A 141,481-nucleotide genomic window follows, 5' to 3' on the forward strand; every position below is an offset into this window, starting at 1 on the left:
CAAGAAGCAAGGTCCCCACCATTTCCTTTCTCTCACTAATCCCCTTGGTTCGCTTCAATTCCCTCCCTTCCTGGGGGCCCAGGAACATCTAGGCGCTGCCGGGACACAAGAAGCAGGCCTACTTTCACACTGCTGCTGACCCCACAAAACTCTCCCCACCATGTTTTAGTCTGCCATCCTTTGTTTCCTCTCCCCGTTGCTGGACCACGTTCTTCAGTCACTTGGAGGTGGCACCTCGAGACGGCTGTTGTCTCCCGGACCCCCCCTTCCGTACACTTTATTCCCTGCTAGGCCCTCTTGGTTCTCCCCGCGCAGGCTTCTACCTGGATCCCTCTTCCCAGCCTCCAAGCTGCCACCTCTGTGGCCCTCGAGCTTTGTCACCTGGACTGTTGTAGCTGTCTCTTTCTGGCGCCCCTGCCTCTAGGAGCCCCTGATCTTACCAGGGATCCTGAGGCCTGTTTTTCATCACCCCTGAAGCACAGCACTCCCAGCTCATTGCAAGTCTGCTCCAAAACTTTCCTCGTCTCTGTTGGCCTTGACCCTGAATTGTCGATGATTTTCTGATGGAATCAGAGGCGTCCTTTGTTCCAAAGTTTTCTCATTGTTTTCTTTCCATGGGATTGTAGAAAACATCTCCCGCCAGGCACACCCTACTGTTTTTGTGAAAATTATAGGCTGCAAATAACTGCTTAAGTCAACTGCCAGACGAGGTACTCTCTTCAGAGGGAAAATTCCAGCTGTTGAACAAGTTTATGGGCTTTATTTTTGGCGCAAAGAGTTCATCAAGTGAAGAACAGTATTTTCCAGGTGCCCCAACTCTTATTGTAAAGCATATGTGTCTGAGTGGGCGACTGCTCCCAAGGTCAGATTTATGACCCCAGTACTTATTCACCCCCTTTCTTTCTGTTGACTTCCTTGGGCCCCTTCTGCAGCCCTATGGTAGACACCTTGGGGAACACAGACAGGAACAAAGATGAGAGAGAGAGGGCCTGAGCAGGAGGTCAGCCCCCAACCCTCTTCCTGAAGCCTGACAGCATTCCCTGCTGCAGACTCCCTGAGCTGATGCTCTGCCCTTAGGATATTTTCTGGCTTTAGTCAGACTGATCTCAGAATCCAGTCTCGACTGAGACCCACCAAAAGACCAGCCTCCTCCCCTTGAACACGTGTAAGGAGAAGCGGATGCCCCCAGAAGAAGCTGCCCAAGACCCATGCCCAAACTGTGCCAACCCCTGGCAACCTGGGGCAAGCTGTCTTTTTGCAGAGCATGCTGGGCCCTCCTGAGGAGCCCGTGAAGTGGGCTCGTCTGTCTCTTCCTCCAGACCTCACGACCTTCAAACGTCCCTGCGTCTCACTCTGCCCTATAGGTGCATAGACCACCCTCACTGGCCACCACTCAGGGAGGTCCTGTATTCTCTTTTTACTAGGTTTTTGTTGTTTTTTTTTTTTTACGTTTCATTTATTTTTGAGAAGGAAAAAACAGAAAGAGACAGAGAGTGAGCAGGGGAGGGGCAGAGCGAGAGGGAGACACAGAATCCGAAGCAGGCTCCAGGCTCTGAGCTGTCAGCACTGAGCCCGACACGGGGCTCGAACTCACAAACCGTGAGATCATGACCTGAGTGGAAGTCGGACACTTAACCGACTGAGCCGCCCAGGCGCCCCGGGAGGTCCTGTATTCTAAAACTTGCCCAGTGTCAGTCACTCCCATCAAAACTTATCCATTCTATGTTCCCCTCCCAGCAAATCCTGCAATCAGCTGATCTGATAAACCAAGTTGTATTTTATGTTTAATGAACGGTAATCACTCAGCGTTAACCTGATACCTCACTGTTCACAATATGGCCCACAGCCCAGGAGCTGCAGTGTCACTTGAGAGCTTATTAGAAATGCTGAGTCTCAGGTACACCCCAGCCCGTTGAATCAGAATATCCGTCTTAACAAAATCCTCAGGTGATTCTAGTGCCCGTTAAAGTCTGAAAAGCACTCACCTAATATACGTTTTGCCCTTTTTGGCAGATAATTACCTTTTCTAAAAAAAAGTTTATTTAATTTATTTTTTAAAATTTACATCTAACTTAGTTAGCATATAGTGCAACAATGATTTCAGGAGTAGATTCCTTAGTGCCCCTTACCCATTTAGCCCATCTCCCCCTGACAACCCCTCCAGTAACCCTCTGTTTGTTCTCCATATTTAAGAGTCTCTTATGGTTTGTCCCCCTCCCTGTTTTTATACTATTTTTGCTTCCCTTCCCTTATGTTCATCTTTTTTGTCTCTTAAAGTCCTCATATGAGTGAAGTCATATGATTTTTGTCTTTCTCTGACTGACTAATTTCACTTAGCATAAAACCTTCCAGTTCCATCCACGTAGCTGCAAATGGCAATATTTCATTCCTTTTGCTTGCCAAGTAATACTCCATTGTATAGATATACCATATCTTCTTTATCCATTCACCCATCGATGGACATGTGGGCTCTTTCCATACTTTGGCTATTGTGGATAGTGCTGCTATAAATATGGGGGTGCATGTGTCCCTTCGAAACAGGACACCTGTATGCCTTGGATAAATGCCTAGTAGTGCGATTGCTGGGTCGTAGGGTAGTTCCATATTTATTTTATTTTATTCTATTTATTTTATTTTTTTTTCAACGTTTATTTATTTTTGGGACAGAGAGAGACAGAGCATGAACGGGGGAGGGGCAGAGAGAGAGGGAGACACAGAATCGGAAACAGGCTCCAGGCTCTGAGCCATCAGCCCAGAGCCCGACGCGGGGCTCAAACTCACCGACCGCGAGATCGTGACCTGGCTGAAGTCGGACGCTTAACCGACTGTGCCACCCAGGCGCCCCCATATTTAATTTTTTGAGGAACCTCCATACTGTTCTCAAGAGTGGCTGCACCAGTTTGCATTCCCACCAGCAGTGCAAAAGAGATCCTCTTTCTCTGCATCCTCACCAACATCGGGAGGTAATTACCTTTAACGTGAGTTATTCCGTGTTAATGATGTCGGTGTGGCATTTCACACTTTAATGAAGATTTTTCACAACTATGGACTTGAATGGTTATCCAAGCAGCTAGATTGGGAGCTCTTGGAGGCACCAGGGACCCGCAGCCCCTGACAGCCCCAGCTCAAGCCTGGCATTTGACTGCAATTTAATTAGCTGCACAAATGAATAAATGTTGAGGCCCCTGCGGGAGACAGGACAGAGGGCATTATTTCCATTTTGCATGTGAGGAAACTAGGACTCAAATCAGCCAAGATCAGAACTGAAATTCCACCAGCCTCCCATCTCGGGGCCACTGCAGGCTGTTTTTCATGTTCTGGTGCAGGGGATTTGCGCGGTCCCCCTGTCATGGTTGTGGAGTCTGCTTGCAAGTTCTAAAAGGAACCTCTGTGTGTAATAACCTGCTCTGGGTGGGGACATCCTTTACAGCCTGCCTGAGTCTCTATCCTGGCACCTGGCACAGTGTCACAGGCCTCTGGCCACGGGAGGGCCCCTTGCAGGCTCTGTGGCTGGCGGTGGGAAACCATGCAGGCAGGTGTTCCAGAGGATGGGAACACCTGCTTGCCCACTGCCTCCCCCGCCCCCCCCAACCCTTCCGCAGGACTGATGGGAATGGGGGAGAGTAGGGCAGGAATGCTGATGAAGCTTATTGAGAATAATTTCCGGTTGTGAAGCTTGTTAACGTGTAATGATTCGATCAGGAGCCCCTTCCCCGAGGGCACTGGGTTCTGCCACCCACCTGAGTGTGGAGAGGCATGTATTCGCAGAAGAGCTCACAGGACCCTGCCATGAGACCTGTGGCAGAGTGAGTAATCAGGGGGTCAGGGGGATCTGAGTGCTGAACCCCAGACCACAGGAATGTGGCAAGCTTCCCTCGGAGATCCCTGCAAATGACAGAAGCCGACGAGGCCTTTGGTGTTCCACAGATTCATCCAGGCCCTGTCCTAGGCCTTACACGAGGGGTACCTGAGCCAAGAAGGAGCCAGGAGGGCAGATGTCTCTCTCTGCCATCTTCCACAGTTGGAGGCCCATCATCTCATTCTTTTGTTTTGTTTTTTGTTATTGTTTTTTTGTTGTTGTTTTGTTTTTTGGTTTTTTGCAATTGCTCAGCTTGTCAGCAGCCTGGAAGTCTGCCCACCATCTCTGGCTGGTGGTGGAGGCCGAGCCCAGTGGGGTTGGTATAGCATCTTCTCCCACATGCTTTGGCTTCGGTGCCCTGGCTGAGGAAAGCCCCCAAGTAGAGGTGATACCGCCAGTGATGGCTGGCACTCTGTGAGCACTTCCCACACTAAACACTTGACCCGCATTAGATCCTTCGACCCCCTACCCCAAACTAGGCAGTAGGGCCTGTTCTTATCCCCATTCTACAGATGAAGCACAGGGAACACAGAATGACCACATGATTGCTCCTAGTCACACAGGGCTGACTCGAAGAACCCTTCTAGCCACCTCTCCAGGTTAATTAGCTAGGGGAAGGCAGAGGGCCCCCGTGGTCCTGCACAGTGCAGCGGGAGTCAGTACAGAGGACACACGCAAACCGCGCGGTGCTCTGCGCCCAGACCTGGAGCGGTGCGGAGCCGCGATGCTGAGGGGCAGGGTAAGGAGTCTGAGCTTCACCCCGCAGACGAAGGGAGTCCCTGAAGGGGAGTTCACATCTGACGTGTGGTTCAGGAAGGTAGGAGGTGGCATCCTGGGCCAGAGACAGATGCCAGGTGGCATCCTGGGCCAGAGCAGCCTGGAGGCTGCTTCAGCAAGGCAGATCGATAGGAGGTGAGGGCTGAGCACCCAGGCCACATCTGCAAGAAGTTGCGGAGGTGTGGCCCCAATGGTTCCTCTTCCGGGTTGGGGTTTCCAGCCCCAAATGGGCACTTTTCTGTCTCTCTTTGCTATGTGAACCATATGAGTCACTACGGCAGAGAAGAGGAGGGTTGGGGTTGTGTTCAAGTTTCTGAAGTTTGGCCTCAGGGCCCCCACCCTGGCCAGGGTAGCACACCTCTTCCTGAGGGTCCAGAGGTGGTGGATGTGCCTGAGGGTGTCTCCATCCATAGCCTTTTCATATCCTTCCTTGTCACCCAGCATGGCCTGAGCCATTGTCCCTCCATGGGCTGTTAACAGATACTATAGTTACTGGGTGGGCCGCTGCTTAGGTGGGTGCTGAGAGGCTGTGGCTGGCCAGGGGTGACTTCACCTCTCAGGACTCTCTCCAAAACCCCAGGGGGTGGATGAAAGGCTTGGACATAAGAGTGTTGGCCTAAAGCTGCCAGCTCGCAGTAGGAAAAAAACAAATTTCTTCAATTACTAATCCATCCATTCTGTGCTAATGCCTCCTGAAAGAAAACTTTCAACTTGGATAGCAGTCTCTTCTCTCTTGGAACCACTTGTACCTATAGTTAGGAAGCTGTGTCTCGTTAAAGCTATGGTCCTAGATTACAAAGCTGGAAGCCCAGCTTGAGCAGGGCATGCATGGCTTTCTGCGGCTAAAATCACATTTCATTTTTGCCATGGTATAGTCCTGTTTCCCTGGGCCACCAGGCTCCCGTTTTGTGTTTCCTGTTTTTTACTTGGAACAAGTGATTCTTATGGAGATTTCCTCTTTAATTCCCAGCACTGATAATAACTAATGCCCAGATACACAGTTTCTGAGTCTGTTCCAAGGCTTTTTGGTGCAAGTAGCTTGGACCCCTTGTTGCCTGGTGATGTATTTCCAGCTTGAAAAAAGAACGTTCACCTACAGGGGAAAGTGAGCCTCAATCTTACCTGGTCTCCAGCTACAGGACAACCGTCAGGATCTTCCTCAGGAAGAGAAGCAGAACTGACCACATCACCGAGAAAACTGGATGAGAGTTCCTCACACCCACAACCCTTACCCCACACACATTGTTGGTGTATTGGCTTAGACAGCTGGGGTTTTGATGAACACCTTTACATGGGCCAGCAAGAAGGTAGTGGGTTTGAAAAAGGCGAGCCTCTTGCTCACCTGACGTCCCCCAGAATCTTCTGACAGAATTTTCTGTCCCCCAGAATCTCCCACCGAGGGGAGATAAAATGCCTCAGAGTGACCATGCTCTGATATCATTGATTTTTGTTTCTTCACACTGTAGTGTGTATGAATCGGCTACTTCCTGGGGAGTATTTGCATAGTAAACCTCTCTCATGGTAGATAATTGACTTTATTTCTTCTTCAAGAGCTCTCAGGCATCTGTGAGAGGAATCCTGTCCTTGTTCGAGGAGTCTTTCCTGAGATTGTGATAGGAAGGCATTCCCTGATTCTGTCCATGTAAAAAGTTAATAAGAGACAGTTCATGGGGCTGAAACCTTAAATCACAAACATGGGATTTGGGCTGTCGAAAGCTGTGGACTAGGAAGAATGACCTTTGAGACTGTTCACCCCAAGAGCCTGCCAGCATAGAATTCCCTCAATAGCGTTGTGTTTCAGCCTGTTCACTTTCCACCTATGAAATTTCAATACCTCAGAAATACCATATATCTGTTTATGTGCTATGGCCGTTTGTAGGGCCACAGCCATTGTAAGGACTCTCGAGAACTGAGTTTTGTCCAGCTAGGTGTATATCACTCTCACTGAGATAGGTGGCTGGATACCATATCCCTGAGGAGTAGCTAGCCAGCTTCTGCTTGGATGTTATAAGTATCAGGGAGCTCAACTACCTGCCTCTTTCTCGCGGTAGCCTTGGAATATTACTTAGCAACAAAAAAGGAGCAAACTATTGATATACACACAACTTGAATGAGTCTCCAGAGAATGATGCCACATGAAAAAAAAAAAAAAGCCAGTCCCAAAAGGTTACATATTGTATGATTCCATGAATGTAACCTTTTGAAATAATAGAATGTTAGAAATGGACAACAGATTGGTAGTTGCCAGGGATGGGGGGGCTCGAGGGAAGTGGACGTCGAGAGAGATTCTGTGGCTTTGGAACATTTCTGTATCTTGACTGTGGTGGCGGATCCACAAACCTTCACGTGTGATAAAACTGCATTGAACTAAGCACACACCTGAGTACAAACAAGACGAGGGACATCTGACAGTGCTCTGCGGGTTATATCAATGTCAGTATCCGTATCCTGGCTATGATATTGTACTATTTACTGTTTCACAGATGTTACCATTGAGGGAAGCTGGGTAAAGGCTCTCTCTGTGTTACTTAAAACTGCATGTGAATCTATAGTTATCTCAAAACACAACATTTAATTTAAAAAATAACTAACTTAGGGGGTGCCTGGGTGGCTCAATCGGTTAAGTGTCCGAATTCAGCTCAGGTCATGATCTCGCCGTTTGTCAGTTTGATCCCCTCGTCGGGCTCTTTGCTGACAGCTCAGAGCCTGGAGCCAGCTTCAGACTGTGTATGTGTGTCTCTCTGTGCCCCTCCCCGCTTCTTGTGCTCTGTCTCTGTCTCTCTGTCTCTGTCTTTCAAAAATAAATAAAACATTAAAAAACAGTTTAAAAAAATAGCCAACTTAAAAAAAAAAATAGCGAACTTGAAACTAGAAATGTAAACAAAATAAAAGCCCATGTTTTCATTTTACAGGTCTAGGATTTATTATGCCCTTTGGGATTTTCTTAAGACCCACTGTCTCTTTGTCAAATTCAGTCAAATTGACTGACAAGAGAGGTAAGTGAGCCCGCTGTGTACCAGAGGCAGCAAGTATCTGCGTGTCCCAGTGTCCTGGAGGTTGGGCTGGAGGCAGGGGTGCCGAGCAGGCTTGCAGCAGAGGCGGGAAGAATGGAAACCTGGATTCCGTCCCTCCCTGTGGAGCCCCAAGGGTAAGGATGGGGACGGGCAATGGGGGACAGGAGAGGATGCTCCCTGCATTCCCCTGGGGGTGCTCCTTCAAAGGAGCAGCAGGAAGGGAAGGTACTCAGATTGCTACATGAGGACGGATCTGGAAGCATAAAGAAGCTTCAGTGAGGGAAATGCCTAGGCCTGCTCAGGAATGTGGTGGGGGTACTGGGGGGGCAGGACTGGGGAGGCACAAGGGAGAGCCCAGTGGTCTCCAGTGCTGGGCCTGACCAGAGGCTGAAGGGCATCACCTGTCACTGAGGAGGGCCGAGAAGAGGCTCTGGATTCTCATCGTAGCAGCTGAGCTCCCTGGTACGGGGTGGGGGCACTTTCCCCCCGGGGACCCTCCCCCATCTGGAGCTGATTCACTTGACCCGGACCAGACCCATCCCTGGGGCCTTACAGACAGACTCCACATTTTGGGTCCCAGTGGGCTGAGGTGCCTGGACCCGGGGAAAGGATCTCCATTGCTTGCTCAGCCTTCTGTTGCCAGGGCCCAACTGGCAGGCTTTTAAAGCAAGCCTGAAAGTCTCGGGGGCCCTGAAAGTGCTGTCTGGGCCTGGCCCTTTGTGAGTGGGTTTGGTGGATTGGGTGCTGAGGGCCAGGCCCTGTACTGAGGGATTCAAAGGACACACGCAGAGCTCACACACTCTCGCCCCGGGCCTCGATGTGGTCCTCCAGTCTCCTGCTCCAGGACAGGCCCGCTGAGTGCCCGAGGTCCCACAGCCGGCTGTGTTCACACTCAAACCCAGGGCAGTCTGGACCCCCGAGCTGCGCTCCTCACGAGATGGCTGTTTGCTTTCCAATCGCGTGTCCCGCTCTGCAGGGCCTCTCACAGCAGATTGTGTACCAACCAGGCGAGGGAGGTGGGATGGGTGCTCAGATCCCGGAGACGGTGACATGTGCGGAGGTACCCAAAGCTGACAGCAGGGTCAGCTTCTGACACCCACTTCTGTGTGCTTCACCTGAACTGCATGACCCGTCCTGTGACCTGGGAGCCTCGTGTGGCTGAGAACACATTTACCAAAGAGTAAGGCCGCTTTTCACGGGAATCAGTGGTCCTTGTGAGCCCCGTATTTGCTGGAACTCAATTTTTTGCTGGTACTGAATGACACTGGGTTCCTCAGAATGGTTTGATGCCCAGGGACGGTTCCAGAAGCCCCAAAGCCCCTGCCCAGCCCAGCCCGGGCACAATTCTGGCAGATCCTAGTCACCTGATTTTCTCCCACAGTCCACTGCACAGAGATGCCAGGGTGGAAAAAGGAGAATAACATTTGGGGCCTAGACACCGCTGGGCTCACACCAACAAATGTGGGGACTGAAGCAGGATGGTGTGGGGAAGGGGGACTATTTTGGGGGGGGTTCCTCTGGGTGGTGGATTTGGTAGAAGCTTCTGGCTGCTGTCGGGAAGCCCAGGTTCTGGCCCTCCCTCTGACACTGACCTGCCGGATTATCTGCACATTCTCGGACATATGCATGTGCAGAGGCTGCTGGGAGGAAGGGGCATCCCGAGGGGCCGGGAGCACAGGGGAAACTGGCGAGGGGGCTCTGCACGGCCATCCCCACTTTAACCACTGCTGTTCCACTCGCATGTGATTGCACGGTGGAGGCCACCTCGTGTGGCGTGTCAAAAGGATTCCCCAGCTGAAGCTGGTTGCAAGGCAAACTACAGGGTTCCACTCTCCAGAACCAAGTGTAAGAGGCGAGAGAGAGAAGGGAAGAAAGGGAACAGTTCCTGCAGGAGGAAGGGACTTCAAAAGCAGGTGTGGGTTAGGGAAAGGGAGGGAAGGATGCAAAGAACTGGGTGTCGACTGCAGGCCGCTGACAGCCTTGGTCACTGACAGAGATGACTCCAGAGCTCTGGGAACATTAACCTGGACGCAGCCCAAGAAAGATGCGGTTGTGATGCCCCGGGATTACTCTTCGATTATTATTAGACGTGCTCTGGCGACAACGCGTTGCTGAAAACCAGCAGTGACGGCATCCAGCCCATGCACGCGGGGCTTCCGCCAGCCAGCCGCAAAGCGTCCCCGAGCAGGGTTCAGGCCACACGGCTCGAGACCCCAGGCTCGTGGGAAGTGGTGCATTGTGGTTTTGCCTCTGCTGTCAACAATTTCAGAAGGCCCAGGGCAGAGCAAAAGTTTAAGTCGAATATCTCCTTCTGAGTCTGTGTGCCGACTGCTGATTGAACAGCCAGGGATCCGGATTCTGGTTTCTTTGTTTTGTTTTGTTGTTTCTCTTCTATCTTCTGCATCTCTGACATGGCTCACTGTGTTTGCTCTCCACGAAAACAGCACTGGGTCAGGCCCTCGGGCTCTGTCTGCTGCTCCGTCCACCACAAGCTCCGTGCTTCTGTCCCCAAGCTTCTCATGCTGTTAGCAGCAGTTGGTACCTCCTGGGAAGTTTGACCATGTAAACCTGCTGTCTGAGGACTCTGTGGGGAGCGGGGTGTGAGCGCAGAGGGAATTTTGCCCGCAATTTCCCTTTTCTTCCTCTTGTCAGGCACGCGGCTGCCCTTTCCTGTATTTTCATTATGGGAAACAGGCAGGAACGGGATGTGGGCTTGAATCTCACCCGGTCACTTACAGGGACACGTGGCTTTGACCTTGAGTAAGTTATTTGTTTCTTTGAAGACTTACTTTCCTCACCTGAAGAGATGCACTATTCCTGTTTACGGACTCTCCCTGGGAGAGACCAAAGACATGGGGAGCCTTACTGCATCACAGCTGAGCTGACGTATTGCCTGGCTGGGCCCCAGTGAAGTGGGGGGACAAGACCCGCCCCCCCGACTGTCGGGACATTGATGGGGGTCATTGCTGTTGTTTCCATCGTGAGTGATTATCTACAGTACTGCATCTCCCCACCCTGGCTGCCACGAGGCCCAGAACACAGGTCCCCAAGTGACTGCTTTGCTCACGACACAACCTCTGCCCCTCTCCAGAGAGGGCTTCCTGGCTAGGTGTCCCGTGGCTAATGAAGTAGCTGGGCCCAGTGGACTCTACCTGAGGGGTCAAGGCTTTCTCTCATTCATCAGGCTCCTTGCAAATACATGTTTTCATGGCTTGCTCCCCCTGCCCTTAAACTCTTCAAACTCCCTGTTGTGCCGCAAGCCTTGATAACAAAGCCCAACAATGTTTTTCTCATTGGCTACTCAATTTGCTCTTTTCTGAGCTACTGTAAATTTGCAAAAATCCCTCTTGGACAGGTCCTGTTGGCTAGAGCCATTTTGAACGGTAGCAAGTGGGAGAGATTGAGCACCAGAGAGGGAGAATGAATGAAGGAGGCAATGCCAAGCACCCCTACATACATACACGCCAGAGCAATCCTAACTCGCTCCTTTTTACTGTAAAAAAAAAATGACAGAGACCACAGTGTAACAACCGGAGCAAAAACGTTCTTTTAATCACCCTCAATGCCGTCACTCAGGCAAATCGGCTGTTTTTAATCTTTGCTTCTCTAGCCTGTGTGCAAGCAAACGTGTTTCTAAGCAGCCATAATTGGAACACAGTTTTGTATTCCCTGTTTCTCCCTATTTCCTAAGCCTCGCCTCGCATTGCTACACAGTCTTTATAGGTATCATTTTTAGTGGCTCACACTCAGTTGTGGCTTCTGGAATGTACTTCCTGTCCCCCTGCATGGCCATCACATCATTACCCGTAGGGGCCCACATCTGCGGGGAAACAAGCGTGGAGGTCACTTGTGCAATCCGTCCCTGTTATTGAATTCTAGAAGTATCTGGCGTGAAAATGCTTCCTTGGGGCAGGCGCATGACTGGTCCAGGAAGGGAGCCCTTCCGTGTGCTTCGTGTATAAACAAATGCTTTCGTTTTCGAAGAAGACTCAGGCCCAGACCCCTTGCACGCATACTTTAGTCTCTCCAGGGTATAACCAGAGTTCATTGCTTTTGCTGCTTTGTTAGGGTGCGAATTCGTCTTCCTCCTCAACTTCTCCATCATCCTCGTCCTCGCTGTCGTACTCAGGGCTGCTGTTTATTGAGTGCTTACCCTGTGCCCGGCCCTGTATGTCATCTTCAATCCTGGTTGTATCTAACACCATCAGTTGCCACTGTTGTTATTCTCAGTTACAGATGAGGAAACTGAGGCCCAGGATGCTGAAGTGACTGTCAAAAATCTCCTAGCTCTCAAGGGTCAGAGGCTGCCTGCCTCCAGATGGGGGAGCCTTGACACTATCTGGCTCCTCACGTGAGGGCCTTTCCTCCCAGGCAGAGTTTGGTCTGAAGCCCCTAGGTTGGGCCACGGGGTCTAAGAAGCCTTACTATCTTAGTCCCTCTGGGCTGCTATTACACAATATCACAGACTGAGTGGCTTATAAACAACGGAGATTTATTTCTCACCGTTCTGGAGGCTGGCAGAGTTGGTGTCTAGAGAGGGCCCGCTTTGCTGTATCCTCACAAGGTAGAAGGGACAAGGGAGCTCTCTGGGGTCTCTTTTATAAAGGCACTGATCCCACTCGTGAGGGCTCTACTCACATGATCTAGTCACCTCTCCAAGGCTTCACTTCCTTTTACCATCACCTTAGGGATTAGGTTTCAGCATATGAGTTGGGGGGATGCAAATGTTCAGTCCGAAGCATTTACCACGATGGACCTGTCTCTTCAGGGGAGAAAGAAGGCCTCTCCCCAATCCCATAAGAACCCTGGGCAGGATAGGGTGTGCCTGGCTAATAAGATGGCAGCTGAGGGGCCATGTGCCCTGGTCAGAGGCTCCAGGCATGGGACACACTTCCCCCAAGGTCACATGGAGAGGTGTTGACGCAGCCGGGCTAGAATCTGGGTCTCCTGACTTGTGAGCAGGGCTATGTCCTTCTTGCGGAGAAGTGATTTCACATCTGAAATTGAGGGAGAGGCTTTAGAATTACCCAGCTCCTCTGTTCTTAGAAACTGCTGATGCCGTCGCGTAGGTATCACAGGGCAAGAGAGAAGACCGGGGAGGAGACAGCGACTGAGCCCAGCACGGGTGGGTGAGGCAAGAGAAAACAGTGTGACTTAGAAATGTCAGAGATACCGCTCCGGGGCCCCGAGCCTGGCCTCAGTCTGCTGACTGGACTTGTCAGACTTAGCAAAGCTCCTGCCAAAGGGATTTCTTAAAAGGTAAAGGCTCTTTGCTCTTCTGAGTCTCCCATGGGCAGCAAAACCCCCTGAGAGGAGCCTTTATTGTGACCACAACCTTTCCTGAGCAGAATTAACCCAGAATTAAAGCTGCTACAGGAAAGGAGATATTTTACTTATGATTCTTTCAATGGGTATTCATTGACACTTTCTGTGTCAGGTAATGGGAATGCGAGACACATTTCCTATCTTTATGGTGGGGATAATACATTAGTAAAGATAAGCTCTGTATAGGACACCAGTGAGAAGACGTGGTAGGGACTGTGGGTAGAAGTGGAGGCAGGAAGCCAACTTGGAGGGAATTGTCAGGGAAGGCCCTTCCCAGGAAGAGGCATGAGTGTTGAGACCCAGCAGATACCTGGGCATCTTCCCAGATCTGGGGGCAGAGCATTCGGGCAGGGGGAAACAGCAAGTGCAAAGGCCCTGAGGTGGACTGTTGAGTGAATTGCAGGAACAGAAAGAAGACTGATGGGAGCAGTTCTCTTCAGGTTCAGGATTGGTACTGTTTCAAGCAACGAGAGAGCCGGCCCAGTGGGATTGTTGGCCTTCTCAATACAGAGCATCCACTTGGACTGTATTCTGCCTTTGCCTCTGTCAGTCACTACTGTTTTCCCCTCCTGCCTGTGTTTGCATGCTGCAGGGAGTGGCGTGTGGCTGGTGCTCTCATGCAAACAGTAGCTCCTCTAAAAGGCAGCGCTCCCTCCCATCTCTCAGTACCCTCGATCTGATGGTTTGTTTACATCTGATAGCTGTGTCCTCATTAGAGCCAATTAACGTGGCATTTCTTGGACCTCGTAAAAGTAATAAATCATGTTGTGTTTACCTTTTGGTTACTAGGCAGAGTGCTAGGGTTTGCAAAACAAAACGAAACAAAACAAAACAAAACCCAAAAAACCCCTGCCTGTGGTTATTTAATTGGAGAAAGCTGCTCTTGTTGCGGACTCAGCTAAACGGGCCATTTGCTCTGGAAGGGACAGCCCTGAGCCAGCCGCACCTACTCATTTGCTGGCTGCTGATGGACACTGACTCCAGACCTCACCTGGGAAGAGACAGTGCCACGGTTTTATCCTGCCCGTGGGCTGGGTTGGTCCAGGTGCGTGTTACAGTGAGGTCTGCTGCTGGGATCTGGCCGTGCCAGGACAGGGGTGCTGGGCTGGCTCCGCCCACCGGCCCAGACTGACTAGGGAGAACCCCTGCCACCCTGGCTCGTTTCCTCCCCTTCCCCTAAGGACCGCCAACAGGACAGGGGGAGGCTGTGCCTTCAGAAGCTCAGAGGAGCCTGACAGGCTGTTGGGGACCCCGCCATTGCCCTCATTCTTGCCACCCTGCTGTCACTTGGATGCTGGGGCACTCCTGGGCACACACAGTCTGCCCCATCTGGGCTCCCTGCTGGATGCGAGGCCTTCGATGAAGCCCCAAGCAGCACAGCACACAGGCCCATTTCTGCCAGTTTTCTGGGGACAGTCTCATCTCTGTCCTTTTTATTCTCATGACACTTTAATTTTTTTTAATTATTGTTTTAATGGTTTCAGGAGTGGAATTTAGTGATTCATCACTTACAGATGACACCCAGTGCTCATCCCAGCAAGTGCTCTCATCAGTGCCCATCACCCATGTAACCCATCCCCCTACCCACCTCCCCTCCAGCAACCCTCAGTTTGTTCTCTGTATTCAAGAGTCTCTTCTGGTTTGCCTCCCTCTCTGTTTTTATCTTATTTTTCCCTCCCTTCCCCATGTTCATCCGTTTTGTTTCTTAAAGTCTACATAGGAATGAAATTATATGATATTTGTCTTTCTCTGCCTGACTTATTTTGGTTAGCATAATACATTCTGGTTCCATCCACGCTGTTGCAAATGGCAAGATTTCATTCTTTTTGGTTGCCGAGGAATACTCCATTGTGTGTGTGTGTGTGTGTGTGTGTGTGTGTGTAGCATAATACATTCTGGTTCCATCCACGCTGTTGCAAATGGCAAGATTTCATTCTTTTTGGTTGCCGAGGAGTACTCCATTGTGTGTGTGTGTGTGTGTGTGTGTGTGTGTGTGTGTGTGTGTGTGTATACACCACATCTTCTTTATCCATTCATCTGTCGATGGACATTTGGGCTCTTTCCATACTGTGGCTATTGTTGATAGCGCTGCTATTAAACATTGGGGTGCATGTGCCCAATTTTTGTATCCTTTGGGTACAAAGTCAGCATTTTTGTATCCTTTGGATAAATACCTAGTAGTACCTTTGCTGGGTTGTAGGGCAGCTCTGGTTTTAATTTTTTGAGGAACTTCCATACTGTTCTCCGGAGTGGCTGTACCAGTTTACATTCCCCCTAATGAAACTTTTAATTTTGAGATCGCTATAGATTCACATGCAGTTTTAAGGCATAATACAGAGAGACCCTGCATACCCTTTACCCAGCTTCTTCCAGTGGTAACATCTTGGAAAACTATTGTGCAAGACCACAAGGGTCTTGACCTTGATAGTCAAAATACAGACATTTCTATCACCACACAGGATCCCCCATGTGTCCCCTTTATAGTCATACCCGCCTCCCTCTTGCTTCTAACCCTCCTTAACTATTTGCAACCACTAAATGTCTCCATTTCTGTAAGTTTGTCATTTCAAGAATGTTACAGAGAAGGAAGCACACAGGACATAACCTTTTAGGATTGGCTTTTTCCACTTAGCATAATTCCCTGAGCATCATCCAGATGGTTGTGCATATCAGTGGTTCTTTCCTTTGTACTGTTGAGTAGTTTTCCGAGGTATGGACATACCACAGTCTAACCTTTTACCCATTGAAGAAAATCCATGTTGTTTCCAGTTTTTGGCTCCTATGAATGTGACTGCTACATACACCCTTCTATAGATTTTGGTTTCATTTCTCTGGGATAAATGCACAGGAGTGCCATTGCTGGGTTCTCTGGTAGTTGCATGTTTCGTTTTTCAAGAGACCATTTTTGTGAGTGAATGTCCTATTTTACTTTCTCACCAGCAATGTATGAGTGAGTGATCCAGTTTCCGAACATCTTCACCAGCCTTTCGTGTTGTCACTATTCTTTATTTTCCCTATTCTGACGGATGTTTAGCGGTATCTCATCGTGATGCAGCTTACATTTTCATAATGGCTAATAATGTTGAACATCTTTTCCTATGCTTATTGGTCATATGAATGAGGTGTCCTTTTCCTAGTTGGACTCTCTGGGCTTTTTTACTGCTTGGTTTTACAAGTTATTTACATGGTCTAGATACTGGTCCTGTGTCCCATATGTGCTTTGCAGCTATTTTCTCCCACTCTGTAACTTGTTTTTTAGCCTCTTGCAGAGTCTTTTTCTGAACACAAGTTCTTAATGAAGTCTAGTTTATCAATTTTTCCTTTTATGTATTGTGCTTTTGATGTTATATCTGAGAAATATTTCCTGGCCCTAAAGATTTTCTCCTAGTTTTTCTTTTCCTAAAAATTTTATAGTTTTACATTTTACATCTAAGTTTGTGATCTGTTCTGAGTTAATTTTCACATAAAGTATAAGACAGGTTGAGGATATTTTTTCCCCCACAGATGTCCAATTGCTCTGGCACCATTTGTTGAAAATACGATCTTCTCTCCGTTGATTTGCTTTTTTACACTTTTATCAAAAGTCAGGCATACTTGTGTGGATCTTTTTCTGGGTATCTCTGCGTCTCCACCTATGCCACATAATCTTGACTGCTGTAGGTACACGTTAAATCTTGAAATCAGGTAGAATGATTCTTTCCATTTTATTCTTTTTCAAAAATTATGCTAACCATTCTAGTTCCTTTGTCTTTCCGTATATATTTTAGAATCATCTTACCTATATCTACAAAATATCTTGCTGGTATTTTGATAGGAATTTGGGGTTCTGTCTTTTTTTTAAATGTAACTTTTCTATAGCTAGCATGTATTTTGTATAGTATTTTTTATAAGTTGAAAATAAAAAACTAGCAAAAAGAGAACTGAGAATATACATACATATATATGTATAGACTGTTTCTTAACAAGCTGTCTTGGGGCTCCTGGGTGGCTCAGTCAGTTAAGCATCCAACTTTAGCTCAGATCATGATCTCGAGGTCCATGGGTTCGAGGAATGGGTCGAGCTGTATGACAGCTCAGAGCCTGAAGACTGCTTCAGATGGTGTCTCCCTCTATCTCTGCCCCTCCCCAGCTGGCACTCTGTCTCTCTTTCTCTCAAAATTAAATAAACATTAAAAAAAATTTTTTTTAAACAAGCTGTCTTTTACTTTATATATTAAGACTCATTTTTGTATGGCAACAAATGCATTTCTATGTTATAATTTTTAATTGTTTCATAATATTTACTCGTGTGGATACAGTATCATTTATCTGACCAATCCCTCGCTCCTGGATATTTGGGCGTTTTCTTAAAAATTATTTTTTATTTACTTTTCCCTGTTGTAAACAACACTGTGCTAAATATGTTAAAAAGCCATATCTCTGTAAGTATCCTCAGTCATTTCCTTGGAAAAAAAATTCTGTGAATAAAATAGCTGGCATCTTCTTGATTCTTATGTGTTTTTTGAGTTTTTCAAGAGAGAGAGCTTGAGAATGAGCAGGTCAGAAGGAGGGAGGGAGAGAGAGAGAAAGAGAGAGAGAGAGAGAGAGAGAGAGAATCTCAAGCAGACTCCACACTCAGTGCAGAGCCTGGATGCAGGCTGAATCCCACAACCCTGGGATGGTGACCTGAGCAGAAATCAAGAGTCAACACTCAGCCGACTGAGCCACCCAGTTCTTCGCTTTTTCTGATCACAGATGGAGATCCAGTTCCTTGAACTGAGTCTGATGTTTGGTTATTAGCTCAAAAAAGGCAAACCACTTTCTGCCTCTGGCTTGCCTACCACCTGGGCTTGCCCTCACCCTCACCTGGACCAAAACTTGGGTGCAGGCATCCTACAGATGGGAGATCCAAGTTCTTGGAGGCTCTCCCTGTGGTTGAGAGCTCTAAGGCCTGTTTCTAACCCCAGATGTAAAACAGATGGGAAATGGACCCTGTGCCTTGCTCTTAGGAGATTTCCCCCACACCCCTACATTTGCCTAGTGATTCTCTGAAAGCTGTTCTCCCTTTCTGGAAAAAGGTACATGGGGACTCATGGGGCCTTCCACCTCCACCGTCGCTTAAAAAAGCCTCTCTCCTCCACCCTGAGTAGCGTGTGACTATTTTAAGAAAAATTCTTTAAGGGCTTCAAAGAGTAATAAGATAGTCTTCCGGGATGACTATTAAAATTCTTGAATACATTTAAGGGATTTACATTTTCAAAGAGAGAATGTTTTCTGTTTGATGTTGAAAAAAGATTTTTTTTTCCATCCCTGTGAATTTAAATTATTTGCTTGACTTTCTGGTGGAATAACCACAGTGTTCTTACATTCTGGATGGAGCATTTGTTAGGATTCTCCATGATTGACTGCAGGGAGATTGTGTGTATAAATGATTTTGAAATATGTTTTCAAACCAACAGCCATCTGTAAGTTGTCAGCTTAAAAAAAATGGCATCTTCCTCGCATAGGGAAATCTCATTTGAGAGAAATAGTCACGCACACACACACACCCCAGAAATACCAGTTTGAAATGATCTTTAATGATGAGCCAATGGAGACCTTTCAGAAGAAATGGAATCAGTCTTCCCCCTTGTGGATAACTAGGAAAATGCCTATTTTCCCTGCTAAAAGTTACATGTAAGAGTCTTGAGGGAACCATAGGGTATATGATGTTTTTCTATCTCATTTAAAAGTAATTTTAAGTGTATTTTATCTAAAATTTGTGTTAAAGTGACAAAATATCTCTGTAATAGGTAATTGGCTTTATGACTGGAATTTAATTTTTTTAATTTTAAAAAATGTTTATTTCTTTATTTTGACAGAGAGAGAGAGAGAGAGTAGGCAGGGGAGGGGCAGAGAGAGAAGGAGACAGAGAATCCTAAGCAACCTCCACACTGTCAGCACAGAGCCAACCCAGGGCTCGAACTCACGAACTTTGAGATCATGACCTGAGCCAAAAATCAAGAGTCAGATGCTTAGCTGACTGAGCCACCCAGGCATCCCATGACTAGCATTTTAAAATGAAACACAGAAAATATAAGTACAAGGGGTAGTGTGAGACATATGTATTTTTATATATAATAGAATGTTTATATTATATATATTCATATATACATACACACACGTATATACATATGTATATATGTATACATATATACATATAAATGGAGCTCTAAAATTTTATATATAAATATAAAATTTTATATATGTATACATATATGTGTATATGTATATATATATGTGTGTGTATATATATATATATGTGTGTGTATATATATATGTATGTATATATATATATAAAATTTTAGAGTTCCCTGTTTCACATGCCCAGAGAATTGGCAACAGGTAAGTCAGTCTTTTTTTATTTAAAAATTTTTTTTTTTAACGTTTTTTATTTATTTTTGAGACAGAGAGAGACAGAGCATGAACGGGGGAGGGTCAGAGAGAGAGGGAGACACAGAATCGGAAGCAGGCTCCAGGCTCTGAGCCATCAGCCCAGAGCCTGACGCGGGGCTCAAACTCACGGACCGCGAGATCGTGACCTGGCTGAAGTCGGACGCTTAACCGACTGCGCCACCCAGGCGCCCCTAGTCAGTCTTTTTTTAAAGTTTTTATTATTTTTTTTTATTTTTTATTTATTTATTTATTTTTTAATTTTTTACATTTATTTATTTTTGAGAGAGAGAGAGAGAGAGAGAGAGAGACAGTGGGGTAGGAGCGGTGGGGGAGAGGGGTACAGAGGATCCAAAGCAGGCTCTGTGCTGAGAGCAGAGAGCACGATGTGGGGCTTGAACCCACGAACTGTGAGATCATGACCTGAGCTAGAGTCTGACGCTTAACCAACTGAGCCACCCAGGTGCCCCTATTATTATTTTTTAATTTTTTTTTTCAACGTTTATTTATTTTTTTGGGACAGAGAGAGACAGAGCATGAACGGGGGGAGGGGCAGAGAGAGAGGGAGACACAGAATCGGAAACAGGCTCCAGGCTCTGAGCCATCAGCCCAGAGCCTGACGCGGGGCTCGAACTCACGGACCGCGAGATCGTGACCTGGCTGAAGTCGGACGCTTAACCGACTGCGCCACCCAGGCGCCCCTATTATTATTTTTTAAATATTTTTTAAAGTGTATTTAATTTTGAGAAATTCGAGAGACAGAGTGCAAGCAACAGAGGGGCAGACAGAGGGAGACACAGAATCTGAAGCAGGCTCCAGGTTCTGAGCTGTCATCCCAGAGCCGGACGCAGGGCTCGAACTCATGAACCGTGAGATCATGACCTGAGCCAAAGTCAGACACTAAACCGACTGAGCCACTCAGGCGCCCCTAGTTGTTGTTTTTTTTTTTTTTCTTAATGTTTATTTATTTTTGAGACAGAGTGTGTAAGTGGGGGAGAGGTGGAGAGAAAGGGAGACACAGTATCGGATGCAGGCTCCAGGCTCTGAGCTGTCAGCACAGAGCCCGACGCAGGGCTGGATTTCATCAACTGTGAGATCATGGCCTGAGCCGAAGTCGGACACTTAACCGACTGAGCCACCCAGGCATCCCATCAGGTAAGTCAGTCTTCATGTCTCTGTCTGGATCTTGGAAGCTGGGAAGTTTGGGAAGAGCTTTGGGGACTCACAGGTAATGATCACCATCATTTGGGAGCAGGCTACTATATGTCAGGCACTATTCTTACCCTTACTGTCTAAATTAAGAAGCATATGCTGTTCTTGTCCCCAAATGACAGCTGAGGGATTGGAGACTCTGGTTTTCTTCCCCAAAGTGACACTGTCACGTCATAGAGCTGGGATATAAACACCCACCTTTGGGTGCATCCAGAGGGTGCAAGGCAAACTCCCTGCTGGGTACCAGGAGACACCAGAACATCCCCGGCTGGTAGCTGAAGCAGGTGGCCTGGCTCCTGCCCCTGAGAGATCATGGCCCTTCTGTCTGTGACACAGCCTGAGGGGCGGGGGCAGAAGAGGGCTGAGCGCCTCACAACCCAAACAAACAGAAAGCAAAGCAAGGTGAGAACCCCTCCGACCCTTGGCTGAGAGGAAGCCAAAGATTAAGTCTGAGGATGGAGAAGAAGATCTAGAATTTCTAGAGTCCACCTCAGAGGACTTTATAGGCTAAATTGTGTCCCCTAAAACCCGTGTGTTAAAGCCCTAAGCCCTCGCACCTCGGAATGTAACCCTATTTGGAGATAAGATTTCTTTACAGAGGTAACTAAGGTAAAATGAGGCCATTAGGATGGGCCCTATTCTAAGATGCTGGTGTGTTTATAAGAGAGAAGGACATACACACAGAGGGAAGACCACGCACAGACCAGGGGGAGGCTCAGCCTCCAGAACTGTGAGAAGATAAAATTTCAGTGTTGAAGCCCCTCAGTCTGGGGTCTTGTGTTAGTTGGGCCTAGGAAGTGAATATAGCACCCGTGGCCACCTGGGCCGTGTCTTGGGAGAAGGCTGCGGGCTTGCTCAGGCGGGAGCGTTGCCCCACGTCAAGAAAAGCACAATAGGGCAACGTGCCAGCTTTTAGGGGCTTTGCCAAATCCAGGGTGGCTGAGGGGAAATTTGCTTTGCATAGTAGAGAGGCAGCTAGATTGTAAAAGCCCTGGGGCACCAGACTGTATGGTTTGGATTTGCTTTCTTAAACCAGAGGGACCCACCAAAGGTTTCTGAGCAATGAAGCGATAGGAAAAAATCAGAATTTTAGGAGGAGATGTCTGGCAACATGTGTGGTTGGCAGGGGAACATCTGAAGGTCGGAACCAGCTGGAAGGGACTGCAATTGTCCAGGATCAGAGTTTTCAGTGTCAGAATGAGCGTGGCTGGAGGTCAGGGTCACATGTAGATCCTGGAAAAGAAATAGCGAATAGGTGACATAGAGGCCCTGGGGCGGGGGCGGGAGGGACAGGCGGTGCGATGCAGATGATGCTGATAGGCAAAGAGGTGTGGAGACCAGAGTGGGCAGGGAGGTGAGGGTGGGGGAGAGCCAGGCTCTCCAGTAAGAGCTACAACACTCTCAGGGGGCCCTGGTACCATTCCTGGGACTGCTGTCTGTAAACGCGTGTCTTTGGTTTGTCAGTGTTGTAAAGCAGACAGCCCTTGTTAAGTGAAGGTCTGTGCTGACAACTGCAGACTTATCTGGATTGCACAGAGGGTGGGTGACCTGCTCACCTGGTGGCCTGGCCGAAAGGGGAAAGTAAGCACATCATCAATCCTTGTGGGAAGAGATAAACGACATAAAAAGTACTGGGTTATTATTACATCTTGAAAAGGCCCTAGGAAACTTGGCATGCTCCTGCCCTGAGGTGGCTTAGAATATCAACTTTACTGGAGCTTTTCCCTGGAAGACAAAAGAAGATGAGAACATCTTGAGAGAGGTCAGAAGACACTAGAAGCTCGGGGGAGGGCTTCCCAGAGGCAGGAGGCGAGTTCCACCCCTGGAGGGGCCCTCAGGGCATCTATCCCCCCCCCTCCCACAGAGCAGCAAACCCTGGGGGCAGCCTCCAGGTGATAAAGGTGTCACTCCTGGCCTGGCCGGAGGAGGAAAACGCAAAGAGCCATTTTGGCAGCAGGAGCACCTAGGGAGCGGACGTTGTTTTTTCCCAGCGAAGAAAACCAGGTTGGCAATTGACACAGAATCCGCCTAGTGGTTGAGCTCCAGATTTTAGTCTGACTTCTCGTCAAGCGTGAGGTCCCCATGTGGCCTCTGCGCCCTGGGCCTTGTCCATGCTTTGTGTCCTCAGCAGGGCCATTGCAAGGGCATTTGTTCCTCACGTACATTCCCTGGTGGGACAGAGGCACTCTGCCTGCAGCCTGGGCCCTTGTGCCTCCTGCGGGTGGCTTCGCTGGTCACCCCGCCTTCTCAAATCTCTGCTTCCTCATCTGGATTGCGCGGGCAGCGAACGTACTCCTCCTGGACGACAGGGGCTAAAAGCTCAGGCTGAAGGGCCAAAGGGACCTGGAACAAGACACTCAGCCACACTGGCCTCACGTGCCACATCTCCAGAACAGAGATTTGAATCCCTGCCCCCGGGATTGTGAGGGTTACAGGGGAGGGTATGTTCCAGGTGCTTCCTAGGCGCAGTGCTCGGTACCCGGTCCTCGCTCCACGTTCTGTGACTCCAGAAAAGTCAGTCCGCATCTCTGGGCCCCATCGTTCCAGCTGGTCCACGAGTGTGGGGATCGAGAGGGGATATGCAGTGAAGCCACAGAAGGCCCATGCCTCGTGAACTGGCGGCAGCCCCCAGGGGATGGGTCCCCAGTGGTAGAGGCTCTGCTGAGCCAGATGCTTGAGCTACAGTTAGAGTAAGTGGCACAGCAGCTGTGAGGAGGGGGCCCTCTAGAAGTCGCCTGAGACTTCTTGCACGTGGGGAGGAGCACCAACCCCACGGAAAGGCCAGAGGGGCTGGCTTTAAACTATATGGAGGGGCGCCTGGGCGGCTCAGTTGGTTGAGCGTCTGACTTTAGCTCAAATCATGATCTCAAAGCTTCGTGAGTTCGAGCCCCGCATCGGGCCCACTGCTCTGAGTGCAGAGCCCGCTTCGGATCCTCTGTCCCTCTGTCTCTCTACCCCACCCTCACTAGTGCTCTCTCTCGCACGCAAAAATAAAACTTTAAAAAAAAGAAGACTATACTGAAGGGGACGGGCTAAGTCCAGCACATATGGAATGAAGAAAGCACATTGTGACGCCTGAGTCCTTTTGTGTAAAATGAGTTACAGTCATCCACGTCTACAGAGGCACGTGGACCAGGGGCCAAACTGGAAGGGGTGAAGTGTAGTACGTGTGGCCTGGAGCGCAGGTGTTCTCACGTCACCTGTGTGTTTTTGCCGTATCTGATGACAGCTTATGATCAGTATGCAAGGAGACTCAGCATTTTATTGAAAAACAGTCTACCTTAGTCTTGTCCCAGGCAGAAATACCTGAAAAATCATGGCTTTGATGGAACAATTATATTTTTTCTAATATACAGTAAATCAAATGTATTTGCTCTTAAAATAAAAACTGAACACATGGTCACCTAAAATAATTTTCTTTTTTTTCTTTTTTTTTAATATGAAATTTATTGTCAAATTGGTTTCCATACAACACCCAGTTCTCATCCCAGAAGGTGCCCTCCTCAATATAAAATAATTTTCAATGGCAAAGTGATTAAATACTTTGGCCTCAGAATCCGGCTGCCTAAATTTGAATTCCAGCCCTGCCATTTACTGGTGCCCTTTTATTGCCCTCTTTAAGCCTCCTTTCCTTATCTTTACAAAGGGGTAATAATGGTACCTCGCTGATAGGATTCTTAAGAGGACATAAAGTAATCAACAAAAAATGACTAGCATGGATCCCGGCCTAGAGTGAGCACTGAAATAAATGTGACTATTAAAAACTGGTTACAGCGATTTCTGCTTCTAATCACATCAATAGTGCTGGTATTAGTTGTTCTCCCACTGTGAACAACTAGAAAACTGGATAAAATAGGAAGCCACTATTTGAAGACAGTGGAAAACAGAAAGTTCTGGACAGTGATCTAGGAGGGAAAGGGAACAAATGAAATGGGCCCTAACCCCCCCCACCCCCCCTGCCCTGGCTTTCTGCCTGATTTAGAATGCAGCGAGAAGGGACACTGGTGCAGACTCCGTGGCCTCTGGTAGTCCAGAAGGCAGAGATCTATGTTCTAGAGGATGGGAGCCTGGAACTTGCATCTGATTCTACTTATGTGACTTTGGGGAAAGGCAAAACCACAGGGACAGAAAACAGATTGGAGGTTAAATAGAGGCGAGAAGGGTTTTCAACTGAAGGACACAGTGAGTGGTGCCCTAAGAAGCAGCTTACAGGTGCCCAGTCCGCACCTCTCTTCCCAACTGCACATTTAGTGATGCCGTGTCAGCAGTTTGAAACTGGCCAGGGTGGGAGTGTTGACACCAGGGAAATGAGCCAACAGTCAAGGCTTAGTTGTGTTGTCTTCTTTGTTTGTTTTTGAGAACCGGTTTACCAGCACACCACTGGGCAAAAGGGAATTTGGCGAGTAATTGGACTGGTCTTTATCTCGATTAAGGTGGTGGTTACTTGGTGGGATGATTGGTTAAAATTCATAGTTCTGCAAACTATCGAAGGGGTAGATTTTACTAGCTAAAAAAGAAAGTGCAAAAAGCTTGAAATTTAGAGATACATTCAACATAAATTTCTATGAAAGTGTGGACATAGGCTTTTTAAAAGTATTTAATATTAATAATGTGTTAACATTAAATATTTAATATTATGTAATATTTATTTAAAAATTTTAATGTATTTTTTTTGAAATTTTTTAATCTTTATTTTTGAGAGAGAGAGCGCACGCGCACACACAGAAGTGGGGAGGGGCAGAGAGCGAGGGAGACACAGAATCTGAAGCTGGCTCCGGGCTCCGAGCTGTCAGCACAGAGTCCAACGCAGGGCTCAAACCCAGGAACCGTGAGATCATGACCTGAGCTAAAGTCGGACAGACACTTAACTGACTGAGCCACCCAGGCACCAGTGAACTATTTAATGTATTTTTTAAATGTTAAAGTATGTTTTGAAAAAAAAAAAAAAACAAAATTGGCAAACTACCCCAGCTGATTTCAAGGCATAGAGTAAATTTGCAGCTGTCCACAGGACAGCTCCCACATCAAAGAGTAATCTGGCTCAAACAGTCAATAGTGCCAAGATTGAGAAACACTGATCACAGTAATCAAGAAAATGCCACAGTATTGGTCCATTGGACAGAGCAGAGGGGCCAGGATGAATGGACTTTTGCATATAGTACTGATTATGAGAAACAGGAAAAGTCTTCATCCAATGACATTGACATAGTGGAGATCTAAATGGAAAAATAGATCCTGATGCCTACCTCAAACCGTATCAATTAACTCAAAAACAATTATAGGAGACCTAAACATAAAAGGTAAGGGTATAAAACATCTAGAAGAAAACATAGGAAGAAATCATCACAGTCTTAGGATAAGCACGTGTTTCTTCGGATACCAAAAGCCCAAATGAGAAATGCAAATTGGATTTCCTCAAAATGAAAAAATTTTCCTAGAAAGACATTGTTAACAAGATTGAAGTCAAGGCACAGCCCGGTAGAAAATATTCACAATACATATTTCTGACAAAGGACTTGTATCCAGTATATATAAAGAGCTCTTACAACATAACAATAAGAAGACAAAAAACTTTATTAAAAGTGGGGGAAAGGAGCTTCCAGTGTTGGCATGGTAGCGTAAGCTCACTTAGTCAACTCCTCCCACTAATTATAACAAAAACTTTGAGCCATATTAAAAATCTAACTACCGGAGAACTCTAAAAAGTAAACAAGAACAGATTGTGGAGATGACACTTCTAGACAAGTGATCCATGCAGGGGGAACTTTCCCATCTTCTCTCTCTCGGTCTCTCTCTGTCTCTGTCTTTGTCACTGTCTCTCGCAGTCTCTTGGCTTTACCCAGAGGGCAGGCTCCACTTGCACAGCAACAATGCAGCAGTGGCAGAAGGGGGGCCCTGGGAGGATGCAGAGTGTGGAAGGAATCCAGGAGGAGAGAGAGCCAGGAAAGTGGTCTCTTAATTCTGTGAATCAGTGCACACGGATGGCCTAACCTCTGAGCTCTGCCTGAATGGGACAGACCCAAACCAGCACAGCCAAGCTTTGAAAACCAAACTGAGCTTTAAACCACGTGCACGTATCTTTTTAGCCTAATCACTGAATAATTCATGCTCAAGAACAGAGCCAAGCCAATACAGCACAGGCTTAGAGCACTGAACTGAGATTTGAGTCGTTACGTACGGAAGGCAAGACAGAACATGCAGCTTGAACCTAACCCAGTTGATTGTCTGCTAGAACAAAAATATAGACTTCTCTGGAGGATTATTTACAGGACCCAAAGTCTACACAACATAACATTCACAATGTCTGGGACAATTCAAAATTAGCCAACATACAAAGAACCAGGAAAATGTGGCCACTTCTCCAAGGAAGAGACAATAAATGCCAATGCCAAGGTGGCCCATGCATTGCAATTATCAAACCAAGAGTTCAAAGAAGCTATTATAACTGTGCTCCATTAGGTCAAGAAAAACACATTTGGAATGAATAAAAGGATAGAAGTTCTCAGCATAGACACAGGACCTATAAAAAGGAACCAGATGGAAATGTTAGGACTGAAAAATACAAAATCGGAATTTAAAAATTTACTGATTTCAATAGCAGCTTGGTGATGATGAGAGGGCAAAAAAAAACCCTATAAACTTCAAGATAGATGAATAGAAATTATGCAATCTGAAGAACAGAGAGAAAAGAAAATTAGAAAAAAATGAGCAGAGCACCAGGGACCTGTGGGAAAATATATTTAAATTTTTAAAGGTTAGTTAAATTTAATTTTTTTCTTTTTTAATTTGATAGAGAAGGCATCAAGGATGTGTCACGGAGAAGAAAGGGGCAATGCTGAGGGACTGGGCACAGACGGGTCAGGAAGGGTAGGCAGATCTAGGTCTGACCCCACCATGGGAGGTCCTGGAGCCACTCCAGGGAGGGGAGAGCCCAAGGATCTCGTACCCAGTCTGCCCTGTGACTTCAGGTGGGACACTGGCTTGGAGAGGGGCAGATGGTTCTTAGGGTCACAAACATCAGGAAGAGGCAAGAGCCATAAAAGGGATAGTTAGAAGGCCCAGGAAGAACTCCCAGCTCAAGAGATTCTCCAACAACCCCCACTGCCATTGCAGCTTGGTTCCTGTGCCCAGCCCCCACCCCATCCAAACAACAAGGTTCTAGACCAGCCCCCACATGAGTCCATGCTCCTCAGGGTGGAAGCCCAGAAACAGGGGCTAGGTGGTCCCTCAGAGGTGTCACTGGAGTCCCAGCAGGAGAGGAAAAATCAACTGCAAAAAAATATTGGAAGAAATAAGCCTTCCAAGATTTGGTGAAAGATGTAAACTGATATATTCTGGAGGCTCTGCAAACCCCCAAAGGATAAGGCCATTGGAAACCATGTCTAGACACATTATAAATGGCTGAAAATGAAAGCTAAATACCATCAAAATAGCTGGAAAAAACATGACACGCTACATATTGTGGAATAAGGATTGTGATACATCCATACAATGAAACAGCACTCTGTAAGAAAAAAGGAACAAACTATTCGTACATGCAAAAACATAAAGGAATCTCGCAAATATTATGCTGTGTAAGACAAGTCAAAGTAGGGGCATCTGGGTGGTTCATTCATTCGAGCGTCCAGCTCTCAGTTTTGGCTCAGGTGATGATCCCAGGATCGTGGGATCGAGCCCCACATCAGGTTCTGTGCTGAGTGTGGAGCCTGCTTAAAATTCTCTCTCTCTCCTCCCCTGTCCCCCTCTCCCCCATGTCCTCTCTCTGTTTCTCTCAAATTAAGAAAAAAGTTAAAGTATCTGGTGTATGATTCCATTTATGTAAATTTCTAGAAAATACAGAATAATCTATAGTGACAGAGAGCAGATCAAGTGGTTGCCTGGACATGGGAGGGACAGATTACAAAAGTGCATCAGGAAATTTGGGGGACTGATAAAAATACTTGGTATCCTGATTGTGGTGATGGTTTCCCAGGTGCGTACATATGTGAAAACTGGGCAAATTGCATACTTTGCATATATGCAGTTTGGTGTACTTTATAACAATAAAGTTGTTAAAATATGCAAAAGATTCAAACACTTAACAGATGAAGGTATATGAACTGACGATATGCACATGAAAAGATGCTCAACATCACGAGTCGTTATCGTAAACTAAAACCATAATGCTGTCCTCGTACATACCCGCCAGAATGGCAGAACTTTTAAAGTGATGGAGAGAAACTCCATCTTTCACACACTGCCCCTGGGAACGTAAAAGGGCACAACCTGGCTTGGAAATCAGAGCGTCAGCTTCGTAAACACATGCTTACCGTGTGATCAAGCTATTCACATCGTGAGTGCTTACCGAAGAGAAACGAAAACTTTGCCCCCACCGTCTCGTACACCACCATTCCCAGCAGCCTAATTGCTAATGGGAACAACCCAACGGCCCACCAATGAATCGACAAACACACTGTGGTGTAGAAAGGTGCAAACAGAATGCCGCCAACGTGGGTGAATCTTAAAAACAAAATGCTGAAAACAAGGAAGCTGCGCACAAAACTACGTACTGTGTGATTCCATTTATTCTAGAACACACAAAATGAATCTCTGGCATCAAAACGCAAATCAGTTGTTGCTTGGGGCTGGAAGGCTGGGGCAGGGGGTACTACGTGAAGAGAGGCATTTCTGTATATTAATTTTGGGGTTGCTACATGGATTTTTAGGTTGGGAATGATATGCTTTATAATGTATATAAACTAGACCTCAATAAAGCTGATTTTTTTAAATATGGCTGTATAAGGGGGCGCCTGGGCAGCTCAGTGGGTAGAGCATGTGACTCTTGATCTCAGAGTCATGAGTTCAAGCCCCGCATCGGGCACGGAGCCTACTTATTTTTTTTTTTTTAATGTTTATTTTTGAGAGAGGCAGAGACAGAGAGACAGAGACAGAGCGCGAACAGGGGAGGGGCAGAGAGACAGGGAGACACAGAATCAGAAGCAGGCTCCAGGCTCCAAGCACAGAGCCTGACGTGGGGCTCGAACTCACAACCTGCAAGATAGTGACCTGGGCTGAAGTCGGATGCTCAACTGACTGAGCCACCCAGGCACCCCGGAGCCTACTTATTAATAAATAAGTAAATAGGGGTGCCTGGGTGGCTCAGTCGGTTAAGCATCTGACTTCAGCTTAGGTCATGATCTTGCAGTTCATGGGTTTGAGCCCTGCGTTGGGCTCTGTGCTGACAGCTCAGAGCCTGGAGCCTGCTTCGGGTTCTGTGTCTCCCTTTCTTGTGTCTGTCCCTCCGGTTACACCCTGTCTCTCTCTCTCTCAAAAACAAACAAACAAACATAAATAAATAAATAAATAAATGTATAATGTATGGAATTGGTACAAAAAGAGACAAAGAAGGACAGAGCAATAAAGAAATTAGAGAAACTGACTGGAGTTTAAAATAGTTATGAATTTCAAATGTGGTTACTCTGGCTTTTCAAATCAGGTTGGTGGAGAAATCCATTATTCATCAATGCACATATAACTCATAAAATAAAATTAGAGCCTTATCTGTTACCACTTACAAAACATACATTCCACGTGGATTAAAGAGTTAATTCCATAAAACAAGAAAAGCAAGCTTTAATGGCCCCCGGGGTAGGGGTGGGGGGTCCGGGGCCTGGCCCCAAGGAGCCCTGCTGGGTCACACTGTGCTTGGAATCCAGCAATGGAGAAGCTTGAGGTCCTGGAGATACCAGGGCCTTGTGGCCCTCGGCTGGGGTTCTCCAGCCTCCAGCCCTAAGGCTAAAGACTACCTCTGAAGGCCGTCCTAGCGGAGGCTCAGCTCCCCAGTCTGTAACACGGCACAACAGTGGTATTATTTCCAACTTGAAGGTCTGTAGAGAGGGCTGCATGTGGGGAAACGCCCAGTGCAGCAGCTGATTCTTGGGAGGTGACAACAAAGGCTGGTCTCTTCCCTCTGTGCGGGACCATCAGGCCTGGGACAGAGCTGGGAAGGGTGGCTCTGTGGGGGAAAGTGGGCATTAGGCTTTGTGTCTCACTCTGTGCTCTCAAGTGACTGGGAAAGACCCACAGAGGAGAGGGGGCTAAAATCAAGTGGTAAGAGTAGATACCTAAGGGGTCTGAAGCACTCAGGTACGGAGCGGTCTAGACAGCCTGAGACAACAGCATGAATCCTTGGGGTGCCCCCTCACCTTCCTGGGGAGGCTGCTGAGGCACTAAGGCACTGAATCTCTGGGCACAAGTCCTTGAGTGAGCTCACTGGATCTGTCATGGAGAGCTGTTCTTATTCCAGAAGATGCCTGCCCTCCCTTTGTATCCCACAAGTCCCAGGGGGGAGATCTGGATTAAGCTGAATTAAGAGGCAGGTGATGATCACAGGTGTTGGGTGCTTGGGCAGGGGTCTCCATGGTAACGGTGCCATCTGGCTTTCTTGTCTGGCAGCAGGCCTTGTGACTTCATGGTGGAACCTTCTCTGACAGGCAGAGGGGGATTTGCCAGGGGGAAAAGCAGGCCAGGAGGAATGGATCTGCCAAGGGAAGCTTTGTCTTTTCCATCAGAGTCTGAAGATTAACCTTGATCATGGCACGATGTGGGGCTACCACTGACTCTAGAACGGATGCCGAGACGGTGGCTGAGGGACAGCATAAGCCCCTCTGGAGAGTAGGTGGGGACATACCTGGCCTCCTTGAATCCAGAACCCACTGGTGAAGTGGAGCCAGGGCCCAGGTGGGCAAGACTCAGACATGGGAGAGCCTCTGGGCCAACACCTCTGGATGGCAGTTAGGGTAAGGTCTAGGGAGACCCAGCCCCGGCAGGGAGACTCTCCCCATAAACTGCTCATGAGGCTCTGCAAGCCTTCATTCTTGTGTTGACTCCCTTCACCCACACAATCAGCCATCCAACCCACCTGTATGTGTGAGTGTCCTGGGGCTGCTGAAACAAGTCACCATAAACTGGGTGGCTTAACACAACACCAGTGTATTCTGTCACAGTTCTGAAGGCAGGCTCCTTCTTGGGGGCTCAAGGAGAAGGTGCTCCTTGCCTCTCCTAGTTCCTGGTGGCTCCTGGCGATCCGTGGCATCTCTTGGCTTGGGCAGCATCCCTCCCGTCTCTGCCACCACTGTTGTATGATGCTCCCCTTGTGTCTGTGTCCAAATTTCCCTTATAAAGGACACCAGTCATTGGATATAGGACCATCCTAATTTTACCTTGACTGCATCTACAAAGACTCTCTTTCCAAATAAGATCTCTTTCCCAGGTACCAGGTGTTAGGACCTCAACATATCTTATGGGGGACACAGTTGAGACCACAATACCATGTAGGTCATTGTGAAAAGAGCACAGGCTTCAGAGCAGGGTAGGCTTGGCCTCCAACCCTGACAGGGCCTCCACACCATCTTGTTCCCTAGGCCCAGCAAAGTTGGGAGGGGGCTCCCGTGGTCTACCTGCAGAGGGGCCGTGGTGTGTCTGGGGAGGAGGAGGAGGTCTGGTCCCTGCTCTTCAGGAGCTCACAGTCTGTGGGGCCATGGGCCGTCACCAAGGGTTAGGACTCTCAAAAGGGACAGTGGTGGTCAAGCTGCACACAAGGAGTTAGGACAGGCATGACTATACATGTGGCTGGGTTGGGGAACTCAAGGCCCAGAGACCCCAGCAAGGATCAAGAAGGCCAGGGCCAGACCATAAGTCCTTCCTATGGGACTCAGAATCCACGGGGTACCCCTGCATGCCACATGTACCCATGGGATCTGGTTCTGACCCTGATGGGCAAAGGTGGAGAATGGGTTGTTTTTTCACTGACGGGTGCTCTGGGCTTCTGTGTCCCACTCTGGGCCTGGGAAGTATTTCCTTATTGCCCTTCCCAGCCTCCCTGCCTTCCCCTTCCTATTGACAGGGAGTCTGGCAAGGACTTTGCTCCTGGACAAGCCCAGTTTAATATTCTCTTTCTTCCTCCTTCTCTCCCACCTTTCTTTCCTTTATTCCAATATTTGGTATCTGCCATATGCCAAGGCTGTTCTAGGCCTTGAGGATACAGAAGACAGATGGGCCTAGCCGCAGTGGAATTTATAACTGGTGAAATGAGAGATATTAATCAAGTCACCATGCAGATGAATGTTTCACAGCAGAGGTGTGGGTGCTCCGAATGAGGGACATCAGGGTGGTGGAAGTCAGCAACAGAGTGAAGCAGCTAAACTGGAGAAGGATGGGAGCCTGGAGCCACAAGCTGAAGTTGTCAACCAGGAAAAAGGAGAAGGAAGAGATTCCAGGCAGGAGCATTAGCATGAGTGAAGGGCCTGTGGCAGGAGGCTGCTTGGCGACTTGAGAAGGACTGAGAGGTCTGTGTGGATGGACTGGACAGTGCAGGGAATATGAGATGGCCTGAGAGTCAGCAAATTAGCCCCGTCATTTGTTGGAAAAGTATCAATATTGCATGCCCACAATGAGACGAGACCACCACACCCCAGAATAGGCAGACTCAGACTAAGAACGTTCCAGCGTGGGAGATGTGAGGCTGGAGTGATTGGGAGTCAGTGCAGGGATTGGGGGAGGCAGGGGCTGGGAAAGCTCCTTTGAACTGAGAGGGGAAGGGCAGGTCTGGGCATAGGTTCTAAAGCAGGGCCAAGCTTTGTGTGACCAAGGAAGGGCAAGGAGGCCTGTGTATACAGAGTGGAACCAGCTGTGCGTGGGGGAAGGCTGCAGGTGCTGGCAGGGCCAGGCCCTCCAAGGCTCTTGGGTAACCTGACTGTGGCTGGCAGCTGCCGCTGGGTTCTCCTGGAGGGGAGCACACTCAGGTTTATGCTTTGGAAAGACCCCTCTGGCCTCCAGTGTCAGCAGGAATGGGAGAGGGGGCTAGGGGGCGGGGACTTTGGGCTGCAGTAACAGGTGGAACACCATTCTCTTTCCAGTCATCCCAGAAGAGCTGTGAGCCTGAGCCCAGCGTCTCGGCTTCCCAGAGCCTCCTGGAGGCAGCCGGCCCAGAGCCCCTGTCCCAGCACCCACAGGCCAGCCATTCAAGGGGCAGTGAGCCCCTCAGCAGCCTTGACCTCTCCCATGGGTCTCCAGTGGCCTTAGAGTACCTGCCCTTCTTTCGCACCTATGGGACTCTTCTGGCTGTGGGGGAGCTGGTCCCACAGCCTGAGGCTTGCAGGGACCAAGAAGGAGACCAGACTGTCAGAGATCCAGCATTCCATGAGGACTCAGAACCGCCCAGCGGCTTCTTCCCTTTCTACCGCTCCAAGGAGGAGTGTTTTCCCAGGCTGGCCCTTCCTGGCAGGTCGTGCTGGGGCTCCCGAGACCCATGCACCAGGAAGGAGGCGCTGGCCGGCTGCGTCTGCAGGATGACCGTCAGCTGCGCGTGCTCTGTGAGTGGGCGTGGCCCCGGGGAATGTGTTTAAGCCCCTTGAGCTTCAAAGTCCTTACAAAGGGAGGCAATAGTGGAGCTACTGGGGGAGCCGTTGTGAGAATTACGTACAGTAATGCGGTCATTACACCAGGCTTAGCCGGTGTTCCCCGACAGAAGCACCTGTGTAGTCCTTATGACTCGCTCGGCACCCCAGCCGATGCTCCAAGTACATCATCTCACTTGTCCTAATAATAGTCCGATGAGAGACGGCTGATTGCTGCTCCCACATGACAGAGGGGAGAAAAATGAGTCTCAGGGCAGTTAAGCGACTTGGTAGCAAGAGCAAACCTGGGCTCTGACCCCAAGCTGGTGCCCCGTCATGTCACTACCAGTCACAGAGCTGGGGGCCATGCCGTGACCACAGAGACGGAGCAGGCGGGATGAGTGGATTGTGATCCCAGATGCACTCCTTCTGGCCGGGAGGCCTGGGGGGCTGAATGATATTGCTCACTGTTCTCCAGTCTGCAGAGTAGTCATGCACCCTGCCTCCTTCCCTACCGCTGCTGGGGTGTTGCAGGCACAAGGCCAGCGCTGGATTTCTAGCCAAACTTGGGAGCCTGGCTGACCATCTTGTCTCCTTCCCACACAGGCTGCCTCGGCAAGCCCAGACCACCTCCCTGGGTCCTCTCGCTCGCCACCCTGCTGCCCCATCCTGCTGGTCCCAGAGGGGCACTGCCATGACAGCGGCCTGACTGCCCCTTCTTCCAGTGATGCTGCCTTCAGGGACCATGTCCTTGGTGCCTCGGGATTCGTGCCTTACTACAGAACCCTCGAGGAGGAGCTGCACACCAGCCCTGGGCCTCCAGTCTCTCCGCTGGGGAGCCGGGAGCCCACAAGGATGCTGCCCAGGCCTGGTGCAGCAACCTTGTGAAGGAGTGTGAGTTACTAGCAGCAGGAGCCGCTGAAGATTGGGCCCCAGCACCTGCTCATCCGCAAGAGGTGAACATGGCTGGGGGTGAGGGTTCCAGAACTGGCCTGGGACCACAACTCTGCCTTACCTCCCCCTCTGCCTGGGTGCCTAGGAACCACGGAGCTGGCAGGAGGAGCCCAAACGCTGGCAGGCCTGTCCATCCACTCTCAGCCTACTTGGGTGGGCCAACAAGAAGATCCTGTGCCCTGCCAGGGTGCACTTCCACACCAGTGTCCGACTGAGCAGGCCTGGGGCAGGAGCAGTCCTTCTCCTCGAGGACTGGAGCGGAGATGCTCAGCCTGTGCCCCCCGCAGCCACAGCCTCAGCCTCAGGAAGTGACCCCACAGCCCTGGGTGCTCCCTCGGCCCTCCTAGCTGGAAAAACTGCCCGAGGCCAAGGGGACAGCAGCAGCTCCGAAAGGCACTCCACCAAGGAGATGTCTGCCCGGCCCAGCACTCAGACCATCCCATGGTCGTCCTCTGCGGTAGTCTGTTCCAAGCTCAGAGGAAGGGAGCAGGACCAGGGTCCTCTGAACAACTGAGGGATGCAGACCAGAGACTAAATAAATCACTTCACTACAAGGATTGGAGTTGGTGCGCTAACGTGGTGCTTTGGAGTAATGCGTGCAGCTTGCATTAAGTGAGCATTTGCTATGTGCTAGGCACCTTACAGAGACCGTCTCTGTATCCTCATGGGGTAGACCCTTGCATCAGCTCCATTCTCCAGATGAAGAAACAGGCTCAGAGAGGTAAGTTGCCTGCCTGGGCTCACACAGCTCAGACAGCAGAGCTGGGGTTCATAGCCAGGGCTGTGTGGGCTCAGGGCCCGAGTACTTAAAACCCTTCCCTACACACCCCTCCTCAGTGGGTCTTGATGCAGAAAGGAAAGAGCCAGCTGCCAGCCATCGAGCACCGTGGAGGCCACCCCACATCACCTTTCCTCCTTCCCCCTTTCCTTCCTTGGCTCCCCATGCTTTGCAGCCACAGGTAGGGGAGAGCAGCATATGGACACATCTGCTGAGGCCCTGCCCTCCCTGGCCTCTCTGGATACCATTTCCTGGTGCCCCAGCCTGACCCCAGACTCCAGGCTCACCCCACACCATGGCAGATGGCTCTGAGGCTGCAGCACATGGTTATGACGACAGCATGCACTCACCCACCCCACCCGCTCCTGGGACTGTGCACTGTGGTACCCACGTTCACAGCCACTCTGTCCCGGTGCACTGGTTCCATGGCCCCCCTCCTCACTCCCCTGCCCGGTGACCTGATGTCTGCCCCTCACCTGCTCCCTAGTCCTCTTGAGGACAGTGAAGTTGAGAGGCCATGGGAGAGAAATCATTGGTCATGTTTCAGTTATGTCCAAGAATTTCTTTTTTAAAATGCACTTTTAAGTATTTCTTGAGGCACTCCTATGACTTCCCTTTCGGCTGGGTTGGCACTATGGTGAAGAAATACATGTGCCCTCACTGCAGGACTCCTTGGCTTTGTTCTTGGAGGGGGTGACTGGTCTTTCCCCTCTTAGATTCCCCATGGCTGGGTCCAACCAGCTGGCATCCCTGGGCTGTCACCGCCCTCAGAGACACAGATTGGGTGGGGAGGCGTCTGGCTGCGTGTTAGAAACTGGGGCCACTCTCTCCCCGTACAGCCCAAGCTGGGTCAGCCATATGGCTCCCTCTTCCCATACAAGTGGCCTTCCAAGCATCAGCAGGGCCCAGAGCCCTGCAGGTTCTAATCCCAACCCTCCTGGGGGGAGATGCACAAACCTGACTGGCTAGCAGGCTGAAGAGAACCTCCAGTGTTCAAGACTGAGAGTTTTCTTGAGGGAGCTATTTGCAGGAAGGATCTGGGGCAGGAGAGGTCCTGGGTGAGGGAATGAGCTTATCTGGAAAAGCAGTCTGCTTCTGGTCGGTCCAGCTGATGTCAGCGAGTTGTTCTGTGCTGGCACAGACCAGGCATGAGCACACGTCAGGATGCAGAGGCCTAACAACGGTAAGAGCTAACTTTCATTGTTGGCCCTGTGCTGGCCACGGGGCTGAGCACTTCACGTGCATTGATTTTCAGTTAAGAATGATTTCATGTAGGGGGGCCTGGGTGGCTCGGTCAGTTAAGCATCTCTTGATGGCGACTCAGGTCATGATCTCACGGTTCCTGAGTTCACGCCTCCCACTGGGCTCTACACTGACAGTTCGGAGTCGGCTCGGGATTCTGTCTCTCTCTGCCCCTCCTCCACTTGCACTCTCTCTCTCTCTCAAAATAAATACACTTAAAACAAAAAAAAGAATGATTTCATTTAGGTACAAGTAGCACCCCCATTTCACAGATGAGAATGTCTAGGCACAGGTTGCTTAAACGGCTGACTGAAGACTACAGAGCCAAAAAGCAGTAGAGGCAGGCTTTGAACATATCTAATGTAGACCCCATGGTCTTGACCATTACGCTTAGATGTAATACACGTTAATAAATGGTGGGCTTACATTAGCTTATAGTAGACGTCTAGTTCTGTGTAATAATAAGTCATCTCAAAATGTAGTGGTTTAAAATAACGACATACATGCATTTTCTGACTGTTGTGAGGGTCGGGAATCGGGGAGCAGCTTGACTGGGCCGTTGTGGCCTGGGGTTTCTCGTGAAGTTGTGGTCAGGGTCTTGGGCAGGGCTTGGTCATCTGAGGGCTTGATGGGCTGAAGGCTCTGCCTGCTCACTGCCTCGGCTGCCAGGTTGGTGCTGGTTGTTTGGGGAGAGCCTCACAGCATGGTGACTGGCTTCCCCAGTGACCCTAGGGACTGAGACAAAAGCTGTCATGACAGTTACAACTTAGCCTCAAGAGTCGCATCTTCTCACTGTTGTCTTACTCTGTTGGTCACGCAGATTAGCTGTAATTCAGCGTGGAAAGAGACCTCACAAAGGCATGGATGGTAAGTCTGGGGGGCCCTGTTGGAGACTGGCTGCCATAATGGTCTAAAACAAGATAGCCAAATTCTGGTGATTCACGGGGAGAGAGAGCTCATTCACCGCGGCTGGTGCACAGGAGGAGAAGGGGCGGCTTGGCAGGCAGGAGCCCTGCGGTGGAGAGGTAGCCGGCTGACGTCACAGGATGCTGGCTACAGCAGAACCACGCAGGCTTGGGGGCAGTGGGTGACTTCCCTTCTGCCCCCGCCCCAAGTGGGCTTGTACCTCGTTTAAGTCTGGTTCTCCTGAGCCTTCTCCCTGGCCAGAGGTTTTGTCACTTTGCAAATCTCTATTTTGGAGAAAATCTAATCCATATGGTTTGGGGGGGATTTTGCTCTTTTAAATTTTTCCTTTGTACTTTGCACAAAGTTGAGAGTTCTTTGGAGTCCTTTAAAATCTGTCCTCCCTCAACAACAGGAAGTGTGCTCTTTGCCATGTACACAGGGACCCTGGAGCACAGAACAGTGGGATTTGGGTAGGTTCAGAGCTGGGGGGTTTGTCATACCCTGTGTCTTTCCTGAAGGTGACTCACAGCAAGTGGGAAGACCTGTACCGTCCCTGGAGGTGGAAAGTAGCTCTAATTCCTGCCTGCCCTCCCCCCAGTCCCCGGTCCTGGCCCCCGTTCTCACACAGAGGGCGTTCAGGTCACACGTGCTGGGGTAACAGTGAACTGCCCAGGCAGCTGCGGGGAAGGAGACCACAGCTCCAGCTGGTTTGCAAGGAGCCAAAGCCTGCCTCGGCGTGGGCCTGGGGAGTTTGTCTCAGTGAGATGCAGGCAGATGGCTGCAGGATGGGTCCTATGTCCACTTGCAGGGCAGCATGAAGACTGAAGACTGCCCACAGTCACTTTGCTGGCCAAGGTCCTCTGCCATCAGACTCCCGGCCTCAGCCTCCCCTCCCACAGCAAGGAGCATCTTCCAGGCATCCTGCTTTCCCCGCTTGACATTGTCCAGCCTCTTCCTTCTGGCCACCTGTCCTTCTCTACTACCTTCATGGGTCAAAACCCAGCTCATCTCTTTAGGACCGACCCAAATGTCACCACCTTCCCGAGGTTTCTGAGTCTGCCCTCAAGACTTTCCCCTGTCCCTACTGGCCTGTTTTCTTTTCAGGTGAGGCAGGGTATGGGGTTTTCTGGCCTCCCCTCAGGGTCCTGCAGCTGATGCTTGAAGAACACATTATGGGGGAGACCTGCCCATGGCGGAGCAGGTAGACATCTTCAACACAAAATTGTCTCTGCTATCAGCGTCTCACGCCCTCTGCACCCCCAGCAGGCTGGCCCACGGTAGGTGCTCCGCAGGGGCTTTGGGATGTGATCTCAACTGCTGTACTGGATCCTTCCCCCCCTCCCTGTCCCATGTCCCTTTCCTCCTACAGAAACTCCTCCAGTCTAGATCTACTGGTCCCTTGACCTGCCTGGCCTCCACTTCTCAGCACCAGCCCACGTGTGTCCATCAGTTGAGAAGAAAAGGTCAAGGAGAGCCAGGCTTTCCTTCCTCTCAGATGAGCACAGAGCCAGCAAGGCCCATGGGAGTCTGTCAGGAAGGAATGGATGGAGGGTACCCCAGGGTACTCCCCTTGATGACCATGGCATCTGCTCCAGAAGCCCTGAGAATATGAGTGTCATTGGTAAATGTTACTACCAGCTTATTGATGGTGGGGAAAGTGAAGCACAGAGGTTAGGACATTTATACAGAGGGGTCAGGGCAGGGATGGGAGCAAGGGCTTTGGGGAAAGTCACCTCCACTTTCTGAGTCTTGGCCAAGAGGCCAAGAGTCCTGGAGTCCTACAGCAAGTGCATAATCCTCCATTCACTGCCTGTGTGTCTTTGGGGAAATTGCTTAACCTCTCTGAGCCGTACTCTTCTCACCTATAAAGTGGGGAATTTCTTCACAGAATACAATGAGATGGTATAGGTGGAGCATATAGTATTGGGCCAGCTTAGAGCCCTGGTTAAAAAAAAAAAAAAAAAGACCGTGGTATAGTTGAGGTCTTGATGAATCAAGGCAGGTGAAGAGACTGGGGCTGTCCCCCTCTTTACTGAGGCATTCTCCCTCCAAGTACAGTCAACTCCAAAAATCCTCTGCTGGGTCCTCACCAGTCCCCTCTGACACCCTCAGACTCCTCTGAGTCTCCCAGGTCTGCACCTCTTTCAGTGCCCAAGTGCATACTCCGCCAGCCCAGGGCAGAGGAAACCGGACCAGAAAACTCTCCTCACTGGGGCAGCCAAGCGGTTCCCCCCCCCCCCCAACCTCCTGGGAGTCCCAAGTGCTGTACAGCAGCGCCCTCTGCTGGCACATCTTGACAAGACACGCATAGCTGGTGGTGCTGTGGCCCACAAATTTCAGACCTGTTGGACACCACCTAAGAGGGAACTCATCTGCACTCTCTCTCCAAAAGACAGAGGGAGAAATTGAGGCCTGGACTTGCCCAAGGGCAGCGGCAGCACCAGAAGCAGAGCTCAGGCCGCCCAGCCTCCCAGTGGCTGCTTGGCCCCACTTCACAGCCCTACACCTCTTTTCTTGACTGGGAGTCACATTGAATAGACGCTGGGCCAAATACAGTCTGAACATGCTCTGAATAGACTTTCTCAAAGAACTGTCAATGAGAAGCTCAAATAGCAGCTAGAAAATCACCGTATGCTCCTTCCCTTCCGGTCAGAATCAGGGAAGGGACCCGAGAGCTCCCATTATCTGAGGCCAATGCAGGACTGCTGCAGCAGGTGCAGCTGGAGGGTAGACGGGCAGCAACTGGAGGGTAGACGGGATGGGGCAGAGGGCCTCTGTCACCATGATCCAGGCAGTGACGTCAGAAAGGGCTGCACGTCAGAGCCACGGAGGAGATGACTGTTGGGATGGGGCCCAGGGAGAGAAAGGAATCGCAGATGGCATCCAGGATCCGGCCTGGGTGACTGGCTGGGTGGGGACACAGAGTAAGGCATGCTTGGGGAGTTAAAGAGGTCATTGGGGACGTGTCACATGGGAAATGCTGTGGGGTCACCCAAGTGGAGCTGTTGAGTAAAGATAGGGAGGCTCAGAAATGAGGTCGGAGTGGGAGATGAGTGCGGGTTTCCTGGCCTCCCCCCTCTCCCCTCCCCCGCCATGGAAGCACCGGGGAGGAAGCACCAAGGAGTGAGAGCAGGGCAGCAGAGAAGGGGAGAACAGCTGAGGGGTGGGGGGATGGGCTTCCAGGAGGCGAGAGAGCAGGAGACAGGGCCACGGCCACAGGTCATCAGACTGACTGGAGCAGCCGGCTCAGGACTGTGCTGCTATGCTCGGCTCAGCAGGTGGGGAGCGAGGGCTTGGCGGAGGGAGAGTTGAGGAGCTGGAGCCGTGGGGCTGGATGGACTCAAGTGCAGCTGGGAGACTCGAGGCCTGGGGGCCTTCCCTGAGCCCTGCCTGCCACACAGGTCCCTCCCCAGTGCTCCCACAGCCACCTCCGTGTGGCAGCTCAGACAAAGTGTCTCCTCTCTGACAGCTCCCAAGAACAGAGGCTGGCACATAGTGGGTCCTCAGCCAAGTCCTTACCTGAAAGGGCAGATGAGAGGTGGGAAGTGGTGGCTGTCAAATGTTAGCAGCCCATCCCGTGTGGGTTCCCACTGCAGTGGGAAATGCTCCTGGGGGCTACCTTCCAGGAAGGAGTTGAGGGAGCAAGGAAGTGAGGGGTGTTTTTCTTGCCCTGGCAACCCAGGAAGCTGATCTGTCTGTGCCTTAGTTTCTGTGCCTGCTCTCTCCCGAGGGCAGAAGACACGTGTGCGTGGCGACATGGCAAATGCTCCAAAGCAGGGAAGCCAGGTGTAAGTGGCAGGCCGGATCCCACAGCTTGGTGGTCTGGGATTCTCCAGGCCTGGCCCTTGACTGCTGCTGGACCTGGGTCCTCCCCCTGCCTGGCGGTCGGTGTGCCTCATGGGCAGACCTGTGACATACATTTGGGAATGGAACATGGACTGTGGTTCCTTCTGGAAAGGAGTCTACTCCTTCCCTCCTGCTGCATTCATGAACAGTGCAAAGCAGCGGATTTCGGGACTCAGGCGGCTGTCCCAGAGCTGCCAGAGCCACTGCCTGCCAGTTCGTGCTGACACGGGACCGAGGAATGACAGTCCGCCTTAGCACCCTGTAGGTGGTCCTCCAAGAGAGTGGGTCTTTCGACCTGTTGACTTGCTCAATAGTGATGGTAAAAAAAGGGCCATTCTTTGGAGACCTTTCATTTATTCTAATGTCCCGGCACACATCACAGGCCCGGTAGGTAGGCCAGTGCTGATGGTGAGCCCCGACTCCTCAGCAGCCTCTTGGCCCTTAGGATCAAGCCTCAGTGGTCAGACTTTGTCTTGCTTGAGAAGAAGGAGGCCTGGGTGACGTGATGTGGATGTGCTGGTGGGAGAAGAGCAGGCCCAGCAGAGCCCCCTTCGTCTAGACCATCCCCTCACCATTTTGGGTGCCAAGGTTGGGTTCCTGCCGGACATTAGCATCGAATCATCTTCCTTCTTGGAAGGGGATCAGGAACTCCCAGTGCACCAAAAGAGGCCTCTCCACACAGCCAGGCCAAGCTGGGTCCCTGCTGGGTTCAGGGCCTCACTGCAGAGAGGATACCTGACGAAGAGAGGACTACCCCTCTGCCTTCCCGGGAGCCCAGGGTGGAAAGTGTAGGCTGAACCCGGGGCTGGAGGGAGCTGGGCCCCTGGAGAGCTGGAAATTAGACATGACCCTGAATCCCCAGGTCTTGCTTGGGCCCAGGATGCTGAGTGGGACCTGGCTGTGTGACAATAAGCATCACCCCCTGGGGCTGGGAAGGGGAAGAGAAAGCCCTCAGCTGATTGGAATCTGTACTCTCAAGATTGTGTCAGGTGAACAGAGGGGTCTACCAGAGAAACAATCAGCAGGAGACATATATATTAGGTAAGCGTGGGGTCTAGCTGGGAAAATCTGAAATCTGGAGCACAGGCTGGAAGGCTGGGAATGCTTAGGAGACGACATTGCATTCTACAGGTGAAATTTCCTTTTCCTCACGGATGCCTCCATTTTGTTCTTTAAAAACAAAACGAAACAAAACAAAAAGCAAACAAAAACATTGGGGGCACCTGGGTGGCTCAGTCGGTTAAAAGTCTGACTCTGGCTCTGGTCAGGATCTCATGGTTCGTCAGTTCGAGCCCTGCATCAGGCTCTCTATCCCCTCTGTATCCCTCCCCCACCAGGATTCTCTCTCTCTCTCAAAAATAAATAAACATTTTTAAAAAAGATTGTATTTGTAAGTAATCTCTACACCCAACTCACAACCCTGAGATCAAGAGTTGTATGCTGTTCCAACTGAGCCAGCCAGGCACCCCTCCATTTGGCTTGTAAGGGTTTTCAACAGTTTGGGTGGAAGCCACCCAGATGATCAAGGATAAACTCCCTTACTTAAAATCAGCTGGTTTTAGGTGTTAACCATACCTACAAAAATACCTTCGCCGTCCATTAATGTTTGACTGAATCACGGGGTGCTGTTGCCCACCCAGCCAAGTTGATACAAAGCTGACCCTCACTGGGGGGGATAGTAATGCCTGGTCACAGCTGCTATGAGGGGGAAGCAGGACCACGCATAAAGCACCCCCCTCCTTCCACGCACAGACCCTGGCCTGAAGACATCCTCATAGCTAATGTTTATTTAGAGCTGACTTGGAGCCTAGCCTGGGGCTAAGTGCTTTCCACACACTATTTGTTACTCATGGATAGATAGGGTTCTGCAACCTGGAGCTAGCCAGAGAGGTGTGGAGGGTGTGTCGAGAAAGAGTCCCTAACCTCTAAAACAGGCAAAATCGTGTGTCCTGTGTCTAGTGAAACTGTCTCTGGCTTCCAATCAGATCATCACAACTAAGAACTTGTGGCCGAGCTGAAAGCCGCTCATTCCGTTAGAATTCTTTCGGTGCTCTTTTGGAAAGAGGATGTGTCCTCACAGGTAAACAATCCTATCATAGGTCTTGGTGTTTGTAATCAAATACTTCCCGACCTTGGATAAGGCCTTTCTACCTCTTGTAATGAGTCCGGCCAAACTGTCCCGGACACCGCTTGCAGTGTCTCGGAGGAGGAGTGAGCGAGGCGGGGGCGGGCATCTGGGCCTCGAGGCGCCGAGGACGTGTGGTGGCAAGGAGTAGGCGCGGGAGAAGGGCGGGCTACGGGAACGCCCCGCGCGGGCCCCAGCGTCCCGGACGGGCGAGGTGCGGCGCCTTTAAGGTCCGCTGGGGGCGTGCTAGCAGCGGCCACGGGCCCTTGGAGAGGTGAGCGCTGGCGCCCCGCGGGTCCTGTGCTCGGAGACGGGACTCGAAGTAGGACCTACGGCGCGCCCGAGTCTCCCACCTCCTCCCCCGAGCGCGGGCCGCCGGGTGGTACGCCCCGCGGACTCTCACTGGGCACCCACCCGGCTGCGGGAGCGCGAGGCGCCGCTACTGTGGCCATGGGCAGCTTCCAGCTGGAGGACTTCGCGGCGGGCTGGATCGGAGGTGAGCTCGGCCCTGGATGGGAGGGGGAGGGGGAGGGAGCCCCCCCACCCTCCACCCCCCACCCCGGAGGTGAGTGTGCTTGTGGAAGACGCCCGGGCCAGGGAGAAGGAGAGAGAGCCGGCCGAGCTCACACACGGTGCTGGGGTCTGGGGGCTCCGCACCGGTGCGCCTCCGCTTGGCGCGCAGCGTGCGCGCCGCCTGCTGCCCAAGCGCCCCTCCGCCGCTGGCCTCGCTGTGCTCGCGGTGCCTCTCCTGTTGCCGGGGCTGACCCCCGCCAGCCTCGCAGCTACTCTCTGAGCTGCGGCTTTGCCTCAAAGTGAGGACCCGCCCAAGCGGCTCTGGTAACGATTAAACCGGCCGTCGAAGCCGACAGCCAATGGAGAGTCCGGGCGCGCACACACCCTTCGGAGACTCGGTGTGTGCCTGAGGTTGGGGTCCCGACTGCAAGAGCTTGTGGGTGAGGGTGGCGATTGCTCCCGGTGCGGGAGGGCGCCTGGCTTCGCGATCCGGCGGCTCCCAGGAGGAGCGCTGGCTGAAGCGTGCCGGCGGTCTGGGAGCCCAGCCCCTGGCGGCAGGTGCCCGTTGCCAGATATCCCGTTTTCAGCCTTTGTCGGCTGTCCGGTCTCTCCTCCCAGCACTCTTGGACGAGGTCGTCCCTTTGAGCGGCTGCTGGAGCCGCTGTTTGCTGGACCTGGGATGGGCTTGCGTGGGCGAGAGTTGCATTGATTTCCTTACTTCTCTGATCTTGTCTTTCCCGTAGATTTAGTTCTCCTCTTTTCTCAGCTACTGACCAGGTTTGGGGAGGGTTTGAGAAGGACTTCCCTTTTTGTTAAGTATTAGCTTTCTTTTGGCCCCATCTAAGAGGATCATCAGAAAAGGGGTGCTGGCAAATGCAGCCGCTGCCCAAAGACAGAATCCAAAACAAAACTAAAAACCTGAGGGACTGAAGCAGAGGCTATAATTAGCATGTTTGTGCCCCACCAAGAGTTTTGGAAATGGAGAAGACCAGGAGATTTGTAGGAAAATGAAAATGAAACGAGAGCCACAGACCAGATAGTATTCCCGCCCCCCCCCCCTTCTGTCCTTTTCTGGTGGCCCCTCCCACCTCTGTCCACCCACAGGTGGCTGCAGGGCCCCTGCTTCTCCCTGTCATGAGCAGAGGTCTTTCCTTCTACCAAAAGCAGGTTTTTTGTACAGGCTGTCTTGAGTCAGACTGAGACCACCGTGTCCTAACTTTACCATGGGGGGGGGTGAGGGGAGGTCGGGAGGCTGTACCCAGAGGCTCATTGGCCATATCCAGGCCCTCTTCTTCTTCTTCTTTTTTTTTTTTTTAATGTTTTTAAAGTTTATTTCAAAAGAGACAGAGCGAGTGAGGGGCAGAGTGAGAGGGAGACAGAATCCCAAGCAGGCTCTGCAAGCCAGATGCCCAGCTAGAACTCCTGAACCTCTCAGACCATGAGCCAAAACTGAGTCAGATGCTTAACCTACTGTGCCACCCCTTTGGCCAACCATCACCCACCCTGAGGGAGAGCCTTCCCTGCTTAAGGCTGTCCACTTAAGTAGCCAGACCAACTTCAGGAGGGCTGCCCCTGGCTGGGTTTGAGAAATGCCCTAGAGGGTGAGGCTGTCAGAGTAGCTCCAGGTCTGTGATGACTCAGGGGCCTTCCCCATGTCACGCAGTAAGCAGTGGATGGTCCTTTATTCTGCGATGGTCCTTACTTTCTTGATGTTAACATTTCTTGTGTTTTGCTCTCGGGGCTTTCTCGCTTCTGTGAAGTGAGGAGAGTGTAATAACTGAATACTTAGTAGGTAGCAGAGGCTGTTTAAGTGCTACATGTATTTTTTAATATTTATTTATTGTGAGAGAGACAGAGAGTGTGTGAGCTGGGGAGGGGCGGAGAGAGAAGGAGAGGGAGAATGCAACCACACTCCATACCCAGTGTGGAGCCCAACGTCGGGCTCAGTCTCATGATTGCAAGATCATGTCCTGACTGAGCTAAAATCAAGAGTCGGTTGCTCAGTGCAGGGGCCCTCACATGTGTTTTTTAAAGTTGTTATTTATTTATTTATTTATTTATTTATTTATTTATTTAGGGGGAGAGAGAGCAATTGCTAGTGGGGGAGGGGCAGAAAGAGGCAAGAGAGAGAATCCCAAGCAGGCTCTGCGCTGTCAGCTCTGAGCCGCATGAGGGGCTCGAACTCACAAACTGTGAGATCATGACCGAAGTGAAATCAAGAGTCGCTCAACCAACTGAGCCACCCAGGTACTCCCCACACACGTGTATTTTTAAAACAACTTCACTGTGGGGCACCTGGGTGACTCAGTCAGTTAAGTGTCTGACTCTTGATTTCGGCTCAGGTCACGATCCCAGGGTCATGAGGGTGAGCCCCTCATGGAGCCCATGTCAAGCCCCACGTCCAGCTCCATGCTGAGTATGGAGCCTGTTTGAGATATTCTTTGTTTCCTTCTCTCACTCTCTCTCTCTCTCTATCTCTCTCTCCCTCCCTCCCTCCGCTTCCCTCCCTCCCTCCCTCCCTCCCTCCCTCTCTCCCTCTCTCCCTCCCTCTCCCTCCCTCTCCCTCCCTCTCCCTCCCCCTCTCCCTCTGCCCTTCACCCACATGCATGCTATCAACATAAATAAATAAATAGTAAATACTAAAACAACTTTCTTGAGGTTATTTTACATATCCTAATATATACTCATTTCAAGTATGTAATTCAGTAATTTTTAGCGACTTTACCAGTGGTGCAGCCATTTACCATAAATTTGTTTTAGCCCATTTTCTTCCCTGTGAGACCCTTCATGCCCGTTTACAGTTAAATTCCATCCCCTCCCTCTGGGCAACCGTGAATTTCCTTTCTGGCTGTGTAAGTTAGCCTTTTCTTGGCATTTTATATAAATTGAATCATACAATGTGCGGTCTTCTGGCTATTTATATATTTCTTTATAACCCCAGTGAGGTTTTACATCCTCATTGTACAGATCCTCATTTCACAGACGAGGAAATGGGAACAAAGGGGCATCCAGTGACTTGTCCAAGGCCATGTGTCTGGCATGAGCAGAGAGTCTGATGCCAGGCCGTCTTAACCCCTGTACTCATCTGTACCTATTTTCTTTCTTAATGAACTTGCGTAATAAAATCTCACCATCGTATCCTTTACATTTTGTTTGAAGTTTCACTGGTCTGTGAGGTCCTCGGGTCTGGAAACCACTGGCCTGATTGTCTTGTTTCTTATCTTGCATTTCCTGCTTTCAGGTGGGTGGGCTAATGAATGAGCAGGGAGACACAGGTCCAAGATGGGCTCTGGGTCTGCTTCCCTGGGCCAAGAGACACCTGCAGTGAAGGCTGCACTCACTAGGGAGGAAACAACTGGAGTCTGGGACCAGAGGTCCTTTCTTCCCCTGCTGGGAGGGGTTCCTGTAGGGTGAACTTCCCGCTGTCACCTTTCTGCCTCCGCCCACTTCTGTGGGAAGGAGGGGCTGAGAGGGATCTGGAGGTTCTAGACCAAGGGTACACCTGTTCTGGTGTTAGCTGCTTCCTCTGCCCCTCTACCCATCTAGTATTCCAGCACTGTTTTACCTGATGAAATCACGGCTGCTAGCAGAGAAACTTCCTCATCTGGGTGATGGGGAATTTGTCATAGAAGATTGGTTCCCATTTCAACCTCGCAGTCACCAGCTTCTATAAGGGCGTCTTCATCTGTGTGGCCTCGGAGCAGCATTGCTTCCCTCTGAAACTGCAAGCCTTGTGATTATGTGTGTCAATTGGCATTTTTCTGTGAGAAGAGAAATCCAGAGTATCCTTTAAAGGAGAGGCCTTCTTTAAAACAAAACAAAACTGGATAGTGGCAGCATCTCTTTTTTTTTTAATTTTTTAATGTTTATTTTTGAGAGAGAGAGAGAGAGAGAGACAGACAGAGCATGAGCGGGGGGAGGGGCAGAGAGAGAAGGAGACACAGGATCTGCAGCAGGCTCCAGGCTCCAAGCTGTCAGCACAGAGCCCAACGCGGGGCTCGAACTCAAGAACTGTGAGATCATGACCTGGGCCAAAATCAGACGTTTAACCGATTGAGCCACCCAGGTGCCCCCGCATCTCTCTTTCAACAGCCTGTAAGAGCCAGGACTCTGCTGGTACTTTACAATCATTACCTCTCTTCATTCTTACAATGGAACTGTGAGGCAGGTGCTGATGCTACTCCCACCTACATGTGCTAAAAGCGAGGTATCGAAAAGACGAAGTAACCTTTCAGGTAACCGAGAAGTTTCTGGGTTTTCTCCTCACACCCTCCCCTTTTTATTTGAGGTGACATTCACATAACGTAGAATTAACCATTTAAAGGTGCCCGATTCACTGGCATTTTGTATGGTCACAGTGTTGTACAACAGCCCCCTCTGGTCTAGTTCCAGATGTTCCTCATGCCCAAGGAAGTCTCTGCACCCAACAAGTCATTCCTATTTCCCCTCTCTCCGGGCCCTGACAACCACTTGTCCGCTTTCTGTCTCTCTGGATTTGCCTACTCGGGTAAACGGAGTCAGATGATACGTGACCTTCTGTGTCTGGCCTCCACTCAGCATCACATCTTCAGCATTCACCCACGTGATGGCGAGCATCGGCCCTACATTCCTATTTATGTCTAACAACATTCATTTTAAGGATTTACCGCATTTTATTGGCCCACTCACCCCCGATGGGCATTTGGGTTGTTTCCACCATTTGGTCATCATGAATAGTGCTGCTGTGCTCACATATGTTCATGGACATGTCTCAGTGCCTGTTGTAGTTCTTTTAGGTATCTGTCTAGGAGTGGAATTGCTGGGCCATGTGATAATTCTTTGTTTAAGTTCTTGAGGAAACGACACGCTGTTTCCACAGTGGCTGCACCATTTTGCATCTCCACCAGCAACGTACAAGAATTCCAGTCCTCCATATCCTCGCCAACCCTTCTTATTTTCCTTAAAAAAAGAAAAAAATTAGGGCCATCCTAGCAGGTGACAAGGGAGACTGCCTCTCGCTGTGATGTTGATTTGCATTTCCCTAATGACTCGTGATGTTAGGCATCTTTTCATTTACATGTTGGCCGTTTGTATATTTTGTATTTTCTTTGGAGAAATGCCTATTCAAATCCTTTGCCCTTAAAAAAAAAATCCTTTCTTTCTTTTTTTTTTTTTTTTAGTTGTAAGTATTCTTTATAAATTCTGGATACTAGAGCCTTATCCCATATATGATTTGCAGATATTTCTTCCCAGTCCGTAGGTTGTCTTCACTTTCTTGATAGTGTCCTTTCCTGCGCAAAAGTTATTAATTCTTATGATACCCACCTCATTTTTTCTTTTGTTATTTGTGTTTTTAGTGTCCTGAGAATCTGTTGCCCATCTAAGGTCATGAAGATTTCCTCCTGCATTTTGTAAATGATTTTTATAGTTTTAGTACTTCCATTTAGGTCTTTGGTCTGTTTTGAGTTCATTTTTTGTGTATGGTATGAGGTAGGGGTCTAACTTCATTTTTTGGCATGCGGGTATCCAGTTTTCCCAGCACCCTGTCCTTTTTTGGAATGCTCGTTTCTCGAGGCAGAGCCCAGGTTTCACTTTCTTTTCTCTGCCTTCCTCAGTGCCTTTGCCAGTGCCCGGCACATTGCGGGTGGGGGAGGCAACTGGACATTGAGTGAATGAGTGAATGTGAGTGCCTGAGCCCCTGTCTTATCCCAAGAGGCAGCCCGCGCACATGAGAAGCCCAGGGGCTGAGTGACCAGGTCCTTTTCTTTGATCTACAGGTGCAGCCAGCGTCATTGTCGGTCACCCTCTGGACACGGTCAAGGTACTTCAACCACGTTTGCCATTACCTCTTGGGAGGGGGCCTGGAGTGAGTCTGCCTCCAGGAATGCATCTGCTGTTTCTGATCCCAAGACAGTCTCCAGCCCAGGGCAGATTCTGTGTGCCAGCCCAGGGGGGGTGGGGCGCCAGGAAGACTGGTTTGGATCATCCTTCTCCTCTCATTACTTGGCAGTGATTTTGTTTTTGTGAATGTTCCATTTCTGCCTTGAGGTTCTCATGGGCTGTGGGGGAGGGGGCCAAGGCAATGGTGAGTATCCCCTTAGTCTCTGTGGAACTAAGAAACTGGGAAAGGCTTCAGATGTGAAGTGGCCTTGGAGTCCAAAATTTAAGGTTGGGTTTTAGGTGATTAGAAAAGATGTTCTAGGCATGGAAAGCAGTGTGGGCAGAGGTGGAGATGGGGACACTGCCTGGGGGCCATGCTTGGGAAAAGTGTGGCCAGTGTTGCTGATGCATCAGGTTTCTGAAAGCACCTATAGGATCAGAGTCCAGGAAAGGTGGGCCAGCACTTAATCTTTGGAAGCCTTCAGTATCAGGTTGGGACTGTGGATTTGGGCTGGGGTCGGCAACTGTTGTAAGGTGATGTAGTGCATGGAGTGTGAGGACTCAGTAGGGCCATCTGACATTGGGATCATCCATGCTCCTTGTTCTACAGATATAGAAACTAGCCCAAAAGGGGAAGGGGCTTGCCTTAGGCCAGACAACAGCTTAAAGCATTGAAGAGTGAGGTGAGTGCCCCCCATCCTCGCCACCTGTCCCCAGGACTCAGAGCCTTACTCTAAGAGCATGGTCACGAATAGTGCCTTCTCACTCCTGAATTGAACATTCATGTCTAAGGCTCTGGCTGGATTGTGCACAAAGAGGAGCTGTTCAAGCCCTTCCCAGCCGGCTGCTACAGTCCCTTTTCTCCCCGTCTTCCTCCCTTTGGGACAGTGTGCCCCTCTTAGGTCAGAGCCTCGGCCTGCTCTCTTCTTGACGGGGCGTCAGCCCATTTGTCTTGAATAATTGAAGATATTTCCTAGCTCCTTGTATCCCCCTATGGCCCTGTCTTTTGCTCATACATCAAACACCTACTAGACACTTGTTTTTGCAGGCAGTATGGGGATAGCAAGGCATCAGTAGGAGACAAAACATGTCCAATCCCTGCCCCTGTAGACCTTCCGGCTACATTCCTGGCACAGGCAACCATTGTGTCTCCCGGGGAAAGTGTCCTTCCCTTACCCTCAGCGTGACCAGGGGCTGGTGGAGCTTGTTGGAGGCATGCCCTCCCCACACAGGCAAGTCTGGCCACCTGAAAAGGTGGAGCTGTCCTCCTCTCCACTTTGCCCCTTCCTGATACATCAAATCCAGTCTCTGCCCAGCCTGAGAACCTCTTCACTCAGCAGACCAGCCTGGTGATGCCAGCTTGCATGGCTGGCCTTGCATCCCATCCGGGGATGTGGCCCGGGGCCCTCGTAACTGCTCAGGACAAGGAGCCTTCCTTCCTTTCTTCTGGCTGATGTTTTCTCTGAAGTTTCTGAGAAAGGTCCAGGCAAGAGGCTCAGAGTCTGAATCACCTGGAGGACAGTCTCTGCCTCCCCACCTATTCTCCCTTGCCCAGGGTGCAGCCCTTACCCTCCCCACGCCTTGCTTTTCTCATCTGAAAAATGGGCAAAGAGCATCTCCCGGCAGGGCTGTCATGAAGTTTGTCGCTGTGGCACCGAGGCTAGAGTAATGAGTGAGACTTTCGCATCCTGATGAACACCCCTGCTGGGATGTTGGGAGTGCGTTGTGACTTGTCTGAGGTGCCAGGGCTTGCCCTTGGAAGAGCCCAGCCAAAAGGACCTGGTCAGGCTCCTTCCCCTGCCCTTGGCTACCTCACCCAAGTATGAGAGCCAGCCCGTGGCTGCTTGCTGGCCATGGAGCTGGGATCCGGATTCTCACCTGGCTCTCGGCACAGCTGGGGCATTTGGGGTGTATGCCTGATGCAGTGTGACTTACCAGGGTTTGCTAATCAGGGCTCAGCTGCCTTTAGACCAGCTAGCGAACTACGGGAGAGCAAGTAGGCATTGTTGCAAGCCGCTACGTTTGTCATAATTCGTTACAGCGGCAACAGGAAGCGAATAGAGGAAGACAGCTTTGTCCATCTGTGAAAGGGGATGGTATCCATGCTGCCTAGTGTTTGTGGGGTTCTGCGAGAGAAGTTCTGTAGGAGGCCCCATGTTTCCCCAGGAGTGCAGTTGTCCTACACTGAATACAGGCACCTGTTATGACGGTGCACTGTGCTGCTGGCCACAGGGGCGGCCTCCTCAGGAGCTCAGCGTGGCGGGGAGACCATCGCTCCATGGTTTTGAAACTATTCTGTGATCTGGGTTTGACTCTTGAGTTGAGTTTCCTCATGTACGGTTTGCTTGAGTGATTCGAGCCCGCGAGTTTTTCAGTGGAACTTGATTCTTCTTGGGGACTCAACCTTTTTGTGGATTCGGTACCCAGAAGCATCCCTGTCAGCGCTGGGGCCAGTTGGGAGAGGGCATTCGGCCTCTTTATGCCAGTCTTAAATGGGGACGAGAAAGAGACCCGTGCCCACCTCCCCTTGCCTACGTTCTCATCCTGGTTGGGGATACCCCACCCCCAGGTAGACCTCTGTGGGTCTGCTTAATGGGAAGACCATGAATGCCCTGTTCTCATCTTGCTACACCTTCCGGGGTGTCTTCACCTCCACCTGACTTAATATTGCATTTCCTTCAACCAGCCCACACTCTTGACCCTGGGTCTCTTTTTCTCCATGGCACCTGTCATCATCTGGCATATATATTTGATTGGGAATTACCTTTTATTGGCTTTTTTTTTCCATCCCCACTTGGGTATAAGTTCCAGGAGGCCAGTAAGTTTGTTTTCTCTACCGCTGAATTTCCTGAGAGTAAATCAGTGACTGTTATAAAACAGGCGTTCAATAGTACTGGTTGAGTGGGTCAATCAATACATTTCTCTGATTATGAAAGCAATCTTTATGAAACATAGGATACCATTTACGTATCGTACCTGTAAGAGCGCTACAGATTGCCTGTGGCCAGCTGGGTTTCTAACACTGTTGTGATGAATGTCGGGCTCTTAGCCGTGCTGTTAGCCATGGTTATTAGCTCAGAGAGGGGGTGCGGAGGGAGAATGTTGGAATTTTTTTATTAGGAAAATGTATTCCCACATGAGCTGTGTACTGAAAATCATTTTTAAATTATGTAAGCTAAAAATAATGAAAGTAACTCCTGTCTATCGTAGGAAAGTTGGAAAATGAAATGCAGTTCAGTGCAGAAAAACATCACCCATGATTTTCCCCTCAGAGGCCGTCACTTTTATGATGTGTGTTCTGCCTAAGTTTCTGCTACTTGTCTACAGACTGAGCTCAGGCTGTTAGTGTAGAGTATTAGTCTGCCCCGTGGGTCTTCGTGGTCCCTGGACCCTGTGGATTCTAGGGGGCAGGGTCCAGATCATTCCTTCTGTGGTTCTCAGGGCTCCTTCTTACCAGTTTCAAGTGGGGTGCCCTGGCCCTTTTGTGGGCTTCCTCAGACCCTCTGTGGCTGTCAACTCATGCCCCTGATCACCAGAGCCAGCCTCCATCATAGGACACCACATCTTCCCCTCCAGCCCCTCCTTCATCCAGTGCAAAGGGGACACGTGCCAGGGCCATGCTCAGCTTGGGGACAGGAGGGAAATACGAGACGACCCTGCCATAGAGAGGGAGCCCAAATAAGCCATAATTAAACAGAGAAAGGACACCATTGCAACATTTAAGTTCAGACTGAAAAGATGAGCAGGAGCTGGAGGAAGAGCCTTCTGGGGGGAAGGAAGGGCTGATAGAAATTTCAGGCAGGGAGGGGAAGGGGGAAAGTGACATTCTAAGGACTTGGGGACGTGCCACGTGGTGGGCACAGACGGCAGGGGCATGGGGAAAATGACATGCAGGGGTGAGAGGCAGGCAGTCCCAGGCCTCCTGGACGCTGGCAGAGAGGGTGGGGTTTACTCTAGGTTTGCTGGGAAGCCACCAGTGAACTTTGAATGGCAGTGGTGTGATTCACTGTGGTTGGAAGAGAGCAGCGTGACTGCTGTGCAGATGCAGGCGAAGGGGTGAGAGGGAAGACCAGCCCATCCTCCAGCGGGGAGACCAGTGGGGAGACCAGCCCATCCTCCAGCGGGAGATGCGGGGCTTCCGGGGGGGTGAGAAGGACAAGTCGCTCTGCTAATACTGAGGACAGCAGACGGAGCAGGGCCACGGATTAGTTTTTGTAGTCAAGAGACAGGGATCACATGCTGATCATTCAGGCATCACTTTGGAACAACAAACGGGCCTTTGTTCTTCTCTCAGACCAGGGAGACTTCTGCTATGTTCAGCAAGGTCTGAATGGGACGTTGAGGGAGGCGGTGCAGGTAGAGGACAGAGCACAGGCCTGGTGGGGACAGAAACCCAGCCCTCCTCACTGGCCAGGTCACTTGGGGCAGGGCCGTCCCTCTCCGGGCCCCGGTGCCACAAGGTCAGCGTCTCTGGGGCAGCGGGGATGTGAATGATCCCGGCCTGGGCCCTCACGTCACTGCATCTTTCCGCAGACTCGCCTGCAGGCCGGCGTCAACTACGGGGACACCATCAGCTGCATCCGCACGGTGTACAGGAGGGAGAGTGTAAGTGCCCCCCGCCCCGGGGCAGGGCCTGGAGCCGCACCCGCCAGAGACTCCCACGAACGAACGGCTCGAAGCCTGCCCAGGCCCGGGCACCGTGGCCACAGTCCTGACGCCAGCCCATCGGGCGGGAGGCCTGATCATTGCTTTTGGCTCAGCGTTGCCTCCTCCCTCCTCATCTCACACCACCACACCTCAAGTGTCGTGCGTCACCTAAACTTAACCCTGACACCTTGTGCAGTGTTACTGGAGAGAGACCTGATTTTGTGTAACCTCTCTGGAGAAATTCTAAGGAATTTGGAGTCACAGGAAGGAGAAGTCCTGTGAAAACAGGGTGACCCGTCCATTTTCAAAGCCAAACGAGAGGTCACTAAACCACGCATTCACTGGCTTCCCTTCCTGTGGCGGGAGCCAGGCCCTTCTGATTCCAGATGTCCAACGCTGACTTGTACCTCAGGTTTCTTGAGACCAGGAGACCCAAGATTTTCCTTTTCCAAGGGGAAAACTGAATAATATTTTTTTAAGTTTGTTTATTTTTGAGAGAGAGAGAGCACACGCATGCATATGAGCGGGGGAGGACCAGAGAGAGACAGAGAGAGATAGAGAGAGAGAATCCCAAGCAGGTCCCACCCTGTCAGCGCAGAGCCTGACTCAGGGCTCGAACTCACAAACCCTGAGATCATGACGTGAGCTGAAATCCAAAGTCGCACACCTAACTGACTGAGCCACCCAGGTGCCCCAGTTTTGAATAATATTTTATAGAGGGTATCAGGTACCCTTCTTGAGAATTAGCGTGTGCTTTCCGAAGACTTTCTCAGGCCCCTCTTTGGGGAGTTTAAAATACATTTTCTGATTTGTGATGAAATGACAATTTATTTATTTATTTATTTTAACGTTTGTTTATTTTTGAGATAGAGACAGAGCATGAACGGGGGAGGGTCAGAGAGAGGGAGACACAGAATCTGAAACAGGCTCCAGGCTCTGAGCTGTCAGCACAGAGCCCGATGCGGGGCTCGAACTCACAAACTGTGAGATCGTGACCTGAGCCGAAGTCAGACGCTTAACCGACTGAGCCACCCAGGCGCCCCTGAAATGACAATTTAAAGAAGCGGTCAGTTACAAGCCCCGTGGCAGCCCTGGGCTTTCCCTTGAGTCCCTGGAAACCTGGCCCCATTGCTGACCACCACCTTTTCCATGGCCTCCCTCATAGGAGGTGCCCTGGGGCTCGGGAGCCTCCCATCCGCGCTCGGAGATTTTCCTCGGAGGTGTGTTTTTTGTTTGGGTGTTCTAACTCTCTTGATAGGCTGCTTGACAACGGACTACAAACCTCACTCTAGCTGTTCCCAGCGATGTGCAATTCGTCACTCCCCTGAAAGGTGGCCATCAATTCTCCTTTTTGGCACACATGGTCCCCATTGCCTGCCAGCCAATGTACCAGCGCAGGGGGTTTTGTGGGAACTGTGGGCGTTCCTTGGAGACACAGCACTTTAGGGCTAAGTGATGTCCCACATTATCTGGAGGAGCTTGTTTTGGAGGGAGGACCTGAGGCAGGCTGTGTGTGAACGTGTGTGTGGGAGGTGTCCTGCCTCTGACAGATAGGGCGCAAACACCTAGGTCAGGATTAGCAGGTTTGTGTCGGCCCTGGAGTTTGTACAACAGCTTCCTGGTGCTTTTTCGCTTTTGGCACAGAGCTAAAAGTATGTGCTGGCCTAACTCCTCCAAGGGCCTCTGGAATTTTCCAGGTTTCGGAGGAGTGTCTGTGATGTTCCTCAAGAGTGCAGGGTGGAGGGGAGCCTGGGTGGCTCAGTCGGTTAGGCGTCCGACTTAGGCTCAGGTCATGACCTCACAGTTTGTGGGTTCAAGCCCTGCACTGGGCTCTGGGCTGACAGCTCAAGTTCTGTGTCTCCCTCTCTCTCTGCCCCTCCCCAGCTCGTTCTCTGTCTCTCCCTCCCTCTCTCCCTCCGTCACTCTCTCCCTCTCTCAAAAATAAATAAACATTAAAAAAAATTTTTTTTTAAAAAGAGTGCAGTGTGGAAAGGACCCTCTCCTCAGCCTGCAGCCCCCTCTCCTGTGGTTTCCGCGTATGTGCAGAAACCTTCTGAGGACTCTGCTCCCCTTAGACCCACCCCATAGACTTGGCCCATTGAATTTTAGTCACCTGTCAGTTTGTCTGGCCCTGTCCCCCTCCCCTTTCCAGAGCGTAGGCTCAGTGAGGGCGTAGGCTCAGTGAGGGCAGCGAGGATTTCTTATGGTGTCGCCCTGGCACCTGGCAGATGTTTCAGAGAATGGTGCTTGGCAACTCTGTGCTACCCTCTAGGGCTCCTCGCAGCCTGATATCCTTCCAGCCCAAGAACACGGCCACCCTGGTGGCAAATACGGATTCCAGGCCCAGGACCCCTAGACTCGGGAAACAAAACTGCATACACGTGCTGATTTCTCCGCCCAGGGCAAGAATGCCCTGGAGAGCACCCCCTCACCTGCCATGGCTCTCCTATCACTCAGCATCCTCTTGTATTCTTGTCGCTGTCATAATGATTTATTTTTCCTGTAGTGTCACCTCACCAGCCTGCGGGCTCCCAGGTGGGCAGGGACTGTGCGGAGGGCAGCGTGGGGAGCTCGGCGCCTTGGCCTGCAGACGTCCCCGGGCCCTCATGCTCCACCGCCCTCGTTTTCTCACAGGTCTTCGGCTTCTTCAAGGGCATGTCCTTTCCCCTTGCCAGCATCGCGGTCTACAACTCTGCGGTGTTTGGGGTCTTCAGTAACACGCAGAGGTTCCTCAGCCAGCACCACTGCAGGGAGCCCGGGGCCAGCCCGTCCGGCACCCTATCTGACCTTCTCCTGGCCAGCATGGTGGCTGGCGTGGTCTCTGTGGGGCTGGGCACGCCCGTAGACCTCATCAAGATCCGGCTGCAGATGCAAACACAGCCATTTCAGGAAGGTAAGAGGGGTCCTGATGCCTGGGTACCTGCGACCCTTGGCTGGTTCGCCGGTCTGGGATGCAGTTGTTAATATCCTTTTCATTGAGCAGAGCATCTGCATTGTCACGTGATAGTCTATAATTATTCTTCTTATCTGTAGTATCTATCATTAATTAGATGATTAATCAATTGTTCTGTGCCAGGCGCCTACCTAGAGCCCTGTGTATGTTCACTTAATTGGTCTTCATAACAATTGTATAAGGAAGGTGCTATTACTGTGTCCATTTTGCAGAGGAGAAAACCAAGTCTCTCAGAGGTTGAGACACCTATACAAGGCGACACAGCTAATGACCGGTGGGTAAGGAGCAGCTACATAATTTGCAGTGTCCTGTGTGGGAGGAAAATGTGGGATTCCTTATCGAAAAATTATGAAGAATTTTCAAAGAGCATCCCAGAGCATTAAATCAGGCATGGGGACCTGAGGAACTCACAGACGGATCTCAACCCCACACACTTGTCCACAACACCAGGGTGTGCAGCCAGGACGTCTCATACCTAGACCACCAGCTGTAGGGGGTGAGGGGTCACTCCTCTCCCCCTCCTTGACTTTGTAGTTAGAGCTTCATTTCTTGGTGTGCTACACAGCAACCCTGTACCACATGCCGAGTCTGTTACTTCCTCTCTGCTGAGAAAGGAGTTTCTGTGTCTTTTCCTGGGAGTGGTTTTGATAAAGGAGGATGGAAAGAACGGGAAGGCACTTGGTGTGCAGAGTAGAAAGTGCCAGCTTGCAAGGAAGGACAAGCTGGGGGCCTTAGGTTTCAATCCCTCCACGTACGGTTCTTGACTCTGACTGCACTCTGTCTCGTCAGGTTAAGATACACCCCTGCCTGGGCCACCGTCTCCTTTCTGTATAATGGAAGGGCTGGATCTGTGGTGCTTCCTGACACCTCAGATGTCTGGTCTGGGCTGACAGCTCTCATGGATAAGACTCCTCTCCCTGACAGCCTTTTGAATGACCTGTATGTGACGTCTCTGGCCTCAGAGGCTGGGGCTCAGCTGGGCTCCACAGTCAAAGCCCTGTAATATACTGGGGAGCATTCCAGCCAGCCCAGCAGCTCTTCTGCCTTGATTCAGCCCGCACATCTTGTCCAGCCCAGGATGTATTCGGGACAAGGCTGTACATTCCCTGAGCACGATGCTGGTATCCCCACTGGGGCATGTGGAGGGCCTGGGGCCAGCTGCCCTAACCAGTTGCGTCATGCCTCAAGGATGCTCAGTACCCCCCAGGCCCACGGTCACTGTCATCATGTGGGTGACACAGGGCAACAAACAGGTTGGCTCATCTGGAGGGTTACAGCACACCCCTGTTGGGACCACTAAGAGACCTGCGGGGCAAGGGGATCCCACCTCCACCTGTTTGACATACTGAGTCATGTCTTGGTACAATTTAGTTGAGTCGAAGGGTTGCACCTCACAGAAATGTCTGAAGCTTGCTGATCTGGTCCTGTCCCAGAGGCAAAAGCAAAGATGTAGAGGAAAGAACATCATGAACAGACTGAGAACAAGGAGTCCTGGCCCCCAGCCTGGTGTTTTCTCTGTCCTATTTCAGGAAAGCTTTATGTCCGTCTCAGGCAGAGAGGAACTCTCTCCTTAAGTCTTAAAACTCTTTGGGTCCGGATGCTGGAAGATTTACCATTGATGAGTCTTCTGCTCCTGGGGGCAGACCTGTGTCCTTCACAACCTGGGCACTTTGACCCTGGAAAGGGAGTAAAAAGGGCTAGGGGTGCATGTGCCTACTGGGGGAGGCGAGGCACAGCCAGCCCAGACACCGGGGGAGGTGTTTCAAGAAATGCCTTCCTTAGGAAAGCCTGGGACATTTGGAGGCAAATTAAGTGATTCCATCCTCTGTCCTGCCCTCTCCCACCCCCAACCTTCCCCACAGAGGGTGCTAGAATGGTGGCTATAACCTGACAGGCCAAGGCCTGAACCACAGGGGATCTTGAGGCCAGGCTAAAAGCCTCTGGCACTTGGAGGAAGGATGGGAGACAGTCCAGGAAGGGCCAGACCCAAGAAGGGCCCCAAAGCTGGGTGCAACCAGCTAGTTTTAGGGAGCTGGGCAGCTGCAACAGCTCACTGGATGCCTGACGGTGTGTGTGCCATTCAACTCACACCCCAGCTCGACACTGTAAGGTCTGTATAGCTGTTAGCCCTGTTCATTTACCCAGCACAGTAGGTACGCACGTGCTCTGGGCCAGCACAGCACTGAGGGTCACCTGTGCTTGTTCACCAGCAACCAAGAGAGCCTGACGTATAGCCCTCCCAGGCTATAGCCCTCCCAGGCTATAGCCCTCCCAGGCTATAGCCCTCCCAAACTGCCCACCTGGGAAGTCCAGACCCTTCTGGGGCCTTGTCTCCTGGATAAGCTCTCCGAGCAGTGACAACATGGAGACCAGTGTGCCCTCCCTGTCCCTCTCCACCAGGATGTGGAGGAGGAGGAGGGATGTGATTTCTCCGCCCAACTCCTGTATGGGTGGAACCCTGCCCACAGCCTTCTATGGTGAGTTCATCCAGAGTGCCCGAAGGAAACTTGTTGTCTTTAGTCAATCCCTCGAGGCAGCAACAGAAAATAAACATGTCTTTATTCTGTCCTTTACAATGTGCCACGAAACTGGCCTTTTGTGGGCTCAGGGGAGGCTCCTAATAAGAGGACAGGGGAATTTCCTGCAGGCAAACATTTCTCAGCTCTGCAGTTCTAAGTCTTAGCACCTGGGCCCCCCGGGGCTTAGCTGGCAGGTGTGAGGACAAAGGCGGTTTACCTGAGCAAGTGCAGGGAGCGTAGAAACGAGGACTGCAGCATCCGCCTGAGCTGTGCTCCCCAAGCCTCTCGTCTGAGCTCAGCCAGATCACAGCAGTGGGGGCTGAGTAGCTAGTATTTACTGAACCTGTATCCTGTGCCAGGCATCATGTGAAGAGCTCTGTGTGAGTCTCATCTTCCTAGCAACCCCGTTCCTAGACCTTTACAAAGGGGAGCCCGAGGCATGTCCTGAGGTTCCTCCCCCGGGGGGAAGTGGAGTGACTCAGGGCCCACTGGTGCTGTTTCTTTGTCTGCCCGGATGTAGAAGCAGCTTTGATAACACTCCTCGGGCCTTGGCACAAAGTTACCACAAATCTAGCATCGGTCTTGAGGGAGAAAGTGGGCTGGGAGCGTGTCTCCAAAAGGACATTGTTTAAAGTAATAGGCCCCGCTCCTGAAATCCAAGGGATGGGTGTGAATTCTGTGTCTGCCTGGTCTGTTGTTCACCCCCAGTCCAGCTGCCTGGGGCGGGAGAGCGGGGGTGGGGGCTGGGGGGAGGTCTTTGGTAGCTATCATGCTGCAGGGTATGGAGCAGGAGAGGCTGGCACTGGGCCACCAGGCCATACTTGCGCCAGGAGCCTCTCCAGGAAAGCGGAAGGACGCGGCTTTCTTTTCCTCGTCCCTCAGAAACCCTCTAGGCCAGAGATGGAAGGCTCAAAGACTCACTGAGACCTGGGAGGTACCATAAGTGAGCAGAGGTGCCTGGAAAATGTACCCACTTCCGTTTTACTTGACACCCACAGCCCTCCTAACCCACATCTCATTTTTCCTCTTTTGACTGAAACGTGGACACAGAACACGTTTCACTTTCACTATCACTCTGCCGTTGCAAAAGCAGCAGCTCAAGCACGAGTCAGCTTTGGTGCCAGGGAAGGCAGCAGGGAGTGGTGGGGACTGTGGCAAGGGTGGCTCACATCCTGTCTGAGGGGTCAGCTATGACCTCATCCCAGGTCCCAGTTGCCGCATGGCCTGGATTGGAAATTGTCAGACAAACTAATTAAGAACAAAACCAGACACAAACACAACGCCGTGAAGCCCGAAGCACCGTGTGGACTGGATCAGCGTGTGGCTGGTCCTGACTTACTGGCTTGTGGTCTTGGTTCTGGGTCAGGCCCGCTCCGTGTGGTGACTGTGCTGAGCTGGGCGTTTGCAGGCAGCCTTGGGCAGGGCTTGTGGGATTGTCCACGGTTTGTGGCTTTACCCCAGAATTGTCCAAACCACTTTCTGGGAAGAGATGATGGGCCTTGAGAGACTGTGCCCATATACTGAAGCTGGGTACCGGGGATCTCTGGCATCTTTGCTTTGGGACATGTGACAGGTAGAATGGAGGCCACGTCAAGGTCAGAGTTCAGCTCAGCTGAAGGCTTGCAAATATAGCACCAGGGAGCTCATCCTGATTATCTACCAGTGGTGACCCGTGGTTGAAAAGGTACAAAAGACATGAAGCTCCTGGGTGGCTCAGTCAGTTAAGTGTCTGTCTCTTGTCTTGGGCTCAGGTCCTGATCTCACAGTTTGTGGGTTCGAGCCCCGCATCAGGCTCTGTGCTGACAGTGCAGAGCCTGCTTGGGATTCTCTCTCAATCTCCTCCCTCTCCCTCTCGCTCTCGTTCTCGCTCTCTGGCTCTCCTCTCTGGCTCTCCCTCTCCCTCTTCCCTCTGGCTCTCCCTCTCCCTCTCCGTCTCCCCCTCCCCTCCTGCTCTCCCTGTCCCTCTCCCTCTCCCTCTCCCCTCCGGCTCTCCCTCTCCTTCTCCTCTCTGGCTCTCCCTCTCCTCTCTGGCTCTTCTCTCTGGCTCTTCCCTCTGGCTCTCCCTGACTTGTAGTTTCAAAATAAATGAATAAACTTTAAAAAAAAAATGTACATAAGACAGAACATTAAATGTAGAGGGACAATGTCCAAATATAATCACTGTTACTACAGTAATGTGTGTCTTTTTCTAAATAAAGTATATATTTTAATTAAATATTTAAATATAAAGTATTTTAATTAAAATATTTTAAGAGGTTGTCCTTATATAGACAGTTTCATATTCTGTTTTAAGTCAATATTATAACAAATATTTTCCATGTTATGAAAATGGCATATAAAATTACTTAAAATAGATGACTAATATTTAAAATCGATGTGCATCTCTGTGCACACAAGGCCCACAGACACACATGTATCGAGAGGGATGATACGGTGTGGCAAAAATGCAGTTTCTGGAGTTAGACTGCCTGCTTCTAATCCTACCTCCATGAGAACCCAGGACCTCTGGGTAGCGCCCCTAACGTCACCCAGCCTCAGTTTCCTCATCGGCAAAGCAGGCATAACCATACTAGCTACTTCATAACTGGGGTAGAACGGAATGATGTATCACACGTGACTATTTTAGCACAATGCCTAGCTCGTTGAAAACATGAAATAAGTGTTAGCTGTACTATTAAACTTCTGTAACCACGTTTCCTGTGATGGACGTTTAGGTTTTTGACCGTTTGTTCTCTTTTGAAAATAGTAATGTGCTCAGGCAATGTGTCCATAAGGAGTTGGTTTCAGTTAGTGTTGTTTCCCTGAATGTGTGGGCTCTTTGATTCATGAATGAGTCAAAAGTTCTGGTCATTTTTAAGATTCTTGGCACATACTGTGAAATTGTCGTACAGAAGCGTTTTACCAAATTACATCAGCAGTTGCCGAAGTTGAGAGGGAAGTTCTGTCTGGCTCTGACTGCCGCTGCATACTAAACAGCCGTTACCCCGCACGAAAACTCTTGTAACTTAGCAGAGGTTTTCTGTTGGTGCCCCTGCCACTTGGCTGGCAAGGAAAGGCTGGCCTGAGTTCAGCTGGATGTGGCCTGGACTGTAAGGCACCTGTGAAGAAACCCTCCCTTTTAAGTCATCCTTACCCTGTGTGTGGGCATGAGCCTCCCTGGGTGCCCTACCGGGCCTGAACTGGAATTCAGGGCTGTGGTCCCAGAGGCCAGCAATCCCTCTGCCGCCTGGGCCAAGTCGTATCCTGGAGGTCTATGGCCATTCACACTCACTTCTCCATCTTTGAGCTCTCAGGTCTGTGTTTTAACTCAGAGCCTGATTAATGTGCGTATCACAAAGACCTCAACCCCCCAGGAGGGCAGAGTTTGGGGCCTGGAGGAGGAGGGCTCAGCATTAACTCTGTGCTGACCAGCCTCTAATTTCGCCAGGCCCGGTTGAAGGCAGAGAGCTGAGTGTTCTACCTGTTGGAACACAGTCTCTGGTTCTTTCATTCACAAGCCTTTCCTGAGTTCTTGCTGTGAGCCACGCAGAGTAGATAAATCAGAGGTATCAGATGCACAGCCCCTGCCTCCAGGGAGCACACAGTCTGGTGGGGTGTAGCAAAACGAGAAGGGCCTATGGAAGGCTCTGGCACCTCGGAGTCTGGCTCTGCAGGTCAGGAAGACTCCAGACAGCAAGTGGCCATTGATGGGGTGTTTGAATATTGGCTAGGCTTTGGAGAGGAAAATGTGGTGATGGAGAGGGGTTTCAAACAGAGGAAACCTGTAGGGACAGGGTCAGAGGTGGGAAAAAGCAGGCATGTGACAGAACGAGTGAACCGTTCTTGGTTAGGGCAGGGAGGGGAAGGTGCAGGGTGAGCTGTGAACATCTTGGATTTCTTTTTTTTTTTTTTTTTTTTTAATTTTTAAATGTTTATTTTTGAGAGAGACAGAGTGTGAGTGGGGGAGGGGCAGAGAGAGAGGAAGACACAGAATCCGAAGCGGGCTCCAGGTTCTGGGCCGTCAGCACAGAGCCTGATGTAGGGCTCGAACTCACGAACTATGAGATCATGACCTGAACTGAATTTGGACACTTAACCAACTGAGCCACCCAGGCGCCCCTGAACAGCTTGGATTTCTTAGCCGAGGGTGGGCTAAGGTGCCCTTCAGCAGGCAGCGAGGCATATTGGACACGCAGAGCTGTGTGGTAGGAAGGTGGATCCGGCCTTCAGAAGAAGGAGAGGTGAATGGGTTGTTTTGGGGGCTGTAGCCTTAGACCAGGGAATAGGGGGCCCAGGGCTTTGGGGACGGAGGGGAGTGGTCCATGGGAGGCATCTGTGATGGAGAATCAGTGGGCCGAGCAGGAGAGAGGGAAGGGTCCAAAATGACCCAGGACTTGACATTTGGGTGACTGTCAGGGAGGAAGCCTCCCACACGGGGAATTAAGCGGCACGTGAAGTATGTTGAGGCCGCGCTTGGCGTGGAGCAGGTGACCCGTATACGCTTCTTGTCCCTGCTGCAGTTTTGGAGACTGGCAGGAGGGCAGGCTTGAGTGAGAACATGCTGAGTTTGGCTGGGTTCCTGTGCGAGGTACTGCAGCTGGAATATCAGGGGGGGAGCAATAGTCTTGTGACAGCGAAGTGACAGCTGAGGTGAGCCGCAGAAAGGAAGAGGGTGGAGATGAATGGGAAAATGCCAGGAAGGAGCTCCCGCAACGCCAGCAGCTGTACAGTCAGCAGTTACTGAGCCCCGACCACGTGCACCCCGCCTTTAAATCATCATACCATTCTCTGTGTCTTACAGATAGGGAAACTGAGGCTCAGGTCGTGTGACGTGTCTGTGCTCCCTCAGCTGTTACATGGTGTCTCGGGGCATTGCTCCCAGCTGTCCACCTCCATGGTCCCTGGAGGCAGAGTCCTGGGAGGTCCCTGTCACCAATGTCACGTAAAGGGAATCAAGAGGGGAGAATTGCTGAAGAGGACATGACACTGGGGACAGAGACCAAAGGGTGGGGAAGGAAAAAGCCTTTCGTCTCCAGGTTGTGAGAGAAGAACAAAGCAGATGATGCAGGGCCAGAGGAAGGAGGTTGAGGGAGCCCTCATTGGAAGGCCTGACTCTTCCATGTTCAAGATTATATGAACAGAACGGAGGGGAGAGTGTGGCCAGGATTTGAGGAGAAGAAGGTCCTGATTTCCGAACATGCCTAGGTGAGATAAATAGGGCTGGAGTGGTGATAGCAGGGAGGGCCACGTGAGGGCTAGATCTGGGCAGGCAAGACCATCAACCACGCACCAGCATACAAAGCCTGTTTGGGCTCCAGGATCTGCATGATGACAAGACGGGGTAGAACCATTTGTCCGATTTTTCTGAATCTTCAGAGATGTCCGGCTGGGAAAGTCGCCAACCGTGTCTGGGAGGCCCTGACTACCTCGGTTTGTCTCTTTGGCAACGGAGTTTTATTGCCACCATAAAGATGTGTGGCTGCCAAGAAAAACACTCTTCTTCAGGCAGGTTGGCCTTGGGGAGGAGCAGCCTTCTGATAGAGCAGATCTTTCAAGACTTTCCCATTGCAGGGCAGGAATTATTGATACTAAACTCCCTCACTCTTGGTCCATTTAACTCCTGAAGAAGAGGGCCTATGTGGGAGGACAGGCACCCTTGGAGCATGTCAAAGGACTGGAGACAAGCCAGGACCGTACTGCCTGAGCCTTCTTTTTATGTAGGCTGTGAGCTGCCAGTGGTACATGAGGGCTGGAGCAGTAGCAGCCCTGAAGTGAAAGGAGGAAATGTGTGCAGAGGCCAGGCCTTTAGCCATGTAGTTCAAGAGGAGTCCTTGAATTCTGGATGGTTTGGCTGAATCTTTTCCAAACTGTGGTCCCACACCGCTAGCAGAGATGAATGAAGGTGCGTACAACGTAACACATGCCACTGTGCAGGTGATATACCTGGGTGACACATCCATTTGGTCTCAATCAATTGACGAGGGCAAATATTGTTCTGATTTCAGACTTGACGTTAGCATTGGTAGTTTTTGGCCCCGCGTGGGCGTCCGCAATCTCCCACAGTAGGTTTGGCCGCAGGCCACTGCTGCCCGAGGCTGGTACTACCAGCACTTCCAGAATCTGGAGTCGTATCAGGATAGGGGCGCTAAAAATAGGAGTGACTATCCGCCTCAAGTAAAGTTCATTTGTCAACATGCTCACTCAATTTTCACAAAAGCCAAAAGAAATTGACAGGCTATTTATCCTTCCCCTTTTGTAGATGATGAGGAAACTCAGGGCCAGTGTGGTTGAGTCTTTTCCACCGGGTTGTACAGTAGATAGCAACTGAGCAACAAAGCAAACCCCAGCTGCTTCTAATCCGGGGCTCTTTCTACTAAACCATCTGCCTGTCTTGGACTCTTCAGACCATAAGGAAACGGCTGGACTCACTGGAAACAGGAAGTGGACGAGAGCTTCCCGGTTGGTAACATTCCGAAGAAGTGCCCTGAGGGGTTTGCCCAGCCTGCGTAAACCCACATCATAGAAGTTACACCCGGCTTCTCTGCTGGAGGATGTATATCCACGGTACGGCATGCTTCCATGACATTTTGGAATAGCACAGTAGCCGGGACCATGATTTGGGAGTTTCTTCCAGTATCTACAGCCTCAGGGACAAGGACCAGACAGGACCAGGACTGGATGAATGCCAAGCTAGGGAGGGAAACTTTGGGAGGCCTAAGTCCTGAGAGCTGCCTGGTCAGATGCTCAAGTGTTGACTGAGTGGATATTGAGGCACAAAGCAGACACCGTGTCAGGTACAGGGTCACGGTGCTCTAGGACAGGCTGTAGCGTGGGATTCCCGTCATCAGGAAACTCCTTGCTTGGTTAGGGTACAACAACATGTTCAGAAAACAGCAGCATCTAGAACAGAGCTTTTAATAGGGGGTAGCACCTTTGCAGGCACTGGGAGGGGTGATCCCAGCTTTTCCTAAGAATACCTTTAAAATACAGGGGCGCCTGGGTGGCTCAGTCAGTTAAGCGTCACGACTCCCGGTCCGTGAGTTCGAGCCCCGCGTCGGGCTCTGGGCTGATGGCTCGGAGCTTGGAGCCTGCTTCCGATTCTGTGTTTCCCTCTCTCTCTGCCCCTCCCCTGCTCGTGCGCGCGCTCTCTCTCTCTCTCTCTCTCTCAAAAAAAACGTTAAAAAATTTTATAAAAATAAAATAAAATGAAATAAATGGGGTCCAACCCATAGAAGAGCAGCTGTACTTTAAGTGTCCATGGATAAAGCAAGCACCTATGGCAAGAAGTTACTAGGGATAATTAGTATATTTAGGTAAATTTTTGTCATGTCCCTCACAGTAACGCCTACACATAGGAGAAAAATGGTCATACATGTATGTGAGATATTTTAGGAATTATGTGAATCTATAATGCTAACCGATTTGCGGGTCCCTTGAAATAAGTCCATGCTCCCAACTTGCTAGTCTGCTAGCCTAGAAGTGTTTGAACACAGAAAACTTGGTAAACCTGCATGTCACTGACTGGGACCAGCAGGACCTTATCCATGGATGGCTTATTTGTTAAGGATTTTCTGTAGAAAATGACCTGCTGAGAAATAATGTTGTGTTCCCATCCCATCTCTAACTATGCACCCACGGGAAAGGTCTGGTGGCTCTGTCCCTTCCAGAGAATGGCCAGGCCTTTGTGTTCCTTGTGGCTGGTCCTCTTACCGCTGTGGATCAGTGACCCGCCATTGTGTTTCAGCTGACTGTCCTGTTTCCACAGTCATGGCCCATTGAAGAACTTAAACAGCACTATTTGAGAAGGGAAAGAGATGAAACTGTGTGGTGTTTGTGTCTCAGAAGGGCCCAGCAGTATTCTGTGGCTGTATTTGGGCTTCTCTGAAGAGGGGCAACAGTGGCAAATCTGTAGGGACCCCAGCCTGCGTCTGGGTTGCTTCAGCCCCTCTGAAGTGGGAGAACTCCCAAGAGGTGGCTGCGTGGGTACCTGTTAGGATTGGCCCAACATGCAAACCCCCACCCCATGCAGAAGCATCTGCCTTCAGAGGAACCTCTTGGCCCTGGCAGGGACCAGTAAGCAAGACATCTGACCCTGGTGTGGAGCAGTGGAGCCAGACTGCCTCACTGTGTGGCCTAAGGAGTAATGTTAGGGACCCAGCTAGACAAGGTGAGGGAGCCTGGAGGAGAAGCGATGTTTTTAGGATTGTATAGGCTCTCCTCTGCTCCTGGATGAAGATGACGAGCATGGTAGGGGTCTATTTCATTGACTTTGAGCATCCTGCCTGTCTTGGTATAGGGGGCTTGAGTTTGTCCTCACTGAATTTGGGAAAACAAAACCACAGATGCCCTGAGTGTTTCGGGTATTTAATCCACACCTTTCATAGTAAAAGGTAATAGGGTCTTGATTTAGGAAAAAAAAATATCAAGAAAAAATGGCCTAGATAGCAAAGCCTCATGATAAGAAATCAAAATTTGATTTATAATTTATCCTCATTTTAGAACAAAAAACTCTAATTAGAGAAACGAAACATCTTTTGTCCTAGAAGGAAATATGTCTAATGTGAATCCCTTCACATGCACCTGTACACCCCCAAGCCAAGCCCTGAAGGTTCAGGAACAGCAGTCTCAGAGCTGGTGGTTCAGTGTGAACAGAGTACTGACCCCAGCATCTCACCTCCTTTCTCCAGTTCCTTCCACAAACAACATGCAGGTCCACGGATTTCAGTTGTGCACATTTCCCAGCGCTGCTTGCCGGCAACCTCCCAAGTCCGCTTTTAAAGGTCACCCAAGTTTGTTCTAAATAGAGTTAACTGTGAACTCTGATTCAGCGCTTTTCTGAGGTCTGCCAAGCCACGCCTCCCCAGGACCTGTCTTCCAGGCTCCGCCCCCTGGACTCCGCCTCCTAAGCCGCGCCTCCCTGGACCAGCCCGTCAAGCCACGCCTTCCCAGGTCCTGTCTCTCAACTTCCTGCCTCCCTGGATCACGCCTCCAAAGCCCCGCCTCTTTAGGCCATGCTTCCTGGGGCCCAGCCTCAGAGCATCTTTTGGCTGGAGCAGATGGTAGGAGTTGCCACTGTTTTCTGCTTTGTGGTCCCGTGTGAATCATCATGCCCCTGTCGCTAATGCAGATGGGCCCTAACAACCATCGTCCAGTTGAAAGATTTGCTTCTCACTGAGTGACACATCATTGATGCCACAGAGGTCTTTTAGGTTGTAAAGCAAGCAGGAGAGGGTAGGTAGGCTTGGGATCTTCACTGGGACCAAAACAGTTTGTTTCAAGTGTAAGACGTCATTTTTTCAGTAAGGTGTGATGACCCAGGTGCATGCAATTGTCACAGCTCATTAACTGTGCACCTATAAGCAACATCTTTTATTGAATGTAAATTATATCTGAATTAAAAAGGAAACTAATAAAAACCAGGATATGACGAGGCCAGAGAAGACGACCAGGGGCTCCTGAGAGTCATTAGTCCTCACGGGAGAAGAGGTGAGAACAGGGAGGAAGTGCCGTGGAAGAATTCATCATCTCAATGAGATAACAAGGAAACCTCAAACAAACCCCAAATGAGGAAGGGTCTATTCATCAGAAGGGAGGCAGCGTACTCTTAAAAAATGCCTGTGTCATTAAAAGCAAAGAAAAGCTGTAGAAATGATCCAAGTTAAGGAATCTGGGGGTGCCTGACTGGCTTAGTAGGTGGAATGTGTAGACTCTTGAGTTTGGGGTTGTGGGTTGAAGCCCCATATTGGGTGTAAAGTTTACTAAAAACAAAAATAAATAAAGGAAGCTTAAGAGTCATGACAACTAAATGCAGTGCCTGGTTAGACAAGATCCTGCCCTTGGGAGAGAAGGAATGCCATACAGGTCAATATGAGATCAAGTGATAACTTGAGTATAGACAGTATATTAGGTAAAGGTATTGTGAATATAGATTATGACTCTGATTACTGTAGCAGGTAGGACAATATTCCTATTCTTAGAAAACACATACTGAAGCATTTAGGAGTAAAAGGCCATTTTTGTATCTAACCCTGAAATGGCTCAGAATAATTTTATGTATGTATGTGTGAAAAAAATATATACATGTATGTACAAAAGAATTTCCTCATTGCTTACCTTGGGGAAAAGAGTGAAAAAAGTACAAGTTTGGGTCTTGTTGACAATGCCAGTTCAAAGTTTTTAAGGTATTTTTCCAACATTGGCACCTCTAAACAAGGAAGATTTTTATCCAACATCCCCTATCAGTAACTCCTGGAAGCCACATCATACCCGTAGCTGATTCATGAAACCTTTCATTCCGGGTCAGGTCACTGTTACCTGGAAAAGAACACAGCCCAGGCAAAGTTTATGCATTGGGACAGGGGCATCTGTTCAGTGATAAGGGAGAGGAGGGGGGGGGGGAGAGAGAGAGAGAGAGAGAGAGAGAGAGAGAGAGAGAGAGAGAGAAGGGAGGGCAGAGGAGGAAGGAGGAGAGAGGGAGAGAGCACACAAACCATCCATTTTACAAATGAGGTAAGATGTTAACAATAGGTAAATCTGGGTAAAGGATATAGAAAGGTGTTCTTTGTACAGTTTTTCTTTTTTGCACTTTTTTTTTTTTTTTTTTACAAATTTGAAATTATTTCCAGATAAGTGTATGTGTGTGTGTGTGTGTGTGTGTGTGCGCTTTACCATTGGTGATGAGGGAGCTGGAAAGAGTTCCAAGGCCTTTGCAGCATCAACTGGTGTCCAGAAGGCATTGGCTGCTGGTTCAGATTCGTGTCAGTATTCCAGGTGATGGTAGTCACCATGGCAATTATATTGCTTTCATAGTCATAAATGGATATTTCTCAAGCAATAAAAGCTAGATTGCTTATGTTACAAACCTGGGAGAATATATGAGAGAATTTCCTTATCGCTTATTCTGGGAAGAAAAGGAAAAATGTTCAGGTGTTTTGTTGACAAGGCATGCTGGAGGTTGGGCAAGTATTTTTTTTAAACATCTATACCTCTAAACAAGCAGAATATTATCAGGACACGTTCCTTCAATCAGTAACTTCTGAAAGCCACATCATACCTTCAGTTGATTCATGAAAACCTTGACTCCTGGGTCAGGTCACTGTTATTTGGACATAAGCATGACACAGGTACAGTTTATATGTTGGGAAATTTACTTCTGTTCTGTTTCATACCAAAATTTCCCAGGATGACCCTAACAGCATTATAGTGGATTTGGGAAAGGAAGGGGTGTCCAGTGACCTCTCAGTGGGCTTCAAAAGACCGTAGTGTCTGACCTTGCTCTGAGCTCAGTGGACCCTTTGCCCCCAAAAGTGGCCACGACCCCTGCTCACTCCCTGGGGGATCTATGAAAGTGGATGGGACTCTGCCTTGTGCCCACACTGTAGTTGGCCAAGCACACATGACAGTGATTATGACCCTCTTCCCCCCCACACAAAAAGAAAATGTGGGATTCATTTGTTCAGGCACACTTCCCAGGCAGATAGGAAGTTCCCCCTGTACCCCACCTCCTTCGGGGAGGGGTAAAAGGACAGGTTCCACCTGATTCTCAAATCTGCAGTTTGGACTCTGGAATCATGAAGGTGAGTATTTTCTCTCAACCGTTCATCTGATCAAGATGGGACTATTTGGGGAGCTTAGAAATTCAACTGTGTAATGAACGTTGCTGCCTCTTTGTCCGCATGTGTAAAACCAAACTGAGGTGCCACATTCAGGGAACTAAACCCAGGTGGCAAAATACGTGTGTGTCACAGGCAGGCTTTCATTCTGTGTCCTTCCTGGTCATACCATGTGAGTTCTTCAAGAAGAGTGTTGAGAATAAGAGTCCACTTTATCTGCAGCGGGTCTGGGAGTCCTCTCTGGTCCTGAAGCAAAGCTGAGCCAAAGGGTCCGTGGAAGGGGAGATGAGCATCAGAGATGGAGACGGGAGAGCCAGCTGGAAGGGTTATATGGAAGAGACGGAGTCGCTGCTTGCTGGCTGCATATAGCCCTAGAAGAAGCTAGGGACACCATACCCCGTAATCTGCCAGTAGACACCCCAGAGATAGACAAGGAGATAGTGGCCCTGTGCCCCTGGACTTTGAGGAGCCAATGGCATCAGGGCTGCCCTCCAGCTGTTGCAGGGCACGGCCTGACCAGGGCTGGAGTTACAGAATGTTTGGCCCTCCAGCCCCTGTATCCTGTCCCCTACTGGCAACTGAGGTTGCCAGTCACCTCAGTCTCAGTAATAATCTGTTGATAACTTATTCCACTGCTACAATGTACCTGAGCACTTTATAGGTGTTACCTTATTTATATTCACCTGTTATCTTTTTTCCTTTAAAATATTTTTCAGCTTTATTGCGATATAATTAACATTGATATCAATAACACTGCATAGGTTTAATATACATGTGTATTTGTTGAATGGTTACCAAAGTGAGGTTAGCTAACATGTTCATTGTGTCATATAGTTTGTGTTTGTGAATTGAGAACTCTTTTTTTTTTTTTTTTCAACGTTTATTTATTTTTGGGACAGACAGAGACAGAGCATGAACGGGGGAGGGGCAGAGAGAGAGGGAGACACAGAATCGGAAACAGGCTCCAGGCTCTGAGCCATCAGCCCAGAGCCTGACGCGGGGCTCGAACTCACAGACCACGAGATCGTGACCTGGCTGAAGTCGGACGCTTAACCGACTGCGCCACCCAGGCGCCCCTAAATTGAGAACTCTTAAGATTTACTCTCTTGGCAACTTTGTATACAATAAATATTGGCCTATTCTCTTTTTAAAGATAAGGAACCAAAGGCTGACAAAAGGTAGCTTACCAAGGTTGAAAGGTTTTTAAATAGTGGGTTCAGGATTTGGAACCAGAATAGTCTCAGTCCAAAATCTCTTATGCTCTTTTACCACACTGTGCACAAGTACACACACCCACACCCACAGACAACACACACACACGCACATAAACACACACACACACACACACACACACATGGAGTATATGGGACTTTGCAACCTCTTTTTTAAGAGGGAGCTTGGTACAGCTTGTCATATTTGATCCTAGCCAGTATGCAGTCCCTGCTGCTTACAAAGACATAGTGATGGTTGACCAGAAACCTCTGGACGTCCTTTGGCAGCTGGTACTTTATCATCTGGCAGGCATTGTCTCCAATCTGGCTACACATGTTGGCAGGGGCTTTCTGCTGGGACTTGAGAATCTTGGTTTGAGCTGCCAAGGTCAGCAGTTTTGGTAAAAACCAACAGGCCATGTGAGTGGAAACTGTCAGTGGGCTGGGCTGGGTCTGGTGCCGGAGAATGGCCAGTCTCTTGACCTCAGGTCGCTTGCCATCTTCTCCTCCCTGTCTTTGCAGCCAACCTTGGTTTGAGACCCGGGGCGATGACTCTTGGGAAGCCACCAGTCTACCAGGGGCCTGTGGATTGCATTGCAACCATCGTGCGGACCGAGGGCCTGGCAGGGATGTACCGGGGTGTTGGTGCCATGCTGCTGAGGGATGTCCCGGGCTATTGCCTCTACTTCATCCCCTATGTGTTCCTGAATGACTGGATCACACCCGAGGCCTGCACAGGCCCCAGCCTCTGTGCTGTGTGGCTGGCAGGCGGCATGGCAGGTAAGGGCAGCCGTACTGACCCCTGCACTTGTGCTGATCCCCTGTATTGGGAAGGCTGGGAGCCCATCATGCCCTTCTCTGCCCCAGGGAAGGGCACGGTTCACCTAGCTACTCATCCAGTGAGTATTTGGTAAGCACCTGCTATATGCCAGACCTAGCCAAACAAAGGAAGGGCTGGGAATAGAGAATGGTCTCCCTCTTTTCTGCATCTCCTTCCCTCTGGACCTATGAGAACAGCAAGTCCCTATTTGGGATCGTTGAACCTTCGGTCAGAAGATACATTCTCCCCTTCCATTCTGGGTCAGGTCTCCTTGAGCTCTGAAAAGGAAATCTGTTATCATGGTTCACCTTTTTTCAATGTCGGCACATAGCAAACCTTTCTAATGTGAGCATTTAATTAGCTCTGTAAGGGAGGAATCAGTCTCCCCATTTGTCAGATGAGAAAACCGAGGTTCAGAGAGACTAGGTGACCCACCCAAGGGCACACAGCTAGTGTATGCAGACAGTACAGCAGGGACTCTGTAGTCAGTGAGATCCCAGTTCAAATCCACACTTACTCAGCTTGTGACCATGGACTGGTTTCTTCACCCCCCTTCTCAGAACTCATACAGCATCCCCATTTCCTTTAGGGTAAAAATCAATGTTCCCGCAGTGGTTTTCAGTCCCTGTATGATCCAGCTGTCTCTTGCCCGTCTGCACTCAGCTCCTGCTCTTGCCCCTGTACGTGCTCTGCTTCAGCCACGCTGGTCTCCTTGCTACGGCATGACCGTGCCTGGCTCCTCCCCACCACGAGGCCTTTGCACCTGCTGTTCCTGCTGCCTGGATTTAGCCATATGTAGGTCATCAGGCACTGTGACAAGACCCATGTTGGTGTGGGGTGTGAACACCCAATTGAAGAGAGATCGGGAGAGAAGGGGATGGAATAAACAGGACAGTCCAAGTACACACGACACCTCTGAGGGGCTTGGTGGTGCTGTGAGGGGGACGGGGATGACAGGTATGCAGCTAGAGCCAGAGCAGGGTGTGGAAGCCAGCAGGGGGTTGCTTCTTAAGAAGGCTGAAAACGTGGCATGTGTGATGCTGTGGGGAAAGGTCTGGAAAGAAGAAACTCGTCGTTGCTCCTTCACTTCCTGCTTCTCCTCCCCCTCCTCCTCATTAGCTATGCTCAAAACTCAGCAAACACATAACAAAGCCCGTGTCTTAGCCACCAAACACCAGTGTCCAGCCCGCTGCCCCCGTGTGTCTGCGGCCTGGCCAGAGCCAGCTCCTAGTAAGGGCTTAGCACTTGCCGACTGAGGACGAACAAGGCCCCATCCGCTCTCATTTCTGGTGAGAGCAGGTATGAGGGGCCTGGTAGGCAGACCTCACTTTGTAATACCCTCGCCCATGGGCTAAGGAGCCAGGGAATATGCCAGGGCAGCACCTGGACAGACTCCAGGAGTATCAGCTTTGTTATTCTGGCAGGAGTCAAGAGGAAGGGGAGGTCCAGAGAGTTCCCAGAGGGTCACGGGCAGGAGGCCACGGGGGTTGGAGGCTGGGATGGGCAGAGGGCCCAGGGCAGGCTAGGGCCGCTTTTGGGAGCTCCTGGGCAGCAATTACAAAACCTTGCAAACAGCTGCCTTGGACTTTGGCATCAGTTTGTTTTTCTCTTCCTGTCCACAAATGTGCCAATTTCTGTGTTTATACAATAACCTGGCATTGTTTTCCTAGAGTCCTTTCAAGTCACAAAGGTGCTCAAACTGGGGCACCTGAGCTTCTCCACCAATGATGAGCCAGGCTTGTGTGGTCCCAAGGCCTCTATGTCACACCTCTGGAAAAGTCACAAGATTTCTAAAGACCTGCCCCTGCTCTTTTCCATCTTTGGGCTGGTCCCTCCCTGGCAAGCAGCCTACCTGCAAGTGTTTTGTTTAGCTTCTCTGTTTTTGCAGAGTCGCTTCTGTCTCTGGGGAGCTGCAAGCCTTCAGCCTCAGGCGTCGCTCTGGGCTCTCGCCCTTGGTGTCCTGGAAGGGCGCTGCAGAGTATTGGTGGGGCCTGTTCCTGCTTCTCCAGTTAAAGCTGCTAATAAAGGCATCCACTTAGGAAGCTCTGGCTGTGGGCCTGGCACTGTGCTAGACGTTCACGTGCGTCCGTTTATTTGTCCTCACAGTAACCCCATGAAGATGGGTGCTGGTGCCCCACTTTACAGATGGCAGACCCAAGGCCTGGAGGAAGAGACTTCTGTAAAGTCCCACACACAGCAAGTGATGAGTGAGGTTCAGAGAAACCTTTGCAGCTCCTGACTGAACTCTTTCCACTTCCCCCAGCAGCTTGTTAAGCCTGTTAGTGGTGGAAATAGGCAGGGAGCCACGTCCCCTCCAGATCCCAACCAGCCAGTCCCTGACACTTGTTTGTCTCTCTCTTTACAGGAGCAATTTCTTGGGGGACAGCGACTCCTATGGATGTCGTGAAAAGTCGACTCCAAGCTGATGGGGTTTATTTAAACAAATACAAAGGTGTCCTGGATTGTATCTCCCAGAGTTACCAGAAGGAAGGTCTTAAAGTAAGCCCCACAGTAGTCATACGGGGTCAGTGTCAGTCCCTGGAAGGTGGGCCAGACGTTTGGGGGGTATATGAGGTTACAGAGAGGGGAATCAGGAAACTAAAGTGCTCACAGTTACCATATCAAGCACGACTTGAGATTCTTGTCTCATTTAGTCCTTGCCCCAGGCTGGTGGAGGAGACAGAGGTTCAGAGAGGACTAGTAACCTACCTGAGGTCACACAGCTGGTGCATGGCAGAGCCAGGGCCTAGACCCACATCTGTGTGTCACCAAAGCTTCTCTTTCATAGGGATAGGCTGAGAGCTGCTTCCTCACTCACTGCTCAGTGCCTCACTCTCCTGCAAGCTGGGGGCCCCAGAGCTACCTGAGTCATCACATCTCCCAGTGTCTGGTCACTTGGTCTGTCTTCTCTCTCATCCCACTTGAGTCCTTACACCATCACCTCTGGTCTCAACTATGAGGCAGCCTCCAACATGGCCTTGTCTCCCTTCTCTTTCCTCTTCCCTGCACCCAAAGGGCTCATTTAAATCCTTGCCCCTTCCAGTCAGCAGACTCGAGTTTAAAGGCAGCCTGGCAGCCTGAGCTGGGGGGAACATCCAGGCAGGTTTCTTCACTGCTCAGCCTCTGTTTTTCCAAGGATAATCATCCCTACCGTGAACAAGGGGGATATTTGTCAGTGAAATACAAAAAGTGCCTAGCTTCGTGCATAACACAGTATATTTAAAAAGAGCTACTTGTCATTGGATTTAGTATTAGTAGTTTAATTAGTGCAAATGTCACTACTGACCATTGGGTCTTTGCTTATATGTGTCGCATCCCCAAATATATGCATACGTATATATGTATATATGTATGTGTATGTATGTGGATGGATAGATAATTTTTTTTTTTTTTTTTTTTGCTTCAATGGAGTACTGGAACTTCTCTGGAAACCTGGACTTCCACAAAGCCTCTTTTGTCTGCACATACATCTACATGTACGTGTATATGTATGCATACACAGACACACACACACATATATATACACATATACTCATATATACATATATGTATATATATGTGTATATATGTATACGTGTATGTATATATACGTGTATGTATATATATATATGTATATTTGGCTTCAGTGGAGTGCTGGAACTTCTCTGGAAACCTGGACTTCCACAAAGGCTCTCGTCAGTAGGTGACTAACCAAGGCAGTGTTCTCCAGGTGCTCCCAGACAGCAACTGAGGGGGCTGGAGCCAGGTCATACCGAGGCTGCTGCAGGTTCCACTGGCAGTACTGAGGTCTGTCTGCCTAGTACCTGATACACAGAGGGACAGGACTCTGGGGTACTTGACATGTGATCCTGGATCCCATGACTCCCTCAGAGGCACCTGTCTTTGTGGATGGATGTCCAGTTTTTGTTGTTGAGGTGGGGTCAACACAGGGACGTCTTGTACTGCCATGATACTGACATTACTCTATGTATTTACTTTTATTGAGGTCTTTATATCTTTATACAGCTTCAAGTTACTCTCTAGTGCCATTTCATTTCACTCTCCAGGACACCTTTGAACATTTCTTGCAGGGTAGGTCTTGTGATAATGAACTCCTTCAGCTTTTGTTTATCTGAGAATGTCGTAATTTCTTCCTCAGTCTTGAAGGATAGTTTTGCTGGATATAGGATTCTTGATTGACTGTTTTTTCTTCTTTTAACACTGGATATGTTGACCTACTGCCTTCTTGTCTTTCAAGTTTCTAATTAATAACCTGCTGGTAAACTTATTGAGGATTCTTTGTATGTAATGAGTTCCTTCTATCTTCCTGTTTTTAAAAGTTTGATTATAATGTGTCTTGGCTTGGATCTCCTTAAGTTTATTTTGCTTGGAGTTGGTTAAGCTTCTTTGATGTTTATATTCATGTCTTTCATCAAATTTAAGAAGTTTTTAGGAAGTAATTTAGGAAGTTTTTGGCCTTTATTAAGCAAGTTTTTAGCCTTTATTACTCCAAATATTCTCTGCCCCTGTCTCCTTTTGCTTTCTGGGATGTCCATAATGCATGTATTGGTTTGTTTGATAGTTTCCCACAGATCCCTTAGGCTGTTTTCACTTTTCTTCAATCTTGTTTCTATTTCTCAAACTCAATAATTTCCGTTGTCTTATTTTTAAGTTTGCTGATACTTTTTTCGCCTGCTCAAATATACCTTTGAATCCTTATTGTGAATTTTTCATTCCAGTTATTGTATTTTCAGCTGCAGAATTTTTGTGTTTTTTTTTCTGGGTTTTCTATTTCATATTGATGTTTTTGTTTTTGTTCATTTCCTTGGTTCTCTCCACATTTTCGTGTAGTCTTCAAGCATCTTTAAGACCCTTGCTCTAAAGTCTTTGTCATGTAAATCTGCTGTCAGGTCTTTTCCAGGGACAGTGTCTCTTGACTTATTTTTTCTTCTTCTTTAAATGGACCATACTTTCCTGTTTCCTTTGAGGCCTTGTTATTTTTTATTGGAAACCTGACTTTTGAATCTAATAATGGGTTAACTCTGGAAATCAGATTTGGTGTCTTTTGTTATTATTTTTGTTGATTGTTACATTTTTGTAATTGTTTTAGGCGGTCTCTCTGCCAAAGATCAGCCTGAAATGTAAACTCGAGGTCTTCTCAGGTCTTTTCTGAGCCTTTCTCTGGGTATGCACGGTTACTTTCTAATTTTCCCCACACATGCAGTTCCTTTTTAATGTCATAGTCTTTAATGTCTATCTCCCAAAGAGGAAAAAGAGAAAAACGAAGGGGGAAAGGGTCATCAGCCAGAGGAGGAAGGGTTTGCATCAGTGAAACAATAATGACTACCTCCCTGTTTACACCTCTGTGATCAGAAACAGCAGTCAGTGATCAAAACATAGATCTCTAATATTTGGAGAACAGGGTCCTTATTGCCCACTCTGGCTTCCACAAGCTATGTGTGCAGGTTGCTCCTCCAGCATACATCCAGCTGCCTGCCACAGGTCTGGGGGGTGAGGGAGGGGTAGCTGCTACCTTGCTAAGAGCTAAAATTGGCTGCACTTAACCATATTTACTGTGCAAACCTTCTCCTGGAAGTTGTAAGCATTCGCCAAACTGTAGATTTTCAAAAAAGTTACATCAGACGGATTCCATCAGTGCAAATTTTATCTAGGTAAGGAAACAGTTGGCTGGCATTTCCTATTCTGCCACCTTCCTAGAATCCTCACCTCACTTGTCTTTTGTATTATTTTAGTAGAAGCACAGTTTGTGATTCAGTCAACTACAAAGGGACACATAAGAGACATTCGCATAGGATGCTTCTTTATTTGAGATACTTTGTCTGCTATTATTGTTTCAAGAAATTCAAGTTAATGTATCAAAATATTAATGTTATAATTCTATAAAGTCTATAGAGGCTAAATATATTGCTGATATTATTTCCTCCAAAAATTACTGTGCTCGGTTGAAAACAAAGTCTGGGAAGGCAACTGAGGTCAGATTATAGATTTCTTAATCTCAGTAGCATTTGGTTCAGTTTATATTCAGAGACAGGTTTTAAACAGAGGCAGCCGTATTTAGCTTGATTAACCACTGATTGACTGAAATTAATTTTTTTAATTTTTATTAGTTCGTTTTAAAAATGAATAATATATGAACATAGGAAGCTTCAAAAGGTAAAAGATGATATACTGTCTGTCCCTCCTTGGTCTTCAGTCTTCTCTCAAAGATAATCACTGTTATGAGTTTCTTACAATATATCCCAAAAATAGTCACAGCCAGTGTGAGAATATATGTGGATAGGTATATTTATATATGTTTGTATTATGTGTTTGCATATAAACAGAAATCGTAACATGAAGAAAACATCTCACACAGTCCTGGACGGTTGGGTTGTCTCACAATCAGATTTCTGGCAGCAAGAGGAATGACTTTTCCTGGGGCCTAAGGGGTGTCCCCAGTGACAGATGGCTGTAGCACTGGCTCTATGGGCCACCCACTCCCAAATAGTTTTTACTGCCACTCACTGAGGCATGGTAAGCCAGCCTGTTCCCATTTTACCATGGAAGAAGAACTCAGTGAAAATAAAGAATTAGAATGGAGTAAAATAATGATGACGGTACCCATATTTGGTAGTTCTTTGTAACTCACTTAATGACTACCAGTAAAGCATTCCCTTTTTGATAGAGGGAATTAGAAGTCTAGGACTTAGGGGGCATTCCCAAATCAAAAAAGAAAGCTCTGGAACTTTTGGGTCTACTCTGCCTGCCGTGATGATCGTCATGGGCCACATGGGCCGTTGCTCACACTTGGAGAGCTACCATCTGAAATAAGGAGGCCAGAGGAGTGACTTGGCATCTTTGAGCTGCACAGAGAGGGCTGTTGTTGAGGGGGTTTGTGATAGTGGATTGAGAGAGGTGGAGGAGGAATATGTAGGCAGTCCTATGCCTCCCTAAGGAGAGGTGGAGAGGAATATGTGTAGGAAGAGAAGTTTCCTGAGGCACCAGAGTTGATTGCCCTTTGGTTCTGCCATCCGGGGACCGGAACCCTCCCTCCACTCATCCCTCGCTACCGCTACCACCACCAGCCCTCTTTCAGCTTGGAACTGTTTCCTTTTCACAACAAGGAATTTGTTCGTTCATTCGTGTGTCCATCCATCCATTCATCCGTCCACTGATTCATTTAGTGAGACTTATTACAGACCCTCTGGGCCAAGAAAAGCATTTGACGCTGGGAGTTCCACGGTGTAGATGCTGAGGGTTCCAAGGTGTGGATGCTGAGCGTTCTTAGGTGTAGATTATAGGGGTTCCAAGGTGTAGATTGGGGCTCCAAGGTGTGGATGCTGAGGGTTCCAAAGTATAGATGCTGGGGGTTCCGAGGTGTAGATGCTGGAGTATAGATGATAAGTTCCGAGGCAAACCACACCGTAGGCCCGCTCTCACTGCCCTGACTAGGATTATTAATGGGGTTACAGACAAATTATGGGTGGTTAGCGACAGTGTGAGAAGTGCTGTGACAGCAGAGATACTGAGTGCACAGAAGACAACAGGCCACAGTCCAGCTTGGGGTGCCCATGGGAAGACTGCTAGAGGTACAGCCAGGTTTGGGGAACATTCCAGCAGAGGGAGCAGAAGATACCCAGTGGTGGGAAAGAGCTGGCTCCTTAGAGGAATGACAGGCTGTTAACCTACCCAGAATGTCAGGTATAAGAGGCAGCCCAGATAAAGTGCAGGGCCAGAGCAAAGGGGTCTTGGCAGGCCAGAAAAGGGTGTAGACTTGACACTGGGCAGTGTGGAACTATTGAGGCTTCATGAGGACTCAATCTGCTGGTTTTGTATTCAGAAAGCTTGGGATAAAAGCCAGCAGGTGTGTGCTTTGCCATCTTCGGGCCTTACAGCAGTGCAAACCATGGCTGCTGGAGGGAGGTCATGTCCATATGTCTGAAGAATCCCATGGTTCCCTCAGGGCCCAGCACTGTGGGAGAGGAGATCCACATTCCAAGCTGGGCCCTCCCTGGCTCAGCCTCACAGAACAGAGTCAAGCCCAGGCCCACAGGGGAGTGTCTGTTGCACCCAGCATGGAATTTTCCTCTCGGAGCTCGAGCCAGTTCCTTGCTGTTATTCAGTCACTGTGGGTGAGCTTGGGGAATTCCAGAAAGGTTAGACGTCAAAGAGCAGCCCTGATGTTAAAGGGTCCTCCTTGCCTTATGCCTGCATCACTCCAGGGTTTGGCTGAGCCACTTGCTTACCTGTGGGGGTCCTTGTCCATCATCTCCCTTCTCTGTGAGGGTCAAAGCTTCCCCCAAGTTCACAGAAGCCATTCTCTCCCCTTCACAACCAAGCTACATCTTGCAGGCTGCCATGGAAGGCCAAGGTGCAGGTGCCTCTCCTGCAGAAAGACATCCTGACATCCTGACGAATGACAGAGGCCTGTACCTACCCTGACACCACAGTGCCTGACAGCTGAGAAAACTGGGGAAATATAAAAGGGCTGGATTTCTCCTTCCATAAAATTACAGTATCAGTTCTATTTATTACACTTGGTAAATATACAGGGGTCAGATAACAGGTTTATATCATAGGCTTGACAGTTTTTGGGTCCTTTACGCTTGAGTAGGGTTTCCTTTAGATGTGTTGTCTAGGGAAGACATTTAAGGACCACTCCTCCCCACCGCACCCCTCACCAAATCCCTTAGCTGTTCTCATCACATTCTAGATTATATTGTAGTTATTCCCAAATGGGGCCTATCTCCCCACCCCCGGGAGGTTTTAAAGTGGGCAAGGGCTGGAACTACATCACACTGATCAGATCTACTCAATGGGAAGATTCAGGGAGGAAGTGAAGTATCTTATCATATGCCCTAGGGATGGAATACAAATACCCTGTTCTTGTATAAAAGGCTGAGTTAAGCAGCTCATCAGTACAGGCCAGGCCAGGAATCCTCCGCACTTGTACTAATGATCTAAGGTTGAGTGCCACCCTGTGTAAAGATGGCTGATGATGATGATGATGATGATGATGATGGAGATAGTCAACAGGTCCATGGCAGGTACTGTACAAGCGCTTTAAGAGCTTCTTCTCATTTATTCCCTCAACAGCCATATCAAGTCAATAGTATTACCCCCATTTTATAGCTGGGAAGTTGAGTTCTAGAGACTTTGCTACTTGCCCAAGCAAGAGCTATTAAATGGCAAAGCTGTGTCTCGACTTCATGCCTAGTGTCTGAAAAGTATGGCCTGAATTCTTCCCCACTCTGCCTCTTGGGGGACATCCTGTCAAAATGGTTGGTCCTGACTGGGTGCTCTGTCTACCATTGCAGAGTGAGTGGAGTGCAGAGCTCGGATTTCCAGGTTCCAGAGGTGTGTGTGTGTGTGTGTGTGTGTGTGTGTGTGCGCGCGCGCACATGTGTGGGGGTACATACATGAGAAATAGCAGCAATTAAACAAGTGTATGTGGGTGTTCATGGTCAGCAGCTTGCCCACAGTATTTAGTTGTATGTGTACCAGGCCTGGGAGGAGAAACCCCATCACAGGTGACATGGGTTGAGACAGGAGCATGACTAGGGGGCATCCGGGGTGGTTTTGGCTTGTAAGGGCCCTTTGGGCTCTGTGGGGTCCAGCCTGGGACAAGTGGGCAGCATCCCCAGCCTCTCTCTTCACCTGCAGAGGGTCCAGGTCAGTCCCCTGTGATAATGTTACCTTCTGCCAAAGGTGTTTTTCAGAGGCATCGCTGTGAACACTGTGCGCGGCTTCCCCATGAGCGCCGCCATGTTCCTCGGGTATGAGTTTTCGCTGCAGGCAATCCGCGGGGACCACGCCGTGACTAGCCCCTGAGCGCCAGGTCAGTGTGTTCCTTCCCAGCCCGTTGTACCTCCTGGGAGCTTGACACTGTCTTCTTTGCCATGAACACGTTGTGACTTTCTGAAACATCCCTGCCATTTGTTTCCTCTCTGATCCGTGTGAGTTCTGGGGCTACAGTGGCCAACCTTCTTTTCATCAAAAAGCCCTTCTGAAATGCTCGCCTGTGACTGGTGGTGAGCTGGGTGCTCGCGAACTGAGATGGGCACAGAATTTCCCTGTTTATAGTAAGCTCGCCCATCTGTTTTCCCATCCAGCAGCTTCAACAACCCTTGAAGGGAAGTGTGTTTCACTTTATTATACAAATTCAGTGGCCCAGGCCCGGAAGTGAGGCCTTAAGTTAGAGTGTCCACCCCCTGCCACAGGGCACCATCTCTCCATCTTCCTACTGGACTCAGATTGTGAGTCTGAGAGCCAGCGACGGGCTCCCACAGCCCTGGAGGACAACCTCTGTCCTTGTTCCCTGCCTCCCCCCTCTTTCTTTCTCCCGCTCTCATTGCAGAAAGATCACTACAGCCCAAGGGATCTAAAAAAAGAAACCTGACCAAGTGACTCCCTTAGTCACATGCCCTCTGTGGCTCCCCATTGCCCTTTAGGTAAAGCGTTAGTCCTTAACCCGTCATCACCAGCACCCTAAAATAATTTTCTCACTCTTGCCTCTGGATCTTTGCACACGCTGTCCCTGCCTGACCCCCTTTTGTCACACCCTTCCTCTTGTCCTTGGCTTTACCAACTCCTCTCTGTCATCAGGGCTTTGGTCAAGAAATCTCTTCCTCCAGGAAGCCTGCCCTGATGCCTCCGCTAAGATGAGTTCTGCCTGCTGTAGACGCTCCCTAACAGCCCCTTCTCAGCCCCTACCACATCCCCTTGCATCATACCTGCTGATGACTCTCCTCACTCCTCAGCCAGCGTGCAGTCCTGGGAGAGCTGCCACTGTGTCTCCGCCTCTGTGTCACTGGTGCCTCACGCGGAGCCTGACACCCAGATGGCCCCTCAGAAACATCACTGAGAAGACAGGCAATCAAGTGCCAGCGTCCCCTCAGCTCCTCCCCTTCTTTTCCTCCCTGTTTCTCCTTCTCTGGCTCCACACTGGTGTCCTGCAGAGCTGAGAAGACAAGGTGGAACGAGTCACTGAATTTTCTAGTCAACAAGAAACCATTTTGCTTCAGCCTTGGCGACTACGAATTCTCTCAAGAAGGATGGCTTTTGTCAGAAAGGTCTCACAGTCCTGTCTCCTGCCTTCCCTGGGCCAGCAGAGGCCTGCTAGCATTCATGGATGGGCCCAGACCCTAGACCCAGGGGAAGGGTGTGATGGATCAGGCCGATGAGACTGAGCCCAGGACAAGGCTTAGAATGCCGGCTTCATCAGATGATTTAGCTTTTAACTAAAGCACCCACATTCACAGCTCTCCCGGCTTTTGGCTCTTTCTTACAAAAGGAAAAGAGTAGTAACACATTTTGCATAATTAAACGTCTTGAGTGGGTTTTGTCCAGGGCGAGGAAGAAGAACGGCCTGGTTCTTAAAACTTTGCTCAGATATCAGCTGCTCTCCACCTTGAACAGGTGAAAATAGCTTTCAAAAAAAAAAAAAAAATCCTATCATAAAATCCGTGCCTCTTTATTGCAGAAAAAATAGAAAATACAAACAGAACACAAGAAAATAACCTATTTTCTGCAATATTTTGTAACTCATCCTTCCCATTTAATAGTTCAAGACCATTTTTTCCATGTCATTAAATATTCGCAGCAAGGTGGTTTTTGTGCCAAAACCTGGCAGATCCCAGAGTGGCTGGACGCTTGCCCGAGCTGTCACACCCGGCAATTTGTGACCGTCCTGGTGGTTGGCTACTTCTGGAGGAAGGAAGAAGTTTTTAGCAAGCCAAATTCTGATCATCCTGGATTTAGCTTTTCAGAGCAGCGACCACCCCAGTTGGAAGCTGCCCTTTCCGGAAGTACTCTCACGGTACAAGAGGCACAGATGTGTGTCAGCCTTGCCTCCGCTGGAGTGAGACAGGAGGCTGTGGCCCCCCGGGTGGAAGAAGGGGTTTCCCAACAACTTTTCTGGAGCCTCATCTTGAGCAAGCCTTCAGTTTGTTTCAACTTCCTGCTCTAACCTAACAGCCCCAAGGTCCTTTATCAAGCCCTGGATTTGAATTTGCCGAGTAGCTTTGAGATCATGGGCAGGTCCTCTAGGCAGCAGCGGTAGCATCTACTCTTTGAAGACTTGGAAACCACTGCCTCCCTTGTGGTCTAGACTGGGGGCAGAGTGAGAGGTGGTGTATGTTAGAGAACCGCAGAGCCCTACGGTCCCTAATCGGTGGCAGGAGGGTGCCCGTCTTGAGTCCCTGGGTGCAGGTGGTAGGATGGCATGGAATGGTTTCCATTGTCTAGACTCCATCGGAGCAGCGTCCAAACCACAGTACCTACGGCCTCCTTCCAACAAGCAGGGGCAGGGGCAGAGCTCTCCCTCAGTCCCCACCGACTCCTGTGGAGGAGGAACACTTCAGTTTCATTTATCCTCTCCCCCAATTCACACACACGAGTGAACCAAGGACCATGGCAAATCCAGTAAGTGGGGCATGAGGTCATTGTTTGGGATGCGGCTAGTTTGACCTGTTCTCAGGGAGTACCAGACTCAGACAACATGAGAAAGATGACCCTGGGTGGTAGAAGTGGGGTCCCAACCCTGGTCAGAAAGTCAGCTCTTAGGTTTGTTGGAAGCCCATGAGTCCAGCTGGGCCATCGCCACCCTCCCACCAGGATCTCCTATCCCAGAAACTTCCTGGAATAATGCTGGTCTGCCTCCTGGCTTGACATTCTTGCTCCACACCTCATGGATCTACCTTTAAATCCTGGAAAGTCCATTTCCCAGGAAATAAGATACATTCTTCCTATAATACCTTTTTTTGAGCATTTATAGATGACCTCAGACAACCTCCTAGCCCTTCACATCTGCCCTCATGGTGATGCCCTGCCAACTCTTGCTTCATATACACGGTTTTCCCAATGGATTGTTGACCCTTAGATCCTGCTTGATAACTTGGGTTTGATGAAAGCCTTATTTTTCATCCTTTTTCCCCTAGGGCCAGCGTCACCTGGCCAGAGCTGGTGTCATCTGACCAGAGCCTCTTTTTGCTACAAGTTGGTGCTGGAGGCATGGCATCTCTAGACTCCTCAGTAGTGAACTTAAGAGAAAGAAGGCCTCTCTTCCACCCGTGCTGTGGGTCAGGTGGGCCCTCAGCCATCGGCGCCGACCTCAGAATCCCTTCTTTCCTGAGGACTCTGCTCCTTACCTCCCAGCTGCGGCTACTCATTTGCTGCCTGGGAAGGAACTGTTGGACCATTGGACCACTGACTGACCACCAGCTCTTTCAGATCTCCACTGGCCCCAATACAAAGCAGGATAAGATCGGCCCTGTCCCCATGCCTGCTGTTACACTCACTGGGAGCTCATGGAGGAGCTCAACTGTCTGCATGTTTCCAAATAAAAACACTGAAGACCTCTTCAGGTCATTACCGAATCAGATGCTTCTGCCTGGCTTCCACAGGATACTGGCCACTCTCGTTCTTCCCTCTGTTTAGATCTCTATAGATGGTGCTGGCCCAAAGAACCCGCTCCACACAGGTGACAGGAGAAACCAAGGATGGCCGTCATGCTTCTTTATGCCCTGCTGCCTCCGGTGGGCAAGGAGGGCACCTGACTCCAGTGGCACGTGCTGACAGGGCGCCTCAGAGTGGTGTTAGTGAGCGTGCTGGGATGGGCGTTCTCTGGGCCTTATTTCCACACAGAGAACAAAACAAAACAAAGTACTTTGTCCACAGCCTGGTTTCCAGAATGGTTTCATTATTCTAAATGTTCTCTCTCACTAGAACCATGTAGGAAGTCCATTGCTCTTTTGCTGTCCTGTGGCCTGTGTCCATGACGCCTCTCTCACTTTTGTGCCTACGACAGGCATCCCTAATCAGTCGTAGAGGCTTTTCCTGATGAGCCGAATGCTACTTCAGAATCCTCAGCTTAGGACCCTGGGTAGCCATCACCAGTCAGTCAGAACTGGCGCACAGATTAATCTATTTGCCATTCTTAGCTTACATCCCAGTGGGGAAAACATCCTTAGATTATTTTTCTTTCCCCTTTGAAAGTGTCTTCCTTGATTTCTCTGTTCCCTCCCACTGCTGTACAAAAAAAGTCCCCCAATGGTTCTCTTGGCTGATAAACTGCAGAATCACCACTTGGTGGCAGCAGAGGTCAAGAAAAGCCTCCACAGATGTCAGCTTCTGGTAGCTTGTGACCATGGTCCTCAGTGGTGAGAGCATCTGAACTCCATGACACTTCTCTTCTGGTTTTCTGGATCTCACCATCTCCCTTGTTGTGGTCCTTCTTCTTCTCTGTGGTGGAACGAACCTCAGACTAGGGAGAAATATACTTTTGGTTCCAGGTCCAGTCTGTCATTGGCTACCTTCCTTCGTGATCTTGGCAAACTTTTGGCCGCTCGGGGCCTCAGTTATCTCATCTGTAAAGTGGGAGAATTAACAATAGGTCCCCATTGTTTGCCTTCCAGGGCTTTAGTAAGAATCAAATGCAAACAGGGTTTTGTAAACTGTAAAATAAAACACACACACACACACACACACACACACTCACACACTAACAGGAGTTAAAGAAGGCAGAGGAGGGGAATGCTTGTGTGATTTTTCTGGTTTCTGGTTTTGACTTGCCTTCTTGTCTGTGAGTCTGGGTTGTCTGCAACACAGGGTGGCTGCAGTGGTGTTCCTTGGGCCTCGTTTCTTTTTTTTTTTTTAATTTTTTTTTTCAACGTTTATTTATTTTTGGGACAGAGAGAGACAGAGCATGAACGGGGGAGGGGCAGAGAGAGAGGGAGACACAGAATCTGAAACAGGCTCCAGGCTCTGAGCTATCAGCACAGAGCCCGACGCGGGGCTCGAGCTCACGGACCGCGAGATCGTGACCTGGCTGAAGTCGGACGCTTAACCGACTGCGCCACCCAGGCGCCCCCCTTGGGCCTCGTTTCTACAGCTCAAACTCTAAATGCTACAGATGCCTGGCCTCTAGGCCTCTAGACTTCCCCATGGACATCCAATGCCCATGCATAGGTCAGGGTGGATACAGACACTGCTGTGGTTCTTCTGATGCCTGGGATGTCTGATTAATCACCAATGCAAGCCCTCCAACCTGCTGACTTCCAGTGCCCCTTGCTGCCAGGCTCCCATCAAAGGGGTTTCCAGGAAACATTTGGTCCAGCAGAGGAGTCCAGCCCACGAGTTCCCGGGAGGTAGAAAAACCATCCAGAAAATTGCTGCTTCTCTCCTCTGGCTAAGAGTGGGGAGGGGCCAGCACGCTCTGGGGTCAGTCACTCCTGCCAGTCATAGGACCCAACCCCAGCTCCTGTGCCTCCTGCCTCCCAGCAGTGCAGACCAGGTCGGTCTCTCCCTCCACATCCATATATTCTGAAGATGTCCCTACAGGTTACGTTTGTGTTGAGTCCGGGACCTGCGCTCACTGCCTGCCTCACCGCTGTTAGCTGAATGATTCCCCCACACCCTTGTGTGTACAACACATAAACGGAGCTTTTAAAATTTTTCTTTAAGTTTAGTTTTTTCCAGGCCTCCATTCTATCACAAAGTAATTTTGCCATTTTCACGGACAACTCAGAAGCTCCCAAGTTGAGGGCAGTCAGTTCAGGGTTTTCTCCTTCTCCTCCCTCTCCTTGGGATGACTTTAGGTTTGGCAGCTTGGGGTACAGAGAGAGGCTCCTGGCTCTTGGGAGGCGCTCCGTCTTATGCTGGTCTAGTCCAGCGTATCTTCTTCCTGTCTAGTCCTAAGTGTGGCCTTCCCTCCGTGGTGGCTTCTGTGGAAGCCTCTTTTTTCCTCTCTGGTCCTGCCCCCACGGTCCTTGCATGCCACATCTACCAAGCCTCGGGCCTCTCTCTGTCCTGTGGAAAGTCTTGGCTTCTCCATCAGAACTCGGGGGCCTGTGTTAGACCCACCTTTGGGGCTGTCTATGCCACACCGTGTGTAGATGGCAGATGGCATTCTCTTTTCAGCGTGCTATCTCCCAGGACAAGAAATCCAGAGCCCTCCGCTCTCAGGTCCTCACCCCTCCCCGGAGTCCTGCCACCACCGTTCCATGGCTCCGCTGTGGGCACAGTACTCACCAGTGTCTGCTGTCATCCTCTCCTCTCCAGTGTCTGTCTAATACTTGTTTGTGATAAAAAAAAAAAAAAAATGCTCCACAAATAGAATAGAAAGGAATTTCCTCAACCTGGTGCAGGGTGTCTATGAAAAGTCCACAGCCAACGTCACACTCAGTGGTAAAAGGCTAGATGCTTTCCCACCAAGATCAGGAACAAGACAAGGATGTCTGCTCTTGCCACTTTTATTCAACATTGTACGGTGGTTCTATCCAGGATCATTAAGCATGAAATGAAATAAAAGGCATCAAAGTTGGAAAAGGAGAACTAAACCACCTCCCGTGCAGATGATAGGATTTTGTACATAGAAAACCATAAAGAATCCATTGAAAAAATATTAAAACCAATAACCATGTTCAGCAAGATTTTAGGATACAAAGTCAATGACAGAAGTCAGTGGTATTTCTATGCCCTAACAATAAACATTCCAACAATGAAATTAAGAAAACAATTCCATTTGTAATACCACCTGAAAGATGAAATAACTAGGCATATTTTAGCAGAAGAAGTGTAAGACACACTGAAAACTACAAAACCTTGCTGAAAAAATTTTAAAGATCTAGGTAAATGGGAAAGTATTCGATGTCATGGGCCAGAAGACTAAATATTGTTAAGATATTGAGACTCCCCTAATTTTTCTGCAGGTGTAGTTTAACCCCTCCCAAACTCTCACCTGGCTTTTTTTTGGGGGGGAAAGGGGGTGCATAATAAAGCTAATCCTAAAATTCATATGGAAATGCAGAGGACTGAGAATAGCTGAAATGAACTTGACAATAAGATTGGAAGACCAACACTTCCCTAAGACTACAGTAATCAAGAGAGTGTAGTTCTGGCATTATGATAGATGTGTACATTAATGGGATACAAGTGAGAGTCCGGAAAGAAACCCTTAGATTTATGATCAATTGATTTTTCCCAAGGGTGCCAAGACAATTCAATGGAGAAAAGAATAGTCTTTTCAGTGAGTGGTATTGGGACAACTGTACATCCACATACAAAAAAAAAAAAATTTAATTGGACCCTTACTGCACACAATATATGAAAATTAACTCAAGATGGGTCACAGACCTAGATGTGAGAGTTAAAGCTATAAAACTCATGGAAGGAAATATAGTAATAAATCTTTACGACCTTGCATTTAGCAACGGTTTCTTAGAATACCAAAAGCGTAAGTGACAAAATCAAATATAGACAAATTGAACTACAATTAAAAATGTTTGTTGCTACAAATGATACCATCATTAAAATAAAACAACCACCCGCAAAGTATTTGCAGAACTTAATTCAGATAAGGGACTTATTTCCAAAACATAAACAACTCTTAAATTTAACAATAAAAAGCAAGTAACCCAATATAAACATGGGCCAAGTATTTAAATAGACATTTCTCCAAAGAAGATATACAAGTGGCCAGGGAGCATATGAAAAGATGTGTCTGTAGTTATTAGGGAAATGTAAATCAAAGCCATAATAAGATACCGCCTTATAGATGCAGGGAAGGCTATCGTTGAAAAGATAGAAAATAGCCAGTGTTGACAAGAATGTGGAGAAATTGGAACCCTCACACCCCGCTGCTGGAAATGTCAAATGGTGCAGCCACTTTGGAAAACAGTTTGGCAGTTTTGCCATATTACCAGTCAGAATTACCATATGACCTAACAGTTCCACTCCTAGGTGCCCATAAGAAATGAAAACATATGGAGTCACCAAAGCCTTTACATGAATATTCATAGCAGCATTATTCATAATGGCCAAAAAGTGGAATCAACCCAAACGTCTGTCAACTAACAAGTGGATCAATAAAATGCAGTGTATCTACACAACAGAATATTATTTAGCAATAAGGAAACGAAGTATTAATATATGCTATGACATGAATGAAAACATCATACGAAGTGAAAGGAGCCAGTTAGAGAAGAACACACATGATTCCATTTATAGGAAAAATCCAGAAGAGGCAAATTTACAGAGAAGAAAGATTACTAGTTGATTACACCGGAAGAAGGGAGAATGGAGAATGGCCGCTAATGAGTGCAGGGTTTTTTGGGGGGATGATGAAAGTGTGCTGGAATTAGACAGCGGTGATGGTCACACAGCCCTGTAACTACACTACAAACCGCTGAAATGTACACTTTAAGTGGGTGAGTGGCCTTATGTTTCTGCCGAGGGCTCCCTGGGCAGAGGAAGAGAGGCCTTGGTGTGGGGTAGGTGAGGAAAGCAAGCTAGGAATGGAATGGAACAGTTGAGCCTTCACAGTATCTTCCTGCTTCAAATTGGTTGGATGTGCAAATAAAGAGACGGATGGATGGGGACTGGTCAAGACCAGTAACCTCTGGGCTTAGTTTTGTCAGCATCAGTGTGCCCTGGACTAGAATATTCTGGAAACAACTCTGCCTGGGCCCGGCCAACCTGGACAAGGCTACTGGCGCTGTGGAGAGCCTCCATGCTCCTGTTGGTTAGATGTAAATATGGCCCTAGAGTTCAGTTACCTGAGTGGGAACTCTGGCTTCACTTCTTTTGAGCAGCATGCCTTGGACGAGTTATACTAACCTCTCTGGTCCTCAGTTTCCCCATCTGTGCACTAGGAATAAGTATATACAATAATTCTATATCTACCTCACGAGGTTCTTTCAAAGATCCAACTAGATATTCCACAAAACATGCTTAGCCGAGTGCTTGGTACATTCGATACATATTCGTTCTTCTTTCTCCAAGGTGCTTTTTAGATAAATCTCAACTCTCCTGACACAGGCAGGAGAGTAATTATTGTGCACTTCATCACAGGCCCTGAGAACTCTGGGTTGAGCTTGTCTGCAGGGGTGTATCCTGTGGGTTATATGACTTTTGCAGAACAGCTGAGGGAAACCACCAAGCTACACTGGTGACTAATCTGGGACACTGGGCTGCCGCTCATCTCTCTGCCCGTCTTCTCCAGCAGCCGATTGTTCTGAAACCATCTCCAACCACCAGCGTCTGTCTGTCCTTGCTATGATCCCTGTGTGGGGCAAGCACTGGTGACGTGGCAGCTCTCAGTGCTGCAGGCTGTAAACCACAGCGTGTGACTTGTGTCTGAGGCCATTCAGAAAACGCAGGTGGAGGAGACGAGAGAAGGCCCTGTGGCCAAGACCCACGTGGCGGCCATCCAGGGAGCTACAGGAGCCTCTGTCCCTCCTGGAGATGCCCAGACTGGCTCCAGATAAGCTCTTGGGAAAGAGTGCCCCCTATACGTGGGGCCAGAGCTATGGAAATATCACAATTCTGAAATCCAAACGGCTCTGAAAGCCCAAGATTTGTTGAGATGCATTTGGCTGCCAAACCTGACAACTTTGAGTACTCCTGTGTGTTGTTTTTTTGTTTGTTTGTTCGTTTTGCAGAATATTAATGTATTTAATTACAGAATCCTGCCCCAGGTCCTGGGTGTTAGGTGACATATGGCTCATGAACTATGGGTTCCCCATCTAGAAGGCCAAACAGTTTAATTTCTGAAAACGATCTGGTCCTCAGGTGTTGGGATAAGGGCATGTGTCCCATATTATTATGAATCTATTTTACCCTCAGACTGTAGTCAGAGGAAACACACCTGCTATACACAGAATAAGAAAAGGACAGAGAGGAGAGAGCCTTGGGTTTGGGATGAGACAGCTGGGGCAGGGGTCCTGCTCCAGTTCTCACCAGCTGCAGAGCCCTGGGAATGTCTTTAACCGCTCTGAGCCTCGATTTCCTTGCTAATATAACATAATAATCCCTACCTCCTGTGGTTATTAGGGGATTAAATGAGATAATGCATGCTTAGCACATACAGAGTAAGGGCTTAGTAATTGATTACAGGCTTAATATTAATAGATAATGATATATGTATTACCTGGATGGACTCTTTTCCTCAGTGCCATGTGCACAGGCGTCCACAGACCAGCTAGGGAGCCAGGCCAGACAACCACACCTGGACGCTGTGCTCAGTGTATGGGAGCGGGATCCCAGTTTTGGGAACCCTGTCCAGGAAGGGGGGTGAGGCGCTGAGGACACTTAGTGCCCAGAACTTCCGGTCTTAGAGAGGAAATTATGTGGAGGATATTGGAATACGCGACTAAAAAACAGTAATAACAGTTGGGTGCTTGGGTGGCTCAGTCTGTTAAGAGTCTGACTCTTGGTTTTGGCTGAGGTCATGATCTCACGGTTGGTGAGTTCGAGCCCCACAATGGGCTCTGCGCAGTCAGTGAGGAGCCTGCCTGGGATTCTGTCTCTCCCTCTTTCTCTGCCCCTCCCCCACTGGTTCTCTCTCTCTCTCTCTCTCTCTCTCTCTCTCAATAAACAAACAAACAAACTTAAAAAAAAAAACAGTAATAATGGAACATGAAGTCTCATACCCACTCTTACGGGAGATGATCAGAAATCCTCTTTGGCAGAATCTGTGCCCCAGTGCTGCCTACCCCCCCACCAGTGCTACGTGATGCTGCTCACTTATCTGGGGAAGCAGAGGGGTCAACAAGATGTGATGACTATTTGTCTCAGGGTCTGTGTCCCCTATAACATGTTGGCAGCCTTCAGCACTGAGGACAAAGGCTAAACCAGTGGTCTCCTTCTGAGAGCCTCTTGACCACGAAAATCTGACTTTTGGCCCTTTCATATGCATGCCACTATAAAGAAATCACTGAGAAACTTTTCTTTCTGTGCAAAGTAAAATAATTATGATTGGATGTCCACAAATAATTATGATTGTGTACGCACCATTTCTGCAGCCCAGAAGATAGCAGAATGGCTCAGCTGACCTTAGGCACTCCTCGCTAAAACCGCCGCATCTGCCCCAGGCAGGAGGGGCTCAGCCGCAGGTGCAGGACCGAATTTGTGGCACTCCATCGCTAAAAGGTTTGCACAACTCCGGGGACCGGGGCTACTTAGAGTATCAGAGAATCTCACCTTTGGCCAAGGGCTGTTTAAAGTGCAGATCACATCTGATATTGCTTGACGTTGTGACTGATGAAAGGCCGAGCAGAGCTCTTTGAGGAACCTTTGATGCTCTGAACTTTCCATATTATTGTGGTCAGAGGTACTCAAGGATGGTTTAGCTCAAGGGGGGGGGGGGACGATTCTAATTTTGACCGTACCTGGAAAAATACTCCCCACGGGAGATTCTTCCCCAATCCTCTCACCCGTCAGGTAGCGGGGGAGAGGGCGATTGTGATTGTCAGACCATCCCAATCCAAGACCTAACACGGCCTCCCCCACAACGCATCACACACAGCTGGCAGGCGGCTCCCTCCCCAGGGGCCAGATCATGTGAACCCCAAGCTTGGAGGCTGCCTGGAGCTCTGTGGAGGGACCGCTCCTTTCTGAGCACCTGCAGCGTGTTTCTGGCTACCATCTCTTCTCCAGGTGAGCACTTTCCTGACCTACAGACCAGTTCATACTCTGCTTTGGCGTCTCAAAGGGCTTTCGTTCCCTCGGCCAATATTTATGGAGTGCCAGCTCTGGTAGAGGGGTAGTGCGGGCTCAGGAGAGGCAACCGGGATTCAACAGTGGGCTAGCAAAGCTCTCTGCCCTCGGGGAGCTGCCCTTTGAGCAGGGAGAGACAACGAATGGGGTAAAGTCATAAGTGGGAGAGCATCTTAGAAGGTAGTGAGTACTGTGGAACGGAAGACAGGATCTGGGGTACTGGGGCAGGGGGCAGGTTGAGTATTAAGGTAAGATGGATAGTACATTAGGGTCCTTCAGAGAAATAGAACCAATAGGCTGAATAGATATACAGATAGATAAGAAGAAATTGGCTCGTGTGATTGAGGAGGCTGAAGTGCCCCAAGAGCTGCTGTCTGGAGGCCCAGGAAAACAGCTGGGGTGGTGATACGCGTCCACAGGCCTGAGAGCCAGGAAGCTGATGTGTTTTAAGTCCCAGTCCGAGTATAGAAGAATGTCCCAGCTCAAGCTGTCAGACAGAGAGCCAATTCTTCCCCTGCCTCTTCAGGGCCTCGGTGGGATTGAATGAGGCCCACCCACACTGGGCAGAGCATTTCAGTCTACCAATTCGGATGCTCATCTCATCCAGAAACGCCCTCCAGACACACCCCAAAGCAATGTTTAGCCAAATATCTGGGTGCCCTGCGGGCTGGTGAAGCTGACATGTAGAATTTGCCATCAGAGACAGCCACACTAAGCCAAGCCAACAACCTGGTTCAGGGATCCCTTGGGTAGACCCCCCATTAGGCTCCGCACGTCAGCCGGGCACTCCGCCTGGCCGGTGGCGGGTTCTTACCTGAAGGTCTTTGGCAAGTGAACAGGTGACTGTATTGATCCCAAGCTTTCTGGGCTTTGTGCTCTAAGTCAGGAGGTCTGCTCCCCGGGTCTTCCCCTGGCTGAGCTTCAAGTACTTTCCTCTGTTCTGGGTGTACGTGCCTACATTCCTGGGTAGGCTCCTGCCTCCTGGCCTTACCACACTGCCTTCTCCCATTTCAGGGACGCAGGTGGCTTCTCAGGACCCCAAACTCCCTGGAAGTGCCCAGGGAGCATCCTTCCCTCAGCGCCCACACACAGGGTGCCTCAGGCGTGCCTTCAGCCTCCCTAACAGCAATGGCCAGACTGTCCCCACATACTCTTCACAACTGTGCTTTCTCCGTCCCCAGGCACAGCTAGTGGGACTTCCAGTCTGTTTAGGGTAACGGGTCTTAGTACAGGAGCCTTTGACCCATTCAGTCCCTTGACAGAGTTTGTAGGGTTTTTTTTTTTAACTTTATTTATTTTGAGAGACAGAGAAAGTGGGGGAAGGGCAGAGAGAGAGAGAGAGAGAGAGAGAGAGAGATACGGAATCCGAAGCAGGCTCCAGGCTCTGAGCTGTCAGCACAGAGCCCGACGCGGGGCTCAAACTCACAAACTGTGAGATCACCACCTGAGCCGAAGTCAGATGCCTAACCAACTGAGCCACCCAGGTGCCCCTGTAGCTTGCTTTCTTCTGAGCAGCAAGGAGTGAATAAACACCTAACGACCAGATTGTGTTCTTTTTCTTCATATATATTTATTCCAAAATACAGAAATAATTTTAAACACATTATTACAAATGAATTGGATTCATCATGGCTTTACTTAATGTTTTTACCTGCCCCAACTCAAAGAGGAGGCTTTTTAATTCAATAAATAGCATAAATAATATTTCATCTTCATACTGTGCCTTTCATCCTTTCTTTCTGTAAAATTTCCTGGAGACTCTTCAGGAACGTCAGCACGTTGCCTGTTGAAGTTTGGTTACACGGCTGTTCACAGGAAAAAAACTGTGGGGAGAAAAATTAATGGAGTAACTAAAAGAGTGTGGACCAGGAACCACCCTGCTTGCAGCCCTGTGAGAGGCAGGGTAGGGGTGCAGTGGGGTGGGGTGTGCAGACAGCAAGGGCTTGAGACATAGAGCAAATGCATGGGGAGGTCCAGAGCTAGCATGTCATGTAGACCGTGTAGATGGCTGACTTTGTGCTACCATTTCAGGGGTGCCCCCCACCCCCACCTATCAAATAATCCTAAATCTCACTAGAGGGAACCTTTTCTCAGGAATCTTTGAATCCTAACGCTTTATTATCCTTTTTTGGTCGTCCTTCCAAGGTCACTGAAGAGCTCTATGGCCGAGAATGGGAATTTGGCATCAGGTAGACCAGAGTTCCCATCTCAACTCTGCCACTGCTTAAGTATCTAGCCTTAGGCAAGTTAGTTAACCTCACGGAGCATCTGTTTCCTCCAAACGAAGTGAGGGTGGTAAATGATAATTGCAACAATTGTTACTGAAATGCTATTGTCATGAAACAGTATATATTAAGCATTTAGAACTACAAGCTGTTGATGGTAAGTAACTCAGCTGAGTAGCTGGGTGAAGGCTCTTAGCCTTCTGAGGACACACATGGATTTGCTAATTCCCGAAGAGTTCATGTCCTCCCTGCCCTCCAGGGACCAGGGCACATGCAGAAAAAGAGAACATACTGATGGGCACTTAAGGCAAATGGCAAGCTTCCATCTGGATCTGAGTGCTCCTTCTTTTAAATACCTTCTTAGCCAGTCGGAAAAAAAAAATCTTCTTTTTACAGGCCACAACACCCACTGGGTTAACGAATCGACAGCTCTGATTCTCTAGATCTCAGCTTCTTATTACAATCAGGACAGATTCTTTCATTATTCAGTAGGTGGAAAGAAGTAAACGGCAACATGGGTGTGAGTGTTTTTTTAAACCAGGGGGAATTACAGGGCTATAGGGCAGATCTCACTTTAATTTTGTCATTCTGAGTACATTTCTTACAGGTCTCGTATTGGCCTCGAACTACCAATTCCAACTTTATCGCCGTTTCTCATTTAGCTAGAGTTGTCATTGACCTTCACATAAAAAGAACTAACCAGAGCGGAAGACAGGGAAAAACCAATTCACCTGGCACTTGGTGCTCTTTAGGTCTTTGATGGTTCTTTTTAGTCGGTTAAAAATTAGGGGGAAACTTGTTTGCACTGTGGAGTTGGTCATCTGGGACAGCCCTTCCTGGAAGCACGGTGTGGTGCAGTCGTCCTGGTAAATGAAAAGAATTTACTAAAAGAAACACCTTGAGGACCACTTTGAGAAGAACCACAAAGAGCTTGCTTTCAGACACTACCTTAATTTAACCAATGTAACCTAAACCGGTATTATTTTTAGACAGGTCCCTCTCCCCATGTAGGAAAGGACTTTCAGCATTTCAAGTCAAGGCCATTTTTCCACAGTGTCACTGCCTGGAGATTTCCAGTATGTTCCAGCAGAGGAACACAAAGCCGATGGACTCTGGAAAACAGCTCGTTCTAGTCTCCGATGCAACCGATGTTCCTGGGCTCCGTGTCTTGTAATAGGTTCCCAAGGAGAAAGAAAGGAAAAGCTTTCTCACACCAGTCTGATGGCATGAGTCAGTTGAATACAGCCAGTGTTTCAGCAGTAGCTAAAATCACGGACCATAAACTGAAGGGCGGGACTGGGCTATAAATGCGTGGTTCCTCCTCAGAAGGCCCCCTACCCTAGTCTCGTGTAATGGATGCAGCCTGATGGGGTGTGATATCTGACCCCAGCGAGGATGACAAGTTCAGATTCTCCCAGGCCTTGCTTGGGATGATAATAATACAGGAGGCACCTTCCTCCTCCCCTGAACCAGAAAATTCCTGCCTGGCTTACTCTTTGTGAAAGTGGGGAATCACCTTCTGGAAGTGCTTTTCGTTTTCTCTCTACTTAGACACGCTGTCCTCCCAGCATTCAAACCATGAGAGGGCCACCCCAAATCAGCTAAAAAGACAGACAGGAAGGGAGGAGTGAGGGAGAAGGTATAGCACCCAGAGACGTTTTGTAATAGGAAAGAAAAAATGTTATTTTACTTCCTTGTTGTGCAACCCTTGAGTTTTAGGAAATAAATTAGTAAGCAGTACGATATAAGCTATATCGTTTGTTACATTCTCAGCTCCAGTTTGATTGAATTGTGCACATGGCCACTAATCTAAGAAGACATACAAGATTCTTTTTAAAGTATTGAATAGTGTTCAAACTTCCCAAAGGGCATAAAAGCAGACCAAATACAATGTATACTAGTGATGTATCTAGTATAGAATTCAAGGGCCTGGTTTTAAAAGGAAATCCTGAACTGTAACAATTGCAGTTAAGCAACATTTTCTTATTTCAAATATCAAATCGAGCAATTCATTTTTACTTGAAAACTTTTTAAAATTACACCGTCAAGATTATATTGTTTTACTGTACTTACAGAAGGAATGGGCAGACACAAACAATCGGTCACCTGCAAAAGAATAATCCCAGGGTGAAGATTCCAGATGCAAACATTAAAATAAGTTTGGAAAGTTCTTAAAAGAGCATTTACTCACGTTGGTGCCACAGCCACATTTTGAAGGTGGATGTTCCTAAAGTAAATAGAAAAACAAGAACCCATAATGGGTGGTGTGCTTTTCATCCTTTTGTTTCACCTACATTTTTTTGTTTCTTTGTTTCTTCTTTTTTTAAGTGAGAGCGAGAGAGAGGCAGAGGGAGAGGGAGAATCAAGCAGGCCCCACGCCCAGCACAGAGCCTGATGCAGGGCTCGATCCCACAATCATGACCTGAGCCGACATCAAGAGTAGGACATACAACCGACTGAGCCACCCAGGCGCCCCTCACTTAAACTTTCAAGAGTTCCCTTTCCCACTGGCGCCCCCCTCTGCAGCTTACCTGCAGTTTGTTAATGAGGTACGTGACATCATGAATCCCTGACAAGGTTGAACACCTCTGGCTGGCCACAGAGCAGAGAAGCAGGGCAGAGGCAAGGACCACGGACAGGAGCATCTTGACTTGGAGCTGCAGGGTAGCTTGTAGTTGCCTTGAAATCGAGTCGTATTTAAAGCTCCCTCTTGCAAACCTGGAAAAACCCTGACATCAAACTGATACCAGGTGCCCACTTCTTCTATGTAAGTTTGGGCCACTTGACATTGAAAAATACATATATACATTGAACTGAGTCACTTGGCAAAGACTATGTTACACTGTGCTAGGAAATATCATTCCCCAGAAAAGATGCTTTTCAAAATTTGGGTACTGAGATGCTGTAGGAAAAGTTAAAGATCTAAAAACCATAATTTTTTTTTAAGGCAGATATTCTAGTTGTGAGAGTTAGAATACTTTCCATGAAAGCCCAGGTCTGTATTTTCCCCTTTTTACTTTATTGGAAATGCTGATATAATAGCCAGTCACAGGTATTATAATGAAGGGGCCAGGGAGGGGGCGGGAGGGTGAGAAATCATGCAGGAGAGCTGCTCTGTTGGGGTTTTTGCAAGCTCAAGCTCGATGAAGTCATTGCAACTTTAATCTTACTACATTTTATTCTCAAATCTTAACAGCATTTTTCATGCCTGGGGCCAGATTCTCCACCTAGCACAAGGCATTTTTGTGCCAGTATCTCTTTAAACAGGTGTCTGAAGGAGGGAACTCTTCAACTGTACCAGCAAGAATGTAGCCACAGTGTCTGTTAAGATTGGTCTTGAGGATTCCTTAGTGTCTTTAGGGAACTTATGTCACCCTGCACAGCTGTCAAGTCAAAACTCGGTGCTTGAGATAGGATAATGGCTCACCTGTATTGAGCGCTTACGGCATACCAGCCACAGTTTTCAGCTCTTTACGGGAATTGCGTCATGTAGTACCTACAGCCACCAAATGAGGTAGGTACTAATTTGCCATTCCCATTTCTTCATATCTTAGATTAGAACACTGTCTGTATCTTAGCTTCCCAGCCCTTGGATGAAGCTGTTCTTAACCACTGTGAGCCAGAAAGATGTCTCACTGTAGCCCTATAAGTATTATGGTTATTCCCATTCTTTTGTAGATGGGGAAATTGAGGCACAGAGATGCAAGTAATTCGCCCAAAGCCACACAGCTAGGAAGAAAAAACAAAACAAAACAAAACAAAACAAAATAACTGTATTCAAATCCAGAACTCTGGCTCCCAGCTTCAGCTGCCCCCCTACTTCTCTGTTTTTTGCCTGCCTCTCTCCCTGGGATATATGCCCCGTATGGATCTGGTTCACCCTTATATCCTCAGCCCTTGGAAAACTCCTTAAGGAGCAGTGAGCTATCACTAAATGCCTCTTGAATCAAAACGTGAATGTGAAAGGCAGTTTTTGAAGTAGTAAGACAGGTACTCAAAAACTATGATTGTGTAAGGTTACAAATCTAGTTTCTGGGCGTGTATATGGAGGTGTATGGGCTTAAGGAAATTTATCTTCTACACGTTAGAGGCTGAAAAAGTGGGGATTCTCTGGCTTAGCATTTTGAGCCATACTAGCAAGTGGGACACACTCGTAAGATTTTCTCACCACTGCTGGAAGAGTATGTGGTAATATTGCTTTTCTCATTGCATGCTGTTCCTTAGGAGCGGTATTGGACTATGGGGAAAGGGGGTGTCTTGGTAGCAAAGAAGGTAAAAAAAATGGCTTCTTGCTAACTTCCCCAGATCCTCCTGCAGCTTGGCCTCCATGCCTGCCCTGTGTATGCACCAAGGAGACGTTTCAAAGGCCTGCCAGCCTGTGCCGAATACTTTCATGCCACAGTCTGGTAGCGATGCCCTTTTCTTGCCAATAGAAGCTCGATTAGTTCAGGATGGCAATGTACCCAGCCAAACACCCACTTTTTCAGTCACTCTGCTGCACTGCTGCAGGTGGTCATGTGACATGTTCTGATGGTTGCAACGTCTGTAGAATTCATTTGCTTTTCTGGTAACAGGAGACAAAAGTAGCTGAAACCCGTCGTTAACCACCTTATTGCGATCTGAGCGTGAATGTGCTAGCAAGAGCTTCGGAAGCGATCTTCTGACCATGCAGGGATGGACCAGAGAACTGTAGCAATAGCAACTCTAACGTTTTACATAAATGGAAAAAAGTCCTGGAAAACAAAAATAAAACCACGAAAGCGACGATAGAAAGTAACAGTAAGAATACCAAAGTGGTACTAAGTTCCAGCTAGATATCACTGCCTGCTGAAGACCATGCATCTTGACGCTCAGGAAAAATGGAAATTAGCATGTGCTAGAGTCATTGCAATCTGCATGATGCTGTCTTGTGTCTCTTCCTCCAAGCGGGACTGAGTTCCAGGAGAACTGATAGGATGTCAGACTCTGGTTCATTATTGTATTCCCAGGGCACAGTCCATACTCAGTGCTCAGGAATTGCTGGTTAAGTGAATGAATGACGAATAGCTGTCCTTTTCTTAAAATGTATTAAATGTATGTGATTTGTGAAATGACCAAGATGTGTTCCCAGTGGATCAGTAACAAAGAACAGACAGAGCCTTTACAAAACCTGAGCAAGGAAAGCATTTGAAGAGTAAGCAATGAACAAAATACACCCTCCTGCAATGCAGTCCCTTCAGAACTTTGAAGAGTTCTTCAAGCTCTTCTCCCTTTCAGTTCTCTTAGCAACTGCACGAAGAAGGCAGGTCAGGTGAAGGAACTCCGAGTCTGTACAGGATGAAACGGAGAGAGAGAGAGGTAGGTGACTGTTCTTTGCAATTCTATCTTCCCAGCCACTTCAGTTATAAAAATGAAAAGAATTAAGAATATTTAAATGGCAGCTCTGTATTTTAAAACACCGTTAAAACAGCAGATGTTTATCTAGGCAAAGTCTACAGCTTTTGAGGTTTAGCTTCTAGGATTTATTGCGATACCGGAATGTGAGTATGCAAATGATCTCCTGCAGAGGAAATACACCAAGCTCAGAAATGAACTACTTGCTTGTTTTAAATATCAAGAAGATTGGAGAGTGGGATGCTTACCAAGATGTAGCGTAGATAACATATTTTACAATAAATGACAAAAGACAATTCTCCACCATTTATTTTGTTTCAAAGATAAAGTTTGACATTTTTATTTTGTGATTAAACACCCATGTGTCAGGGATTATTTCTCTAATAAAACAAAAATGGTTATTTGTTCTAGGAAGCCACAGCATGAAATGACACACACAAAAAGACACTAAATTTCTAAGTAAAACCCATTCTGTTTTTTCTTCTGAATAGCCAAGAGATAACGTTATGAGAATCCTTGAGCACTAATTTCTTAATCAAATAGTTCTTTCCAAGTCATTATTTCCCAACCAACTGTGAGGGGCAAGCCTCGCTGGGTGCACTGTTATCCCTACTGGGGTTTCTCCCCCCGGAAGGGGGATTTCTACGTGGGAGCTCTGCACCTCTCCTTTCGCAGCTCCTAAGCAAATTCCGGGGCCAGGGACCTGGGGCCCTGTGCTTCCCGTTTAGCTTCCATGAAGTTTCCAGAGTTACAAGATGCAGGCTCCACTCCTCTCAGCCCCCACCCCTTCTACACTGCTACTCCTCACCAAAGGTGACTAACGACCCAGGCTATCCTCGTAAAAGGAATTTTTACATTCCCCCACTGATACAGCCCTTTGTTGCCTGAAACCTGCCCCTGTGTTTCTTAAGAGTCTGTGGGACCCCACCCCGCTTTGCTGTGGACAATTTACTGGTGCTCATCTACTAAAGAAAGGTATGAAAGGGGCGCCTGGGTGGCTCCGTCTGTTGCGCATTCAACTGTCGCTCAGGTCACCATCTCATCATTGGTGAGTTCGAGCCCTGCGTCGGGCTCTGTGCTGACAGCTCAGAGCCTGGAGCCTGCTTCGGATTCTGTGTCTCCCTCTCTCTCTCAAAAATAAACATTAAAAAATAATGATAATAAAAATTTTTAAAAAAGGATGAGAACTCCTGTTTTGGGCCGCATTGGGGAAGGCACTACCATTTGTTGAACCCTTACTATATGCAAGGTAATATATTAAACACCTCATATGTATTAACGCACTCAGCCCAGTCTTTATTAGCCTCACTTTATAGATGTTGAAGCTCAGGAAATTGAAGCTCAGGAGGGCTAAGAGGGTCCCCTTAATCACACAGCTAACAATTTGAACTGGATTTATCTAATCCTAGAGCCTGTGCTCTCATGGCCTATGCCCTATATCAATCTGCATTTCTGCTGACCCACCTATACGGCATTGTTCTGGGTACCTGTCGTAACTTAAAGGGAAACTTTCACAATGTCCAGAGCACTTGATGTCCTGAGAATGAAGGGGAGGATGTCCTCAAATTCCTTGCAGCAGGAACCCACTTAGGTGGCACCAAAGTTGACTTCCAAGTGGAACAGTGCATTTGCAATAGGAAAAGTTACAACATCTATGTCATGAATCTGAAGAGAACCTGGGAGGTTTCTACTAGCAGCTTGTGCCATTGGTGCCATTGACAACCCGGCTGATGTCAGAGTCCTGTCCTCCCAGAATACTGACCAGCAAGCTATCCTCAAGTTTGCTGTTGCCACTGGAGCCACTCCTGGTGCTGGTCACTTTGCTCCTGGAGCCTTCACCAATGATCCCAGGGGTGACCTCAGCGTCACCCAGATCCAGGAGCCATGGCTTCGGGCGCCTAGTGACCCCGGGGGTGACCTCAGCCTCACCCAGATCCAGGAGCCATGGCTTCGGGCGCCTAGTGACCCCGGGGGTGACCCCAGCCTCTGACGGAGGCCTCTTACGTTAACCTGTCTACCATCACTCTGTATAACACAGACTCTCCCCTGCCATCCCCTGCAGCAACCAGGCAGCTCCCTCAGCGGCTCTGACTCGGTGGATGCTGGCGCAGGCAGTTCTGCGCATGTGCGGCGCTCTTCCCCGGGAACTGGTGAGAGGTCACGCCTAACCCCGACCGCTAGGAGGTCCCTGGAGGGGAAGAACAGGCCGCTGCTGAGAGGGATTGACCTGGGAGGCACGTCAGGGTGCATGGACTGCTCCAGCGCCCCAATTTACTGCTTCTCACCCCCACACGGCAGGCTGGTCTGAAGGTGAGCGGTGCCTCGGTGCTGGTGCAGCCCACCCCGCGGAAGCCTGGGTGCCCCCCTCCCCCTCCCCCTCCCCGCCCTCCCCTCCCCCCCCCTCCCCCGGCGCCACTGAGGACTGGCCCGCGGTTAATGCGTAGGAACAACCGCTGAGTGGTCTTAAGCAGTTTTTCCAGACTCTTAAGTAGAAAACGGAAATAAGCTTGATGGAAAACGAGGTTTCTTTAAAAAAAAAAACTTGCTGAATGAATTGAGTTCTGATAAACTTGTCCAGAAGACGTGCATCTGATGGCTTTGGGGCGGTAATTTTTTGGAATTTTATGCTTTTTTCTTTTTAGTGCTATTTCAGGTTTTCTCCTTCTTAGTTTTCTATGTGTGTTTTCCTGGAAAATGATCCCTGAATAATGCTAACAAAGTAGTAAGATTGTGCATTTTACCCATATTTTCTCTTTGATGAAACTTGTAAGAAATGTGTATATTTGATTATTTTCAGATATTTAGGTTATGCTTTTTATTGATCATTTCTGGATATGATTTTCCTCATCTTTACAATTTTGCATTTTATGCACGTGCATTCCTTCTTAGGTGATTTGGATTTCCTAGATTGTTTTTTATTTTTATTTTTTAGTAATCTCTGTGCCCAACGTGGGGCTCGAACTCATGACCCCGAGATCAAGCGTCGCATGCTCTACTGACCCAGTCAGGCCACCCCTAGATTTATCTTCTTGTTCCTCTTCTAGCTTCTTGAGTCATATGTTTGCTTCAGTGTTTAAACAAATATTAGCTTCAGTTACTGACTACACCGTGTGGCAAGCAGAGCGCTACAGGCTTTATTTGCATTATCCCACTGAATTCTTACAATACCACCTGCGGCTTCCTAAGAAATATTTGTAGCTTAGTGGTGGTGAGTGCAGACTTGAGCTAGATGGTTGCTGCCACTTCTAACTCTGTGGCCTCATGCACGTGACTTCTCGGCGCTTCAGTTTCCTTAGCTATAAAATGGGATAATCGTATAATCCACATTACAGGTCTGTTGTGGGGGATGAATAAATTAGTTCTTAGAGCCCCTAGAACAGAGTCTGGCACATGATCAGCACTATGGACGCAGTCCATATTATTATTTAAAGATGAGGGATTGAAGCTTTAAAAAGTTAAGCAACTTTCCTAGGATTACACAGCTATTCCCAGATTAGGGGCCACCTTCTTTTGAGCACAGCCTGGGCAGCATCGCGTAGATTTTGGTATGTGGTTGGCTCACTCGCATTGATTTCTTAACAGTCTATAATTTCAATCTTGGTTTCTTCTTTTTTTAAAGAAATTTTTAATGTTTGTTTTTGAGAGAGAGAGAGACAGTGATAGAGTGTGAGCAGGGGAGGGGCAGAGAGAGAGGGAGACACAGAATTCAAAGCAGGCTTCAGGCTCTGAGCTGTCGGCACAGAGCTGGATGCAGGGCTTGACCCATGAACCATGAATGAGATCATGACCTGAGCTGAAGTCAGACACTCAACCGATGGAGCCACACAGGTGCCCCAATTTTGGTTTCTTCTTTGATGAAGTTCCCATTATTTTTTCCTCTGTAGGAAATCGTTTTGGGAAACCCTTTGCTTTCTACCTGCATGATCTTCATCCTTGAAACTCAGAAGTTTTGCCAGAATTTGTCTAGTTGTGGCTATTCTGTTTTTATCCCTGACCAGCACATAGCCCATTTGATCTTAAGATCACCGTCTTTCTCCCATAAAAATATTTTTCTATTTGTTCTTTGATCTCCACTTCTCTTTTTTCCCCTTCTGTAATTTCTATCGTACACAGGTTGAAATCTTCTAAGCTTATTTTTCATGGCTTTGTTTTCCCCTTGAATTTCTTATCATTGTTTTTTACTTCGGATTTCTGGGGGGTCTTCTGGATTGGGTCTTTTAATTACCAGTTCAGTTATCTGCAGAATCCATTCTGTTTTTAACCATCTCTACTGAGTGTTTTTGTTCCCACCAATGCATATTTCCATTTTAATATTTTTAAATTTTAAATTTTTTTTTCAACGTTTATTCATTTTTGGGACAGAGAGAGACAGAGCATGAACGGGGGAGGGGCAGAGAGAGAGGGAGACACAGAATCGGAAACAGGCTCCAGGCTCTGAGCCATCAGCCCAGAGCCTGATGCGGGGCTCGAACTCACGGACCGCGAGATCGTGACCTGGCTGAAGTCGGACGCCTAACCGACTGCGCCACCCAGGCGCCCCATTATTTTTAAATTTTAATATGCATCCCAAAAAGCATGTAACAAGCTCATGAGGGCCACCCTGCACCATTTTTTAATGACAATGTGGAAGAAAGATGGTATATACAAATGACAAAGACACACAAAATGGCCTTGCATTTTCCACTAAAATTAAATGAATTAAAAATTCCAGTGAAACGTTCACTTCTACTAAAGTTTTTCTGTCATGGACACAGCCATCCAGCCTCTCTTTCTCCAAAATCTGACACCCACTGCCAGACCTTAAAGGCAGCCTACATTCTCCCATACTTCACCAGTGTCTTTCGGTCTTCTTTTTTGAATTTTATTAAAGTTTTTACCTTAGAACAGTTTAAGATTACAAGACAATTATTAACGTACTACAGAAACTTCTCATATACCCACATCTAGTTTCCCTGTTGTTAACATTTTAACATTTGTTATATATACACGATACATTTGTTACAGTTAATGAACCAATATGGATAACATTGTGGGGTTTTTAAAATAAGTTTATTTATTTTTGAGAGAGAGAGAGAGACAGAGCACAAGTGGTGGAGGGGCAGAGAGAGAGGGAGGTACAGAAACGAAAGCAGGCTCCAGGCTCTGAGCTGTCAGCACAGAGCCCGATGTGGGGCTCGAACTCACAAACTATGAGATCGTGACCTGTGCTAAAGCCTGATGCTTAACTGACTGAGCCACCCAGGTGCCCCTTGGTACATTATTTTTAACTAAAGTCCATATTTTATTCAGATTTCCTTAGTTTTCACTTAATGTTCTCTTCTGTTCTAAGATCCCATCCAGAACACCTCATTACATTTAGCCATTATGTCTCTTTAGGTTCCTTTTAGTTGTGACCATTTCTCAGGCTTTTCTTTGTTTTTAATGACCTTGATGGTTTTGAGGAGTACTCCTTAGGTATTTTGTACAATGTCCCTCACTTTGGGATTTGCTTGATGTTCTCATGATTAAACTGAGTTTAGGGAGGAAGACCACAAAAGTCAAGTTTTATTTTCATCACATTGTATCAGAGCATTTGCATCAGCATGACTTATCCTTGTCGATGACCTTCATCCTCTGGCAGAAACCACCTGTAGATTTCTCTTTTCCCCTCCTTCCATACTGTACTCTTTGGGGGAAAAGTCACCATACAGATAAAGAGTGGGGAGTTATGTTCACTTCCTTGAGGACTGAGTATCTGCATAAATTACTTGGGGTTATTCTGCCTGGGACATTTGTCTCCTCATTTATTGATTGATTCAGTTATGTATTTAATTCGGTATAGACTCATCAGAATTTGTTTTCTATTTCGGGTTGCAATCCATTACTACTTTATTTTGTTACTTGGATTTTTCCAGCTTTGGTAATCGGGAGTTGTTTCATTTGTCCTCTGTGTCCTTTTCAACTCCACCGTTGTGCCTTTTTTGGTTCTGTTTTGTGAGCACCATGTTACTTTCTGGCACCACAAGATGTTCCAGGCTCATGTTGTCACTTTGCTGCGCCAGTCCTGGAATCAGCCATTTCTGCAAAGAGTGCAGATTCCTTTTATTGGAGCCTGGCATCAAAAAGCAAGATGGAAGCTATCCATGCTTAGTGTGACTGGGATTCTGTTTTTCTTTTCAGTTGTGCAATTATATTTCTTATCTTTCTTGCCATAATTGCCTGCTCTCGTCTTCTCATCTTATCAATGCAATGTAAGAATAAGAATTATACATACATATATATATATATATATATATGTACATATATATAGTGAGAGAGAGAGAGAGAGAAAGGAGAAACAGAAAGAGAAGCTCTTTTATGTATTTATTTTTTTTTACCCTGGGTTATTCACTCTGAATGTTCTATTTAAACTGCTGAGGTTTGGGGCGCCTGGGTGGCGCAGTCGGTTAAGCGTCCGACTTCAGCCAGGTCACGATCTCGCGGTCCGTGAGTTCGAGCCCCGCGTCAGGCTCTGGGCTGATGGCTCAGAGCCTGGAGCCTGTTTCCGATTCTGTGTCTCCCTCTCTCTCTGCCCCTCCCCCGTTCATGCTCTGTCTCTCTCTGTCCCAAAAATAAAATAAATGTTGAAAAAAAAATTAAAAAAAAAAAAAAAAGAAAAGTAAAAGTAAACTGCTGAGGTTTTACATATCTGGTAATGTTTTGCTTTGCTGATACATATGAACAGTCGTTCGGAAAGATAACCTGAACGAGATGGGTCCCAACAGAGCCTGTGGCAACCATTGCGATTTCTTTCTGTCCTTAACACAAATAGGAGACAAATTTAGATGTACACTTTTTCTCTAGCAGCTGAGAGGGTGGGTCATTTGTTCAGGGATAATGCGGTCAGCAGGGCTGAGAGCTACTTGATTTGGAATCTCACCTTAGCTCTGGAGCCAGGTCTCCCTCTTGTCTGGGAAGCTGGACATCAGCCAGCACAGAGGCCCTCTCTGGTCTCCCATCGCAAAGGAGGCGGGGCTCTGTGTACCAGCATTTCAGGATTGTAGGGGGATCTACTTGCACACCCCTGCTGATTGGTTAGCTATCTAGTTGGCCCTAAACACAAACTATTGGCTTCTGTTTCTACCTCTCTATCCTGCTCCCTTAGACAGAGCTCTTCAACAAGACTTTTTAGTTCCTGCCTCAGTCTTTTTCCCCAGAGGGAAAGCTCTGCTCTCCCTCCATGACTAGTGACAGGTTCTAGAAACCCAGCCGAAGTTAGCGGCCAGGCTTCCCACCACCATTCCCGAAAGTACTATATTACTTAGACCTCTGAGGTCATTCACCTAGTGAGAGGAACAGCCAGGATCCAACCCACTCTCTTTGCATTACCATTTCTGCTGCAGAGGCTGACCAGTAAATTAAATAGATGATTCAAACTCTGCACTCAAACACCATTCAGGAATTATTATTCCCATGGTGTAGATAATCCAGTTTGGTGAAATAGGTAAAATGGGATAGAGAAAATGAATAAAGTTCCTACTGTGCATAGTCACAACTGAAAGTGAAGGTCAGGGTAGGAGCGGTAGGGCCGTGGGAACTCAGAACCATGGTGAGTAGGGATATCATGCACACTCCAAGGGTTTACTTCACAGCTCCTTTTGGTGGGAAAGGAGGCTCCACCTCTGGCTATACCTCTGCTGTCTCCACAACACCAGGGACGCCAAGCATAGCACCCAGAAGGGCACCACCCACAAAAGCATGTGCTTTGGTGTCCATCTGAAAGAATGTGGTTTTCAAGTTGGTTTCAGAAAAAGATAAGCAAAACAAAGAAAGAAACCGTTACTCAGCTTCCCATGATGCTTCATCAGAAACCAACTGAAGGATCCTGTGGAGTACTTCTAAAAGTTCTCAGTAACAGCAGGGGATCCCCACTCGCCAGTGCTCATTACCTCAGTCATCCCAATGGGGTTTCCGTCTGCCTCAAACAGCACAGCACTCTCTGAATAAAGCATCGTATTAATTAAAAATGGTGCCATGATTTTATGAAGCTTTATTACCACTGGTCCTTTTACATGGCATATTATTATTTTTTTTTATTACTGTTATTAATTTCCATTTGTCCTCATTATCCTTCTAAGGAAGAGTGGAGAGTTTGTGGCAGGGCAGGGGCAGGGTCAGAGTGTGGGTTAGGTTCCTTTTACAGTCTTGACCTCCTGGGAACTTTTGATTCCCCTGAGTGCTCCCTTCCTCTGGAAACCTGCTCCTCTCTTGGCCTCAGTGGCACCACATGCTCTTCTCCCTACCTCATACACCATCTCTCTGTATCCTTTGCTGGCTCCTTCCCTCCTTTTCAGCGTCTCCATACGGGGTTGCCCCGGTACTCACTTCTGGGCTCTCAACTCTCCTTTATCATGACTGAGATGTCTCCCTAAGTCCTGGCTTTGCCCCATCCACTGCTGATGATTCTCAAATTCTACCTCTAGCACTGACAGCTTCACTGAGCTACAAACTACAAACTTGCATTACAAGTGTAGTATATTTAGGGCACCTGGGTGGCTCAGTCGGTTGAGCATCCAACTTTGGGTCAGGTTATCATCTCTTGGTGCCTGGGTTTGAGCCCCACATCGGGCTCTGGGCTGACAGCTCAGAGCCTGGAGCCTGTTTCAGATTCTGTGTCTCCCTCTTTCTGCCTCTTCTCCACTCATGCTCTGTCTCTCTCTGTCTCTCAAAAATGAATAAATATTAAAAAAAATTTTTTACAAGTGTAATATATTTAAATATGCCCAGATTTTGCCTCCCTGTGAAGGATCATATCACCACTTCTTTTTTTAAATTAAAAAAAATTTTTTTTTTAATTTGTATGTTTTTGAGAGAGAGAGAGAGAGAGCGAGCAGGGGAGGGGCAGACAGAGAGGGAGACACAGAATCTAAAACAGGCTCCAGGCTCTGAGCTGTCAGCACAGAGCCCGATGCGGGGCTTGAACTCACGAACCATGAAATCATGACCTGAGCCGAAGTCGGGCATTCAACTGACAGCCGCCCAGGTGCCTCTCATATCACCACTTCTCACACTCCCTCAGCCATCAAGGTTTAGCAGTGAGACCAGAAGGAATTTTTGTATCTTTCAACATATTAGGATTCAGTATGTAAAGAGAAGATTGCCCCCTGACTTTGCTGGCTGGGCTGTGAAGCTTGCTGCCCCGGGGCAGGAGAGGCATGGACCAAGAAGAATGAAAGTTGGAAGCCCGCCTCTTCTGGTATTAAAGGATTGCAGGGGAAAGAAGGTGGGGCAGAAGAGGCAGAGGGAGACACAGGGGTGCTGGTCTTCCGTCTCCACTTAGGCAGAGGGAGGTGTGTTGTCACTTTTGAGGGCAATGCTGAGAGTCCTTGCGCATTTTACTTTGGAGGCTCTGAATGGAGAGCATCACCTAGTTAGCCTTTGTGCCAGCCTTGGTGGTGGGGAGCAGATGGTGGATGAACATAAGAGCAAAGCCAGCGGTATGGCACGGTCAGGCGGCGATAGGCTGGATGGTAGCTCTCTAAAGCGATCCCCAGTTCCCACTTAGTGAGGATGCAACTCAGAAATCCACACATGTTGGCCATGTGTCCACGGGTCATGGCTGGATAGGGAGCTAGTAAACATCCACAGAGCCAAGGTGGGTATTTGGACCAGGAATCAGGGGGGAGCCCACGGCCGACACGCAGACGGGTGTACAGGGCCAGCTGGCATGAGGCCGAGTCTGCCAGGGAGTCTCAGAGCCTTCACCAAGCTCTCACCAAGCCACACTGGCTGCCAGGGTCACAGTCAATGCCAGCAAGGCAGGCAGGGACAAGGCCTTGTGAATAAGGCGCATTGCTATAGAGTTTACAGGAAGTAGAGGACACCACAAAATACAAAGCCTCCTTCCAGGCACAGTTGGGAGAGCACCATGGGTTCCCACCACCCTGGGGGAGAGAAGTGTTCAGGGATGGAGAGCTGAGAGTTTGAACGTATTAAAAATCTTCCCTTGGGCAAAGAATACCAGACTAGACTAACTCCAGTTCCTTCCCTCTGCCTGCCTCCAGTCCCCAGTGGGTCAGGAATCATGAAGAAGATCTGAGAAGAGGCTATAATTTCTTTGTCCTTTGGAATTACAGATTTCCTCAGCTCATAAATCTGACCATTGGACATCAAACGTGTATCCTAGACTGTCTCTAGCTCAAACTGAATTCTTGACCTCTCTCCTAAGAAAGAACATGGTCCACTCCCAGTTTTCCCTACCTCAGTCAGTGATAACAGCATATCCCCATGGGTTTAAGGCTCACTGTTGATTTCTCCTTTACCCTCAGTCTCCCATCCAATCATCAGTAAGTCCTGCCCGCTCCACCCCCGCAGGTGTCCTAGACCCACTTCTCTCTTTCTCCACCATAACTTTTATCCTTGCAAAGATTATTGCAATTTCTTCCCCCACTGTTCTCACCCATGAGGCTGCTTCCTGCCTATCTGGTGCCTTGTGTATGATAGAAAAAGATGCCCCTTGGTACAGGTGAACAAAGCCCCAGGCTGGACACGGGCCCTGGTGTGTGGCACAAAGGCTAGGTTGCAACTCCCCACTCAGCCTCTTTGCCTGGCACCATTGTGTAGGATCCAAGCTACAAAAACAGCCGGTACCCCTTCTTCCTCCTGTGCTCCAGCCTAGGATTCATCATCTACCTGCAGCCACAGTGATCTTTTTAAAACATAAATCAGATATCACTGCCTTGCACGAAGACCCTCAACAGCTTCCCCAAACCCTTAGACAAAGTTTCAACTTGCCACCACGCCTGTGGCGTCCTGTGTGCTGGGACGCCTGCTTCTGTCTCTAGCCTTGTCACACTTGCTCACAGCCACTTTCTCCTCCTCTGTACAACGCCTGTCCATCTTTTGGGGTCTTGCTGTTCCCAGACTGGGAAATGCAGGCTGGCTGCTTTCCTTCATCTGGGTTTGGTCTCAGTTGTCACCCACTCAGTACGGATTTTTCCGAATGACATCTTCATGTTGCCATCCTCCCATCCCTCGAATCAGATGACCTGTGTTGCTTACTCGATAGCAATTATCAACCTCTAAAATCATCTTTTTCATGCATTCATTCATCCATTCCTTGTCTCTTCCCTCTCACGCAGGAATAAAAGTTCCAAAAGCAGGGACCATTTCTGTCTGTCCCACTTCTGGGTTTCAGAGTCTTGAACAGTGAATGACACGTATTTGTTGAATGAACAGTTGAATGACAGAATCAATGGTGAAAATTGCATGTGGTGCTATTGTCGGCGTCTCACAAAAGGACTGCACATTGCTGACCAGCTAAGCTAAGATTTTAGTGTTTCTCCAAGAGACAGTATTGCGGCACCACAGACATACATGTGGACAAATAAACACCAGAAACCAGTGAACAGTTTGGATGGCAAATCATACACTCACATTGTGTTTCAATAACAAATGACATCAGAGGTTGATGTCAATGCCATCAGTAACTCTTAACAGCATTTATACTTAAGTGAAGTTTTGTAAATACTTCAAAAGTTCAAAAACTTTTGGAAGTTACTTTAATGGACTCTATATCAAATATAAAACTATTTACAACTGAAATTAGATCTTCTAGATTACTCTGTGAGGTGGGCTAAAGATTTTTCACTTAAAAAAAACCTTATTTTAATAAATAATTCAGGCAATGTACTCTATCGTGCTAATTCAGAGCGATAGTGAAATATCTCCCCCTTTCGTTTTTATACTGTCTAAATTGTAGCTGAAGATAGAATGATCAAAGATGCCTTTCAGCTGCATGATGAGGATGTTACAGAATCTTTTTCCTTCTCTTACTCAATTTATTATTTTTTTTTAGATTTTATTTTTTAGTAATCTCTACACCCAACATGGGGCTTGAACTCACAGCCCCGAGATAGTGAGTCATACGCCCCACTGACTACTGACTGAGGCAGCCAGGAGCCCCTCCATTGCTCAGTTTAAAACTAGAAAAGACCCAGTTTTAAAGTGGTTGAGTACTTTTACGTGGCCATGAGAAACACAGCCTTTTGATGACCATCTTATTTTCTGACTCTGAAACTTTTTTTTTTTCACTATTTCTCCATATCCTGTTTGTGGTTTAAAAATTCTGATCACAAAGAATGATATAACACACACTAACCAATAATTCAAATAGAATTATCTTAACATCTATTCATCATCAAGGGCTCAAGTTTCCTAAAATATTATTCATCGTGTTACTAAATCCAGGAATGGCCCACTTGCACACCATTTACTCTAACATACAGCCCTGTCAATGAATATTATTGATTATGGCTGAACCTTGTTATAACCAGTTTGCAGAACTACTACGATCAGGGTATTTGTCAAGTGTCGCCATTGTCAGTTACCTCATTTGCTGTTAGTATTCATTCCTACTGAGATGGGCTCATGGTCTGTGGTTCCGACTTGATACTTCTGGTCAATTTAGAAAAAGCAGTAGTTGTATAGTAGACTGGGTTTCATGGATACATTGTAAGGTCACTCTAAGACATTATATAATATAAGCGCAGTTGAACAAAAGAAAAAAGAGTTAATTTTGACTTGAAACCCACTCTACTTTTCTTTGCCTTCCCTGTTTCTCTTCCTTCTTATCGCCTTTCCTTCCTTCTCTCTTTCCAATACCTTTTGATTTTCAGTTATGCATGAGGCCCACTGTGAGGTAACTACACAGGAACGTATTTATCGAAGACCCTATCGCCATGCCTAGAACAAAGTAGATCATTCCATTAGTGGGGGGTGAGGAATAGAACCAAGTGCGTGATTTCTGCCTTTGATCCTGACATAGTTGAATCTTTTATTTGTACTTGCCTAGATGCAAATCAGTTAGTCTGAGCTTTCTTCTTGTATCACACGATCCCTTTGTTGTTGTTGTTGTTAAGTTTCTTTATTTATTTTTTTGAGAGAGAGAGAGCAGGGGAGAGGGAGAGAGAGAGGGAGAGAGAAGATCCTAAGCAGGCACTGTCAGTGTAGAGCCCATTGCGGGGCTCAAACTCACAAACCGTGAGATCATGACCTGAGCCAAAATCAGGAGTCGGACACTTAATCAATTGAGTCACCCAGCCACCTCGTATCAAAGGATCCTTAGTAAATGATTCTCCATCTTTTGTTTAAATGAATGAATAGATTTTGCCATGATATAATATGGTGTGAAAAGAGACCTGTAGTATCACTCAGAAAATGTTCCAACAATTCACAAGCTAGAATATATAAAGCATAGTGTAGTAGAAAATGCATTGGACTGGAAACCATTAGACTGGATTTCAAGTCCCAATTTTGTCCCCCGTGTGCTATGTAACTTGAGTCCATTACTCCCTTGGTATGAACCTCACTTTCCTCATTTGAAAAATTAGAGGATTCTTTTAATCAAAAGTGACAGAAACCCAGCCAAAACTATTTCAAGAAAAAAAGAGAATTTTTTGACTCAATCATCTTCAGGCACCATCAGGTACCAGACAGTATAAGTGAAACATTGTCTTTCTCTCAGCTCTGTTTATCTCTGTGTTGGCCTCATCTCCCTCCTATGTAGAGAGGCTTCTGCTATGGGCCCAAGGGAAGGAGCCACTGTAACTTTAAGCCTGCATCATTCCAGCTTGTTAACTCTAGAGAAAAGGAATTTTATTTCCCAATATCAGTATGTCAATCTGAGGGAAGAACTTAGATTGGGTCTGCTTTGATCCTATGTGTATCTTTTGGACCTATCTCCGTTGCCAGGGGAGTAGGTATCATCATTGGCCAAGTATGGGTCACATGTCTATCCCTGCAACTGGGTTGGGGAAAGGTCTTCTTGTTTCCTACCCTGGTGTCCATTCTCTGGCCAAAGAAAGGAGCTAGAAAGTCTTGGGATAGCACGAGTGTACTCTCAGACTTTCCAGACAATCTGTTTCTCCAAGTCTCTGCTAGATAAGGAGATACTGAACCAGAGCGGTATTTCACCTTTGAAGCAAAACTATTGCCCGTTTGCTTTGCCCATCAATCTATCCTGTCCTACCAGATGATAGTAAGTTTGGATACTTACCAGGAGGGTTTCTCATTCCCAAAGCGATGAAATGCTTGCCCAAAGTGAAATCTGGGCCCAAACTCACATCTGTATTCTCCCATCCACTGTTCTCTTCACACCTCTTCACAGGTTTTTCCTTTGGTCATTCATGTAATAGCGACCTACCACCTATGCCTATGGCCATGGGATTAATCTAGTTTAGAGTCAGATGACAAGTTAGTTCCTCCTGGCTCCCCCTTGGAAACTTCTCTTTTTGTTAATGTGTATTTATTTATTTTGAGATAGAGCAGGAAAGGGGCAGAGTGGGGGGGGGGGGAGAGAGAGAGAGAGAGAGAGAGAGAGAGAGAGAGAGAGAGAGAGAGAGAGAGAGAGAGAGAGAGAATCCCAAGCAGGCTCCACGCTGCCAGTGCAGAGCTTGATGCAGGACTTGAACACATGAATCGTGAGATCATGACCCAAGCTGGAACCAAGAGGCGGATGCTTAACCGACCGAGCTACCCGGGTGCCCCTGAAAACTTCTTATTGTACAATTTATATTCCTAGAACATGGGCATTTTAGAGCATCCTGGTTGACAAGCTCCGTCAAATATTACTATTTCAGACACAGAAGATGTGCAGAATGACTATGCTGAATTACAGAGCCTTTTGCAAGAAATGCAGTCCAGTCATTTCCAAGCATTCATAAAAGCAAGATAAGGAATGTGTGTGGAGGAGATCACAGGCCAGCAGTTAACTCTTTGGAACCTTGATTTCCTTATCTATAAAGTGAGAAAGTTAGACAAAGTGGTTTCTAAGGTTCTCCTGAAGTCTGTGAGTGCATGCTTTAATGCCTGATGGATTTCTTTCAGAGATTAGACCCTTGAGCAGAGATAATAATTTTAAGTAATTTTAATTTTAGTGTTAATTCCTAATTTTAATAATCAGAGCAGGGACATGCTTGGGGCATAGGGGCTGTGGGTGTCTGTATACGTGGCTTTATCTCTAAGACACTGGCAAAATCCTGCCCCCTGAGGCGGAGGCTGGGCCTGGCTTGTTGATTTCTGATGCTTCACCCCTGGCACTGCATTCACTTTGCTTCTCTCCGAAAGGACACAACAACCGTGGAAGAGGCAGCTTGTTTGAGCTGTGATCAGAGGCTTTCCTATGTGATAGTTTTGAAAGGAAGAAGAGTCAAGGTTCTGGGTTTCCAACGAGGTGATTAACAGTCCTAGGGGCATGCCATCAGGACACCAGGGTACCACAGCCACATTCTAGACAGTCAGCACGCTTGTAGGGGCTCAGTCTCGTGAGGAACACTTGTCTTTTCACCGTAGGTGTGGTCAACACAGAGGACATGTGGCAATCACACTTTGACCTCAGAAAAACACTTTTGGTTAACCGCCAAGAGTGAGCCCTGCTTCCTTCTCAGAGCCATCCCTGACTAATTTGTTCAACCGTGTCGTGCCCACACAGACTGGAAGAACCAGCTGAGGTTAGCCGAGGTAAGTGACCGGCCCGGGGTCACCATGGCACTCTGTTGACAGTCTATAAGTCATTTCACTTTTTTCTTATGCTAATAAGCCAGGCAATAATAGACTTTCTAAAGCTTAAATGACATTTTATAAATGTCAAACTACTTCTTGGGCCCACCTTACATTTTCTGTTCCAATACAGGGGTGTCAAAAGCTGAGAGATCCATTAAGGCTTCCACTGCTATCTGATGTATAATAGTGATATATAAGTGCAGGTAATTATGGCGGGGGGGGGGGTTGTAACACATTTTAAGGTGTTCCGATGAAAGGTGTTATTTAATACTCAATTTCTGAGAAATATAAAATGTATAATGATTATATGCTGTCCGTAGCCGAACATGGGAGATTTCTCTCTGTAATTCTGCCTCGGTACTTGGGCTGCTTTACCTGGAGGAGGCTAAGGCACGGTAGTGATGGGTCCTATGAGCCTGTCTACAGACTCATTTTATCTATCTATCCATCCAGATCCATCCATCTTCTGTCTGCTGGGACATGATGTAATGTAAGATGACAAGATATTCATTTACTCATCCCCTCCTCGACTGTGCGTTAAGCACCCACTACATGACGGGCACTGCTCTAGGTAATGCTGATACACCAGAAGGCAAGACAGGCAAAGGTCTGTGACAGAGACAAAGGTCTCTGCCTGTCTGGAGCTTATAGTTTAGTGGGAGTGACAGATAAGCAAAACATATAGCTTATTAGACAGTGGTTAGTGAATAAATAAAACAGCATTTGAGTAAAGCCCTCAAGGAGAATAGGGAGTGAGTCTTGTCAAGATCTATGGAAAGAGCACCGTAGACAGAGGGAAAAGTGAATGTAAAGGCTCCAAGACAGGAGAGTACCTGAAGGGTTTGGGGAGCAGGGAGGAAGAGGCCCCTGTGACTAGAGCAGAGGGTGGGAGGGAGAGGGCAGGTAGTAGAAGATGAAGTTGAAGAGATGGGGTGGGAAGAATGGATTGCGGGAAATTTCATATGTGCCGTAAAGATTGGTTTTTACACTGAGGGCAAGGATGCCACTGGCTGTTTTTGAGCAAAGGGGTGACATGAGCTGACATTCTAACAGGATGACCCTGCATTAAGATCATATTATAGGAGTAAGAGTGGAGGCGGCGAGGCCAGCTGGGAGGCCACCGCACACTCCAGGTGAGAGATGATGGTGCCTTGGACCAGATGGTAGTAGTTGAGGTGGTCAGAAGTATTCAGGTTCTGGGAGGACCCGGGTGGCTCAATCGGTTAAATGACCAACTCTTGATTTAGGCTCAGGTCATGATCTCATGGTGTGTGAGTTCGAGCCCCACATAGGGCTCTGTGTTGACAGGGTGGAGCCTGCTTGGAATTCTCTGTCTCTTCTCTCTCTGCTCTTGCCCCACTTGGGCTCTCTCTCTCTCTCTCAAATAACTAAATTAACTAACTAACTAAAAAAAAAAGTATTCAGATTCTGGACATGTTTTGAAAATAGAACAGAGAGGATTTGCTGACAGACTGTGCATAGAATAGGAAAGAAAATTCAGGAGTCAAAGAGGATTCCAGAGTGTGCCCGAACAACTGAAAATGTGGTGCTGCTGTTTACCGAGGTGGGGAAACAGCAGAACAAGCAGGTTTTGAAGGAGACGAGCTGCAAGTCACTGTGAATATAAGTTTGAGGTGGCTTTTGGAAGTCCAAGGGAAGTCAAATAGAGAACTGAATATGCAAGTCTGGAGTTGGAGAGAGAGGTCAGGACTAGAGATACAGATTTAGGAGTCAGGAACATAGAGATGGAACTTAAAGCCATGAGATGGGATGGGATCGCCCCGAGAATCACCATGGGCAGAGAGGAGAAGTGATCCTACAACTGAGCTGGGGGCACTCTAGTGCTGAGAGGGTGAGGAGATGTTGGGGAAGCGGCCAAGGAGAGGAGTGGGCCAGAGCAACTGGGAAAGACTAGGGATTGTGTTCATGTCTTTCCCCCCGGAAGAGGACGTAATTAAATAGTGTACTCCAAAATTCATTGTATGTTATTATCCTCTTTCTGGAAAAACTGTCTGGGATTTGGGCTGGGAGTCAGACAAACTAAAGCTAAAAGAATAAGATAATATGAGGTCATCTGGCCAGAGAAATCCAACTAGAGACGCCTTCCCATTATTCTTCCTACTTTATAAGAGACTGTACCCTGAAATTTTAAAAGTGGAAGCATTTGATTTAAAATTTATTTGGGTATATTTTTCTGCATAATTCGGGAGAAGTCATTACCATCCTTGAGATATTTCTATGGAATAATAGCAAAAAAAAGTAAATTAAATTTAGGCTATTTGAAAATAGGTTTTATTACCACTTCCAGAACATAGGGGAATCTGAGTTTGTGAAAAGGACCTTTGGTCAAATCCATTGACCTCATAGTCAAATTCATTATCTCCTGTGGTTGGATAATGTTCTAGCTAGTTCTATACTGAGAAAAATCGGGAAAAGTGCTAGAGATGCTATCAATGTTGGGTAAGAAAGTCTGTGATTTATTGATTACTGTTTTTAGCACAGTTTTCTAGGTACAGACATACCTTGCTTTATTGTGCTTTGCTTTGTTACTCTTTGCAGATCTGGTGGGGTTTTTTGTTGTTGTTGTTTTACAAACTGGTTCCTGGCAACCCTGTTGTCAAGCAAGTGTCTTGGCAACATTTTCCCAGCAGCATTCGCTCATTTCATGTCTCTCTTTTTGGTAATTCTTGCAATATTTCAACCTTTTTCATTGTTATGATATTTGTTGTGGTAGTCTGTGAGCAGTGATCTTTGATGTTACTATCGTTAATTGTTTTTTGGGGTGCCATGAACAGTGCCCACCTAAGATGGCAAACTTGATCAATAAATGTATGCGTTCAAGCTGCTCCAACTGACCATTCTCCTGTCTCCCTGTCCTCAAGCTGCCCTATTCCCTAAGGCACAACAATGTTGCAGTTTAGGCCAATTAATAACCCTGTAGTGGCCTTGACGTTCAAGTGAAGGGAAGAGTCACACATCTCTCACTTTAAATCAAAAGCTAGAAATTATTACGCTTAGTGAGGAAAGCATGTTGAATTCTCAGAGAGGCCAAACACTAGGCCTCTTGCACCATACGGTTAGCCTAATTGTGAATGCATGGGAAAAGTTGCTGAAGGGAATTCAATTTTTTTTTAATGTTAATTTATTTTTGAGAGAGAGAGGGGAGAGAGGGTGTGAACGAGGGGGGGGGGGTAAAATGTTTATTCACTTTTGAGAGAGAGTGAGCGGGGGTGGGGCAGAGAGGGAGGGAGACACAGAATCTGAAGCAGGTTCCAGGCTCTGAGCTGTCAGCACAGAGCCCAACTCGGGACTCGAACTCACAATCCGTGAGATCATGACCTGAGCCAAAGTGGGTCGCTTAACCGACTGAGCCACCCAGGCGCCCCTCGTTGCTGAAGGAAATTTAAAGTGCTACTTCACTGAACAAATGATATGAAAGCAAAACAGTCTTATTGCTGGTATGGAGAAAGTTGGAGTCATCTGGATAGAAGATCAAACCAGCCACAGCATTCCACTAAGCCGAAGCCTAATCCAGAGTAAGGCCCTAACTCTATTCAATTCTATGAAGGCTGACAGAGGTGAGGAAGCTGCAGAAGAAAAGTCTGATGCTATTAGGTTTAAGGAAAGAAGCAAGCTCCCTGGCATGACAGTGCAGGTGAGGCAGCGTATGCTGATACGGAAACTACAACAGGTTTTCCCGGGGGGATCTAACTGAGGCAGTTTGTGAAGGTGGTTTTACCAAAAGTAGATAAAATAGCCTTCTCTTGGAAAAAGATGCCATCTAGGATTTTCATAGCTAGAGAGAAGTCCATGCCTGGCTTCAAAGGACAGGCTGACTCACTTGTTAGGAGGGAATGCAGCTGGTGACTTTGAGTTGCAGCTAATGCTCGTGTACCATTCCACATATCGTAGGGCCCTCGGGTCATGCTAAATTGACTCTGCCTGTGCTCTCTAAATGGAACAACAAAGCCTGGGTGACAGCACGTCTGTTTACCACATGGTTCACTGCATGTTTTAAGCTTCCTGTTGAGACCTACCACTCAGAAAAGAAGGACTCCCTGCAAAATATTATTGTGCATTGACAGTGCACCTGGGTAATCAAGAGCTCCGATGGAGATGTAGAACGAGATTAATGTTGTTTTCCTGCCTGCTAACACCACATCCATTCTGCAGTTCGTGGATCAAGGAGTCATTTAGACTTTCAAGTCCTATTCTTTAAGAAATAATGTGGTAGGGGCACCTGGGTGGCGCAGTCGGTTGGGCGTCTGACATCAGCTCAGGTCATGATCTCACGGTTCATGGGTTTGAGCCCCGCGTCGAGCTCTGTGCTGACAGCTCAGAGCCTGGAGCCTGCTGCAGATTCTGTGTCTCCCTCTCTCTGTGCCCCTCCCCCACTCATGCTCTGTCTCTCTCAAAAATAAAGATTAAAAAAAATAAAAAAAAGAAATATATGTTGTAAGGCTCTAGGTGCCATAGATAGTGATTCCCCCATAGCTGGATCTGTGCAAAGCACATTGAAAACCTTCTGGAAAGGATTCAGTATTCTAGATGCCATTAAGAATATTGGTGATTCATGTGAAGAGGTTAAACTATCAACATTCACAGGAGTTTGGAAGAAGTTGATTCCAGCCCTCCTGGATGACTGTGAGGGGTTTCAGACTTCAGTGGAGAAAGTCATTGCAGATGTGGTGGAAACAGCAAGAGAACAGAATTAGAAGTGGAGCCTGAAGATGTGACTGAATTGCTGTCATCTCATGAGAAAACTTGAATGAATGAGGAGTGGCTTCTCATGGATGCACAAAGAAAGTGGTTTCCTGAGGTGGAATCTACTCCTGGTGAAGATGCTGTGAAGATTGTTGAAATGACAACAAAGGATTTAGAATATTCCATACCCTTAGTCGATAAAGCTGTGGCAGGGTTTGAGAGGATTGGCTTCAGTTTCAAAAGAACTTCTGCTGAGGGTATAATGCTGTCAGACAGCATCACATGCTAGAAAGAAATTGTTCATAAAAAGAGGAGTCCATCAGTGTGGCAAACATCATTGTTGTCTTACTTTAAGAACCTGCCGGGGCGCCTGGGTGGCGCAGTCGGTTAGGCGTCCGACTTCGGCCAGGTCACGATCTCGCGGTCCGTGAGTTCGAGCCCCGCGTCAGGCTCTGGGCTGATGGCTCATGATGGCTCAGAGCCTGGAGCCTGTTTCCGATTCTGTGTCTCCCTCTCTCTCTGCCCCTCCCCTGTTCATGCTCTGTCTCTCTCTGTCCCAAAAATAAATAAACGTTGAAAAAAAAAATTTAAAAAAAAAAAAAAAAAAAAAAAAAGAACCTGCCACAACCACCCCAGCATTCAGCAACCACCAGCCTGATCAGTCAGCAGCCATCAGCATTGCAGTTGGACCCTCCACCAGCAAAATGATGCCAAGTCACTGAAGGCTCGATGATGGTTAGCATTTTTTAGCAACGAAGTGTTTTTATGTATTTAATTATTTTTAAAGTTTATTTCTTTTTGAGAGAGACAGAGAGAGAGAGAGCAAGAAAGAGAGCCTGCACGAGTTGGGGTGGGGTGCAGAGAGAGAGAGAGAGGAGACAGAGATTCCCAAGCAGTCTCCGTTCTGTCAGCACAGAGCCTGATGCGGGGCTCAAACTCATGACCTGAGCTGAAGTCGAATTGGATGCTTAACCAACTAAACTGCCAGGCGCCCCAATAACAAAGTATTTTAAGTTAAGGCATATACATTTTTTAGACACAATGCTGTTGCACACTTAATAGACCACAGTATAGTGTAAACGCAACTTTTAAACAATGTGAGCTGTAGTGAACATTATTATTGTGAGCACCTAGCTGTGTTGCCCAACAGATGACTTGGTGGCTCACGGTTTGTTCCTTTGTACTGTTCCTTGTCCTGAATTGGTTACCATCATGGTTGACTGACAAACCTTCATGTTCAGGTTTGTGAGCCCAGCTTTTCAGTGTCCCCCAGTAACTTGCACTGGGAAACCAAGAAGTTCATTTGATTCAATTTATTGTGATATTTGCTTTATCACTGTGGTCCAGAACTGTACCTGCACTATCTCTAAGGTATGCCTGTAATTAATTTAAGGAAGTGCAACTAAATTATATTTAAGAGTCGATGAAGTAGCTGCATCATCAATACCACTTGTTAAAGGCAACCTACATACGTCATTCTACAAGTTTCATGTTTGTGAATTTTTCTGGATTGAAAATGAAAACTCTGTTCCAAAGGGAAATACATCAATATAATAAGAGCTTGACTGGGTTCTCTTCTGAAGCCCCTGTATAATAATCCTGCTAAAAGTAATGACTCGCTTTCAGGATATGACTCAACAGCAATTTGCTCTTAATGAAACACACTTCACTCACTAGTGGATCATGTCGTGATTTCCTCTCAGAGATTGGAAAAGTTCCCTAAAGGTAAGAAGGTATGATTGATGTTGAGAAAGGAAGATGGGTAACAAAATTTTCTCCCAAGAGAAAACCCTTTTTATGAAGCACAAGAGCAAAGATGCGTAACAAGAGTTTGAGGACCTAAACACACTCTTTTACTATGATTCAACCCAAATGGGTACATATGCTGTGAATCATCACTGTGGGAAGAAAATAGCTTCAGCTCTCGCACAGGAGATCTGCTCCCTCCTTTGAGAGGAAAGTCATTCCCCCTAAACCCAGAGCTGTGTGCATTCTCAAAAGCCTGGGCTTTCCCCCAAAGCCCATCGTAGATCCCATGCCGTTCTAAGTACAGGATATACATGTGGTCAGGAAAGTGGTTTTGCTTAGATTTTTATCTGTACATGTTCTGCATACCTCATCCTATTTTTGAAAGGCGCAAATAGGAATACTCATAGGAAAGATTTGAAGATATAACTCTCCCTGTAAAATGTTGAGCTTTATACTTTTACTCCATACAGGGAGTCCTTACAGAGAAATGGAAAAATCAGCCTTGCTGTGCTCTGTTTTAATTTCTACTGTTGTAATTAATGTGATTACCACCACCGTCAAGCAGCCGTGTGGGAGGTGTGTGTGTGTGTGTGTGTGTGTGTGTGTGTGGCGCGCAGCGGTGATGTGAGTTTCCTTTATCATTGTGATCACCTACCTGTGTTGCACAAATGACTGTGGCTCACAGTTTGTTCTTTTGTACTGCTCTTCTCTCCTGGATTAGTTACCATCATTGCTGATTGGGAAACTTTGTCCATGTTTGTGAGCCTGTTTTTCAGTGTCTCCTTAATAACTTGGTAGCAAAGAGCTCTTTGGTAGTAAAGAGCTGCCCTATTTCTGTTCGAGTACTTGATTAGTTTGTTTGCCCGCGGTTTACTGCTATCCTATGGCATTTTAAATGTTACTTCTATTAAATATCGTGGTATTTTTCTATTTCCTCTGACGTTTCTAATTTATGATCTCATTGCAATTGACTGGCAATGCAGTATATTCCTTATGTTAGTGAACAATAATCATTAGGGAAAACAAAGTCAAATTAAACTGCTGTGTACTTAATTTTTAATTTTAGATATGTCGTTTTTAAAAGATTTTGAATTAGCCCAGGAAAGCTTGCCATAAATGAAGAAATTTAAATTTAGTATTTTGAAAGGGTTTACTGTTTTTTAATAAGAAAAACAGCTCAGTGTTAGAATGTTCCGTTTGTTAAAAATACTAAGAAATTTTCATTTTTATTAATGACTACTTTTTGAAATGCCCTCAAAAATGGCTGGCCACCAGAACAGCTAGAAAACATGACCTACTAACCTACTTTTATTAAATTATTTGGAATGACTGTCCCTGCTTCTCTCAGTGATCCCAGATTTGTGCTGACAATCAAATTAACAATACAGGTTTTACCTTTCATAAATAAAATGGCTGCAAAAAATGACCTCTAGATTGACAAAGTATTTACATGAAATGTTAGTTAAACAAAACGAGGCAATAATTGCATTCATTGCTTTTTAAAACAAAATGTATTTGCAGAATTTTTTACTTGAATTACAGCTTTTAAAACCAGGTAATCTACAAAGTTGGAAAACCTAATTCAGTACATTTCATTTTAAAGACTTTGCAGTGTAAAGGCTTGACTAGAAAAGCAGTAGTGAAAAGCAACAGCTTAAAAAATAACTTTGCTTCTTTGTTTTAAGAAATGAAAAGTTCAGGGGCACCTGGGTGGCTCAGTCGGTTGAGCGACTGACTTCGGTGACTGACTTCAGCTCAGGTCATGATCTCACGGCTCATGAATTCGAGCCCCGCATCGGGCGCTGTGCCGACAGCTCAAGGCCTGGAGCCTGGTTTGGATTCTGTGTCTCCCTCTCTCTCTGCCCCTAACCCATTCTCATCCTATCTCTGTCTCTCTCAAAAATAAATAAACATTGAAAAAAAAAAGAAATGAAAAGTTCAGACCCATGAGACCAGTAGAAGACAAGGCTACTTCACACCTGATAAAATGTGGGATTAAGGAAATCGTGAGATCCACTTAATCCTCATGATTTTATTCACTCTTCAAAACAGGTAATGGCTTTGAATGAATGTTGTCAGTGATGACTAACCCTGACCCATTTAGAAGTGCTCATTTCATAATTCCCCCTACTTACAGGGGCTTCGTGCCGTGTCTGAATACCGTGAAACCAGCAGCAAGTTCTGCCACATTTATAGAGACGCCGCTGGCATTTGTGGCTTAAAATGAATAGCCTTACGTGTTCGGTAAAGTTAAATGGTTCCTTTACTTCCTTTGGGGAAACTTAATCTAAAAGAATATGAAGTGAAAGCTGAATCTTTAGAAAATATTTAGAATTATCTAGAAAATAGATTATCTTTTTAAATATTGAAAATCCGAGTTCTTTTTTTTTTTTAATTTTTTTTTTCAACATTTATTTATTTTTGGGACAGAGAGAGACAGAGCATGAACGGGGGAGGGGCAGAGAGAGAGGGAGACACAGAATCGGAAACAGGCTCCAGGCTCTGAGCCATCAGCCCAGAGCCCGACGCAGGGCTCGAACTCACGGACCACGAGATCGTGACCTGGCTGAAGTCAGACGCTTAACCGACTGCGCCACCCAGGCGCCCCGAAAATCCGAATTCTTAAAAGAAAGGCAGGATGGATCTTCAGAGCATGTTTAAATGTATTCAACTGAGACAAACTGTAACAAAGCAAATCTCATTTTCTTTTAGTGTTTATTTATTTTTGAGAGAGAGAGAAGGAGCAAGCAGAGGAGGGGCAGAGAGAGGATCTGAAGCGGGCTCTGTGCTATCAGCACAGAGCCCGACACGGGGCTTGAAAGCACTAACCGTGAGATCATGACCTGAGCTGAAGTCAGACGCTTCACTGACTGAGCCACTCAGGCATAACAAAGCAAGTATCTTTTTATGTAGGCATTGTGTTTGGCAATGTGTGAGAGGAAAAAAGTGGGAAATGTATCTGAATTTTTCTCTGCGAAGTGGACAAATTAATTAAATTAGGCATTTTTTCCCTGTCACATTGTCAAAAATAAAGACTTTTTATTAGGTAGCAAATATTACTGACATAATTCAAATGCATTTTTCTTCCCAATGGGGTACATAGGCAATTTCATTGCAGAGTTCTGAAATCATGTTTAATCTAATATGATTTAACTCTGTGTAGTTAAGAATTATCCTTACCCAAAGAGAGGCCTGGTCTTTATCCTCAGCTCCTATGGTATGATCCAAGTCCTTGGAATGTTTGGCCTGATAAGAGTATCTTTGTTTATCTGGAGCTTTGGGCCACACCAAACAGTCTAACAATGTGATTTATGGTGAGGGTTTTGGGCCGGGAGGCCTCATCTCAACATCTGGAGGGGCTATGGACTAAATAAAGGTCAGCCACACAGTCAACCATGTCTACGTGACCCAGCCCCAGTAAAATCTGTGGACAATAAGGCTCAGGTGAGCTTCCCTGCCTGGCAGTACTCCATGCATATCGTCATACATTGTTGCCCGGAGAAGTCAGTACAGTCCATGACTCCACCAGGAAATGACAACTGGTAGCTCACATCTGGAACTCTCCTGGATTCTGCCCCATGCATCTCTTTCCTTCATTGACTTTAATCTGTAGCCTTTCGTTGTTTGTTCCTGCAGAATAACCTAGACTATACCGATTCCCACTGCCAGAATCACTATCTGCTGAAAGCGTGACAAAATTACTACACAAAACTGCTGTTTAAAAAAAAAAAAATTATTCCTAGCATAATTCTGTGCTCCTTAGTTTGAAATGAAGTACAGTAACACCGTGGTTTATGAGCATAATTCCTGTCCCAAACATCCTTGTCATCCAAAGCATGTGTATATCAAAGTGAATTTCAAGAACTATTGGCTCAGTTGTGATCATGTGACATTTGGGATCACATACCGCTGGTATTGCAAGACATCCCTTGTTTATCAAGTAAAATTTTATTAGAAATGTTTGCTCATCTTTCTTTTTATTTAGAAAAAAATTTTTTTACATTTATTTATTTTTGAGAAACAGAGTGAGACAAAGTGTGAGCGGGGGAGGGGCAGAGAGAGGAGACACAGAATCTGAAGCAGGTTCCAGGCTCTGAGCAAGCGGTCAGCACAGAGCCCGATGCGGGGCTCGAACCCATGAACTGTGAGATCGTGACCTGAGCCGAAGTCAGAAGCTCATCCGACTGAGCCACCCAGGTGTCCCCTGAATGTTTGCTCATCTTGAGGAACACTCGCAGACCAAGTTTAGGAGAAAATCTTTGTGAATTTGGCTTAGGAAAAGATTTCTTAGTTTTGACATCATGAGCCATAAAAGAACAAACTGATAAACTGAACTTTATCAAAATTAAAACTTAGTCTCTTCAAAAGAAGAGGAAAAAGTCAAGCCACAGACTGGGAAGAAAAGTAGTTATAAGTCGTATGTAAGAGAGTCAGCAGTATTAACTCCACCTTTAGTGCTCTATTTGTTTGTTCATGTCCCATTGATGACTCCTCTCTCCCCCAACTGTTGGGCTTCATGTCCTGGACCCCTTGGAGATTAATATACTTACCTTAGAAATGCCCACCAAGGCCAGGATAGGGGGAAGCTTGCTTTGGCTCTCCTTGAATTTGTCTCTCCCTTTCCTGAATTTGTTGGAGATAGTCTCTCCCCTTCCTATCATACAGATGGTGCCACGAGACCTAATAGAATTTTTGATGCCCATTAAATGCACATAAACCCTCTGAAATACACATGAACCCTTCTATCTCACTACAGTGCCCTTCTGCCAGTTCCCTTGCATTATAAAATCTGTAGACTAAGGTCTACAGTCCAGACTTTACGGAGAATAATTGCACAGCTGGACTGTTGCCCAGCAGATCTTCCTTGTCTGTAAGTTACCCTGAAAAAAACCTCTGTGTAAACTGTATGGTGCGGCCTCCTTCATTTTTCAGTCTCAAAATGCATTCTTGGTTTGGGCAATACTTTCTAGTCCCTCCCCTAGCTTCTAACAGTCATATATCTGATAGAGGAGTTGTACCTAGAATATATAAACAATTTTCCAAACTCAATAATGAGAAAAGCCAACGTATTAAAATTAGGCAAAAGATTTGAATAAACTCTTCACCAAAGGAAATGTAAAGATAGTAAATAACTACATGAAAAAATCAACATTGGGTGGCCTGGGTGGCTCAGTCAGTTGAGCATCTGACTTCCTCTCAGGTCAAGATGTCACGATGCATGAGTTCGAGCCCTATGACAGCCTCAGAGCTTGGAGTCTGCTTCAGATTCTGTGTCTCCCTCTCTCTCTGCCCTTCCCCGCTTTTCTCTCTCTCAAAAATGAATAAACATTAAAAAAAAATTTTTTTAAGTGTGGGTTTGGATGTGATAGAAATAGATCTCCAATAAACTGTAGGCAGGAATGTAAAATAGCCTCCTTGGAAAACATACTGCCAGTCTTTAGAAGATTAACATATGCCTTATATACAGCACAGCTATTCCACTCCTGGGTATTTACCGAAGAGAAATGAAAGCATAACCATATACAAAAATACGTACAATAATGCTCACAGCAGCTTTGTTTTGTAACAGTCACAAACTAGAAATAATCCAAATATCCATCTTCAGGTGAATGGATACCCAAATTGTGGTATACCCACACAATGGAATACTACTCAGCAACAAAAAGAAAAATTACCTATAATACATCCAGTAACATGGATAAGTCTCAATACAATTATGCTGAGTAAAAACAGCCAGGTAAAAATAAGTACATACTCCATGATTCGATTTGAGACATCATTTGAGAAATGATTTTTTGAGAAATGATTTTTGAGAAATTTGAGAAAATGCAAACTAATGTATAGTGTCAGAAAGCTGATGGGGGAGGAGATGAAGGAGGGATTACAGAGAGGCATAAAGAAACTTTTGGAAGATATGCATGTATTCATTATCTTGATTGTAGTGATTGTTTCAAGGATGTCAAAACTTACCAGATTCCATGCTTTAAGTCTATGTGGTTTGTCCATTACACCTCAATAAAGCTGTTGGAAAAAAAAATCTGGGGAAACAATTTGTGTCAATTTGGAACTATGTCCATGATAAGCAACAATGGAAGTTCCAGAATATTATGTATAGTCTGACCTCAGACTTAAAAAAAACCAAACAACTAATGATTAAGAAAAAGTAATAAAATCCTCACCTCTGTGTCCTTTTTTGGTGTATGTATTGAAGCTCAGGTAGTTTACACAATGAAGGATTGCAGTGGTTAGCCCCAGGGAATGAGATGTGGCATAGGACAGGGAGGTAATATACACATATTTAACACCCAGCGGTTACCACTTTTGATATTTTAAGTTTCAGGTATTTGTATATTAATAAAGGTGTGCTCTTTTCTGGGAGGTTTTTTTCCTAGAAACTGGAACTATTTGGTTGGGCGTCAGTTTTACGGCGTAGGTGGTCACAGAGGTGTAGCTAAAGAGCAGCAGGCAGACGACCTCCCACTCATCGCCTAGGGAGGCGCCCCGGGGATCACCGAGCAGGTGCGCACTTGGGCGCGTCCCCCTCTCGAGAAAGGCGGGGCTGGGCGCCTGCGAGGAGGGGCGGACGCGGGGCTTGGGCGGGGCTAGGGTGGAGGACACAGGCTGCTTCAGGGGTCGCGGTCCGCTACCCAGAGCCGCCAGCTCTGGGTCGGGGAGGGACACCGGAGCGCCGTCGGGGTGGGCGGGTCCTGTCGAGTAGCACGGCCCGGGGACGCCGCCGAGTCGCGCGCGCTGCCAGCCCCGAGGTTACATGCGTGAAGGTAGCATTTCCTTGTGGGGGTCGCGGTGGTCTTCGAGGAGTGCGCCTCCTCCGGTTTACAAGGAGCCGCGCGGGCCGGAGGCCGGGTCCTGCCTCCGGCGGGTGGAGACCCGGAGGCGCCGGCGGTCCCCGCGCTTTATTTCGGGCATGAGGAGACGTGACCTGGCATCCCCGCGGGGGTCGCCCGAGGCTGGGGGGTGGCGGGAGCCCCGAGGAGCGGCCGCACCCCGGATCCCGGCCCCCAGCCGCCTCGCAAACCCGGCATTTGATTTGCCCCGAGGTGGGGTCGTCTGGCGGGTTTTACAGCCTCGGGTGGTTCGCTTCTTACGTGTGTGTCTTTCCACAGGGCCCTGCGCAGGACCCGCGTGCGCGAACTCAGTAATTTTCTTCCTCTGTGGAGGGTAAGCTTTGAGAGGGCCGTCCGCAGCCTCCCGCGGCCATCGGGCGCGCACTCGGGGATATTGTTTTTACGGTAGTTGCGGAAAATGCGCAGTAGTCACGGGTCCGCGTGGTCGCTTTTGCGCGACTGCCGGGGAGGGGGGGGGGCGGTGGGGGGGGGAGGAGGGGTAGGTTACGGGAGGGTAGCGGCGGAGTTTATGTTTGCCATAAAGAGATGTCCGAGACAGAGGTAGACCTATACCTTTCCCGCGACTTGGGACATTCTGCACTCAAAGGGGACTCGTTTTGTCTTGGCCCGTGTGCCCGGAAACTTTTCCCAAAATGTGAAGTTGAATGGATTAGGAGGATATTCTCAGGAAAAAAAAAAAAAAAAATGTTGCAAAATGCTTTCTTGAATCCTTTGTGTTAACTGTTAGGTCCTGGACCCTCCCCAGTTCCGAAGGCTTCTCCTGGTCTGGGACCTGGCCTGCCTTTTCTCTTTCAGAGTCTGGCTGGAGAGGTTGGGGATGGGGAAGGAGAGTAAAAAGCTTACACAGCCCTCCCTCCTCCATCCAGGGATTCTAACAGATTGCCCAGTTCAGGTTCTATATAACCTTCTCCTTGCATCTCAAAAGGTGTTTTCAATCTACACATATTTTGAAAATTTCAGTTTTCGTATGAGTCATTAAAAGGAAACATGCCTATTTTAAAATTTAAAGTTTTTTTCCAATAAGCATATCTTAGGGGCACAGAGAGACTTTTGAGAGAGTATAAAAAATTGCTAAATCAATGGTGAGAACACCAAAATGCTGGAACCACTGCTTTAGGAAAGATTTTATTTGACATAATACTTCTTTTTGTCTTATTGAACCCTTGATGATACTGTAATTGATTTTCATATTTTTTTGAAATTGCAGTTTTTAGATTTAGAAGGCAGCGAGGTCATGTGGATTGCAGACTGTAAATATTTTTTACAATATTTCTAAAAAAATTATGTTTTGTTTTCTACCTGGATGATAAACTCTGGGGAAGAAATGTTGGCCCTTAGCATAATTGACTCTTCCATTAGAAAGCCATGTGCTTTTTGGGGTGCCTGGGTGGCTCAGTCGGTTAAGCATCTGACTTCATCTCAGGTCATGATCTCACGATGTGGGTTTGAGCCCCACCATCAGGTTCTGTGTGCTGACAGCTCAGAGAGAGTTTGGAGCCTGCTTCCCATTCTGTGTCTCCCTCTTCCTCTGCTCTTCCCTCCCCCCCCCCCAAAAAAAAACAACTAAACATTAAAACAATAAAAAAATGAACAAAAAAAGAAAGCTATGTGTTTTAAAGCTGATCTTCAGTCCATCTGTCCAGGCCCACCTTCCTTGATTAGGATTTCAGACCCCTTAGCAGATGCCTTTTAATCTGTGGTAGCAGCAATGAGATTTCTAGTTTGCTGTTTTAGAAAGCAGCTTAAATAAAGGACCTTTGATAATAATTTCTGTTCATTTTCATGTTGCTGCTTCCAACAACTTTGTCTAGGGTTTTAGGTAGTTTTGAATCGTCTATTATCTGTAATATTCACACAATATTTCTAGCATTGTGATGACTGAAAACTTGAAACTTTCTAAAATACTTCCTGTGTATTCATTTAACCAATTCTGGAAGAAGTGATGATGCAAAAGATAGTTGTTTCCATTGCTGCCACCAGATTGGCTTCAAGATGTTCATTTAATGCCTTTGAGAATGTTCTTCTCAAGAATACTGTTGGAGATTTCTTAAATACTCTTAGAGGATCCAATTCACATGTTCACCTGTTCCACCAAATTAGTAAAGATAACAAAAAAGGAAATTGGGTTAGGGTGATTAGGCCACTAAGTGGATTTTGAGTCATTGTTACATTCTTTGCTGAATGCTAATAAATCTTTTCAAACCCTAGACTTGCACTGAAGATCAGTGTCAAGCTATCCTTTTTTGGAAGTTTGGTTTATCACTTGATGGGGTCCCATAGTCTGATTTTATGTTCTTCTGTGGCTCACAATTCCAGATAGTCACTCTGAAACAGCAAACAAGTGTCCTCAGTACCCAGGGAAGTAGTTCATCTGATTCTGAAGACTCCAGTGAATTGATCAGTGATAGGTACTTACTTACCATCTTCTTAGGGGTTTTAGATAGTAATTCACTGTTGTGGTACCCTTGCTAGATTACTGCTGTATTCTCCAGCACATACAACGGCCTGCAAACACAGAATTAGTCAACTTGATACCTCAGTAGAAAATTTTCTGCAGTAAATAAAATTGTGTGACATCTGATGAGGGGACTACAGGTCATTTACCTTTCCCTTATTTGTGATATTCCTTTGAAAATGTGCCAGTAGCTCCTTTCTGCCTACTTCCGGAGTGGAATACAAAGTGGGAGAACCAGCCTTGCCATTAGCTTGTAAATAGTAGTTCGGATAGTAGTAGAACAACGGGTAGTGGTGGGGAAATGAAATTGTGGATGTTAAACTCAAATACGTTTTCCCTATCTGTGCTCCAAAGCTCTGTGTTAGGAGTTGGATTCAGAGAGAAATTGAGAGCTGGCAGGTAGTAGATAGCAGCTATTAGAAATTTTTAGTGGATTAATAGATTGCCCCCCACCACCTCCTCTGTATAGTTGAATTTGGCTTATGAAAGTAGTAAGAATGCATTTATTTATTTATTTTTTACTTTACGACATTTATTCATGATGCCAAGGCAGTGAATTTTATCCCGATGTAGACCTGTTACTGTTTTCTTCTATGTGCATAGAATGCCTCTAACTCTGGTAGGTCACTGTGCCTAAAATTGGTCAGACCTCAAAGATGTTAGGAATGAATCGATTATGAATGAATCAGTTATATCTATCAACATCAGTGAAAAACTTAAAAAACCACAAAAGCATGTGTTAATAGGAGACTAGTCAAATGATATTTGATAAAAAGTTATGTCTTCTTATTTAATTATCATTACTCTAGTGGCATTATGTGCTCCTAAAAACTGGAACTGAAAGATTTAACACAGCCCATAAGCAACTACATAAAATCTTGGACTACTTAAACTTTCTGTAATATCTCTCCATACATGCTCATTAAAATATGAATTTTCAGAACTCTCTGATTGATCGTAGCCTTCTGAGTAGAACCTCCAGTCTAATTTTGAGTGGTGACGTTCCCGCTAACCAGCCGAGTTGTTTTTATGGACTGGTTTCCTCCCAAGTAGAAAATAATTGTTTGGGAAACAATAATTGCTAAACAAAATCCTTCAACGTAATGCGATCGTATCTAAATATCCTAAGCCTAAGAATTATTGGATTTTTCCTTATATATTCTGATGAATGTATTTTTGTGGTATTTTGCCAAGCTAGGAAGTGAAATCACATGGATGTTGGTGAGTACCCCATGGCAGCTGTTACTTCATGTGATTCGTTCAGAGTGAACTATAACTTGGAAGCCTCCTTTAGGTAAGAAAGTTGGAGTTTGAAAGAGAAATCACCAATTCTTTTCAATGATCATGTATGTTGAGGTTAGAATTTTTATGTCATGGTTTTCGAGCTAATAAAGATTAATTTGTCTTGCCTTCTAACATATATTTTAATGGTGCTCCCTGGAACTAGATTGTATAAAATTTATGATTTGTGGGGGCACTGGATGGCTCATTCACTTAAACGTCCATCTCTTGATCTCAGCTTAGGTCTTGATCTCAGGGTCATGAGTTCAGGCCCTGTGTTGGGCCCCATGCTGGGTATGAAGCCTACTTAAAAAAAACAAAAAAATCCCACCAACATTGTGGATGGGTTTTATACTCTGAAAATAAATGTACACAAGGAAAAGGGAAATGAAATGTTATTTTTAACAGAATTACCGGTATTCATCTAATATCTGTTATTTCTGGTGATTTTATCAGTGAATTGGCAATTTAATATTTTACTGAATAAACAAAACAATCCATGTTATGTAGAATCAGATTTAATGTGTAGCACAATCCCTTTGTTTACAACTGCAAGGCAGTTTTCTAACCTGATACTTAGATGAAATTTTCATTTGACTTTCGGTTTCACTGCTTTTCCAGTGAGGGATTATATTAGCGACAACTTTTTTGGTGATAACTTGTAAGATTTTAACAATACATTCTGTAAGCTTACCGAATAAAACACGTACAGGCAAAATGTTTATAAATGTGCTCTCAATTTAGGATCCACTGTACATTCTTTTACCTTACTTGGGACCATTGGATTTAATTTTAGGGCATTAAAATTAAAGAGTAGGTCAGCCCTTTCAAAATAAGTGTATTTTGGAAAAAGAAAACAAAAATAAGCATATTTTGAATAAGCTTTGAATTATTGATGTCAGCAGTTTCATATATCTTATGTTATGTCACTGGACCGTTTCTCAGTCATGCGCATAACTGGTTGATTCATACTAAAATGTGTGTGGTAACTGTTGAGATATAGCTTTGCAACTATTTTTGCTTTTCATTTTAGTTTTCCAAACCCTAAAGATGACATTTCATTTTTGTAGCAACTTAATAGGTCTGTCCTGCTTTGGGGATCCAACCTTCTCCTGTAATTAAGAAATGTTTCACATCATACAGAGATATATATATTTCTAATGTTCAGGGATGAAAAGAGGGTTAAATAGTCTACCAAAGTTAAATAAAGTTCAGAACCACTCTTAGCATTATTTTGCCTCTGAAATAATTGTGTGCTTAAACACTTTGGATTCTTACGTAGAATGTACACACAAGATAACCCTATATACTTGGGTATATCTGGACCTGAAATTTGCTGGAACTTATTTGTGTCTCAAGCTGACTAATACCTGGAGATTCATCATGTCTTTTTGTTGGAGAAGACTACTCATTCCTTTGCTATTGAGCATCAGGTATATTGCTTACAAGGCTCTGTCCCTGGTGTGTCCAGCTTCAGTAGAGCTCCTTTGTCCTGGGTGTCACCTGAAAATTGTGCTTCAATTTAAGAAATGAAATTAGTTCAGAAGAAGGCACTGGACAATTTAATATAACAACAATGACTGCAACAATGATTAAGCCTTTACTATGTTCCAGTACTTAGGGTACTCTAATCCTCACAACAGCCTTATGAGATGAGGTACTGCTATTCTCCCTGCTCTTCAGATGAGGAAACTGAGGCTTAAATTTGCTCAGACGAGATTGCATGTTTGGAAATGGCCCGGCTGGGACTTTTCCAGGCCTATGCTTTTGATTATGTTTTACTGTCTTTCAGAACCCCCAGGAGTTGTTAGCACAATTGCACTGTGATGCTTTCTTCTCTGTAGAAGTTAGTAAGAGTACAGTAATTGACCAGGAATGAGCATGGGACACACACTGCTTCCATAGACGTTTCCTTTTAGAAGCCTCCCCAACCACTCCCTCCCATTCACAAACTCAATCACATACCATTGCTTTATTCTTCCAGTGCGACTTGTCCCAATTTCAGGGATGGCATTTCTCATGCTATTTCACGATTTGACCATAGCTCTTTGAGAGCAAGTTCCCTCTTATCTCTATATCCCTAGCATGTCGCAGTACCTATCAGTGCATGAAAGTAGATTGCTATTAAAATTTGTTAAACTGTTTTTCATTTTCTAATGTTAATCCGTACAATCAGAAGACACATGTCTAGGAAATGAGGAAAGTATTATCACTTAACATCTTTTAATGTTTACAGAATGAAGAGGAACAGTTTATCTGTTGTGAATAAAATTGTCCAGTCTTCACCAGCAGTGAAACAACCAAAAGTTGGGTTCTACTCTTCTCTCAGCCACACCCACATGCACACTGTTCTTCTAGACTGGGGGAGTTTGCCTCACCACGTAGTATTACGCATTTTTCAGTATCTTCCTTTAATAGATCGGGCCCAGGCATCTTCAGTATGTAGGAAATGGAATGAAGTTTTTCATATTCCTGACCTTTGGAGAAAGTTTGAATTTGAACTGAACCAATCAGCAACTTCATATTTTAAGTCTACACATCCTGATCTCATTCAGCAGATCATTAAAAAGCATGCTACCCATCTCCAGTATGTCAGCTTTAAGGTAAGAAAAGTGTTAAATAGAAACGACTTGCATTTTGTTAATGTCATTTTTTTTGTAGATCTAGATCCCAGTATTGAAGTGGTCAATGAATTTTGCAGGATTTTTATTCTGAACAATTTCCTGTTTTTCTGTAGTTATTTGCATACTTGCATTTTGTTAATGTCATTTTTTTGTAGATCTAGATCCCAATATTGAAGCGGTCAATGAATTTTGCAGGATTTTTATTCTGAACAATTTCCTGTTTTTCTGTAGTTATTTGCATAGATTGAGGTAAAGAACTTGAGCTATAACTTAAACTTCATTTTGCTTCCTCTGGATTGTACTACTAAAATTCAGGTCATCGTAGAGGATTTGAAAGCATGGAGCACCTAAAAAGTTACTGTGTCACTAGCTCTATTTCTCACTTTTTGTCTGAGACCTTTTGTATAAAGAAAAAATACTAATTTGTTTTATAGCTTGACGGGATAAATACAGTTTTGCAATTGAATTCTGTTAAATAGTTATATTGCCAATAATTTTCTGATAACTTACCTTCAGGAGATTAAGATTTAAAATTGTCTTTGTAGGTTGACAGTAGTACTGAATCAGCAGAAGCTGCCTGTGATATACTTTCTCAGCTGGTGAACTGCTCTCTCCAGACCTTGGGCTTGATTTCGACAGCCAAACCAAGTTTTATGAATGTGTCAAAGGTAAAGATGCCAGGCTTTTTTGTGAGATAAACAAAAGTTCTCAAATATTTCAATCTAGGCAAAAAGGATTCTTTTACTGAAAGTAGATGGTGTCTTCCTTATATTCAGAGAGTTGCTTGAGGCAGTTTTCTCTTGACTAGCACATATTTTTGCTGAAAAAGCTTATGCATGGTTTCATTCTTTACATATATTTTGTAATTTTGATAATTGTTTCTACAGTAGCTATCGTTAATGTAAAATTCAGATGTTGTACTTAGGATTTTCAAGTGCCTTACTTAGTTTCTTTGAATATAGAGTGTGTATGGCCAGTAGTGGATGTTTTTCTTGTAATTCTATAGCTTCTGCATTGGAGGTAGAACAGCATAATTCTAAATGAACTATACCAATTAGGATGATATTGGTTTCTATAAAATAGAAACTCTAAAACGATAGTAGCTTACACAACATGGCTGAAGTTTATTTCTCTTACATTAAAGAAATCTATGCATGAGCATAGCTGGGTGAAGCTGTTGGGATCTCGAGCCCCTTCCATGCATTCCATTTTCTTTAAGGCATTTTCTTCATTTTCACAGTCCAAGATGGCTTTCTGAGCTCCAGCCATCACATCCTGTTCTAGGCAGCCAGGTGGAAGAAGTGGGGGAAGAAGGGTACGCCCCCTGCTTTTCAAGGACGCTAGCCATGAGCACCACATAATGCTTCTGTTGGTATCTCAGTGGCCAGCACTTAGCTGTGGGGCCACATCAGGTTTCTGTTTGACGAGGAATATTTCTTAGCTCGCTGGTAATGTGCCCAGCTAAAAATTGAGACTGGATTACCAAAAAAGAAGGGATGAATGGTTGTTAGGAAGCAGTCAGCAGTCTCTGCTGCGTAAACTAGTAACTGTCTTCATTCAGGCTTCAGCTTGGATGCCATCTCTTCAGACAAGCATTCCTTGACCAATTTTGCTAAAACAGTGCCTCCTCCCCCAGTTACACTCCACTATATGTCAATATTTTCTTTATAACATTCATCAGTGCCTGAAATTACCTTATTTATTTAGCATGTTCATTCTCTTCTCCTAGAACAAAACATAAGTTCTTTGAGGGTAAGGTTTCTATTTTGTTTATTTACCACTGTAAACCTAGAGTTAAGTAGTGCCTGGTATATAATAAACACTAAATTATGGGTGCCAGTAAAACCGGCTAATGAAAACCTTCCTGTTGAAGAGGACTGAGGAATAGTAGCATCTTCTCTCTCATAAACTGGGTCATGGCTCTCAAGCATTTCCACTAGCTTGTTTATCTTTTTAAGAGATAGGGAAAATGGGTCATTTGGGGATTAGAGTAATATAAGCCATCCGATGGAAACTTACTACTTCTAAACAGTTATTTCCTTGTATATGAATGATGGAATCAGATTAGCCTGAAATTGTTACATTCTAAGCTGTCTCAAATGCAGCACATCAGCTTCTTTTCTGGGTAAGCTGATGCAGTCACGAGGGTGAGGCAACAGTGATTAGCAGACTTCCTTTCAAGCTCTGCCTTTACAGTTAAATGAGTTGAGTGGCTTCCGGTAAAGTTGTGTATCTCTCTTGAGTGTCAATTTTTTTCACTTGTAAACTGAGGAAATATAAAATACAAGGACAGTATTTTGTTAGGCATAGGCGTAGAGAGTGCTGAAGGAATATATGGATACGATAATGAAGTGTGTACTCCAATGCTTAAAAACCTCCTTCAGGACCATAAGGGTCCATTGAGAGTTGATGAAAGGGAAAGTAAACCTTAAATTTCTTAAGGAAAACGTGATGTATTTCTCTAATAATTTTTGGCACAATAAAATTTGGTAAAGAGATCTAGCTATCCACCATTTACAAATTTATATACATCCATTTACAATTAGTATAAACCAGTGTGCTTGATTACAAATGAACTGAGACATAACCAATTTGGTCATTCTTTTTTTAAAAATTTTTGTAATGTTTATTTATTTTTGAGAGAGAGCACGAGCAGGGGAGGGACAGAGAGAGAGAGACGAAGAATCTGAAGAAGGCTCGAGGCTCTGAGTTCTCAGCAGAGAGCCTGACATGCCTGACATGGTGCTCAAACTTACCAGCTATGAGATCATGACCTGAGCCAAAGTCCAAAGCCCGTTGCTTAACCAACTGAGCCACCCAGTGGCCCCTCCAATTTGGTCGTTCTAATAGGAGTAATAGAACCTTTGGCAGAATCTGGATGGACTTTGAAAACGGGAAAATGATCATGCATGGATTTGGTTTTCAGACTATCTGTCAAAAATTTTGAAATTGTATGCACTTTGGAGTCTTTATTTAATTTTCTACAAAAGGCATATCACTAAAGAATAAGATTATTTATTTACTCATTCATCAACAAATATTTATTGATCTCCTACTATGTGCCAGATATTATTTTAGGTACTAGAAATACAGGAGTGAATAAAACAGATGAAAATTTTGTTTATTCTATGGCAGGGGTTGAAAAGATTCAGACAGTCAGTAGTTTAGGCTCCACAGGCTGTAGTTCTGCAGCTACTCATCTCCAGCATGGTAGTGTGAAAGCAGACACGGACAGCATGTAAGTGAAGGAGCACAGCTGTGTGTCAGCCACAC

General features: G+C 47.4%; 4 protein-coding genes, 1 long non-coding RNA gene and 1 pseudogene across 18 annotated transcripts in view; 4 read left to right on the forward strand and 2 right to left on the reverse strand.

The window, feature by feature from the left end:
• Positions 1-30,190: 30,190 nt before the first annotated feature.
• On the reverse strand, positions 30,191-30,982 carry LOC123604038. Its single transcript, XR_006715189.1, has 2 exons — positions 30,783-30,982; positions 30,191-30,592 (listed from the first exon to the last, which is right to left on the reverse strand). It is a non-coding gene; the product is annotated as an uncharacterized LOC123604038 (long non-coding RNA).
• Positions 30,983-31,046: 64 nt separating this feature from the next.
• LOC123604031 lies at positions 31,047-35,485 on the forward strand. 2 transcript variants are annotated; one of them, XR_006715188.1, is made up of 4 exons: positions 31,047-31,376; positions 33,495-33,950; positions 34,581-34,930; positions 35,014-35,485. XR_006715188.1 is itself a non-coding variant. In XM_045489674.1 (3 exons), the coding sequence occupies exons 1-3, from the start codon at positions 31,335-31,337 to the stop codon at positions 34,860-34,862; spliced, it is 780 nt and encodes a 259-aa protein (XP_045345630.1). In that variant the 5' UTR covers positions 31,047-31,334; the 3' UTR covers positions 34,863-35,485. The 2 variants fall into 2 exon arrangements, 1 of the variants encoding a protein (XP_045345630.1); XM_045489674.1 differs by having other exon boundaries at positions 34,581-35,485.
• Positions 35,486-35,524: 39 nt separating this feature from the next.
• Positions 35,525-87,293, forward strand: SLC25A48 (solute carrier family 25 member 48). Of its 13 annotated transcripts, none has more exons than XM_045489604.1 (8): positions 35,525-35,649; positions 50,095-50,183; positions 54,731-54,802; positions 57,479-57,737; positions 73,641-73,898; positions 76,304-76,437; positions 83,626-83,755; positions 86,856-87,293. In XM_045489604.1, exons 1-7 carry the CDS (start codon positions 35,628-35,630, stop codon positions 83,746-83,748), a joined length of 957 nt encoding a protein of 318 aa, XP_045345560.1. In that variant the 5' UTR covers positions 35,525-35,627; the 3' UTR covers positions 83,749-83,755; positions 86,856-87,293. The 13 variants fall into 13 exon arrangements, 10 of the variants coding, with proteins under 10 accessions (XP_045345560.1, XP_045345586.1, XP_045345616.1 ...); XM_045489630.1 differs by having other exon boundaries at positions 35,532-35,649; positions 50,095-50,138; XM_045489660.1 differs by lacking the exon at positions 35,525-35,649 and adding an exon at positions 43,927-44,390.
• A 9,780-nt stretch (positions 87,294-97,073) lies between these two features.
• Positions 97,074-100,282, reverse strand: IL9 (interleukin 9). The gene is made up of 5 exons (XM_045489700.1): positions 100,169-100,282; positions 99,829-99,864; positions 99,711-99,743; positions 98,369-98,500; positions 97,074-97,235 (listed from the first exon to the last, which is right to left on the reverse strand). The coding sequence occupies exons 1-5, from the start codon at positions 100,280-100,282 to the stop codon at positions 97,125-97,127; spliced, it is 426 nt and encodes a 141-aa protein (XP_045345656.1). The 3' UTR covers positions 97,074-97,124.
• Positions 100,283-104,526: 4,244 nt separating this feature from the next.
• LOC123579184 lies at positions 104,527-106,062 on the forward strand (annotated as a pseudogene).
• Positions 106,063-131,681: 25,619 nt separating this feature from the next.
• The window catches only part of LOC123604049 (F-box/LRR-repeat protein 21), an 11,933-nt gene continuing 2,133 nt past the window's right edge, over positions 131,682-141,481 (forward strand). Inside the window, exons 1-6 of the mRNA XM_045489712.1 lie at positions 131,682-131,761; positions 132,107-132,161; positions 134,165-134,256; positions 135,502-135,597; positions 137,821-138,187; positions 138,754-138,876. Of these exons, the coding sequence (XP_045345668.1) occupies positions 135,515-135,597; positions 137,821-138,187; positions 138,754-138,876 (573 nt within the window). The 5' untranslated portion in view covers positions 131,682-131,761; positions 132,107-132,161; positions 134,165-134,256; positions 135,502-135,514. The remainder of the gene's footprint in view (positions 131,762-132,106; positions 132,162-134,164; positions 134,257-135,501; positions 135,598-137,820; positions 138,188-138,753; positions 138,877-141,481) is intronic.

This window comes from Leopardus geoffroyi, chromosome A1 (genome assembly GCF_018350155.1).
Source record: "Leopardus geoffroyi isolate Oge1 chromosome A1, O.geoffroyi_Oge1_pat1.0, whole genome shotgun sequence".
Classification (NCBI taxonomy): Eukaryota; Metazoa; Chordata; class Mammalia; order Carnivora; family Felidae; genus Leopardus; species Leopardus geoffroyi.

Bases quoted from the DNA above. Each gene is read 5' to 3' on its own strand.
- IL9 (XM_045489700.1), bottom strand. From the start codon at position 100,282: ATGCTCCTGTCCGTGGTCCTTGCCTCTGCCCTGCTTCTCTGCTCTGTG. The intron at 98,501-99,710 runs GTAAGTACAGTA...TTCATTTACCAG, and splicing joins TGTGTCTGCCCATTCCTTCT to GACGACTGCACCACACCGTG. The intron at 97,236-98,368 runs GTGAATTGGTTT...TTCTCCCCACAG, and splicing joins TAAAGAGCACCAAGTGCCAG to TTTTTTTCCTGTGAACAGCC.
- LOC123604031 (XM_045489674.1), top strand. From the start codon at position 31,335: ATGGGAGAGCCTCTGGGCCAACACCTCTGGATGGCAGTTAGG. The intron at 31,377-33,494 runs GTAAGGTCTAGG...TTCTCTTTCCAG, and splicing joins ACCTCTGGATGGCAGTTAGG to TCATCCCAGAAGAGCTGTGA. The intron at 33,951-34,580 runs GTGAGTGGGCGT...CTTCCCACACAG, and splicing joins CCGTCAGCTGCGCGTGCTCT to GCTGCCTCGGCAAGCCCAGA.
- SLC25A48 (XM_045489660.1), top strand. From the start codon at position 44,276: ATGGGCAGCTTCCAGCTGGAGGACTTCGCGGCGGGCTGGATCGGAGGT. The intron at 44,391-50,094 runs GTGAGTGTGCTT...TTTGATCTACAG, and splicing joins CTCCACCCCCCACCCCGGAG to GTGCAGCCAGCGTCATTGTC. The intron at 54,803-57,478 runs GTAAGTGCCCCC...GTTTTCTCACAG, and splicing joins CGGTGTACAGGAGGGAGAGT to GTCTTCGGCTTCTTCAAGGG.